Source organism: Bombina bombina, chromosome 8, assembly GCF_027579735.1.
Source record: "Bombina bombina isolate aBomBom1 chromosome 8, aBomBom1.pri, whole genome shotgun sequence".
Lineage (NCBI taxonomy): Eukaryota > Metazoa > Chordata > Amphibia > Anura > Bombinatoridae > Bombina > Bombina bombina.
Window position 1 is genome coordinate 111253364 of NC_069506.1, and position 144179 is coordinate 111397542.

The following is a 144179-nucleotide window of genomic DNA, read 5'->3' on the forward strand; positions in this document are numbered from 1 at the left end:
TGCTATATTTTTAGCTGATGTTGCTGCAGCTTCAACTTTTTGATTAGAAGCTTTAGCGCAACAAGTAACAGATCATAATTTTATAGCATTATTTTTATTCTATAACATGCTAATAATTTTATTGGTGATACCATCTTTTGATATCATTAGAGTTGATGTCAGGTATATGTCTCTAGCTATTTTAGCTAGAATAGCTTTATGGATTAAACTTGGAATGCTGACATGTCTTCTAAGTCAACTTTGCTTTCCCTTTCTTTCCAGGGTAAATAATCATTTTTGTTCCTTTCCTCACAAGGAACAAAAGCCTGATCCTTCATCCTCAGGAGCGGTATCAGTTTGGAAACTATTTCCAGTTTGGAATATATCCAAGCCTTATAGAAACCTATAGCCAGCTCCTAAGTACCTATGAAGGTGCGGCCCTTATTCCAGCTCAGCTGGTATGGGGCAGATTACGTTTTCTTCAAAGAAATTTGGATCAATTCCGTTCTTAATCTCTGGTTTCAGAAACATTGTTTCAGAAAGGTACAGAATTGGCTTCAAGTTAAGGCCTCCTGCTAAGAGATTCTTTTCTTTCCCGTGTCCCAGTTAACACAGCAAAGGCTCAGCATTTCTGAAATGTTTTTCAGATCTAGAGTTGGCTGGAGTATTTATGCCAGTTCCAGTTCTGGAACAGGGGCTGGGGTCTTATTTTATCTCTTCATTGTACCAAAGAAGGTCAATTCCTTCAGACCAGTTCCGGATCTATCATTATTGAATCATTATGTTAGGATACCAACATTCAAGATGGTTACTGTAGGACTATCCTGCCTTTTGTTTAGCAAGGGCATTATATGTCTACAATAGATTTACAGGATATGTATCTGCATATTCCGATTCATCCAGATCACTTTTAGTGTCTGAGATTCTCTTTTTAGACAAGCATTACCAGTTTTGTGGCTCTACCGTTTGGCTTAGCCTCAGTTCCAAGAATTTTTTTCAAAGGTTCTCGGTGCCCTTCTTTCTGTAATCAGAGAATAGGGTTTTGGTATTTCCTTATTTGGACGATATCTTGGTATTTGCTCAGTCTTCTCATTTTCGAAGAATCTCATACGAATCGACTTGTGTTGTTTCTTCAAGTTCATGGTTGGAGGATCAATTTACCAATCAGTTCATTGATTCCTCAGACAAGGGTAACCTTTTTAGGTTTCTAGATAAATTCAGTGTCTATGACTCTGTCCTTGTCAGACAAGAGAAGTTTAACATTGATATCAGCTTGTCAAAACCTTCAGTCACAATCATTCCCTTTGGTAGCCTTATGCATGGAAATGTTGGGTCTTAGGACTGCCGCATCAGATGCGATCTCCTTTGCTCGTTTTCACATGCGACCTCTTCAGCTCTGTATGCTGAACCAATGGTGCAGGGATTACTCAAAGATATCTCAATTAATATCTTTAAACCGATTTTACAACACTCTCTGACATGGTGGACAGATCACCATCGTTTAGTTCAGGGGGCTTCTTTGTTCTTCCGACCTGGACTATAATCTCAACAGATGCAAGTCTTACAGGTTGGGGAGCTGTGTGGGGGTATCTGACGGCACAAGGGGTTTGGGAATCTCAGGAGGTGAGATTTCCGATCAATATTTTGGAACTCCGTGCAATTTTCAGAGCTCTTCAGTCTTGGCCTCTTCTGAAGAGAGAGTTGTTCATTTGTTTTCAGATAGACAATGTCACAACTGTGGCATACATCAATCATCAAGGAGGGACTCACAGTCCTCTGGCTATGAAAGAAGTATCTCGAATTTTGGTTTGGGCGGAATCCAGCTCCTGTCTAATCTCTGCGGTTCATATCCCAGGTATGGACAATTGGAAAGCGGATTATCTCAGTCGTCAAACGTTGCATCCGGGCGAATGGTCTCTTCACCCAGAGGTATTTCTTCAGATTGTTCAAATGTAGGAACTTCCAGAAATAGATCTGATGGCTTCTCATCTAAACAAGAAACTTCCCAGGTATCTGTCCAGATCCCGGGATCCTCAGGCGGAGGCAGTGGATGCATTATCACTTCCTTGGAAGTATCATCCTCCCTATATCTTTCCGCCTCTAGTTCTTCTTCCAAGAGTAACCTCCAAGATTCTGAAGGAATGCTCGTTTGTTCTGCTGGTAGCTCCGGCATGGCCTTACAGGTTTTGGTATGCGGATCTTGTCCGGATGGCCTCTTGCCAACCGTGGACTCTTCCGTTAAGACCAGACCTTTTGTCTCAAGGTCCTTTTTTCCCATCAGGATCTGAAATCCTTAAATTTAAAGGTATGGCGATTGAACGCTTGATTCTTGGTCAAAGAGGTTTCTCTGACTCTGTGATTAATACTATGTTACAGGCTCGTACATCTGTATCCAGAGAGATATATTATAGAGTCTGGAAGACTTATATTTCTTGGTGTCTTTCTCATCATTTTTCTTGGCATTCTTTTAGAATACCGAGAATATTACAGTATTCTTCAGGATGGTTTAGATAAGGGTTTGTCCGCAAGTTCCTTGAAAGGTCAAATCTCTGCTCTTTCTGTTCTTTTTCACAGAAAGATTGCTATTCTTCCTGATATTCATTGTTTTGTACAAGCTTTGGTTCGTATAAAGCCTGTCATTAAGTCAATTTCTCCTCCTTGGAGTTTGAATTTGGTTCTGGGGGCTCTTCAAGCTCCTCCATTTGAACCTATGCATTCATTGGATATTAAATTACTTTCTTGGAAAGTTTTTTGTTCCTTTTGGCCATCTCTTCTGCCAGAAGAGTTTCTGAATTATCTGCTCTTTCTTGTGAGTCTCCTTTTCTGATTTTTCATCAGGATAAGGCGGTGTTGCGAACTTCTTTTGAATTTTTACCTAAAGTTGTGAATTCCAACAACATTAGTAGATAAATTGTGGTTCCTTCATTATGTCCTAATCCTAAGAATTCTAAGGAGAAATCGTTGCATTCTTTGGATGTTGTTAGAGCTTTGAAATATTATGTTGAAGCTACGAAATCTTTTCGTAAGACTTCTAGTCTATTTGTTATTTTTTCCGGTTCTAGAAAAGGCCAGAAAGCTTCTGCCATTTCTTTGGCATCTTGGTTGAAATCTTTAATTCATCTTGCCTATGTTGAGTCGGGTAAAACTCCGCCTCAGAGAATTACAGCTCATTCTACTAGGTCAGTTTCTACTTCCTGGGCGTTTAGGAATGAAGCTTCGGTTGACCAGATCTGCAAAGCAGCGACTTGGTCCTCTTTGCATACTTTTACTAAATTCTACCATTTTGATGTATTTTCTTCTTCTGAAGCAGTTTTTGGTAGAAAAGTACTTCAGGCAGCGGTTTCAGTTTGAATCTTCTGCTTATGTTTTTCATTAAACTTTATTTTGGGTGTGGATTATTTTCAGCAGGAATTGGCTGTCTTTATTTTATCCCTCCCTCTCTAGTGACTCTTGTGTGGAAAGATCCACTTCTTGGGTAGTCATTATCCCATACGTCACTAGCTCATGGACTCTTGCTAATTACATGAAAGAAAACATAATTTATGTAAGAACTTACCTGATAAATTCATTTCTTTCATATTAGCAAGAGTCCATGAGGCCCGCCCTTTTTTTGTGGTGGTTATGATTTTGTATAAAGCACAATTATTCCAATTCCTTATTTTATATGCTTTCGCACTTTTTTCTTATCACCCCACTTCTTGGCTATTCGTTAAACTGAATTGTGGGTGTGGTGAGGGGTGTATTTATAGGCATTTTAAGGTTTGGGAAACTTTGCCCCTCCTGGTAGGAATGTATATCCCATACGTCACTAGCTCATGGACTCTTGCTAATATGAAAGAAATGAATTTATCAGGTAAGTTCTTACATAAATTATGTTTTTTTGTTGGCTATTGCCTCTGCGCACAGAGTTTCTGAGATTTCTGCTTTGCAATGTGACCCCCCCTTATGTTGTTTTCCATGCTGATAAGGAGGTTTTACGTATTAAAATAGGGTTTCTCCCTAAGGTGGTGTCGGATCATAACATTAATCAAGAAAATGTTGTTCCTTTTTTGTGTCCTAATCCTTCTTCAGCGAAGGAACATTTGCTTCATAATCTAGATGTGGTTTGTGCCTTGAAGTTTGATCTTCAGGCTACTAAGGAGTTCAGACAATCTTCCTCTTTGTCATATATTCGGTGAAACGTAAGAGGCAGAAGGCTACGACAACTTCCCTATCTTTCTGGTTGAGGAGTATCATCTACTTAGCTTATGAGTTAGCGGGGCGAAAGCCTCCTGAGAGGATACCAGCTCATTCAACTAGAGCAGTGGCTTCCTCCTGGGCTTTTAAGAAAGAAGCCTCTATGGATCGGATTTGTAAGGTGGCTACCTGGTCCTCCTTACACACTTTTTCTAAATTTTACAGGTTTGATGTGTTTTCTTCGGCTGAAGCAGCTTTCAGGAGAAAAGATTTGCAGGCTGTGGTGCCCTCAGACTAGGGTCCGCCTCTCTTTTGCTCCCTCCTGTGATTCCTTCAGTGTCCTCTGGAGCTTGGGTATAGTGTTCCCAACAGTAAGGAATGAAGTTGTGGACTCTCCCTGCCTTATGGAAGGAAAACATAATTTATGCTCACCAGATAAATTCCTTTCCTTCCTGGCAGGGAGAGTCCGCGACCCTGCCCGTAATATATTTTTGTTGGGCGACTCCCTTTTTTATATTATTTCTTATGGCACCTTTATACCCTGATGTTTCTCTTACTTTTCCTTGTTCCCTCGGCAGATTGACTGAGGGGATAGGGGAAGAGGGAGGGATATTTAAGCCTTTGGCTGGGGTGTCTTTGCCTCCTCCTGGTGGCCAGGTGTTGTATTTCACAACAGTAAGGAATGAAGTTGTGGACTCTCCCTGCCAGGAAGGAAAGGAATTTATTTGGTAAGCATAAATTATGTTTTTTTCAGAGTACTGTCACCCTCTGGAAAGTCTTTCCATACAATAATTAACCTGTATGACACTTCATATATTGTTTTGTTGTATTATAACAATATCTATTATGTTTATGGTATTGCACCACCAGTTATAATTGTGTGATTTTTATATGCCAATGTTATATTCTACTATTCTTTAAGTGTTATATCTCGAGGAAGTCACAATTACTGTATTAGTATGGAAATGTGTAATTTACATTTCATGCAAGCATATTTCAGAATCCCGATAATATCCTCTTAATGGGTATTGTCTTTATGACACTATACATGTCCCATATTTTAAGATCCCTTGTTCTCTTGTATACAAGAAATTCCTATGGCTCATACCTACTTAGCAACAACAACGCGCCAAATATAGGTTTATATACACATACCTCTGCATTCTTTTAGCATGTTGTATGGTGTCCTCTCACACATAGTTATTTTAGTATGCCCATAAGTATTTGTGTCTCACTTGAATCTATAGTAAACCCCTCTACAATATTGCAAGGTTGAAACAGTGCTGTCTGCGGCCGGGGTGGCTGGGGAGGGGATGTTCCTATCTAAAACATCTGTACTGGGTTTCTTATCCACATTCATATTTCCCGTATTAATTATTGCCCAATAAGACGGTTTCATTTGACTCTTCATGACACCTTATATTTGAATGGTGGGTTACACATTAATGGTACTATATTATTTTCTCTTATAAAAGTAACATACATAATTTCCTGATACCTGTTTAGAGGGTCATATTATAGCATTAGAGCTTGCATACTGTTGGTACTGAAGCCTCTGTAACTATAGTGAATACAGTTTCACACAGTTTTCTTTTTTTCTGATACCTATATTTAGCTTTATAATTGTTCATCAAGTTTTGTATTCAGTGTTTCCTATCTATTATGGTTAAGATAGTGTCCTATCATACAAAAGTATAAAACTGAGGTTCTGCCACAAACTGGGACCAAAAAGTGGTGCCCTCTTTATGATTTGCCTTCTTTAGATTTTATGGGGCTGATTTATTAAGAGTTGGAAGGACATGATCCGCTGTAGCAATCATGCACGTCCGATATCGCTGAATGCCAACAGCATACGCTGTCTGCATTTAACATTGCATAAGCAGTTCTGATGAACTAATTGTGCAATGCCGCCCCCAGCAGGCCGCTAGCAGGGGATGTCAATCAACCTGATCGTATGTGATTGGGCTGATTGCTGTACGCCACCTCAGAGGTGGCGTACGAGTTAAGGAGCAGCAGTCTTAAGACCGCTGCTTCTTAACTCCCTGTTTCCAGCGAGCCTGAAGGCTCTCGAGGAAACAGATGTATCTGGCCCCATTTGGCCATGATAAATCGACCCCCTTGTCTTTTTGAGGTATGGTGGGTCCAAAAGTGGCCCCTTTAACCAATCAGGAAGGCTAGATATAAACTTTATAATATAAAAACTGAACCATTGAGGTTACTATTTACTTCTATAGATTGACATAATTTATAATTATTTCTCTTTTCATGACCATGCACCTATGTCACACTGTAACTTCTCTGTTATGTATTATGTGTTAAACCTCAATAAAAAAAATATATATTTAAAAAAAAAAGAAAGAAGTGGGACATAAGAAACTATGCTTCATTGAAGATAACACATGCTTGTAGGAAATGTGTTCATAAAAACTTGCCTATCCTATTGTTTTGTCAACTATGAGTTCATGATCAGTGGTTGGGAATTTATACCACCTAAAACAACACAAATGTATTATCTGCATCAATAATCTCCTGATTTTGTGATCCCAAAATCAATTGTGCACCATTTAAGGGGCAGTGTACCCTAACATTTTTGCCCCTTTAATCTGTTTAAAAATGGCTCATCTAAACTTAATTTGGTATTTAAAATAATTGACTTTACCGGTGGTATTCCCACCTTTACTGAAAGTTTATATACTTAAGTATTGGCTATAGAAAAGCTGTGTAAAAGTAGCCAGCAAAAGAAACTACACTCCCAATAGGTGTTAAGAGAGATAAGTAATAAAATGTTAACTTAAAAGTGTTCTCTCTAAGTATTAGGCTTTGGTAAGAGCCTGTATGCTGATCAATCCCTTTTTAATAGTGTTTAGTCAGGCTAATAGGTGATATGTGCCCATTTAACCTGTAGTTCTACATATGTATGTCCCTTTAAGGGATTTGAACAGGCCCTTATCAGTACAGTGGGCACCGGCATACAGCAAATTTCAGAACTAGATTTTTTAGTGTTAAAGTGCAGCAAACAAATGTCTGGGTTTGCACATATATTTCTGTGTTGCACTTTAACACTAATAAATCCAGCACCAAAAATAGCCGGAGGCCATACTTGACATTCATTTGTAAAACTAATGCTGAATAACAAAAACAGCACATGCCTTAGTATTGCTTTTTAAACCATAATTAAATAAGCAGGTAGAGTTTGTATCTGTCTGGTGATGTTGCTTCCTAATGTCATCCAATATGGCGCTAGGGTTGACATGGCCGGTATTTTGAAGGTTCAGGTTAAAGTTGAAAATACATCTACATGCGATTCTCAGACTAACCTTTTTTTTTATGCATCATTCTATCTAGCATTTATTTAATGTGTAATGTCCCTTTATTTCACCAATCCGATAATGTAATAATTTCTGCCAATAAACAATGAAAATGGCTGACTGTGATCACGTTGACATTAAAAAGAGCTCATCTGCAGCTGTTAACATGCAGACAGAAATCTACTACTCATTTTGAAATTCAAACTAAGTGCATTGTCTCTTTATTATGCCTTTGCCGATTATGCTATACTACTGTGCTAACTGGTCCTTTAATTGCTCTGTAACTATTTTTTAAAATGCTTTCTTTTTTTTTTTAAGGTTATTCTTGTTATTTCAATATTTCAATTATATTGCAATGTGCAAGTACTAATCACACACATATATTTTGTCAACTCTTTCTCTTTGACATCATAGTTTTAGAAACGTGTCCAAAAAAAAAACCAACAAAAAAATACTTTCTTAACACTGGAAAAGTTCTCTCATTGGCTAGTCCGATGACATATTACTTCCTCATACGTTGACTATGAATGAACTGGCAGCTGTGTTCCCTCTGCACAAGTAATTCTGTTCCTCTTCACAGTGGATGTTACCTGGCAACAAGCGATGGAAGTTATTTTAAGGCTATGCATTTTGTTTCCTCTACTTCTCAAAACACTTACAGCTTTAAATTGTCCAGATCACCAGAATTTATTTTCGCCATATGCAGGAGAATCCTTGTGCTGTGATTACTGTCCTGGGGGTGAGTTTTCCATTTTAACTGTACATTTTGAAACCTAATAGAGTAAGATTTTGCTAACAATATCTGAACCTAATAATGCTAGTTTTTTTAAATATGCTAACTGTTTTTACCTTATATAATATAAAATATAATAGAGTGAGTTCAAACTAGCTTGTAGCTAGAGTAAGATTATCTCCCCTTGATTAGAACAAACTTTATTTGATTAGTGACTGTAGCTTATATTTGTCAAATATTGTGTATGACTTTGTGTATGTGTATATATATATATATATATATATATACATACAGTATATATATGTAAACAAAATTGATTGAATACTCTGTATGATAACTCTAACTTTTATGAATATTTGTAAGCAGAATATCATGTATTTAAAGGGACATAAAACCCCAAAAGGTTTATTTTATTATTCATATTGATCATATAATTTTAAACAACCAATGCACAATGGGAACTAATAATTGGTGGCTGCACTTGTATCTTGTCATTGGCTGCGAACAAAAGTCCTAATGTAGAAGAGGAGACAAATTTAATTTAAAATGTAACTTTTAATGTTGCCATTAAAAAACAAAATTGCAGCAAAGAATCAACACTGAAAAGCCAGCAGATCTTCTCATTACATACATCCTACGGGTTTCATGCCTATTACGGCACATGTATCTTGTCATTGACTAACCTTATGTGTTCAGCTAGCTCCCAGTAGTAAATTGCTGCTCCTTCAACATAGGTTAAATTAATCCTATCAGGATAATGATGCAAATGTGATAATAGAAGTCAACTGGAAAGTTGTTTAAAAATGTATGTTCTCCAAGGCTGGATTGGCCTACCAGGATACCAATAGATGTCCCGGTGGGCTACAGTAGCCGGGGCTGGAAAGCTACAATTTAAAGGGGTGATTAACGGATGCCGTTGGGTTGTAGGGTGTCTATATAACAACAATCTGGCACTTTTTTTAATACAAACTACTATAATTTAATTCTAAAAAAAAATATTAGGTAAAGGAGTATCCCAGTAATCACCTTTGTGAAAAGTAGGGTGTGCGTCTTATACTGAGTCAACAGAAAATAGGGCTGGTCTCCAAATTTTCCAAGGCTGCTTTTTATTCCCAGTCCGGTCCTGATGTTCTCTCTGAATCATAAAAGAAAAGTTTGTGTTTTATTTCCCTTTAAGTAAACAAAAAAATTGCTAGATATTAAATATTCAAAGCACGATTAGCCTACAAATATTATGCAGATGTATTTTTAGATAAGTGGTTTAAATCTTTAAGATATAAACTAAAACTTCAGTTTCTATAACGTAATAAGCAAGACAGGTTTCCATTGGTTTAAAATTCTGTTGTCCTTACCTGAATCTCCTCTGCTGAGACCAGTTAGGGACAGTTATAAATTAACTGATAAAGGTACAGTTTAACAGGGTTTAGTTAGTGCCCCTTTAATGCAACAGTATATCTACCCATTGTGCACAATTTTTGGAGAATTTATCATACAGTAATTAGCAGAAGGTTAAGAAAACGGTACAAGTTCTAAACAAAATGCACAACTATCAATGTATTATTTGTACACAAGGAAATGAATAGTATGATAAAAGTTTACACCAACTGAAGTGTTTATTTTAGAATGCTAATGCAACACCTTAGACTTTAAATATGAATGTAATTTTCTCCATTGCAAGGCATTTAATGAAGTTCAAGTTGAGAATATTAAAATATAAGGTGCCTAACTGAAAGTTGTGAGGTATAAAACTATAATTTTGCATAGATTCTATTCTACTTGTGTAGAAGAGCGTATTGAGGGTATATAGTATGGTTTACAAATACAGTAAAGGATATCATGAATTCATAGAGTATCTATATACTTATGTACTTTTATTATTTATTTTACACTAAAGCTTTAGCGTTTGTTCCTTTATTGCTATTTTTATTAAAAAAAACTCTTCACTCAACCATATTGATTCCCATACAGGGACAAAAAAGTGGGGGGGAAAATGCTCTAATACATAAGAACATTTGATTATTGCAGTATTGATTGCATATATATAACTACTTATCTCAGCAAATAGATTAAACACATGGTTAAAAACAACTCCAGAGCAGCAATGCACTACGGGTATGTAGGTGAGCATATTCCGTGAGCCAATGGCAAGAGGGGCATGTGTGTAGCCACCAATCACCATTTCGCTCTCTGTGGTGCATTGCTTTGACTGAGGATATGTACATATGCTTTTCAACAAAGGATACCCTGAGGACAATGTAATTTTGATAACAGAAGTTAATTTAAAAGTGTATTAATATGATATGCCCTATCTGAATCATGAAAGTTACATTTTTACTTTTATGTCCCTTTTAAAGTTTTGATTTCATATAAAAATTAAAAATTTTAAAATTTATAAAAAAAAATCAACCTGTGGTCAAATGCATAAAAAATATTTTTTATGCTTGTGAGGTATTTCCCTTGTCAGTTGTGGGAATTTTCCCTCTCAGCCACTGAGGTTTTACACCACCAATAAAGCCCGACCCTGTTGGAGCGATATGCTCATATTTAGGCTATAGTTATAGTTAAATTCTTGTGGTACCACTAAATTCTGGAAGCTATTCCGTTATAATTCTACTAGTGCTTGCTTGACTAAGCGATAGTTAGCATAAAATACTTTATTGACTTAGACTATGTTTAGTCTCATGATAGTGGAGCAGATAAATGTAAGCTAACCGCTTCTTACAAGCTCTCAAAGGCTCAGACCCATTGTGGAATCAATATAACCAGAGTCATATATTCCCTTATATTAACCCATATATTTCTAATTTGGGGGAATACCCTATAATATAATTAATGGAAATTTGGGTTATTGGGGGAGACTCTAAGTGGAATAGCACAAGATAAATATATCCTCTTTTACTAACAGTAAAAACACCTTGAACATATATATCTATATACTAACTGTGTGGTAATCATATTGTATCCATATACAAGTGGTTCTGACAAGTATAACACTCCAATAATCATACAGAAAGTCGATGTGTGATAAGGAAGTTTTCGAATAGATAAGAATAAAGTAATATATTTATTAACATCACTGATGATATTGGTATTCACACTATAGGTTCGAGCGTATAGTTGAGGATACTCACATTTATTGTTTAAGCTATCCACCGGACTCTGTGATACAGACTGATCACTGTATCACACCAGAGAGGAGCTCTTGCGTACCGAGTATCACTCGGACACATTTTTATTTATTTGGTTGTTGTTTTATTCTCACTGGTGGAAAATTCCACTCCTTTTTTTAATATAATTGATATAAAAGTTAAGTTTTAATAAATACACGACACACCACACTACCCACAGCATTGGTTTTGACCCCCAACAAGTGTGCCCAATATGCTTTACCTTTTCTGTCCTTCGCTTTATTAAACATTTTGCACTATTTGGCATAAGGCACTACCTATTGTTAACACTTAGGTCTGTATCAATAGGTCATCTGGGGCCAATCCCAATCCCCCCCTCTCTCCCTAGAGGCCATAGGGAATTCACAAATAAACCACCAATAAAGGGTCAGATTCCGATTGGAACGCTAACATTTGCGTGCAAGCAATAAGGGGTTTATCACGGGAGTTTGCGCGCATCGGGTTTACCGCTGGTATTATGAGTTGAAAGTAAACGTAATCACTTGAGCGCAATCACGATTTACGCTTGAATGATTACCGCGTCCTCAGAGCTCTGGTTCACTGTTTCGTGAAACAAAAATACATTACAAAGTACAGTTACACTCATAATAACACTATCTAATAAAAATTTAAAAATTTCTTGCACCTGAGCCCTGTGATTTCTAGTTACGCCTCTGTCTAAATATGTATATATATATATATATATATATATATATGTGTGTGTTTACATATGTATTTATGTGTATATATGTATTTACAGACTTGTATACACATATAAACACATAAATACATATGTAAACATATATATATATATATATATATATATGTATATATATATATATATATATATATATATATATATATATATATGTGCATTACAACACTTTGCAGTTAAGTAGATGAAAACATGTAAAAGGATATTATGCAATATTCTTATTTTAAAAAAGTGTTAAGTGGCTTACCAATGTGTGCAGTTGGCTCCTATTGCTGCTCCTTCAAAAAGGATACCAAGAGAATTAGACAAAATAAAAAATAGAAATTAACTGGAAAATTGTTTAAAATTATATTCTGGTGATGGGGGTCTTAATGATCATACGATTAGCAAACCTAAGATGGTGGCTTTGGATTTTTATCCCATACAATCCAGGGGTATGCATCTCAATATGTTCCAGAAAAAGGTTGAGCAAGACATCATAAGTTTTAGTAAAAAATATGGCTTCTTTAAGCATTAGTAAAAAATCAAAGAATCATAGCTACAAAGAGAGGCTAGTAATTAAACAGCTTTGTGACAACCATGGCATTGTCATTCATTCATCTGACAAGGGTGGCAATGTCGTTGTTGTCAACAAATCAGATTAGGTAAAAGAGGTGATTCGACAACTGAGTGATGGTATCACCTATAGGTCTTTGCCATCTAATCCAACAAGAGCTTTCAAAACTTGAGAAGCTTATAGATGAAGGAATACGTTTGGGAGTCTTTAGAGAAGACTATAAGTCTTCTCTTATTCCCTCTTACCCAGTGATGCCCATTTTCCACCACCTACCCAAGATTCACAAAAATATGGTCAACCCACCTGGTCGTCCAATTATTTCAGGAATAGGTTCATTGTTGAACCATTATCAGAGTGGGTTGATGCAATATTACAACCACTTGTGAAGGGTTTAAGCAGCTACCTAAGGGACTCAGGCCATCTTATCTCTCTTTTGGATAATGTCAGATGGTGTGAGGGCTTTGGCTGGGTGGTGGTAGATGTGGTCCCTGTGTACTCTAATATCCCTCATGTACTAGGGATCAAGGCTATTGAATTTTTTCTTAAGCAGAGAACACATTTTTCAGATGAATTGTGCATAAACATTTGTGAGTGTGTCGAGTTCCTACTATTCCATATTTTTTTTATGTTTGATGATAAGTATTTTTTACAGAATTGTGGAACGGCAATGGGGGCGAAATTTGCCCCTTCATTTGCCAATCTATTTATGGGCTGGTGGGAGCTCGCCAAACTATACAATGCAGACAATCCCTTTAAGGACAGAATCCAACTATATATGAGATATATTGATGATCTCATATTTATAGTTAAAAGGGGACTTTGTGTTTGATGACTTTTTGCACTTTATCAATGATAATGAACTTGGGTTAAGGTTCACAGGAATCATGCATAATACTGAGGCCCAATATTGGATCTTACATTAAGTGGGTGTATTCAGAGTAACTCAGTTGTTGCGGATACCTTTAGAAAACCCACTGCAGGCAACATAATTTTGCATGCGAACTCGTGCCATCCCAAAAATTTGCTAAAAGCTATTCCCAAGTGCCAATTTTTAAGACTCAGAAGGAATGCATCTTCTGACCTTCTCTTTGAAAAACAGGCTTTGAGTCTTAAGAAGAGGCTGTTGATCAGGGGTTATGATAATGGCCTATTAGAGAGAGCACTGAAAGAGGTTAGGAAAAACCCCTGGCAAATGTCAAAAATAAGTCACGTAAGAGAGATGACAGTTTCTCTAAATCTATGGTGTTTTCCACAGAATATTCTTCACAATTCACTGAAATATGTAACATTTTAAAGCAAAACTTTGTTTTCCTGAAGGGAGATGAGATTCTCTCTCCATATGTAGAACAAATTAAATTTGTACCAAGAAAGGCACCTAACTTGGGTAACAAGTTGGCCCCCAGTTTAGTAGTCAGTAATTTGAATAAAAAGAAACCAACGTGGTTTAATAAGAAGGGTACTTTTCAATGCCTGACACTGAGCTGTGTAACTTGTGAGACTATTTCTAGAGTTGATTCATTCAAAAGTATTTCAACAGGGCTGAGTTACAGATTGAATCATTATGCCAATTGTACATCCACATTTGTGGTTTATTTGCTAGAGTACAATCTGTGTGGAGCCCAATATGTTGGTCAGACCTCTCGTACAATAAAGTCCAGAATTGGTGAGCATAAGAGAGACATGAAGCATTATGTGAAAACTTCCAGTGTAGCCAATCACTTTAATGGATTACATTTCACTAACATTCCAAGTTTTAATGTTAAGGTGATAGACCTTGTAATGTTTCCACCTAGAGGTGGCAATAAATACAAGATTCTTATGAAAAAGTAGTTATACTGGATCTTCCCTTTAAATACTAGAGAGCCCCACGGTTTAAATAAGGAATGGGACATAAGTTTTTTTACTGATTAAAAAAGTTTTTTTTACTGATTAAAACATTTTAGGTACTGTTTATCTCAGTTTGGTTCTATTATCTCTCCTTCTTTCGTTGCACATGGACCTCTCATTCAGTAAGTTTCATAGCATAAGTTTTGTATGTATTGTTACTGGTATAATTAAGACCCATGATATTAGTAAATCAGTTTATATAATATTCATACACACTGTAATTGATAATATTTATGCACACATCTGTGTATGTGTATATGTTTTTGCTATGTCTGTCAAAGTACGATTTAGTTGGCACTCTGTGGAGTCAGTGACATGTACTGTGCACGTAATTAATGAAGTTTTTTTTAGCAATCTTCCAAATGTCTAATTGCACATCATACACACACACATATATATATATATATATATATATATATATATATATATATATATATATATATATATATATATATATATATATATATATAGCTTTTGATTGTTGTCGCTTAGGAGGCTGTTGTTTCTATTCTTTCAAATAGTGGAAATTTTGTTATTAGAAATCCTTTCTTTTTTCTGATTTTAATTACACTGTTTTAGTCTGTATTCCTCACCACTCCCAGGAACGTGTTCTAAGCTGTGATTGGAGGTGTTGAGGTATATAGTTATACACTTCACACTCACCTATCATCCTATGACTAAGTGCCACATGGCACGAAATGCGTAAGGACATGCCACCCCCTTCTCCTCCATTGTTATGTGTTTGTGTATTGCCAAGATCATGCTGGATTAAAGGTCCGCTTTTTTGCAGATTCAAAGCGTGCTGCCTCCTTCTCTTGTTTAAAATTATATGCTCTATCTAAATCATAAAAGAAACAATTGAGGTAATGTCCCTTTAACTTATTACCATTGTTTTAATGTCAAGTACAAAGCCAAAATCCTATACAAAGATGCAAACACAAGTTATAATATAAAATTTACTGAACATTGCTGTGCAGATTCAATTTTTAGGACAAAAAAAAACAAACAAACAAAAAGAAATTGCAGTGACTTAAAGGGACAGTCTAGTCCAAAATAAACTTTTATGATTCAGATAGAGAATATAATTTTAAACAATTTTCCAATTTACTTTTATCACCAATTTTGCTTTGTTCTCTTGGTATATTCTTAGTTGAAAGCTAAACCTAGGAGGTTCATATGCTAATTTCTAAGCCCTTGAAGACCACCTCTTCTCTCAGGGCATTTTGACAGTTTTTCACCACTAGAGGGTGTTAGTTCATGTGTGTCATATAGATAACACTGTGCTCATGCATGTGGAGTTCCAGTGAGCCAGCTTGATTGGCTAAAATGGATGTCTGTCAAAAGAACTTAAATAAGGGGTAAGTTTGCAGAGGTTTAGATACAAGGTAATCACAGAGGTAAAAAGTGTATTTATATAACTGTGTTGGTTATGCAAAACTAGGGAATGGGTAATATCTATTTTTTTAAACAATAACAATTCTGGTGTAGACTGTCCCTTTAAAAGCATTATCTGTTGCCGTCTGGTCTAGCACATTTTAATACAATACATCATTCATAAACTTGATTCTAAAATATCTAAACCTCAACATATTTATTTTAACTACATTAACTAATGTTGTAATTATCAAAGTTAATAGTACGTAGTTCTATGTCAGGGAATATTTTAGTCAAATTCTGGTTACTACGCACTTAACCACAATGGGAAGTGTAAGTCTGACTAAAACTTCCATAGTTAGATCTATTGTAGTCTGGAATCGAAAAGGCAAAATAAATCATCACAACTACCTCAGATTTACAGAACATTTTTCTGTTGTTGAGACATACGAGTTTCAGTTTTCTTTGTGCACCGCCCATTTTCACTATGTAAAGAAACTTTTTTTGCACCTCTTCAGACTTTCAGTCTTTCTTGAGAAAGGTTACATCATTTTTTCATGCTGTTGCTCATCCTTAAACTGAATTGTTTTTAAATTTTAATTTTATAAAGAGTGAAGTTTATTTTGAGCATACATACTAGTCTTTGTTTCATATAGGTGGTGAGAGTCCATGATCCATTATATATTGGATTGCATTCCTACCACTAGGAGAAGGCAAATTTTCACAAATCCCAAGAGCCCTATAAAACCCCTCCCACTTCACACATACCTTAGTTTTTGCTTCCTCTGAAGCAGCCTTTGTTGGAAAGGTCCTTCAGGCAGTTGTCTCAGTTTACTGATTATGCCTGTTCTTTTGAGTTTATTATAAGAGATTTTCTTGTTTTGGGTTGCGGATTTAATTTCTCAGTGAAAAAAAAAGCTGTTTTTTAAACCCTCCCTTTATGGTTACTCGTGGACCTCCACAGCTTGAGTAATAGTTCCCATATGTAATGGATCATGGACTCTCGCCACCCATATGAAAGAAAACATAATTTATACTTGCCTGATGAATTCCTTTCTTTCATGGTGGCAAGAGTCCATGAGCCCCCACCCTTTTCTTTGGGCTGATTTAAGAACATCTTTTATCCCTGCTCCTTTTTTTTGGCACATACTCCCTTTGAAACCTCACTGCTTAGCTATACGTTAAACTAAGGTATGTGTGAGGTGGGAAGGGTTTTTTAGGGCTCTTGGGGTTTGGGAAACTTTGCCACCTCCTAGTGGTAGGAATGTAATTTCCATATGTAACGTATTGTGGACTCTGGCCACCATGAAATAAATTAATTTATCAGGCAAGTATAAATGATGTTTTTAGGGAAAGTTCGAAAACATTGATATATATATTTTTTGTTGTTTCAGGTGAACAAATGGTGGAACGCTGCTCACGGAACTCAAAAACAAAATGCAAACCTTGCGGTGATAGAGAGTTCAACCCAATGTATACAAATGATAAGTGCCGTGACTGCACAGTGTGTGAAACAGGTAAGCAAATGACAGTTTAGATGAGGTGGGCTATGGATAATAGAAGTATTTTGTTCAGTTTAAAAGTGGTACAAAATGAATGGTGTTCGGATTACATACTATTTTATCATTGCAAATATTGGGGTCTACTCATAATGGTAGATAACAAAATGTGATCCAGTGCTAAACCTCAGTATATAATAATAAACAGAATAAAATCAAACCATGCAAAGACTCACATAAAAAATATGTCAATCAAAAACCACATAAACGCTGCAGAACCTTAAAGGGCCATTATAGTCAAAAAATGATGTGCTCTAATTTATTAGAACATGTCATTTTAACACTATTGACCCTAGACTACTGCGTGTTTAACTCCTTTGTGGGACTCGCAGCCCACTGCTAGTCCTCCTGAGCAGAAAATGCAGCTGGTCCAATCAGCAGCGCTAGTCGCCATGTCTCATATGTAGAACTAGTGCTGCTGGTTGGATCAGCTGCATTTTCCGCTTGAGACCAGCAGCACTCTGCGATCCATGAGCAGTATTTCTACTGTGTGTTTAACCCATTTGTGGGGGTTAAACACACAGTAGTCTAGAATTGATAGTCTTAAAACAATTACATGTTCTAACGGATTATATCATGTACATTTTTTCTACTATAATTGCCCTTTAAGTAAAAAATCCCACCATGTATATTTTTTCCATCTGAGCAGTCATTTTACCCCTTGGCTGCAAGCAACATACGAATCAAAAATGTTACCTCTTTGGTTCTTAATAACACAAATAAACAGAAGTGATTAGACATCCTTGAGTTGCCCCACACTCACTGACGTATTTAGGTTTTGTGCTGCCCTAGGCACTCAAAATTCTCCTGCGCCCTTCCCCCAGAACCCCGCCCAAAAGTTTTTGGTGTTTTTTTGGCCACTCTCTTATTATGCCCCCTAGAATGTAAGCTCCCTGGGCAAAGTCTGCCATTATATACCTGTGTAATACTTCTAAAACAACTGTAAGCTTCTTACAAATATAGCCATAAAAAATGTTCTACCCCCCTTCTTCAATCTGCCGCCCTAGGCAAGTGCCTTGTTTGCCTAGGCCATAATATGCCTCTGTCCTCTCTTCTTTCTGCTCAATATTTTCAATGCATTGAGGCTTAGTAGGTCTTACATTTAGTTAACACTTATAGACATTTAAGTGTCCAGTATTTTTTGTGAAGATTCTATTGAACAGCCGGCTAAAATACTGGACTGTCTGGTTGAATACTGGACACCTGGCAACCCTATCAGCAGTTACCTCCTCCAAGAGAATGAAGGCCAACACTACTAATAACTTAGTTTCATTTTCAAACAAATCTTTTTTTCGGAGAATAAGTTAACAAAAAAACGTGTTCCACTGACTGAACTTGGCCAACTTCTGCTTAATTTTTTTTAGGCCCACTTGTTTAGAAATCTGTTGGACAGTTGGATTTTTATAAATATAGACCCCATTCAGGTTTTACCTGGGCATCATGACTTTCAGGGGACGAAATACCATTGGTGTAGCAGGTGCAGTTGCACCAGGGCCCAAGCTGGAGGGGCCGATAGCAGCAAGACTATACATGCACATGTGCAGAATGTGTACAATCCTAATTGCGGGGAGACTTTAATTAGTGCAGGTTGTCTATCCCCAAAACCATTATACAGAGCAGCATATACATATTGCTGTTGCTTACTACTGGGTTCCTTTAGGGGGCCCCCAAAAACATTTGCACTGGGGCCCTCTGTTGAGTAGATCCGCTACTGATGACATCACTGGAGTAAATTCATTAGCTCTCTCTCTCTTGCCCTTCAGCATCACATAATGGGATCCATGTACGAAGCAGCGAAAGCTGCTCCGGAGCCTTTGCGGGGCAGGTTCGCATATGCGAGCCTGCTTCCCGCAATGTAAGAAGCAGCGGTCATTAGACCACTGCTTCCTACACCCTACTCCACCTCTTAGGTGGCGAAGCAAAATCACAGAGAGCACGCTCGCTCTCAGTGATTGACAGCCCCTTCAGTTGCGTGATTGGTCGCGCAATTGAAGGGGCGGGCATTACACACTCCAATGAGCGTGTAATGGTACATACGGGCAAGCAGATCAATAGATCCGCTGCCCATGTTTAGCGGAGGCGGGCGGACAGCTTCACGAGTTAAGAAGCTGTCTGCCCGCCTCTTAGTACATGGCGCCCATTGTGTCATTCTATTAAGTTAATTCATTAAAGAATAGTGAGATAAATGAGCTGCATAGAATAATGGAAAAAATGGAAAACACCTGAATTTAGCCGACTGTCGCCTGTTCACTCTTTTCTTCGTGTATAAGTCTGAACTATCAGTTTATGTCTACAAATGCTACAGTACCTAAGTAAAGATTTGTATTTTAAATGGAAGCTAAAGTCAAAATGATACTTTCCTGATTCAGACAGAGCACACAGTTTTAAGAAACTTCCAAATTTACTTCCAATATTACATTTTTCATTTTTTTTTTATATACGTACTTTCTGAGGCACCAGGCAGCTACTACTGAGCATGTGCACAAGTTCACAGTGTTTGTATATACTAGTCTGTGATTGGCTGATAGTTGTTACATGATAAAGGGATTTGGAAAATGGGAAAAATATATTTGTCCGAAAAAAATCTACCGCTTATTTGAAATTCAGAGTAAGTTCTATTGCATTGTATTTGTATTATGTACTTGTTAATTATGTACTTCTACTGTATTAAATGGTCCTTTAAAGGAACAGTAAAGTCAAAATAAAAATGTCATGATTCAGATAGAGCTTAAAGTTCTTTGTTGAAGACTAAACCTAGGTAGGCTGATAGGAGCTCAGTCTATGGCAACAGTTCTTGCAACTATGTATACAGGGGCGGACTGAGACCAATCAGGGCCCTGGGCAAAAATTAATGAAGGGCCCCCACTGTTTCACACTGACCCAAATGTATGCAAATTAACATGGTAGCCTCCCTGCCCCCACCAACCCATCCAACCTCCATGGTCGGATGCCCAACCTCCTGGTCCAGACCCCACATTCCATAGCCCTCACAGCAACAGACCCCTGACAGGACCCCCCAAGCAACAAACCCCATATCCAGGCCCAAGGCCCCCATTCTGGCTAGGACTCCCACAAACCCCACACTTAACTGCTTAGTTACTGATAGGACAGCTGTCAGCCCCAGCTTAAGTAGCATACCAGGAGCCATGGAGATGCCATTTGTAAGCCCCCCTGACATGCTGGGCCCTCTGTCGAGCTCCTATTTGCCCAGCTGATCAGTCTGCCCCTGTATGTATAACATTGCTATAAACCATGTTGCAAACACTGCTGCCAGATGACTAAAGACATATTCACGCTCCTGAGCAAAGAGAACTACTCAAAATTGATTATAGAACTAAATTGGAAAGTTATATAAAACTTCATGATTTATCCAATCCATTTAAGTTTAATTTTGAATTACTGTCCCTTTAACTGTGTCTACAGAGGTATTTAGAATAATTTATTTCCTGTAAAATTTAATGTGTAGAAAATTGATTAATTAAAGTGCCTTTATGTATTCACTTTAGATTTTGTAACACATTTTGAAATGTAGTAGTTATTTCTAATGTATGAAATAAGCCAATTGAAAAGTAATACTTTTTTGATCAATGTTCATATAGGAAGTATCACAGAGAAGGTCTGTACCAAAACCTCGGATGCTATATGCAGTTGTCCAAAAGGAAGCATCTCACTGAATAGCAAAAACACAGCCTGTGTGTGCAAAATAGGACATCAAATCGTAGAAAAAGGCAAGTTATACTTTTTTTTTTCTTTTTAACAAAAAAGTTTTTTTTATATTTGAAATAGCTGTTTTTGCTCTTTGAACATACAAGCCATTAACATGGGCTGAGTTTGCAGGAAGAGCTGACCACCTTATCTTATATTTCTCTATACACACAAATACTCCATTATTTAATTCTACATAAAGTGCTTTATTGCTAGAAGTAAAAAACTTTACAGGGATTTTTTTTATTTATTTACTGCTTGTCCTAATTGCCCCTAATTGGACACAGGAATGGAGATACAAATACACAGTGTAATAGTCTTTTTAACCGCTTAACAGTAGCCATCTTACCTTGTACTTTAGCTTTGTTGTATATCTAGGGGTGTTGCCAGAGCCCCCAAAGGTTGACAGTACCGAGACTGCACTTCTTCTATAAGCCTCAGATATTTATTTGATGATAGACCATACAATTTTAAAAAATAAACAACTTTCAAGTTTACGTCTATTATCAAATTTTCTTCATAATTTCTTTTATTGAAGGAGCAGCAATGAACTATTGAGAGCAAACTGAACACATTGATAAGCCAATGACAAGAGGCATATATGTGCAGCAACCAATCACCAGCTAGCTCATAAGCTTAACTAGTTATGCTTTTCAACAAAGGATATCAAGGGAACAAAGCTAATTAGATATTAGAAGTAAATTCGAACATTGTTTAAAATTGTATGCTCTATTTGGATCATGAAAGAAAAAAATGTGGGTTTCATGTCCCTTAAAGCATATAGTTACATAGCAGATGAGGTTAAAAGAAAACAGATGTCCATCAAGTTCAGCCTAAACAGATCGTACCTGGGTTACAATAATAAAACAATAAAAATGGAAAACTGAATTTACAGTAAACAATTAGAAAGCTGACCATTTTGCACAAGAAATCATATCCCTGAATTCTGTTTTTCACCATAAATGCATCTAAGCCAAATTTATCCAAGATATTGGCAGTCACTACCTCCTTAGGCAATCTGTTCCACAATTTGATTGCTCTTACAGTGAAAAAAATCTTATTTCCCCTAACTTTAAATTGTGACCTCTTGTCACAAACAACTGCCTTTGAATAAACAACTCTTCCGCCAACTCTGTATATGGGCCTTGACTATATTTATATAAAGTAATCGCATTACCTCTCAAGCACCTTTTTCTAGAGTAAACAGACCTAATTTGGCCAACCTCTCTTCACTTCATAGTTAAAATTCTCCATTCCCCATGCATAATTAAGGGCCAGGTTCCAGAAATGTCGCCTTATACTTGAACCAGTTGTATTGGTAATAAAGCTAATTTTTATCTTCAAAAGTGCTGCTGTGTGTGGATATATAATTGAAGGCTGGACAGCATCCTCATGCCAGTGTGCACTACACAGGAGATGCTGTGCTTATTGGTGTATGATATAGGGCAGAGCTTTCCAAACTTTTCATGTTGGTGACACACTTTTTAGACCTACATCATTTCCCGACACAGTAATTCAGTTGTACTAGCAAACAGGAGGTTAAACTAATTTGTTTTAAGAGATACGGACACATACATAAATTATATAATAACTTAATGTATTTACAAGTAACAGTATGTAAGTATGTGCAAGAATTAAAAAAAGTTTAATAACATCAATAGCTACTTACTATTTTAATGGGATGTAAGAGGTTGATGGGATGAACACTGTTTCTGAATATTTGGTGGAATATTAGATAAAGACACTCAAAACTTTAAACTTCCTATTCATATATAAAGAGCAGGAGCAGCAATGCACTACTGGGAGCTAGCTCCAAAAAACAAAACACTTTGACTTCTGACTTCAGCTCAGCGTTTAAGCTGCTGCCCTCAGAGCTCAGCGAGTCTGACTGACTACGGCCTGCGCTGCAAACACACTGCTGTCCCACTCACTGACTACACATGCAGTCACAAGCCGATTGAGGAGATTACACATGCAGTCAGGAGCCAATTTGCCACCAAAGCCACCAATGGGAATAGTTTCAGTTCCCGCTGAGCTGCACCAATAGGTTAAGATGATCTGTGACCCACTAGGTATCAATCACGTGTCAACCACGTGATATGCATGGCAGGCAGGCAGGCGTAAAATCGGAAACCAAAATACAATTTAAAAAAATAAATAAATAAAAAAAAAAAAAATGTGCTCAAGCAGGGACACACCTACACACTGCTGCCGACACACTAATGTGTCACGACACACAGTTTGGAAAGCACTGATATAGGGATTTATGTGTAGTGATCAATGAGAATTTGTTTAATAATAATCACATGGTCTAACACATTTGAGAATTTTATTGTTACACTTTTACATTCATCTTGCTTTAACATTCAAATAATATATTGTATGGAAACAGTCAATTCTACCTCACATACTTGGCACCTTTGCTTTAGTGAACCTTATTAAAATGCAATAATAAGCAATAGAGCTGCACCAGTAAATCATATAAAAATATTCACATGTATAGACCCAGATGCTTACACACCAATTTATGTCTTCCTCTCCACCTATTGCAGAATGTGTTCCTTGCCCACCTGGGTACTTCTCAAATAAAGAAAATGGCGTATGCCGTCCCTGGACTAAGTAAGTGAGGAATTATTGATTCCATTAAATATTTTCAGTCTTTTAAAATAATGCAATATTTTTTTTATTAGGCTTTGTTAATAATGTTTTCATACTATTACATGTTTATTGGAGTATCCATGTTAGTAAAGTTATTCAGAAGCCAAAATAACAGGAGTATAATACTCTCTCTGCCACCTCTTAGAATTAAAACCACGGAGTATTCCAACTGGGCAGATTGACAGCCCCTGTTATAACGCGATTGGCTTGAGCAAGAGCAGGGTGGGGGCATTGCACAAGCTGACATTTATGCAATAATAAATATCATCAGAGCCATTATGCCAACACATTAATAAATGGAGTCCAAAGTGTCCTCTCGTCAGAACCACACAATAAGCTGTTTCAATTGGACACTCAGGTTTTCCAATATTGTCATAATCAACATTAGCCTTCCCCTGAAAATTTGATCTTACATGGACTTTATAAGTTAAATAAAAGAGTGGAGTTTTATAACAAAATATTAAGTGATAAAAGCACAGACATCTTTGTAATGATGTATACTTATGTGGCAGGTGGGTGAAGGGTAGGGAAAAGACAATGTCTTGTAAGAGCTCACATTAATTTATCCAAATTTAAATTGGAAGATAGGGCAAGTCCAGCCACAGAGCTAAAATATTAACCTTTATTGTCTTATTAGAGTCATGGTAAAAACAGACAACGTTTTAAGCCCAAAGGCCCTTAATCATGCTCTTGTATTGCTTATCTTTGCTCCAAACTATGTCAGATAGTTAAAATTTAAATCATGCATAATTGTATTCAGCTGTCTATGTTGAATATGTCACTGATATTCTACTTAAGGGGAAAGGAAACCCAAACGTTTACTTTAATGATTCAGAGAGGCATTCATTGTTAAACAACTTTCCAGTTTACTTCTTTGATCACATTTGCTTCATTTTTTGGTATCCTTTATTGAACAAGCAGGGATGCACTGCTACGTGCTAGCTGAATACATGGATTGAGCCAATGAAAAGAAGCATTTATGTGCAGCGACCAATCAACAGCTATGTCCCATTAGTGCATTGCTGCTCCTGAGCCTACCTAGGTATGCTTTGGTTGCCAACTAAAGTAAATTGGAACATTGTTAAAAATTGCATGCTGTATCTGAATCATGAAAGTTTAATTTTGACTTTACTGTCCCTTTAATGATGAACACATATGTATACAATGGGGAACACATATAAAATGAAGAAAATAAAATAAGGTTGACTTATTATTGCATTGTACATACAAAACACAAAATGGTATCTATACAAAGTGATATACATATTCAAGTATAATTAGCCCAGTATTTATGTTACTTCCATTTTGTTGAAATGTATTATTCACATTGTTCAAAATTTGTGATGTAATATTAAAGTCCATATACACATACAGAAAGAGAAGTTCTTTCTCAAGGATGCACAACACTTCCGCATCTTCTTCGATGGCGATTTACTACCTGGGAGCAGCCTCTTTTAGCCGAATTGTGCTTTCACAGAGAAGAACTTTCCTGAAGTATATCAATCTGATCCCACCTATCAAGGTCAGTCCAGCCACGAAATACCAGGCGATTATTTTCTGAACAAGAAACATGTCAACCCCAGACGATTGTTTTGGCCTTCTTTGGATCTCGTCAGGGAGGGTCAAGGTAGGCCGAAATAAATGTTGGGAGGTTCCAATATCCTTGTTCAGAGAAGGATTGTCTGGTATTTCAGGGCTTGACTGACATTGCTAGACGGGATCAGGTTGATATACTTCAGGAAAGTTCTTCCTGCAGGTTATGCAAACTTATACTTATTAGGGGGCTGTAATTTTGTTTTTTATTTATGTTCCTAACGATTTACTATTTGTTCTTTTCTCTGGATTTTATTTGTTAGAAGATCATATATAAAGGAAAAAAGTCTGACATTTACATTGTTATTTCTTTCTTTACATTTAAAAAACGTGTGTGTATACTTTTTGTATCCACTGTTTATAAAAAAATTGAAAAAATTAATATATGGATTTAAAGAGAATGAGGTAAACTAATTGTATCTATAGTTGCAGCAATATAGGAGAAGAACTAATGGAAAAGGGATCATCTACAACAGATACTAAGTGCATGAAACTGAATTCTTTGCCTTCCCAACTCCCACCTAACGCCATTAAAACAAAATCACCTGACAAGCGAGCGGTTACAGTTAGTCCCCCACTCTCATCAACAATGGACGTTATTACGACCCACAAAACCACTGTTCCTGGCAATTCTGTTAACTGGGGTAAGTTTATATGTGTTGAAGTTAAATTATAATGCTCCAATATTGTATCTTACTGAAAATATAGGTGTACAACCTCTTCTAAGCACACAAATATAGTCAGTAGAATACCTGGTAACACTGATGTTAGGGACATTAAACCCAAAATATGGTTAAAGGGAAAGAAGGGGAACATTTCAGTATCAAATGTATACTGTACCATTGTATTGCTGCCCAAACTGGTCATATAGTGCATAATGTACCCATTACTATTACTATTTGACTGTTTCTTAAGTGCAGGGATGGCAATGATACAGTGTGCCGCCATGCTGGAGCTTAAAAGAAGGACCACTACATAGAGTAGATTTGAACAACCGACAAATATACAATAAAAAGATAATGTAATACCAAATGTAATAGCAAACTTCAAAGTTAATCCAACTTTAGCTCCCCCTGTATTATGTAACAACCATCAGCCAATCACAAAAAGCATATATGAATTTACTGTTTATTTCTGCACATGCTCAGTAGGGGCTGGAGCCTCAGAAAGTGTGTATATAAAAAAAAATGTGCACATTTCTGATAAAGGAAGTATATTGGAAAGTTTTTTAATATTGCATGCTTTATCTGTATCGTGAAACTTAAATTTTGACTTAAGTGGCCCGTATTAGCGCACTCATGTCCAGAAGTTATAGGTGTTCTGTAAAGTCTACAGTGTGCACTTCCATTTCTCAGAATTGAAAAACTCATGATTTTCAGAGTTTTATAAGCCTAGTATTAAGGTTATTCACAACCTCCCTTTAGTTATGGGTACTACCATGTTGAAATCTATATTTCATTGCATTCCAGTGCTGATGTGTTTGCACATATGCAGCAACTCTCCTTCTGATACCTACAGTAAAACTCAAGTTGTAAAATGGTGGCACCCATAATTAGAGGGTGGTGCATGAAAAGTATTTAGGCCTAGATTTAGAGTTTGGCGGTAGCCGTCAAAACCAGCGTTAGAGGCTCCTAACGCTGGTTTTAGGCTACCGCCGGTATTTGGAGTCAGTCAGGAAAGGGTCTACGCTAACTTTCCAGCCGCGACTTTTCCATACTGCAGATCCCCTTACGTCAATTGCGTATCCTATCTTTTCAATGGGATCTTTCTAACTCCGGTATTTAGAGTCGTGTCTGAAGTGAGCGTTAGAATTCTAACGACAAAACTCCAGCCGCAGAAAAAAGTCAGTAGTTAAGAGCTTTCTGGGCTAACGCCGGTTTATAAAGCTCTAAACTACTGTGCTCTAAAGTACACTAACACCCATAAACTACCTATGTACCCCTAAACCGAGGTCCCCCCACATCGCCGCCACTCTATTAAATTTTTTTAACCCCTAATCTGCCGCCCGCCACCTACGTTATACTTATGTACCCCTAATCTGCTGCTCTAACACCGCCGACCCCTATATTATATTTATTAACCCCTAATCTGCCCCCCACAACGTCGCCGCCAGCTACCTACACTTATTAACCCCTAATCTGCCGTCCGCACGCCGCCGCCAGCTACATTATAGCTATGTACCCCTAATCTGCTGCCCCTAACACCGCCGACCCCTATATTATATTTATTAACCCCTAATCTGCCCCCCCTCAACGTCGCCTCCACCTGCCTACACTTATTAACCCCTAATCCGAGCGGACCGCACCGCTACTATAATAAAGTTATTAACCCCTAATCCGCCTCACTCCCGCCTCAATAACCCTATAATAAATAGTATTAACCCCAAATCTGCCCTCCCTAACATCGCCGACACCTAACTTCAAGTATTGACCCCTAATCTGCCGATCGGAGCTCACCGCTACTCTAATAAATTTTTTAACCCCTAAAGCTAAGTCTAACCCTAACACCCCCCTAAGTTAAATATAATTTAAATCTAACGAAATAAATTAACTCTTATTAAATAAATTATTCCTATTTAAATCTAAATACTTACCTGTAAAATAAACCCTAATATAGCTACAACATAAATTATAATTATATTATAGCTATTTTAGTATTTATATTTATTTTACAGGTAACTTTGTATTTATTTTAACCAGGTACAATAGGTATTAAATAGTTAAGAACTATTTAATAGCTAAAATAGTTAAAATAATTACAAAATAACCTGTAAAATAAATCCTAACCTAAATTACAATTAAACCTAACACTACACTATCAATAAATTAATTAAATAAACTACCTACAATTATCTACAATTAAACCTAACACTACACTAGCAATAAATAAATTAAATACAATTCCTACAAAGAAATACAATTAAATAAACTAACTAAAGTACAAAAAATAAAAAAGAACTAAGTTACAAAAAATAAAAAAATATTTACAAACATTAGAAAAAAATTACAACAATTTTAAACTAATTACACCTACTCTAAGCCCCCTAATAAAATAACAAAGCCCCCCAAAATAAAAAAATGCCCTACCCTATTCTAAATTACAAAAGTTCAAAGCTCTTTTACCTTACCAGCCCTGAACAGGGCCCTTTGCGGGGCATGCCCCAAAGAATTCAGCTCTTTTGCCTGTAAAAAAAACCATACAATACCCCCCCCCCAACATTACAACCCACCACCCACATACCCCTAATCTAACCCAAACCCCTCTTAAATAAACCTAACACTAAGCCCCTGAAGATTTTCCTACCTTGTCTTCACCTCGCCGGGTATCACACCGATCCGTCCTGGCTCCAAAATCTTCATCCAAGCCCAAGCGGCGGCTGAAGAGGTCCAGAAGAGGCTCCAAAGTCTTCATCCTATCCGGGAAGAAGAGGCGATCCGGACCGGCAACCGTCTTGATCCAAGCGGCATCTTCTATCTTCATCCGATGAGGACCGGCTCCATCTTGAAGACCTCCACCGCGGACCCATCTTCTTCTTCCGACGACTTCCCGACGAATGACGGTTCCTTTAAGGGACGTCATCCAAGATGGCGTCCCTCGAATTCCGATTGGCTGATAGGATTCTATCAGCCAATCAGAATTAAGGTAGGAAAATTCTGATTGGCTGATGGAATCAGCCAATCAGAATCAAGTTCAATCCGATTGGCTGATTCAATCAGCCAATCAGATTGAGCTTGCATTCTATTGGCTGTTCCGATCAGCCAATAGAATGCAAGCTCAATCTGATTGGCTGATCGGATCAGCCAATCGGATTGAACTTGAATCTGATTGGCTGATTCCATCAGCCAAACAGAATTTTCCTACCTTAATTCCGATTGGCTGATAGAATCCTATCAGCCAATCGGAATTCGAGGGACGCCATCTTGGATGACGTCCCTTAAAGGAACCGTCATTCGTCGGGAAGTCGTCGGAAGAAGAAGATGGGTCCACGGTGGAGGTCTTCAAGATGGAGCCGGTCCTCATCGGCTGAAGATAGAAGATGCCGCTTGGATCAAGATGGTTGCCGGTCCGGATCGCCTCTTCTTCCCGGATAGGATGAAGACTTTGGAGCCTCTTCTGGACCTCTTCAGCCGCCGGATGATGGATGTCTAGCCCCCGCTTGGGCTTGGATGAAGATTTTGGAGCCAGGACGGATCGGTGTGATACCCGGCAAGGTGAAGACAAGGTAGGAAGATCTTCAGGGGCTTAGTGTTAGGTTTATTTAAGGGGGTTTGGGTTAGATTAGGGGTATGTGGGTGGTGGGTTGTAATGTTGGGGGGGGTATTGTATGTTTTTTTTTACAGGCAAAAGAGCTGAATTCTTTGGGGCATGCCCCGCAAAGGGCCCTATTCAGGGCTGGTAAGGTAAAAGAGCTTTGAACTTTTGTAATTTAGAATAGGGTAGGGCATTTTTTTATTTTGGGGGGCTTTGTTATTTTATTAGGGGGCTTAGAGTAGGTGTAATTAGTTTAAAATTGTTGTAATTTTTTTCTAATGTTTGTAAATATTTTTTTATTTTTTGTAACTTAGTTCTTTTTTATTTTTTGTACTTTAGTTAGTTTATTTAATAGTATTTATTTGTAGGAATTGTATTTAATTTATTTATTGCTAGTGTAGTGTTAGGTTTAATTGTAGATAATTGTAGGTAGTTTATTTAATTAATTTATTGATAGTGTAGTGTTAGGTTTAATTGTAACTTAGGTTAGGATTTATTTTACAGGTAATTTTGTAATTATTTTAACTATTTTAGCTATTAAATAGTTCTTAACTATTTAATAGCTATTGTACCTGGTTAAAATAAATACAAAGTTACCTGTAAAATAAATATAAATCCTAAAATAGCTATAATATAATTATAATTTATATTGTAGCTATATTAGGATTTATTTTACAGGTAAGTATTTAGCTTTAAATAGGAATAATTTATTTAATAAGAGTTAATTTATTTTGTTAGATTTAAATTATATTTAACTTAGGGGGGTGTTAGTGTTAGGGTTAGACTTAGCTTTAGGGGTTAATACATTTATTAGAATAGCGGTGAGCTCCAGTCGGCAGATTAGGGGTTAATGTTTGAAGTTAGGTGTCGGCGATGTTAGGGAGGGCAGATTAGGGGTTAATACTATTTATTATAGGGTTATTGAGGCGGGAGTGAGGCGGATTAGGGGTTAATAACTTTATTATAATAGCGGTGCGGTCCGCTCGGCAGATTAGGGGTTAATAAGTGTAGGCAGGTGGAGGCGACATTGTGGGGGGCAGATTAGGGGTTAATAAACATAATATATGGGGTCGGCGGTGTTATGGGCAGCAGATTAGGGGTACATAGGGATAATGTAAGTAGCGGCGGTTTACGGAGCGCCGGATTAGGGGTTAATAATAATATGCAGGGGTCAGCGATAGCGGGGGCGGCAGATTAGGGGTTAATAAGTGTAAGGTTAGGGGTGTTTAGACTCGGGGTACATGTTAGAGTGTTAGGTGCAGACGTAGGAAGTGTTTCCCCATAGCAAACAATGGGGCTGCGTTAGGAGCTGAACACGGCTTTTTTGCAGGTGTTAGGTTTTTTTTCAGCTCAAACAGCCCCATTGTTTTCTATGGGGGAATCGTGCACAAGCTGGCCGCGTCCGTAAGCACCGCTGGTATCGAGAGTTGAAGTTACGTTAAATATGCTCTACACTCCTTTTTTGGAGCCTAACGCAGCCATTCTGTGAATGCTACGCATTTTTACATTTTAAATTCAACTAAGTGATTGTGTGATCATTGTAGGACATTTGTATAAACATTGATTTAGTATCCATTTAAAGCACCACTATACACTGTGTGCAGAATTATTAGGCAAATGAGTATTTTGACCACATCATCCTCTTTATGCATGTTGTCTTACTCCAAGCTGTATAGGCTCGAAAGCCTACTACCAATTAAGCATATTAGGTGATGTGCATCTCTGTAATGAGAAGGGGTGTGGTCTAATGACATCAACGCCCTATATCAGGTGTGCATAATTATTAGGCAACTTCCTTTCTTTGGCAAAATGGGTCAAAAGAAGGACTTGACAGGCTCAGAAAAGTCAAAAATAATGAGATATCTTGCAGAGGGATGCAGCACTCTTAAAATTGCAAAGCTTCTGAAGCGTGATCATCGAACAATCAAGCGTTTCATTCAAAATAGTCAACAGGGTCGCAAGAAGCGTGTGGAAAAACCAAGGCGCAAAATAACTGCCCATGAACTGAGAAAAGTCAAGCGTGCAGCTGCCAAGATGCCACTTGCCACCAGTTTGGCCATATTTCAGAGCTGCAACATCACTGGAGTGCCCAAAAGCACAAGGTGTGCAATACTCAGAGACATGGCCAAGGTAAGAAAGGCTGAAAGACGACCACCACTGAACAAGACACACAAGCTGAAACGTCAAGACTGGGCCAAGAAATATCTCAAGACTGATTTTTCTAAGGTTTTATGGACTGATGAAATGAGAGTGAGTCTTGATGGGCCAGATGGATGGGCCCGTGGCTGGATTGGTAAAGGGCAGAGAGCTCCAGTCCGACTCAGACGCCAGCAAGGTGGAGGTGGAGTACTGGTTTGGGCTGGTATCATCAAAGATGAGCTTGTGGGGCCTTTTCGGGTTGAGGATGGAGTCAAGCTCAACTCCCAGTCCTACTGCCAGTTTCTGGAAGACACCTTCTTCAAGCAGTGGTACAGGAAGAAGTCTGCATCCTTCAAGAAAAACATGATTTTCATGCAGGACAATGCTCCATCACACGCGTCCAAGTACTCCACAGCGTGGCTGGCAAGAAAGGGTATAAAAGAAGAAAATCTAATGACATGGCCTCCTTGTTCACCTGATCTGAACCCCATTGAGAACCTGTGGTCCATCATCAAATGTGAGATTTACAAGGAGGGAAAACAGTACACCTCTCTGAACAGTGTCTGGGAGGCTGTGGTTGCTGCTGCACGCAATGTTGATGGTGAACAGATCAAAACACTGACAGAATCCATGGATGGCAGGCTTTTGAGTGTCCTTGCAAAGAAAGGTGGCTATATTGGTCACTGATTTGTTTTTGTTTTGTTTTTGAATGTCAGAAATGTATATTTGTGAATGTTGAGATGTTATATTGGTTTCACTGGTAAAAATAAATAATTCAAATGGGTATATATTTGTTTTTTGTTACGTTGCCTAATAATTATGCACAGTAATAGTCACCTGCACACACAGATATCCCCCTAAAATAGCTATAACTAAAAACAAACTAAAAACTACTTCCAAAACTATTCATCTTTGATATTAATGGGTTTTTTGGGTTCATTGAGAACATGGTTGCTGTTCAATAATAAAATTAATCCTCAAAAATACAACTCCCTGTAGTGTGTGTGTGGGGGGGATCTTACTTTAGCTTACAGAAGGTAGGTGTTTGGTGTGAATTTATTCATACATTCTTCACAGGCAGAAATGAGAAGTTTCCAATGAGCCACTGATAGTGAATAAGACATGTTCTCTATGTCACATGTGTAAGTGCAGGAGAAAATATTAAACTTAAAAAAATCTTCAAACTGTTTTTATTGATTCTATAAAAATTCTTAATCCTTCACTAATCAACAACTTTTACTGAAATCCTAAAATAATAGAGTGAGTTTCTTTCAAGAAAATAAATTGAAATGAAAAGTAAATATGCTAAATATGAAAAAAATGTATTGAATTAATTTGCGTGCTAACCCGAATGTGCGCTAGGACAACTGTGCTAAAGTCAAAGGTGCGCTAAGAAATATTAGCAATACCTTTGTATATACAGGTATAAATCACCAAATCCGGGATTCTAAAATCCTGAATTATTCCAAAATCCAAACTTTTTCATTCATATTTTTTTGAAATTTAAAATGATTGAAAACTACAATTTTTTTCTCACTATTGTGTTTTATAATGCTAATGCTCCTCTGTTTGTATATAAAACAATCATTACCTGTTTGATTACAGTACTGTACTATCTTTCTGAGGGCATTACGTATGCAAAAATACTAAAAATTATATAAAACTACCTTTAGGTTGCATGTATAAGCTGTATTATGACATGCAAATATGCCTATGCGACATAAGATGTTGTTTACACTCATTTTACAGATGCAAATACACAGATATCCAAAATCTAAACCTTTTCCGGACCCAAGCAGTTTGGAGATATATATATATATATATATATATATATATATATATATATATATATATATATATATATATATATATATATATATATATATATATACATACATACATACAGTTATGGCCAAAAATATTGGCACCCCTGCATTTCTGTCAGATAATGCACCACTTCACCTAGAAAATTGTTGCAATTACAAATGTTTAGGCATTCTCATGTTAATTTATTTTGTTTCTATTGGTATGACACAACAAAGTGGAGAAAAAAAGCCAAATCTGACACATTCCATGCAAAACTTCAAAAATGGACTGAACAAAATCATTGGTACCCTCAATTTAATATTTGGTAGCACACCCCTTGAAAAAAAATAACTGAAATCAATTGCTTTCTGTAACCATCAATACATTTCTTACACCTCTCTACTGGAATTTTGGACCACTCTTTTTTCGCCAACTACTACAGGTCTCTAAGATTAGAAGGGTTCCTTTTCCCAACTGCTGTGTTGAGATCTCTCCACAGGTGCTCTATGGGATTGAGATCTGGACTCATTGCTGGCCAATTCAGTACTTTCCAGCACTTTGTCTTAAACCATTTCTGGTGCTTTTTGACATGTGCTTTGGGTCATTGTCCTGCTGTAAGACCCATGACTTCTGACGGAGACCCAACTTTCTGACACTGGGCCCTACATTGCACCACAGAATTCTTTGGTAGTTTTCAGATTTCATAATGCCATGCACACAGTCAAGACATCCAGTGCCTGAAGCAGCAAAGCAATCCCAAGACATCATGTTTGACTGTAGGGACTGTATTCTTTTCTTTAAAAGCCTCATTTCTTTTTCTGGAAACAGTAACATGATGGGCTTTATCAAATAAGCTGTAATTTTGTTTCGTCTGTCCACAGTACATTCTCCCAAAAGGATTTTGGCTTCCTCAGGTAAATTTCGGCAAACTCCAATCTGGCTTTTTTATGTTTCTATGTCAGCAGTGGTTTCCTCATGGGTCTCCTACCATAGCGTCCCTTTTCATTCAGATGACGACGTATAGTGCAAGCTGATACATTTGTACCCTGTGCCTGAAGGTCAGCTTGAATTTGTCTGAAGTTGATTGAGGTTCTTTATCCACCATTCGAACAATCCTTTGTTGCAATCTTTGAACAATTTTTCTCTTTTGCCCACATCCAGGGAAATTAGCTACAGTGCCATGGGCTGTAAACTTCTTGACAATTTTGCGCACAGTGGACACAGAAATATTAAGATCTCTGGAGATGGACTTCTAACCTTGAGATTGTCCATGCTTTTCCACAATTTTTGTTCTCAGATCCTCAGACAATTCTTTGCTGCTCTTTCTCTTCTCCATGCTCAGTGTGGCACACAGAGACACACAGCAGAAAGGTTGAGTCAATTTTTCACCATTTTAGCTTGTTGCCGGTGTGATTTCTATATTGTCAGCACCTGTTAATTGATACAGGTGAGTTTAATTACAAATTACAGGAGCATCACAAACTTGGAATGCAATAATTTCTTACAATTTTGAGAAGGTGCCAATAATTTTGTCCAGTCCATTTTTGGAGTGTTGTGTGGAATGTGTCAGATTTGGCTTTTTTTTCTCTCCACTTTTTTGTGTCATACCAATACAAACAAAAGAAATAAACATGAGAATGCCTAAACATTTGTAATTGCAACAATTTTCTGGGCGAAGTGGTGCATTATCTGACAGAAATGCAGGGGTGCCAATATTTTTGGCCATGACTGTATATAGATAAATAATATATATATTTATATATATATATATATATATAAATATATACAGATGAAGTTTATATATATATATATATATATATATATATAAAACAAGAGAGAGATTCTATATATAGGGCCCGATGTATAAAAAGGCGTGCGGACAGCTTCTTAACTTGAGAAGTTGTCCACCTGCCTTCGTTGCATACGGGCAGCGCATCTGTTCATCCAGTGGCCCGTATGTATCATTACACACTCCGCTGTGTGTGTAATGCTCGCCCCTTCACTCGCATGACCAACCGCGTGAGAGAAGGGACTGTCAACCACCGAGAGCTCGCTCGCTCTCTGTGATTTCTCTTCGCCACCTCAGAGGTGGCAAATAGTGTAAGAGCAGTGGTCTAATGACCGCTGCTTCTTACATTGCAGGAAGCAGGTTCGCATGTGCGAACCTGCACCGCAAGGGCCCAGGAGCAGCTTATGCTGCTTCGTACATGGAAATTATAATCTTCTACGTAAATAACAAAGGTATTTCAGGTATTTCTTTTGAAAAAACTAAAAATAGTCACTTTGTTTAAAATAGATATTTTACATGTCAAGGTTTTTAACTGTGAAGGGCTTAAAAGGGGGTATATATAGATGTGTATACATGTGTATATATGTATGTATGTGTTCACATACATATGTACACATATAAACTCATATATATACATGTATACACACACACACATATATATATATACATATATATATATATATATATATATATATATATATATATATATATATACATACATACAGTTGTGCTCATAAGTTTACCTACCCTGGCAGAATTTATGATTTCTTGGCCATTTTTCAGAGAATATTAATGATAACACAAAAACTTTTCTTTCACTCATGGTTAGTGTTTGTCTGAAGCCATTTATTATCAATCAACTGTGTTTACTCTTTTTAAATCATAATGACAACAGAAACTACCCAAATGACCCTGATATAAAGTTTACATACCCAGGTAATTTTGGCCTGATAACATGCACACAAGTTGACACAAATGGGTTTGAATGGCTATTATAGGTAACCATCCTCACCTGTGATCTGTTTGCTTGTAATTAGTGTGTGTGTGTATAAAAGGTCAATGAGTTTTTGGGGAAAGCAAAAGAATTGTCAAAGGATCTGTGGGAAAAGGTAGTTGAACTGTATAAAACAGGAAAGGGATATAAAAAGATATCCAAGGAATTGAGAATGCAAATCAGCAGTGTTCAAACTCTTATAAAGAAGTGGAGTTAATACTTTCTGTGCAAATTCCTCCTACTCAAATACAGGAATAGTTTGTTAAAAGTTTTGCCAATAGCACAAACAGAGGAATGTTTATTTCTTTCATGTAATTAACAAGAGTCCATGAGCTAGTGACGTATGGGATATACATTCCTACCAGGAGGGGCAAAGTTTCCCAAACCTTAAAATGCCTATAAATACACCCCTCACCACACCCACAAATCTGTTTTACAAACTTTGCCTCCAAGGGAGGTGGTGAAGTAAGTTTGTGCTAGATTCTACGTTGATATGCGCTCCGCAGCAAGTTGGAGCCCGGTTTTCCTCTCAGCGTGCAGTGAATGTCAGAGGGATGTGAGGAGAGTATTGCCTATTGAATGCAGTGATCTCCTTCTACGGGGTCTATTTCATAAGGTTCTCTGTTATCGGTCGTAGAGATTCATCTCTTACCTCCCTTTTCAGATCGACGATATACTCTTATATTTACCATTTCCTCTACTGATTCTCGTTTCAGTACTGGTTTGGCTTTCTACAAACATGTAGATGAGTGTCCTGGGGTAAGTAAGTCTTATTTTCTGTGACACTCTAAGCTATGGTTGGGCACTTTATTTATAAAGTTCTAAATATATGTATTCAAACATTTATTTGCCTTGACTCAGAATGTTCAACTTTCCTTATTTCCAGACAGTCAGTTTCATATTTGGGATTATGCTTTAAATTATCATATTTTGTCTTACCTCAAAAATTTGACTTTTTTCCCTGTGGGCTGTTAGGCTCGCGGGGGCTGAAAATGCTTCATTTTATTGCGTCATTTTTGGCGCGGATTTTTTTGGCGCAAAAATTCATTTCCGTTTCCGGCGTCATACGTGTCGCCGGAAGTTGCGTCATTTTTTGACGTTATTTTGCGCCAAAAATGTCGGCGTTCCGGATGTGGCGTCATTTTTGGCGCCAAAAGCATTTTGGCGCCAAAAAATATGGGCGTCGCTTTTTTCTCCACATTATTTCAGTCTCATTTTCATTTGCTTCTGGTTGCTAGAAGCTTGATGTTTGGCATTTTTTTCCCATTCCTGAAACTGTCTTATAAGGAATTTGATTTATTTTGCTTTATATGTTGTTTTTTCTCTTACATATTGCAAGATGTCTCACGTTGCATCTGAGCCAGAAGATACTACAGGAAAACCACTGCCTGCTGGATCTACCAAAGCTAAGTGTATCTGCTGTAAACTTTTGGTAGCTATTTCTCCAGCTGTTGTTTGTATTAATTGTCATGACAAACTTGTTAAAGCAGATAATATTTCCTTTAGTGATGTACCATTGCCTGTTGCAGTTCCCTCAACATCTAAGGTGCAGAATGTTCCTGATAACATAAGAGATTTTGTTTCTGAATCCATAAAGAAGGCTTTGTCTGTTATTTCTCCTTCTAGTAAACGTAAAAAGTCTTTTAAATCTTCTCTTTCTACAGATGAATTTTTAAATGAACACCATCATTCTGATTCTTTGGACTCTTCTAGTTCAGAGGATTCTGTCTCAGAGATTGATGCTGATAAATCTTCATATTTATTTAAGATGGAATTTATTCGCTCTTTACTTAAAGAAGTACTAATTGCTTTAGAAATAGAGGATTCTAGTCCTCTTGATACTAATTCTATACGTTTGGATAAGGTTTTTAAAGCTCCTGCGGTTATTCCAGAAGTCTTTCCTGTTCCTAATGCTATTTCTGCAGTAATTGCTAAGGAATGGGATAAATTGGGTAATTCATTTACTCCTTCTAAACGTTTTAAGCAATTATATCCTGTTCCGCCTGACAGGTTAGAATTTTGGGACAAAATCCCTAAAGTTGATGGGGCTATTTCTACCCTTGCTAAACGTACTACCATTCCTACGTCAGATGGTACCTCGTTTAAGGATCCTTTAGATAGAAAAATTGAATCTTTTCTAAGAAAAGCTTATCTATGTTCAGGTAATCTTCTTAGACCTGCTATATCATTGGCTGATGTTGCTGCAGCTTCAACTTTTTGGTTGGAAACTCTAGCGCAACAAGTAACAAATCGTGATTCTCATGATATTATTATTCTTCTCCAGCATGCTAATAATTTCATCTGTGATGCCATTTTTGATATTATTAGAGTTGATGTTAGATTTATGTCTCTGGCTATCTTAGCCAGAAGAGCTTTATGGCTTAAGACTTGGAATGCTGATATGGCTTCTAAATCAACTCTACTTTCCATTTCTTTCCAGGGAAACAAATTATTTGGTTCTCAGTTGGATTCTATTATTTCAACTGTTACTGGTGGGAAAGGAACTTTTTTACCACAGGATAAAAAATCTAAAGGTAAAAACAGGGCTAACAATCGTTTTCGTTCCTTTCGTTTCAACAAAGAACAAAAGCCTGATCCTTCGTCCTCAGGAGCAGTTTCAGTTTGGAAACCATCTCCAGTCTGGAATAAATCCAAGCCTGCTAGAAAGGCAAAGCCTGCTTCTAAGTTCACATGAAGGTACGGCCCTCATTCCAGTTCAGCTGGTAGGGGGCAGGTTACGTTTTTTCAAAGAAATTTGGATCAAATCTGTTCACAATCTTTGGATTCAGAACATTGTTTCAGAAGGGTACAGAATTGGTTTCAAGATGAGACCTCCTGCAAAGAGATTTTTTCTTTCCCATGTCCCAGTAAATCCAGTGAAAGCTCAAGCATTTCTGAATTGTGTTTCAGATCTAGAGTTGGCTGGAGTAATTATGCCAGTTCCAGTTCCGGAACAGGGGATGGGGTTTTATTCAAATCTCTTCATTGTACCAAAGAAGGAGAATTCCTTCAGACCAGTTCTGGATCTAAAATTATTGAATCGTTATGTAAGGATACCAACGTTCAAGATGGTAACTGTAAGGACTATATTGCCTTTTGTTCAGCAAGGGAATTATATGTCCACAATAGATTTACAGGATGCATATCTGCATATTCCGATTCATCCAGATCATTATCAGTTCCTGAGATTCTCTTTTCTAGACAAGCATTACCAATTTGTGGCTCTACCGTTTGGCCTTGCTACAGCTCCAAGAATTTTCACAAAGATTCTCGGTGCCCTTCTGTCTGTAATCAGAGAACAGGGTATTGTGGTATTTCCTTATTTGGACGATATCTTGGTACTTGCTCCGTCTTTTCATTTAGCAGAGTCTCATACGAATCGACTTGTGTTGTTTCTTCAAGATCATGGTTGGAGGATCAATTTACCAAAAAGTTCTTTGATTCCTCAAACAAGGGTAACCTTTCTGGGTTTCCAGATAGATTCAGTGTCCATGACTCTGTCTTTAACAGACAAGAGACGTCTAAAATTGATTACAGCTTGTCGAAACCTTCAGTCACAATCATTCCCTTCGGTAGCCTTATGCATGGAAATTCTAGGTCTTATGACTGCTGCATCGGACGCGATCCCCTTTGCTCGTTTTCACATGCGACCTCTTCAGCTCTGTATGCTGAACCAATGGTGCAGGGATTACACGAAGATATCTCAATTAATATCTTTAAAACCGATTGTTCGACACTCTCTAACGTGGTGGACAAATCACCATCGTTTAATTCAGGGGGCTTCTTTTGTTCTTCCGACCTGGACTGTAATTTCAACAGATGCAAGTCTCACAGGTTGGGGAGCTGTGTGGGGATCTCTGACGGCACAAGGAGTTTGGGAATCTCAGGAGGTGAGATTACCGATCAATATTTTGGAACTCCGTGCAATTTTCAGAGCTCTTCAGTTTTGGCCTCTTCTGAAGAGAGAATCGTTCATTTGTTTTCAGACAGACAATGTCACAACTGTGGCATACATCAATCATCAAGGAGGGACTCACAGTCCTCTGGCTATGAAAGAAGTATCTCGAATTTTGGTTTGGGCGGAATCCAGCTCCTGTCTAATCTCTGCGGTTCATATCCCAGGTGTAGACAATTGGGAAGCGGATTATCTCAGTCGCCAAACGTTGCATCCGGGCGAATGGTCTCTTCACCCAGAGGTATTTCTTCAGATTGTTCAATTGTGGGGGCTCCCAGAGATAGATCTGATGGCCTCTCATCTAAACAAGAAACTTCCCAGGTATCTGTCCAGATCCCGGGATCCTCAGGCGGAGGCAGTGGATGCATTATCACTTCCTTGGAAGTATCATCCTGCCTATATCTTTCCGCCTCTAGTTCTTCTTCCAAGAGTAATCTCCAAGATTCTGAGGGAATGCTCGTTTGTTCTGCTAATAGCTCCGGCATGGCCTCACAGGTTTTGGTATGCGGATCTTGTCCGGATGGCATCTTGCCAGCCATGGACTCTTCCGTTAAGACCAGACCTTCTGTCACAAGGTCCTTTTTTCCATCCGGATCTGAAATCCTTAAATTTAAAGGTATGGAGATTGAACGCTTGATTCTTGGTCATAGAGGTTTCTCTGACTCCGTGATTAATACTATGTTACAGGCTCGTAAATCTGTATCTCGAGAGATATATTATAGAGTCTGGAAGACTTATATTTCATGGTGTCTTTCTCATCATTTTTCTTGGCATTCTTTTAGAATACCGAGAATTTTTCAATTTCTTCAGGATGGTTTGGATAAGGGTTTGTCCGCAAGTTCTTTGAAAGGACAAATCTCTGCTCTTTCTGTTCTTTTTCACAGAAAGATTGCTATTCTTCCTGATATTCATTGTTTTGTACAAGCTTTGGTTCGTATAAAACCTGTCATTAAGTCAATTTCTCCTCCTTGGAGTTTGAATTTGGTTCTGGGAGCTCTTCAAGCTCCTCCGTTTGAACCTATGCATTCATTGGACATTAAATTACTTTCTTGGAAAGTTTTGTTCCTTTTGGCCATCTCTTCTGCTAGAAGAGTTTCTGAATTATCTGCTCTTTCGTGTGAGTCTCCTTTTCTGATTTTTTCATCAGGATAAGGCGGTGTTGCGAACTTCTTTTGAATTTTTACCTAAAGTTGTGAATTCCAACAACATTAGTAGAGAAATTGTGGTTCCTTCATTATGTCCTAATCCTAAGAATTCTAAGGAGAAATCATTGCATTCTTTGGATGTTGTTAGAGCTTTGAAATATTATGTTGAAGCTACGAAATCTTTCCGTAAGACTCCTAGTCTATTTGTTATCTTTTCCGGTTCTAGGAAAGGCCAGAAAGCTTCTGCCATTTCTTTGGCATCTTGGTTGAAATCTTTAATTCATCTTGCCTATGTTGAGTCGGGTAAAACTCCGCCTCAAAGAATTACAGCTCATTCTACTAGGTCAGTATCTACTTCCTGGGCGTTTAGGAATGAAGCTTCGGTTGACCAGATCTGCAAAGCAGCAACTTGGTCTTCTTTGCATACTTTTACTAAATTCTACCATTTTGATGTATTTTCTTCTTCTGAAGCAGTTTTTGGTAGAAAAGTTCTTCAGGCAGCGGTTTCAGTTTGAATCTTCTGCTTATGTTTTTTGTTAAAACTTTATTTTGGGTGTGGATTATTTTCAGCAGGAATTGGCTGTCTTTATTTTATCCCTCCCTCTCTAGTGACTCTTGTGTGGAAAGATCCACATCTTGGGTAGTCATTATCCCATACGTCACTAGCTCATGGACTCTTGTTAATTACATGAAAGAAAACATAATTTATGTAAGAACTTACCTGATAAATTCATTTCTTTCATATTAACAAGAGTCCATGAGGCCCACCCTTTTTTGTGGTGGTTATGATTTTTTTGTATAAAGCACAATTATTCCAATTCCTTATTTTATATGCTTCGCACTTTTTCTTATCACCCCACTTCTTGGCTATTCGTTAAACTGATTTGTGGGTGTGGTGAGGGGTGTATTTATAGGCATTTTAAGGTTTGGGAAACTTTGCCCCTCCTGGTAGGAATGTATATCCCATACGTCACTAGCTCATGGACTCTTGTTAATATGAAAGAAATGAATTTATCAGGTAAGTTCTTACATAAATTATGTTTTTGCATATTTTAGGTAATGTACTGTTAGCAGTTTTAGGGTTTATATGTATATGTTAACTCAGCTAGAGGTAAGCTTTTTGTGCACTTCGGGTAGCGAGTGTATTACAAGTTGAAAGTAAAACGTTTTCACTTGTCCGAATAGGGTTAGCCAAAGTTAGAATATCGGGCTCGTTAATGTATTCCCCCATAGAAGTCAATGGAGCAAAAAACAACCTTCTCGCGTGCAAACCCAATGGCATATTCTCAAGTGTGCCAACTCAACATGAAAATATGAATATTTCACATTTCAATGTTCTTCACATAGCAAAATATGTTATATTTATTCATAAATACATATTTCTACATATATCTGATGGTATATTAGTAAAACATAAATGTATACCTATATATGTATAGATATATACAGATACTAGCTGTTGCCCGCGGCTTTACTCACATGGATTTTGTGATTTGTAAAAAAATAGCAAAAACACGACCCCTCCCAACAACGTGTGCCCTCATGTGTGTGCCCGGTCGGGTTGCACACTCACTGACTGTGATATTCACAATCACTTTAAATGGTGAATACAAATCTATGACAAAAATAAAGGTTTTGTTGCTCTTTTCTTATAATAAGCAAGAAGAAATCACTTGTTCAACTTGTTATATAAGGTGAGGCTTTAGTTTAGTAATTGATTTAATATACATGAAATTATATCTTGCAATGACACATAAGGAAATGTGGATAGGCACTGATATAGATATAACAAGGAGAACCACAGAGAAAATGAGAGTAATGAATGGGTTAAATCACTCGAATGGCAGTTCAATAATATCCAAGGTAAAGTTGTTGCTTTTATGTATAAGCAAGGTTTTCACGCACTCACACAAGCACTCAATAAAATATGTACAGTCCAAACACACTCTCATATATCCCAAATACGTATCAAAAGTACTTTTCCAGATGACAGGTTAATATACAAAAAAGGCAATCGTATATAGGATTGATACAAAAATAACAAGGTAAGTATTTGTGCGTGGAGAGCGGTACTTAGCTTGTAACCAGGGAGGTTGAGGCAGCGTGGGTATGAGAGAGCTAAAAGGAGCTGACAGGCAGGCAGATTGAGCTCCGGTAACCGCTCAGTGTGAGCGCGACTTCGGCGTCTGTAGTATGAAGTTCCGGTAAGCGTAGTAATCTGGCAGGCTGGTTCCGGTAGGGAGTAAAGGTAGCAACAGAATATGCAGCGCATATAGTAAGGAATGAGCTTAAAGACCTGAAAGACTTAGTAAAGTCTAAGAGCAAAGTTATTTCACAGGAGACAAAGTGAACTGTGAAGGAACAACTTCAATTTTCAGGCCCAGAATGAGGCTAGAATGTTTCCTTAAATAGGAAGGAAGTACTTGTGGTGTGCAAATTTAAAGGTATATCACATGTCCCCCCCCCCTCAGGGAATCACCCCTGGGGATTCCAGATGCGGTTTGAGGGGGTACTTCCTATGGAAAGCCCTGACCAACTGGGGTGAATGAACAGATGAATGAATGAGCCGTAACCTTTCCATTTAATGAGATATTCCAATTTATGTCTATTTATCCTAGAGTCAAGTATGGATTCTACCTTAAATTCCTCCTGGTTATCCACCATTACAGGAGGTGGGGGTGAGTCAGAAGTGCGAACTTTGACAGGATATGGTTTCAACAAAGAGATATGAAAAGATGGATGAATTTTATAATCTGTAGGCAATTTAAGTTTTACCACATTGGAATTGATTACTTGTTCGATTGCGAAAGGACCCAAAAACTGATTAGCAAGTTTTTTGCTTGGAACATGAAGTTTGAGATTCCTAGTTGAAAGGAGTACTAAGTCCCCAATCTTGTAATCAGGGCCTTGTCCATGAGTTAGATCATAATATCTTTTTTGATAGTTTTTTGCTTCCTTCAGATGTAACTTCAGGACATTTAGTCTTTCTTGGAGATTGGATGTAAATTCTGTAGCTACAGGGGAATTTACTGCTTTACTAGAAAGAGATATAGTGTTAGGGTGAAAACCATATGTCGCATGAAAGGGGGAGGTTTTGATAGAGGCGCTTAAAGAATTGTTATATGTGAATTCAGCCATGGGGAGATAAACTGACCAGTCATCTTGAAGATGTGATATATAACAACGTAAGAATTGCTCTATGGTCTGATTCAGTCTCTCTGTTAGTCCATTTGTCTGTGGATGGAAAGCAGTCGTATATCGATGGTCAATCTTTAACAGTTTACATAGAGATATCCAGAAAGAGGATGTAAACTGGGTTCCCCTGTCTGTAACTATGTTGGTCGGTAGTCCATGTAATCTAACTACTTGGTCAAGAAAAACTCTAGCAGTTGTTATAGCTGTGGGTAATCCCTTGAGAGGGATGACATGTGCTAATCTGGTTAAATGATCCACTATTACCATGATTGTGTTATTTTGTTGTGAAAGAGGTAATTCAACAATGAAATCCATTGCTATGGTACTCCATGGTTTATCCGGAATAGGCAGAGGTGTAAGTAAACCAATTGGTCTTTTGTGAACTAATTTGTTTCGAGCACAATTCTCACACCCGGATACATATTCATAGATGTATTTATTCATGCCTGGCCACCAGAAATTACGTCTGGTGAGGTCAATGGTTTTTTGGATTCCCGGATGTCCATAAATGATATCATCATGGGTATGTGAGAGGACTGATGATCTGATACTCTCGGGTACATATAATTGATTGTTATGATAGTATAGGCCGGTTTGAGGGTCTTTGGAACAATACTGGTGAGGTATTGTATCTTCTTTTAAGGCATTATGTACTTCTTGTTCTATAGGTGTGAGGACACCAATGAACTTTTCAGGTGAGATAGTATAATTAGGGGGATCATGGGGTGAAGTTTCTGATATTCTAGATAGAGCATCAGCTTTCGTATTTTGTGGCCTGGTTTGTAGGTGATGATGAAGTTAAAGCGGTCTAAGAATAAAGACCATCTTGCTTGTCTGGCTGTCAAAGTTTTGTTCTTCTTCAAGTATTCAAGGTTCTTATGGTCAGTAAATATTATGAAGGGAAGTTTTGATCCTTCTAAGAGGTGTCTCCATTGTTCTAGAGCACTCTTTATAGCCAGAAGTTCCTTATCACCCACACTATAGTTAACTTCAGCACTAGTTAATGTTCTGGAGAAAAAAGCGATTGGGTGAATTTCACCATCATCACCTTGCTTTTGAGAAAGTACTGCTCCTATGCCAGTGTTTGAGGCATCCACTTCGAGTTGGAATTGAGCTTCGAAATTGGGGAGCAAAAGTATTGGAGCAGTAGTGAATAGTTCTTTAAGAGTATCAAAGGTTTCTTGTGCTTTGTCAGACCACTTGAATTTTTGATTAATACTGGTTAATTGGGTTAGTGGTCTGACTATTGAAGAAATTTTTTTAATAAACTTTCGGTAAAAATTGGCGAAACCAATGAAGCGTTGTAGTGATTTTACAGTGGTGGGAATAGGCCAATCAATAATAGCAGAAATCTTTTCAGGATCCATTTGTATTTTATTAGGAGTGAGTATATAACCTAAGAATTTTATCTTAGAAACATGGAATACGCATTTTTCTAACTTGGCGTATAATTTGTGTTCCTTAAGACGAGTAAGTACCCATCTTACGTGCTTTTCGTGTTCAGAGGGAGTTTTGGAATATATCAAGATGTCATCTAAGTATATGATAACACAAATGTCCATGAGATCATGGAATATTTCATTAATAAAATGCTGAAAGGTTGCGGGAGCATTGCTCAGACCAAACGGCATCACATTATATTGGAAAAGCCCGTAGCGGGTTCTAAAGGCGGTTTTCCATTCATGACCTTCTTTCATACGTATGAGGTTATAAGCCCCCTTAAGGTCAAGTTTGGAATAGATAGTTGCTTCATTCAATCGTTCTAATAATTCAGGTATAAGTGGTAGAGGGTATCTGTTTTTAATAGTTATTTCATTTAAAGCTCTATAATCAATGATAGGTCTTATAGTACCGTCTTTATTACGTACTAGAAACATTCCAGCTGATGCTGGTGATGTTGAATGTGATATAAAACCCTTTCGGAGGTTGTCGTCGAGATAAGAGCGTAAATAAGTTAACTCTTCTTGTGATAATGGGTATATTTTACCGTGAGGTATTTGAGACCCTGGTATTATATCAATAGGGCAGTCAAACTCCCTATGAGGAGGGAGATTTTCTGCTTCTTTTAAGTCAAACACCTCTGCCAGATCCTGATAAATTTCTGGTAGTTCTTTTTCTATGGTAGAGATTAGCTGAAAAGGATAACAGGTATTTAAACAGTATGGTGATTCTAAAGTTAGCTGTGTGCTTGACCAGTCAATGCTGGGATTATGTTTGTTTAGCCAAGAAAATCCTAGAATAAGAGTATGCATATGGATAGTGATTAAATCAAAGGACAGATATTCAGTATGGCCTTTATCAGTAGTCACTAAAAGTGGTATTGTTTGATGTGTAATGGGACCATTTTGTATGTGTGTGCCGTCAATGAGTTTAACAGATACTGGTTGTGCCTTGCAAACAATAGGGATTTTATTTAGTTTAACAAAAGATATATCAATATAATTTCCGGCTGCCCCAGAATCGATCAACGCTTTAGATCGTATGTTTTTCTGATCCCACTGTAAAGAAAGATCAACAGTCAGTTGAGGGTTTTGAGCAAGGAGTAAAATATTATGTTTTATAAGCATCTTACCCTTTTTTTGTCTTAGAAGATTTGGGCAGTTTGAGACGGAATGTTCCTTTTGCCCACAATATAAACAAAGGTTTTCAAATTTACGTCTGGCCTTTTCTTCGGGTGTAAGGGGTCCCCTTATAGCTCCAATTTCCATTGGAGTTTGATTAGATGTACCCTTTTCCGGGGTTGGAGTGTAATGATATGAACGTCGCTGTGTTACATCAAAAGAAGCCCTTTCAGCCTTCCTTTCGCGTAGTCTACGATCCAGAGTTGTGCTCAATTTTATGAGACCGTTTAAAGATTCAGGCATCTCCAAGCGGGACAACTCATCTTTTAAAGATTCAGAAAGTCCCAATCTGAATTGGTTCTTTAAACTTATTTCATTCCACTTAGAATCATCAATCCACATTTGGAACTCAGTGATGTATTCTTCTACGTTCCTTTTTCCTTGTTTCAAAGATCTTAGTTTTGTTTCTGCAGTGATCTGAGTGTGAGAGTCCTCATATAAGGATGTCATTGCTAGAAAAAAATCTTCCAAAGAATCAAGTATTGGATGGTTATTCTCAAAAAATCTATTAGCCCATGAGCGGGGCTCCCCCTGGAGGAAAGAGATAGTGGTGCATACTTTGATTCTTTCAGAATGATAAGTCTTAGGCCTAAGTGAGAAAAGTAAATTACAAGCATTTTTAAAATCTCTATATTCACTTCGTTTACCAGTGAAGGTTTGTGGGTAATTAATATGTGGTTCAGGTGTTTCTAAACTTTTCACAGGTAAACATTCTTTTACTAGTGTTTTAAGTGCCTTGTTTTCTGTTTGTAATTCAGTTAAAGCCCTTGCTAAATATTCCAATTTTTGATTGATATTAGTGATTTAATTCTTTATTTCACTGGGATCCATATTTATATTTAGTGGTATGTCCTATATTTTATAGGCCTGAAAATTCTGTGATATTCACAATCACTTTAAATGGTGAATACAAATCTATGACAAAAATAAAGGTTTTGTTGCTCTTTTCTTATAATAAGCAAGAAGAAATCACTTGTTCAACTTGTTATATAAGGTGAGGCTTTAGTTTAGTAATTGATTTAATATACATGAAATTATATCTTGCAATGACACATAAGGAAATGTGGATAGGCACTGATATAGATATAACAAGGAGAACCACAGAGAAAATGAGAGTAATGAATGGGTTAAATCACTCAAATGGCAGTTCAATAATATCCAAGGTAAAGTTGTTGCTTTTATGTATAAGCAAGGTTTTCACGCACTCACACAAGCACTCAATAAAATATGTACAGTCCAAACACACTCTCATATATCCCAAATACGTATTAAAAGTACTTTTCCAGATGACAGGTTAATATACAAAAAAGGCAATCGTATATAGGATTGATACAAAAATAACAAGGTAAGTATTTGTGCGTGGAGAGCGGTACTTATCTTGTAACCAGGGAGGTTGAGGCAGCGTGGGTATGAGAGAGCTAAAAGGAGCTGACAGGCAGGCATATTGAGCTCCGGTAACCGCTCAGTGTGAGCGCGACTTCGGCGTCTGTAGTATGAAGTTCCGGTAAGCGTAGTAATCTGGCAGGCTGGTTCCGGTAGGGAGTAAAGGTAGCAACAGAATATGCAGCGCATATAGTAAGGAATGAGCTTAAAGACCTGAAAGACTTAGTAAAGTCTAAGAGCAAAGTTATTTCACAGGAGACAAAGTGAACTGTGAAGGAACAACTTCAATTTTCAGGCCCAGAATGAGGCTAGAATGTTTCCTTAAATAGGAAGGAAGTACTTGTGGTGTCCAAATTTAAAGGTATATCACACTGACATGAACTTCGGGAGTTTTCGTTAATTTTCTGTGTTTCTCGTAAATGGGTGCCAATCAGCTAAGTTGTAGTCGGGGCGTTTGTCCGGCACATCAAAAATGTTATTATTATTCTGTTTACAATTACTTTAATATTAAATTGTAATGATATATTATGACTCAACTGTCAGATGTGAAAAAAGTTATATTAGTGATATCCATATTTTGAGGACTACTAACGTTAGGAGCAAGAAATGTGGCATGTAAATTTACTTTATAATGAATTTTTACTTTTTTAACATCTTCGGTTTTTGAGATATAGGGATCCTCATAAATCACACACACCCTTTTCACCCCCCTTAATTAGATTTTCGGGAAATGGTAAAACACGTGTTTATTTTTAAAGGAGAATGTAAATACAAATTTTAACATCTTCGGTTTTTGAGATAAAGGTATCCTCATATGCCCCCCCCCCTTTTCACCCCCTTTAAGTGGATTTTCAGGAAATGGTAAAACAAGTGTTTCTTTATTTTTAAAGGAGAATGTTAATACCAATTTTCCCGACTGTGTAACATCTTTGATTTTTGAGATATAGGTATCCTCCTAAATCACCCCCACATTTCACCCCCTTTGGTGGATTTTTGGGAACTGGTAAAACACATGTTTCTTTATTTTTAAAGGAGAATCTAAATACCAATTTTCATGTCTGTAACATCTTCGGTTTTTGAGATATAGGTAACCTCATTAAAAATTCACCCCCCTTTTTCACCCCCTTAGGGACGTAATTTCCAAAAATCCTTCTTTAGTGGATGCTTACGTCATAAAAACAACGTAACTTCCAAATTTCACATTTCTAGGCTAAACCGTTTGAGCTGGGCATTGATCAGTCAGTCAGTCAGTCAGGACTTCTTCTTTATACTTAGAACATATTCCCCTCTGTGCAGAACATTGGAATGTAAAATATTTACAGTAAATATATAGTTAAAACCTTTATTAAATATGAATATTGCTTTTACATGTTTTCATTTACTTGACTTCAAAGGGCTCCAATTCACTTATATATGTCTATTTATATATATGTACTTACTATATGTATTTATATGTCTTTATTTGTCTGTAAATACATATATGAACACACACACATACATATATTTACATATATATATATATATATATATATATATATTTATTTAGACACCTGAGACCTTATATATTTGAGCCCTTATAACTTTTTTGTGAAATATTTTTTTTAAATAATTTTTAATAGATAGTGTTATTTTGAGTGTAACTATTTTTTATGTGTTTTGTGACACTTTTTTGTTTTGCGAAACAGTTAACCAGAATTCTGATGTTGCGTTATCCCAATGCGCATTAACTTCAATTGTGCTCAAGCGATCGTGTTTACTTTCAACTTGTAATATGAGCGTTACATCTGACACTCGCAAACAACCAGGGATAGGCAAGGTGTCCGTACACGGACACTGGTGTCCGAGACTAGCCCTTGCAGTGTCCGCCACAACCTTAGTATATATTTTCTTTCTGATTAAATAATATGAATGAAAAAAAATATGTAGTGTGAATAAAGTTAGTGGCTTGTCAAGAGACTTCTAGCGATATTGGGTGATAAGTTATGGAATAAATAAAGCCTGAGTAAAATACTGGATGTGTATCTGCGTCAGTATAATAACACCCAGCTCTATACAAAAACACAGTAGTGACACTGGCACATGTGTATAGCCAGACAAGGGCTGGTTATAGGGTCAGTGGTATTTGCATCAGTATAATAACACCCAGCACAATATAATGACACAGGCACATGGGTATAGCCAGAGGAGGGCTGGTTATAGAATCAGTGGTATCTGCATCAGTATAATAACACCCAGCACTATATAATGACACAGTAGTGACACTGGCACACGGGTATAGCCAGAGCAGGGCTAGTTATAGAATCAGTGGTATCTGCATCAGTATAATAACACCCAGCACTATATAATGACACAGTAGTGACACTGGCACATGGGTATAGCCAGAGGAGGGCTGGTTATAGAATCAGGGGTATCTGCATCAGTATATTAACACCCAGCACTATATAATGACACAGTAGTGACACTGGCACATGGGTATAGCCAGAGGAGGGCTGGTTATAGGGTCAGTGGTATCTGCATCAGTATAATAACACCCAGCACTATATAATGACACAGTAGTGACACTGGCACATGGGTATAGCCAGAGGAGGGCTGGTTATAGGATCAGTGGTATCTGCATCAGTATAATAACACCCAGCACTATATAATGACACAGTAGTGACACCGGCTCATGGGTATAGCCAGAGGAGGGCTGGTTATAGAATCAGTGGTATCTGCATCAGTATAATAACACCCAGCACTATATAATGACACAGTAGTGACACTGGCACATGGGTATAGCCAGAGGAGGGCTGGTTATAGAATCAGTGGTATCTGCATCAGTATAATAACACCCAGCACTATATAATGACACAGTAGTGACACTGGCACATGTGTATAGCCAGAGGAGGGCTGGTTATAGGATCAGTGGTATCTGCATCAGTATAATAACACCCAGCACTATATAATGACACAGTAGTGACACTGGCACATGCCTATAGCCAGAGGAGGGCTGGTTATAGAATCAGTGGTATCTGCATCAGTATAATAACACCCAGCACTATATAATGACACAGTAGTGACACTGGCACATGTGTATAGCCAGAGGAGGGCTGGTTATAGAATCAGTGGTATCTGCATCTGTATAATAACACCCAGCTCTATACAAAGACACAGTAGTGACACTGGCACATGGGTATAGCCAGAGGAGGGCTAGTTATAGAATCAGTGGTATCTGCATCAGTATAATAACACCCAGCACTATATAATGACACAGTAGTGACACTGGCTCATGGGTATGGTCAGAGGAGAGCTGGTTATAGACCAGTGGTATCTGCATCAGTATAATAACACCCAGCACTATATAATGACTCAGTAGTGACACTGGCACATGTGTATAGCCAGAGGAAGGCTGGTTATAGGATCAGTGGTATCTGCATCAGTATAATAACACCCAGCACTATATAATGACACAGTAGTGACACTGGCACATGCCTATAGCCAGAGGAGGGCTAGTTATAGAATCAGTGGTATCTGCATCAGTATAATAACACCCAGCACTATATAATGACACAGTAGTGACACTGGCACATGCCTATAGCCAGAGGAGGGCTGGTTATAGGATCAGTGGTATCTGCATCAGTATAATAACACCCAGCACTGTATAATGACACAGTAGTGACACTGGCACATGCCTATAGCCAGAGGAGGGCTGCTTCTAGGATCAGTGGTATCTGCATCAGTGTAATAACACCCAGCACTATATAATGACACAGTAGTGACACTGGCACATGCCTATAGCCAGAGGAGGGCTGGTTATAGGATCAGTGGTATCTGCATCAGTATAATAACACCCAGCACTATATAATGACACAGTAGTGACACTGGCTCATGGGTATAGCCAGAGGAGGGCTGGTTATAGAATCAGTGGTATCTGCATCAGTATAATAACACCCAGCACTATATAATGACACAGTAGTGACACTGGCTCATGGGTATGGTCAGAGGAGGGCTGGTTATAGACCAGTGGTATCTGCATCAGTATAATAACACCAAGCACTATAAAATAATGGTTTTAATTTCAAATGTACCTTGGTGTCCTTCACTAAGGTCCGTACTTTGGAAAATGTCCGCCGTAGCCTTTGTCTGTGCCTATCCCTGCAAACAACCAAGATAAACCTGATATCGCTCACGCATAACTGTCAACGTGCCAGTCGTAATCTGAGCCTAAATAATAAATAAAACTAAATGTTTCTTCTATTAGGTTAGGAGTCTAGATAAAGACATTCATTTTATTACACCCAACAACAACAACAAAAATGTGTAAAAGTAAATTAAAGTTTAGCATATAGTGACTCTAAAATTCATATTTTAGTAGAGTTTTTGGGATACATTTCAACCCCTGATTTATATATATACACAGTACATCTCACTCCCCAGCAAGAAATACAGACAAACTGTTAAAATCCCAGCAACATAGCATCATTGACTTTCTCTTAAATCAGCAATGTTTGAAAATATTTTCCACATTTGTGGGCTAATTTTAAAAACGTATCTGTGCCTCTGACTCTGGCCCTGATATTTAGGGGTGTGCGAATGTTTTGCAACATTCAAAAACTGAAACGAATTTTAACACATTTGTTCATTCATTTTGAATTTTGTATGTTTGTATAACATTCTAACATATGTTTTAATGTAATAGTATTTTGAATGCTTTCTTTAAATGTAATATTCTATTTGAATTTTTCTAATAATTTGATTCGAATTATGCAAAATTTGAATTTGAAAAATTTGAATCAATCTATTTGTAATAGTATTTCTAATGCTCTCTTTAAATGTAATGTTCAAATTATACAATATTCGAAATAGAAACATTGAAATTGATTTATTTGTATCTATTGTGTATCAATTTACTAAATTCCCTACCACATGAACTATTAACTTCTGAATAGTATTTGTTAAATTGAATGTTACATTCGAAATTTCGAATGTGGATATTCGATCCAATTATGAACATTCAAAAACAAATGTAACATTCAAAACTGGAAATAACATTCGATTACTGAATTTTAATTTATTATCAACATTGATTGTCCAAAACGAATGTCCACAGGACTATTCATTCCACCAAACGAATTACACTTTCAGCACATTCGCCCATCCATACTGATATTCAAGATTCTCCAACTTGGAGAGAAATTGCTGTTCAGACTTCACAGAGGCTGAATTCACTGAATATTCAAATGAAAAAGGGCAGAACTCTCCAGCACTGCAAAATCTCTCTCATTTCTATATATAAAGGATAGACAAGCCCAGTGCAATACAGCACTGCGTGATAGGAGAGTTTGTTGCACCTCTGTTTTACTTTAACAAATTAGGATCTTACTTTGTATATTTCTGTTTATATATACAAATTACATTACACCATGTATTTGCTGCATTGCAAACTAAAACTGACATTTTCAGAAAGTGGGATGGAGAGGGCAATTCCCTGGGCTGAACAGATGAGTTCTCAGGGTATATCTGAAGCTCTCTCACCAGTCTTGTGAAATTTTCTAAGCATTTTAAACAAGCTGGTCTCGCTGATTTGTCTCGACAGCTGTATGCAGGTGAAGTTTGCTCAAAATTCCCAATATACTTATTTTAACAAACAGAAAAGTAATATATAATAAAATATAGACAAAAGCAGGTCAAATTGTAGTGAAAACATTTCAGTTTAATTTGTATCTGATGCAAACAGAGCCTTTACATCAGCCCCAGGGTTTCTCCAGTTACCTTCTCTTTCCCATATGAACTTTTCTATACCAGAGAGCTTCATTACTTTCTATGGAAGGCATCTCTCTGGGATTCCCATGTGTCTTAGAAAATTCAGTGTGTTCTGTCTCTGTAAAGTCTGCTATATAATCAGAATTTGTAAACTCACAATCCTAAATACACTGCACTACACAAAATCTACACAAAATAAAATACAAAATAGAAAGTGCAAAGTTTAAATGTAATAAAATGTAATCTGAAGTGTAAAGTGATATAAAATAGAAAGCACAAAGTGTAAATGCAACATGACTATCATGTCATGCAGTGCTATATTGCTCTGGGCTTCTCTCTCCTTCACATACAGGAATGCATGGAACGCCCCTTGGAGAAGTAAAGTAAAATCTGCCTTTTGAAAATTTCACTAGAGATCTCACAGTGCTGAAGGATCATTTTAGAATAACTCACCTGAGCAGGAGGTTTTGAATATTAGGGCCCCTATCTTATCAGTTAATTAATATGAGGTGCAATTATCACTTCACCTGACTTATGACAGAAAGCATCACATATACAGTATATATATATATATATATATATATATATATATATATATATATATATATATATATATATATATATATATATATATACATATATATACACATCACTAAAGGGAAAGAGATAAAAGTTGGGGGTACATAGGCGAAGAGCCATTTTCTAGGAGATCTAAAGCCACCCAGATGACCCTGTGACTTAGTGCTGTTTGAAAGAGGATGTAGTAAATATATAAAAGATACAGCCAACACACATTTTTATTTCATATACATTTTGATCATGAAATGTTGACTACTGTATATGAGATGACCAAGCCTATTTAAAAGTCCACTCAATAAGTGCATAATAAAAAGACAATGCAAAAACACCTACACTGAATTTCAAATAATACAAATTTTACAAATTAATTTTTTCTCTCAAATTCCGGCCTCCTGTATCATGTGACAGATATCAGCCAATCACAGACTAGTATACGTATACCCTGTGAGCTTGTGCGCATGCTCAGTAGGATTTTGTTCCCCAGAAAGTATGTATATAAAAAGACTGTGCAAAATTTGATAATTGAAGTAAATTGGAAAGTGTCTTAAAACTGCTGCTATTTCTGTGTCATAAAGTTTATTTTGACTTGAGTGTCCCTTTAATTGATACAATAGAACAGAAATGACATGTTGTTCCTCGCCTGGTTGCATAGAATCTTCACTGACTAGTTTCTTTTCTCTAGGAAGCTTGCCTTTGATTGTAATTGGTGTAATCCTGCTGACTGCCTCTGCTGGAATCATTCTGATGATGGTTATACAGATGAATAAGAAAAAGAAGAACACAAGGTTTGAACGTAAGTAACATTTTTATGCATGTGGCAAAACAACATGGAAGCCCTTAAAGGGACACTGAACCCAAATTTTTTCTTTTGTAATTCAGATAGAGCATGCAATTTTAAGCAACTTTCTAATTTACTCCTATTATCAATTTTTCTTCGTTCTCTTGCTATCATTATTTGAAAAAGAAGGCATCTAAGCTTTTTTTTGGTTTCAGAACTCTGGACAGCACTTTTTTATTGGTGGATGAATTTATCCACCAATCAGCAAGGACAACCAAGGTTGTTCACCAAAAATGGGCCGGCATCTAAACTTACATTCTTGCATTTCAAATAAAGATACCAAGAGAATGAAGAAAATATAATAATAGGAGTAAACTAGAAAGTTGCTTAAAATTTCATGCTCTATCTGAATCACAAAAGAAATATTTTGGGTACAGTGTGCCTTTAATAAGAGCTGGACTCTCTCTTCCATCTCCAACGGGATTTTTTTTTTATTTCTGATGCCTCTTGCTATGTTTTGAGGTTTATGTTTCAACAGAAGAAACAGCTATTGCAAATTATAAATTAAAAGTAAAGGAGCTGTTGGTAAACACATTAAAGGGACATGAAACCCAAAATTTTTCTTTCATGATTTAAGTAGAGCATACAACTTTCTAGTTTACTTCTATTATCAAATTTGCTTCATTCTCTTGGTATCATTTGTTGAAGGAACAGCAAAGCACTACTGGTTTCTAACTGAACACATGTGAAACAATGACAATAGGTGTATATATATATATATTTATATTTATATATATATATATATATATATATATGCAGCCACCAATCAGCATGTAGAACCTGAGTTTCACGTCCCTTTAATATACTCCAGCAGTTAAAATAGATCATTGGAAACATGTTTGAAGGGAGAACATTTTATTATACACTGTCCCTTTAACAAAGTTTATTTCTGTTTCCAGTGCTATTCTTTGCCGTTTATTTTTACTTTGTAATAGACAAGGAAACACGTGCCACAAAAACCCCAGTAGGAGTGCTTCAGGAACCTGTAGAGAAATTCATGGGACATTACGTATTGATGATTTATTTTCTGGTTCCTCTTTCTATATCTGGACTGGCATGAATACAAATCTTCATTTTTTTTAATGTATAATGATTTATCTATGTACTGTATTGTATAAAAAATTTATATATATATATATAGTAAGTGTAATATTAAAATGAAACAATTTTTTTAGATACTTTAATACTAAAAACAGTCGCCTAGAGTTTTGTCAGTAAAGACCTGCAGGGCTAACAAGCCTTTTTTTTCCAGCGCACACTTTAAACAACGCTGGTATTACAAGTTTTCTGAATGGCTGCGTTAGCCTCAGAAAAGCGATCGTTGAGCAAATTTAGCTCCACTTCTACCTGTAATACCAGCGTTGCTTACGGTAGCGGGAAGCTGGCTAAAACGTGCTTGTGCACGATTTCCCCATAGGAAACAATGGGGCTGAGACGGCTTGAAAAAACCTAACACCTTTAAAAAGCAGCGTCCAGCTTCTAACGCAGCCCCATTGTTTCCTATGGGAAAACACTTTCTAAGTCTACACTTAACACCCTAACATGAACCCCGAGTCTAAACACCCCTAACCTTACACTTATTAACCCCTAATCTGCCGCCCCCAACATCGTCACCACCTGCATTATACTATTAACCCCTAATCTGCGCTCCGGACACCGGCGCCACCTACATTATCCCTATGAACCCCTAATCTGCTGCCCCCAACATCGCCAAACCCTACATTATATTTATTAACCCCTAATCTGCTGCCCCCAACGTCGCCGCCACCTACCTACAATTATTAACCCCTAATCTGCCAACCGACATCGCCGCCACTTTAATAAATGTATTAACCCCTAAACCGCCACACTCCCACCTCGCAAACACAATAGTAAATTTTATTAACCTCTAATCTGCCCCCCCACATTGCCGCCACCTACCTACAATTATTAACCCCTAATCTTCCAACCCCAACGTCACCGCTACTATAATAAAGTTATTAACCCCTAAACCTAAGTCTAACCCTAACACCCCCTAACTGAAATCTATTTTTAATAAATCTAGATAAAATTACTATAATTAAATAAATTAATCCTATTTAAAACTAAATACTTAGCTATAAAATAAACCCTAAGATAGCTACAATATAACTAATAGTTACATTGTAGCTATTTTAGGATTTATATTTATTTTACAGGCAACTTTGTATTTATTTTAACTAGGTACAATAGCTATTAAATAGTTAATAACTATTTAATAGCCACCTAGTTAAAATAACTACAAAATTACCTGTAAAATAAATCCTAACCTAAGTTACAAATACACATAACACTATACTATCAATAAATTAATTAAATAAATTAACTACAATTATCTAAAATACAATAAAATTAAACTAAACTATATTACAAAAAAAACAAACACTAAATTACAAAAAATAAAAAAATATTACAAGAAGGTTAATCTAATTACACCTAATCTAAGCCCCCTAATAAAATAAAAAAGTCCCCCAAAATAATACAATTCCCTACCCTAAACTAAATTACAAAGTAATCAGCTCTTTTACCAGCCCTTAAAAGGGCTTTTTGCGACGCATTGCCCCAAAGTAATCAGCTCTTTTACCTGTAAAAAAAATAAATACAATACCCCCCCCAAAATTACATCCCACCACCCACACACTCCTACTCTAAAACCCACCCGATCCCCCCTTAAAAAAACCTAACACTACCCCATTGAAGATCACACTACCTTGAGCCGTGTTCACCCAGCCGAGCACCAATAGGCCAGAAGAGGACATCCGGACCGGCAGAAGTCTTCATCCTATCCGGTCAGAAGAGGACATCCAGCCAATCAGAATTTGAGGGACGCCATCTTGGATGACGTCATTTAAAGGAACCTTCATTCTTCGTTAGGACTTCAATTGAAGAGGATGGCTCCGCGTCAGCTGGATAGAAGATGGCTCCGCTCCGGAAGGATGAAGATAGAAGATGCCGCCTGGATGAAGTTGTCTGCCGGTCTGGATGTCCTCTTCTGTCCGGATAGGATGAAGACTTCTGCCGGTCCGGATGTCCTCTTCTGGCCCATCGGTGCCCGGCTGGGTGAACACGGCTCAAGGTAGTGTGATCTTCAATGGGGTAGTGTTAGGTTTTTTTAAGGGGGGATAGGGTGGGTTTTAGAGTAGGGGTGTGTGGGTGGTGGGTTGTAATGTTGGGGGGTATTGTATTTCTTTTTTTTACAGGTAAAAGAGCTGATTACTTTGGGGCAATGCCCCGCAAAAAGCCCTTTTAAGGGCTGGTAAAAGAGCTGATTACTTTGTAATTTAGTTTAGGGTAGGGAATTTTATTATTTTAGGGGGCTTTTTATTTTATTAGGGGGCTTAGATTAGGTGTAATTAGATTAAACTTCTTGTAATATTTTTTGATTTTTTGTAATTTAGTGTTTGTTTTTTGTAATATAGTTTAGTTTATTTAATTGTATTTTATTTTAGATAATTGTAGTTTATTTAATTAATTTATTGATAGTATAGTGTTAGGTGTATTTGTAACTTAGGTTAGGATTTATTTTACAGGTAATTTTGTAGTTATTTTAACTAGGTAGCTATTAAATAGTTATTAACTATTTAATAGTTATTGTACCTAGTTAAAATAAATACAAAGTTGCCTGTAAAATAAATATAAATCCTAAAATAGCTACATCGTAACTATTAGTTATATTGTAGCTATCTTAGGGTTTATCTTATAGGTAAGTATTTAGTTTTAAATAGGAATAATTTATTTAATTATAGTAATTTTATCTAGATTTATTTAAATTATATTTAAGTTAGGGGGGTGTTAGGATTAGGGTTAGACTTAGGTTTAGGGGTTAATAACTTTATTATAGTAGCGGCGACATTGGGGTCGGCAGATTAGGGGTTAATAATTGTAGGTAGGTGGCGGCGACGTTGGGGACGGCAGATTAGGGGTTAATAAAATTGACTATAGTGTTTGTGAGGCTGGAGTGCAGCGGTTTAGGGGTTAATACATTTATTATAGTGGCGGCGATGTCCGGTCGGCAGATTAGGGGTTAATAATTGTAGGTAGGTGGCGGCGACGTTGGGGGAGGCAGATTTGGAGTTAAGAAATATAATGTAGGTGTCGGCGATGTTAGGGGCAGCAGATTAGGGGTTCATAGGTATAATGTAGGTGGCGGCGATGTACGGTCGGCAGATTAGGGGTTACATTTTTTTATTTAAGTGTGTGCGATGTGGGGGGCCTCGGTTTAGGGGTTAATAGGTAGTTTATGGGTGTTAGTGTACTTTTTAGCACTTTATTTAAGAGTTTTATGTTCCGGCGTTAGCCCATAAAACTCTTAATTACTGACTTTTAAATGCGGTAGAAGTCTTGCCAGGAGAGGGTCTACCGCTCACTTCTTCCAAGACTTTTAATACCAGCATTAGGCAAATCCCATTAAAAAGATAGGATACGCAATTGACGTAAGGGGATTTGCGGTAGCCTCCAGTCGCGGAAGAAAAGTGAGCGGTGAGCCTCTACCTGTCAGACTTGTAATACCAGCGTTAGGTAAAAAGCAGCGTTGGGACCTCTCAATGCTGCTTTTTAAAGCTAACGCAGAACTCGTAATCTAGCAGAGTATGAGGTAGTAATAAAGCACCAATATCAATATTTAAAAGTTGTGCCATATATCACCGAAAATGTAGATTAAAACTAATTTAATATCTACTAAATATACAAACAACTTAAAGTGATTGTAAAGTTGAATGATTTAAAGCCCAGTATCTAAAAATAATCTTAAAAACAGGGGCACTTTAAGTAATTAAACTTTACAATGACGCTTCTTTTTTTAATTACTTACCATTTCCTTACGCTGAGGAATCCAGCTTCCACCAATTGTTGCGTGCCTCATTAGCTGGACGCCTAAAAGGGGCACGCAATAATTGGAGGAAGCCAGATTCGTCATCGATATGCTCAATACAGAAGGAGATGCGGGCCGAGAATCGGTGGTATATTTACCGTAAATAAATGGTAAATATTTTTTTTAAAAAGAAGCATCTTTGTAAAGTTTAATGACTTAAAGTGCCCCTGTTTTTAAGAGTATTTCTAGATACTGGGGTTAAAATGATTAAACTTTACAACCACTTTTTGTTCAAGGATAAACAATCAAAATATGGAGAACATAAATATAAAACACAGAAAAGTCCACAGTTCATATCCAAGTATGACGATCGTCTGGGGTTGCTGTGTTCCTTGTTCAGAGAGGAATTGCCTGGTATTTCGGCGCTGGACTGACCGTAATAGGCGGGATCAGACTGATATACTACAGGAAAGTTCTTCTCTGTGAAAAGCATTACTGGGCTAAAAGAAGCTGCACCTAGGTGGTAAATCGCCATAGAACAGGCTAACAATGGTATTGAGCCAGTTGTTCATTCCTGTGAGTGTGCTTCTCTCTGTGTGTATTTAGTCTCCCTATGGGAAAAAGGGGAAACCAGACGTGGACTCCTTGCTCAGTTTGCTTAGAGGAATATGGCTACACCTCACTGACGAGGCTCAATGATGGCCGAAACGATCGTCTGGGGTTGCTGTGTTCCTTGTTCAGAGAGGAATTGCCTGGTATTTCGGCGCTGGACTGACCGTAATAGGCGGGATCAGACTGATATACTACAGGAAAGTTCTTCTCTGTGAAAAGCATTACTGGGCTAAAAGAAGCTGCACCCAGGTGGTAAATCGCCATAGAACAGGCTAACAATAGTATTGAGCCAGTTATTCGTTCCTGTGAGTGTGCTTCTCTCAGTGTGTATCAAATCCAAGCATGATTTGGTCAAAGTAAAATGAAATAGGGTGCCTCCTATGTACACAATGGCCATGGAACAAGTCTGTGTGTCTTGAAAGTGCTTTCTGGAATGACACCTATAAAAACACAAAGAAAGAAAAAATTCTGCCTTCTGAGAATGAAAGAAAGGGGGCTCTTTCACTCTCAGACTGCACAATTTGTTTTGCAGGGCTCAAACGTAATGTAATGGAGTATCTCTGATATCCCTATACAAGGACACACAGCATAATCATGGTAAGCTATGACTGCTAGCCCACAACGTTTAGCTCTGGTCTTTTCAAAATAAGATAGACCCATAACCCTCCGCTCTAACCATGCTGGCACAATCAAACTCTCTAACCCTTAAGACACCAGTCCTTATTTTTCTAAGAATGTGCTGAGTGGATGTGGCTTTTAAGCATTTCAAAGGTATCTCTCTGCTTTATAAGAGGCAACCCACTTCCTCTATAGCCAATAATGATATAGACCAACAAGTTGCTTTCTAGCTATAAAGAAACAACAACAAAAAAGAGAATGACAATATGACTGTTACATTACAATATCCCTATGGGCTATGAGTTAAGTCTGAGAGTTCTACTTTTTCAACACGTTATGTAGTGTGATCATAGTGTTAGAAAAGTATCAAAGTATGTTTACACAGTACTGAACAACTTGGCTTCTAATATTGCGGCCACACTGTAACAAACATGTTATTAATATAGAGCATGTTTGGTACAGTGAGGTTACACTATTAGAAGTAAAACACGGTCAGTACAGTTTGACCTTATAGTGACTATAAAAATTACAATAATAAAAAAACTGTCAATTACATAAATCATCTTTTACATAGTGCAAAGCTTAAAAAACACACTTTGATAAAATGAAAAAGCCACGGCTATGGTCTTCTATGGGATATTAATATCCCGGACATTAAATCTTCTTCCTAAACAGAAATTAACACGTTTATTTAACGCACGAAAAGACTTAAAATACATATTTTAGTATTTAACAGTACAATATATGCATATAATAAACTACATGTACAATATGTCCACAAGACCCCTGCTCCTATAGGTTTCTTCATACTCTCAGAGTATGATTGGTCACATACAATAAGAATCAACTTGCAGTAGCAAATTCAGTTAACTAAACTAAACCAAACTAAAAAGCGGAGTGAGAGAGGTTGGGGAGTTAATAGGCTCTCACTCCACTTTTTAGTTTGGCAGGAATCTAGCTTGAAACACTTTCACCTACGTGTGTTTTTTTCCCCCCGCACCTTTTAAACAACGCTGGTATTTAGAGTTCTCTGAAGGGCTGCGTTAGGCTCCAAAAAGGGAGCGTAGAGCATAATTTACCGCCACTTCAACTCTAAATACCAGCGTTGCTTACGGACGCGACCAGCTTCAAAAACATGCTCGTGCACGATATCCCCATAGGAAACAATGGGGCAGTTTGAACTGAAAAAAAAAACTAACACCTGCAAAAAAGCAGCGTTCAGCTCCTAACGCAGCCCCATTGTTTCCTATGGGGAAAAACTTCCTAAGTCTGCACCTAACATGTACCCCGAGTCTAAACACCCCTAACCTTACACTTATTAACATCTAATCTGCCGCACCCGCTATCGCTGACCGCTGCATTTTATTATTAACCCCTAATCTGCTGCTCCGTACACTGCCACAACCTACATTATAGCTATGTACCCCTAATCTGCTGCCCCTAACATCGCCAACCCATATATTATATTTATTAACAGTCGGCAGATTAGGGGTTAATAAGTGTAGTTAGGTAGCGGCAATGTTGGGGGGGCAGATTAGGGGTTAGTAAATATTATGTAGGTGTCGCGATGTTAGGGGCAGCAGATTAGGGGTACATAGAGATAATGTATTTTGCGGCGGTGTGCGGTTGGCAGATTAGGGGTTAAAAAAATTTATTAGAGTGGCGGCGATGTGGGGGGACCTCGGTTTAGGGGTACATAGGTAGTTTATGGGTGTTAGTGTACTTTAGAGCACAGTAGTTAAGAGCTTTATAAACCGGAGTTAGCCCATAAAGCTTTTAACTCCTGACTTTTTTCTGCGGCTGGAGTCTTGTAGTTAGAGTTCTAATGCTCACTTCAGCCAAGACTCTAAATAGCGGCGTTAGAAAGATCCTATGGAAAAGATAGGATACGCAATTGACGTAAGGGGATCTGCGGCATGGAAAAGTCGCGGCTGGAAAGTGAGCGTTAGACCCTTTCCTGACTGACTCTAAATACCAGCGGGTGGCCAAAACCAGCGTTAGGACCCCTTAACGCTGGTTTGGACGGCTAACGCAGAACTCTAAATCTAGGCGTTTAATCACATATATACTCTAGTTTGTGGCATTTATCCTTGTAGCCTAAATTAATACAAAAAGATATTTGAATACTTGGTGGTTGCTGTATTGTTATAATGGTATAAGGTGGATATATATCCAAATTACTCTCGACACCACTCGCTTAACTCTTATATGTTCAAGCCACGTAGTGATAAAAACCAAGATACTTAGAGTTCCGCATATGTATTATGCTTATATTGTTAGATACATTTCACTTTAACGGATGCTTTTACTAGTAATACATTTGAATGCACAGAAAGAGGGACACCATATTTATTAGATAATATCGGCATGAATTGAAAACCAATAAGAGGACAAGATAACAAATGGGCTTCTTTCCCATGCAGGTGCATATATAGAATCCACATACCGCCTACTCATAGTTAATATGGGTTATATCTCAGTATAACAGCTGTGGCGCTAAACGAAATAGGGTCTATTTAAAGGACCAGTCAACACAGTAGATTTGCATAATCAACAAATGCAAGATAATGATACAATGCAATAGCACTTAGTCTGACAATTTTAAAAGTTATGTCTTTTTCCACTCCCCTTGTACCATGTGACAGCCACCAGCCAATCACAAATGCATACACGTACCATGTGACAGCCATCAGCCATTCACAAATGCATACACACTTATTCTTGCACATGGTCAGTAGGAGCTGGTGACTCAAAAAGTTTTGTTAATGGAAGTAAATTGGAAAGTTGTTTAAGTTGTTTAAAACAGCATGCTCTATCTGATCATGAATGTTTAATTTTGATTGAGTGTCCCTTTAAAGGGACATTAAACACTAAATACATGCTAGATAGAATGATGCATTGAAAGAAAATCTTAGTCCATGAGTAACATGTAGATGTATTTTTTAAAGTTTCATTACTTGTTTAAAAAGTGACAAAATAAGTGTAAAGTTTTAGTGTCTATAAAACACTTGTGTTACCTTCTCTGCTGTGGCCAATTAGGGTCAGTTATAAATAGGTCACTAGAGTGTGCAGCCAATGGTTGTGCTGGATTTAACAGTGTTCTGCACTTCCATTTCTAACAGGAACTGAAAAGCTCACAATTTCAGAATGGAATTACAGGCAAAGAGGACAAAATAAATAATGAAAGTATATTGCAGAGTTGTTTTATATATACAATTTATCATTTTATATTACCATCTCAAAGTGTTTAATGTCCCTTTAAGGATACAGACCTACCAGAGTACATCAGTATATTTTAGTCAACTGGATTTAATATATAGTTATATCTACAAGAGGAATAAGTCTAAAAACTAAAAACTAAAACTATCTATGGGGCCTAGTTATCAAGCCGTCAACCTCAAATACGCTGGAATTCCGCATCGTATTTGTGGCGAGGCTGATACGCCTTAGTTATCAAAGGCTCGAGACCGGCAAAAGTAGAATTTTGTGACGTAAGCATCGATCCGCCGGACTCAGTCCGACACAGATCGATTCTTACGTCACTCCAGATGTTCCGCACAAGTGCGGCACATTCTCACTACTTTTGCTAGTTATCAAAAAACTAGCAGGTACGCTCGGCACTTTTACGGCCCAGCGTACCTGGTTTTCAATCCGCCACCCCTGGAGGCGGCGGATCCCATAGGAATCAATGGGAGTCTGACCATAGCGAAAGTACAAGTTCGCTGCTGACAGACATCCCATTGATTTCTATGGGAGATGTCTGCACCTAACACCCTAACATGTACCCCGAGTCTAAACACCACTAATCTGTCCCCCCCTACACCGCCGCAACTAAATAAAGTTATTACCCCCTAAACCGCCACTCCCGGAGCCCACCGCAAGCTACTCTATACATATTAACCCCTAAACCGCCACTCCCGGAGCCCACCGCAACTATAATAAATGTATTAACCCCTAAACCGCCGCTCCCTGAACCCGCCGCAACCTATATTAAATGTATTAACCCCTAATCTGCCCCCCCTACACCGTTGCCACCTATAATAAATTTATTAACCCCTATCCTGCCCCCCTACACCATCGCCACCTATAATAAATTTATTAACCCCTATCCTGCCCCCACTACGCCGCCGCCACTGTAATAAAATTATTAACCCCTAAACCTAAGTCTAACCCTAACGCCCCCCTAACTTAAATATTAATTAAATAAATCTAAATAAATTAACTCTTATTAACTAAATGAATCCTATTTAAAACTAAATACTTACCTTTAAAATAAACCCTAATATAGCTACAATATAAATAATAATTATATTCTAGCTATCCTAGATTCAAGTTCAATCCGATTGGCTGATCCAATCAGCCAATCAGATTGAGCTCGCATTCTATTGGCTGATCGGAACAGCCAATAGAATGCGAGCTCAATCTGATTGGATGATTCCATCAGCCAATCAGATTTTTCCTACCTTAATTCCGATTGGCTGATAGAATCCTATCAGCCAATCGGAATTGAGGGGACGCCATCTTGGATGACGTCCCTTAAAGGAGCCTTCATTCATCGTAGTCCGTTGGTGAAGAAGGTGGTTCCGCGTCGGCGGAAGGAAGATTCAAGACCCAGCTTGGAAGATGACTTCGCCCGGATAGAAGACCTCTTCAGCGCCTCTTTGAAGATGACATCGGCCGGATCGAAGACTTTTCTTCAGCGCCGCCTGGATGATGACTTCATCGGATGGAAGATTTCTTCAGCGCCGCTTGGAGGATTAACTTCTTCCGCTCCGGATGTCCACTTCGGTTCCATCGGTGGCTCGGCTGAGTGAAGACAACTAAAGGTAGGATGATCTTCAGGGGATTAGTGTTAGGTTTTTGTAAGGGGGGTTTGGGTTAGATTAGGGGTATGTGGGTGGTGGGTTTTAATGTTGGGGGGGGTTGTATTTTTCTTTTACAGGCAAAAGAGCTGTTTTCTTTGGGGCATGCCCCCACAAATGGCCCTTTTAAGGGCTGGTAAGGTAAAAGAGCTTTGAAATTTATTTAATTTAGAATAGGGTAGGGCATTTTTTTATTTTGGGGGGGTTTGTTATTTTATTAGGGGGCTTAGATTAGGTGTAAGTAGCTTAAAATTGTTGTAATATTTTTAACATGTTTGTAACTTATTTTTTTATTTTTTGTAACTTAGCTTTTTTTATTTTTTGTACTTTAGTTAGTTTATGTAATTGTATTTAATTGTAGTTATTTGTAGGTAGTTTATTTAATTAATTTAATGATAGTGTAGTATTAGGTTTAATTGTAACTTAAGTTAGGATTTATTTTACAGGTAATTTTGTATTTCTTTTAGCTAGGTAGTTATTAAATAGTTAATAACTATTTAATAACTATTCTAACTAGCTAAAATAAATACAAAGTTACCTGTAAAATAAATATAAATCCTAAGATAGCTACAATGTAATTATTAATTATATTGTAGCTATCTTAGGGTTTATTTTACAGGTAAGTATTTATTTTTAAATAGGAATAATTTATTAAAGTATAGTGTAGTGTTAGGTGTAATTGTAACTTAGGTTAGGATTTATTTAACAGGTACATTTCTCTTTATTTTAGCTAGGTAAGCTATTAAATAGTTAATAACTATTTAATAGCTATTGTACCTAGTTAAAATAAATTGAAAGGTACCTGTAAAATAAAAATAAATCCTAAAATAGCTAGAATATAATTATTATTTATATTGTAGCTATATTAGGGTTTATTTTAAAGGTAAGTATTTAGTTTTAAATAGGATTCATTTAGTTAATAAGAGTTAATTTATTTAGATTTATTTAATTAATATTTAAGTTAGGGGGGCGTTAGGGTTAGACTTAGGTTTAGGGGTTAATAATTTTATTACAGTGGCGGCAGTGTAGTGGGGGGCAGATTAGGGGTTAATAAATTTATTATAGGTGGCGACTGTGTAGGGGGGGCAGGATAGGGGTTAATAGGTTTAATATAGGTTACGGCTGGTTCAGGGAGCGGCGGTTTAGGGGTTAAACTATTTATTTAGTTGCGGAGAGGTGCGGGATCAGCAGGATAGGGGTTAATAATTTTATAATAGAGGGCGACGGTGTAGGGGTGGCAGGATAGGGGTTACTAGGTATACTGTAGGTGGCAGCGGTGTCCGGGAGCGGCGGTTTAGGGGTTAATACATTTATAAGAGTTGCGGCAGGGTCTAGGAGCGGCGGTTTAGGGATTAATACATTTATAAGAGTTGCGGCAGGGTCTAGTAGCGGCGGTTTAGGGGTTAGTAACTTTATTTAGTTGCGGGGGGCTCCGGGGGCGCCGGTATAGGGGGTAGAACAGTGTAGTTTAGTGTGAGTGCTTAGTGACAGGCTAGCAATAAAGCTGGGAAAAAGCCGAAGGGCAGCGAGATCGGATGAGTGATAACTGTCACAGTCCGCTGCTCATCGCCCCGCGGCTTTTTGACAGCTTTATTTGATAACTTAGGCGTATTTTTTCAGGTCCGCGGCGGCGATGTGAGGCGAGCTTAGGCGGGCGTATTGGGCCGGCGAAGCCAGAAAAGTAGACGGCTTGATAACTACCCCCCTATAACATAAATACAGTATATATAACGACATTAGAACATATATTGATTCTTTTTATATGTGGCCAATTATATTTTGACACTGTAGCCAAATGTAATTTACTTACAACACACTGATAACTCTGGATACTGGTAGCAAGTAAAAACATAGACACAATTTATTTAACAGCATAACAGTATTGGGACTTGCTTATAGCCAATATAGGTTTATGTTAACACAACAGATGTGCAGTCTAACGATACTGTGTCTATTTATTGATACAGATCCATCAGAATACAACAGTGTGTTTTAGTCAATTGAGTTTAATATATAGCTATATAAGAAATCCACAAGAGGAATATGTTGAAGAAGTATAATTAGCTGAGAGTTAACTGAATTTGCTACTGCAGGTTGATTCTTATTATATGTGACTAATCATACTAATCACCCAATTTCCAGTTTATTAAAAATCATTATACAGATTTCCACTATTTAAATTAAGATATCCAACAAAACATACTAATTTCAGTGGAAATACTACATATGAGAATATGGGGGCAAGGGAGTTGCATTAACCCTTTGAGTGCTAAGCACTTTCCCACCTGGGTGCTAATATTTTCTATGCTTTTTTTTAAAACATTAATTTTTGAAAACATTTTTTTTAACTTTTTTTATTTTTATTTAAAGACCCCCAAGACTTACACTGTTGGAAAGGTTAGGCGATTACCTTTCCAACAGTGGGTCTTGGGGGTCTGTAGCTGCTTATTGTTAAGTATAAATAAAGTTGTGCGGTGACATCATCACATCATTGTGCGTGACGTCACCGCGCATCACGTGAAGCACCGGCGATGTCTGTCACTCTACAGGCACGATCGCCGGGGTAAGAGCGGTTAGGAGCCCCCAGATCTCCCTCAAGGTGGGAGAGTGCTCATGACGGCTCTGAGCCGTTATTAGCACCAGAGTGAGAAACTCTGTGACGGCTCAGAGCCGTCATTAGCACTCAAAGGGTTAATGCTATAGTTATATTTAATCTTCCATATAGTGGATTCATATACCTACAGTTATGATAATGACATCCATGCCAGCATCATTATTATTTAGATTCTCAAGTATTAATACATTTCTCTAGTTTACAGGCGTACTTATTACATATTGTATGTACTGTTATAAGCATTTACGTTTAAGTCTATCGGCGGACTCTTTATTTTAGAAACATCTGGTACCCAATATACTGTATGTGTGGTAGAACTATCTAGTAACCTATAAGGTTTATGACTATGGATTAATATCTACATCCTAGGTCATTTATATTATACATGCTAATTGACTACCTAACATTTCAATAAGATACAGCGTGTATCCTAATACTTTGGTCTTTTATTTCCCCCTTCTCATCTTACAAAACTTCTTTTAAGTCTAGAAGACATTCCTGTGATTTTAATATATCTGTGTCCATTATTTTAAATTTACTTTAATAAAAGTTAATTTTTATTATTTTCTCCTTGTATGAATCTGCCATTTGTCACTCTCTAGATCTAGTCAATTCTTGAGGGAATTTGAGTGCTTCCCGTGTGTACATTTCCTTGCAGTCTTGTACTGCTTTTCAGTATAATGTACAACATTGTTGCAAAACTACTGCTATAGTGCTACAGACACGTGCACACTCCTGAATTTACCTTCCTGTTTTTTTTTAACAAAGGATAACAAAGAAACAAAGAAAAGAACAAGAAAACAAAAAAAATGATAATAGAATTTTTTTTTTTTTTTTTTTCAAACAAGCTTTATTAGTAATATTTTGTCACCAATACAGTAGTAAGAAACGTTGTTGTACAATACAATTCTTTGAACAAAAGGAGGGATAATAGAATTTTAAACAACTTTCCAATTTACTTCTATGTTCTATCTGAATCATGAAAGAAAAATGTTGGGTTTTATGTCCCTTTAACAATGGTGATCATATACAAAGCGCATTTATAGGCATTAAATGGGAGTTTCATGGGTGTTCCATGGGCGTAGCCTGTATTTTAATGGGGAGTTTTTAATTGTAAACGGAATATCCTACATCTTAGTTGCAACTTGTCGCCATACCTGTCTCATTACCTTTTCAGTGGTGAGATTTTCAGTTGCACGAAATTTACAGTGGCACTTAGTTTACATATATTTTATTTAAACTGTTACTACACAGTAACCATTTTTACTTTTAATAAATGCCCCCCCGCTCCACTTCCGAGATTCGAGTTCACTGGCGATATAGGTGGATTTTTGATCATGCAACAATCCCTATTATTTGCAATGGAAGGCACATTGCCACTTGTCAGGACGGAGAAGGTCAGCCCACTTTTTTTTTTATAAATTATTGATGGACGCACAGATTTATAGACTGACAAGAAAAAAAGTCATTTTCACGTAGGGTTATCTACCATTTTATCATCAGGGCCTCAGAAAGTTTCAAAGAAGGAGACCAAGAGAAATAATTAATTTTAATAATAAAAATATATTAGACTTTTTGGAAATTGCATGCTCTGTCTGAATAATACAAGTTTAATATGTCTACCATAGAAAAATGTGTGGAGTCTATGTATAAATAGTCTTTAAAGGAAATGCAAGAAGAATCAGGCATTTGATGATACAATACACACACAGTTTAGCTGAACTTCTGCTGCTTCAAAGCTCATAATTGTGATGCTGATATGCAGATAGCAATACTAAATAATGATAAATAAGTAATGGACAATTCCGATTATCCTAGCTTTGTGAAGAAATAATCTAGATTTTATTAAAGAGACAGAGACGATTATTTTGCATAAGCCTTTTCCTTTACTGCTCAACAGCCATTCAAAGTAACAATAAATCATTTAAATATTTAACATAGAAAAAACAGAAATTAATATAGTGACCAATGAAATACAACCCTGGATGGTGTGATCTAAAGCAGACCAATCAGAAAAGTTAATTCTGTTATAAACTGTCCACATAGTATCCCAACTGCCTCTTTGAACTTTGGTGCTCGAGAAGAAGTTGTTGTAGTCTTCACATATAATTCCATAAACTGAGACAAAAAACATAAGTAAGAACCATAAAAAATGGAGAAATTGTAACATAGTCCATCAGACAAAACTTGAAAAGAAGGATGGAATCCTGTAGAACTGGAAGAGAATTCACAACATGAATCTTGATCTCGAAGATTATCACTTGGATGAATCAGAAGTTCAGAATCCTGAAGAAGAGGGACCTAGAGCTGAAAATATATATACATTAATTATCAAAATTTAAATATAGAAAGAGGGTAAGGGTATAGGGAGGGAAAATAATCGTCTGTCTCTTTAATACAATCTAGATTATTCCTTCACAAAGCTAGGATAATCGGAAATTTATTACAAGGACAGAGACTCATATTTTGCAAGTTTAAAGCTAAAACATATATAAAAAAACAATCTAATAAACATTGAGGTATAGAATTGATATGTTTAAAATAAAATTGCCTAAATACTGAATCTGAAGACCAGTCGGCAGCATTTAAAATTTCTTGAAGAGAAGCTGATTTCTAAAAAGCCTTAGAAGCAGCAGCTCCTCTAATGGAATGAGAAGAAAAAGATTAATCAATACCTGCTTCATTCATAACCCATTTAATCCAAGTAGAAGAAACAGGAAGGTGAGGAGGAGAACAAAAAATTTAAAGTTGATTAGAAGAAAAAGAATTTCTAAAATAAATTATTATTATTATTATCAGGTATTTGTAGAGCGCCAACAGATTCCGCAGCGCTGTAAACATAGTCGGTGTACAGGATAGCTTTTGTAGGGGTCAAGTGGGTAGAGGGCCCTGCCGAGAGTTTCACTGTTTTAGTCGGCTCTTATGAAGCGATCTGTAAACAGCTGGGCCCATAGGCTTACAATCTAAGGGGTCCAAGGGGAAAGCAATGGCGTTAGGAAAGGTTAGTGTTGGTTGTATGCATCCCTGAATAGTAGAGTTTTTAGGGAGTGCTTGAAGCTGTTAAAACTAGGGGAGAGTCTTATGGAGCGAGGCAGGGAATTCCACAAGATGGGGGCCAGTCGGGAGAAGTCCTGTAAACGTGAATGTGAGGAAGTAACAAGAGAGGAGGAGATCCTGAGCTGATCGAAGGGGACGGGAGGGAGAGTATCTAGAGACAAGTTCTGAGAGTGCAGTTGAGAGCTTTATATGTCAGGGTGAGGATTTTATGTTTAATCCTAGAGGCAAGAGGAAGCCAGTGAAGGGATTGGCAGAGAGGGGCAGCAGATGAAGAGCGACAAGTAAGGAAGATGAGCCTGGCAGAGGCATTCATAATGGATTGTAACGGAGCTATGCGGCAGCTAGGTAGACCAGAGAGGACGGAATTGCAGTAGTCGAGGCGGGAAAGGATGAGAGAGTGGATTAAAATCTTGGTTGTATCTTGTGCAAGGAAATGTCTAATTTTAGCAATGTTTTTAAGGTGGAAGCGGCAGGCTTTAGCCAAGGACTGAATGTGAGGAGAAATAAATAGAATAAATAGTAAAATAAATAGTACGTTTTTTCTATTCTTTGAGACAAAGTATTACACACAAAAAGGGACAATCAGAAAAATAAGGATAGAAGATAGAAGAAGACATACATTTAGTTCTTCTGGAGATATTAAAAATAACACCCTGAGGAGAAAACATTTTAGAGGAAAAAATCAATAGCCCTTACATCAGAAACTCTTCTACAAGATAAAAGACAAAGAAGAGTTGCAAGTTTGCAAGTAAGTTGTTTAAGAGAAATGATTCATTAGAAGGCCATGACTAAAAAAGAGAAAAAATTAAATTAACATCCCAGAAAGAAGAATATTTAGCTGCAGGAGGTCTTTTAAGATTAAAGGTTTTTATAAGTCTAGAAATTGAAATATCTTGACCTATAGGAAAATTATGAATTAATTAATGCCCAGCAGATATAGCCGATCTATAAACATTAATAGATCTATAATCTAAACCTGCTTCAAATAAGTAAGTTAAAAAAAATTTGAATTTCATTTAAAGGAGCTGAAAAGGGATCCAACAGTCTTTGATGGCACCAGCTAGACTATTTAGACCATGAGGATAAGTAACATCTCTTAGTACCTGGAGCCTAGGAGTCTTATAATAATGATTTAGCTGATGAAGAAAGACCTTTGGAAGCCCAGGATCCCCTGAAATTGTCCATGCAATAAGTTGGAGAGAACCTTGAATACTAGGTCGTGAAAATCTATGTTTGGATCTGATAGGAGGTAAGGAACAAGAGGTAAAAGAACTGGCAATTGAATTGACATGTCTAATAGGGACGAGTTCCAAGACTGGCTTGGCCAAAAGGGGGATATCAGAAGAAGGGAAATCTTACTCCTCCTGACGACATTCAAAACTCGAGGAATCATCGAAAAAAGGTGCCCATTGCTAGGGCCTCTGGATCTGGACACCAACTGTAAAAGGGAAGAATCTAATAATTCAGATGAGACGCAAATAAATCCATCAAGAAAGGACATCTGATAATTTGTCATTTTTGAAAAAGATCTGGATGTAATCACCAATCACTTGAGTCTGATATATAACAGGAGCCCCAATCTGCTGAAGTATTGGAGAGACCTGGAATATATTCTGTTTGAATAGAGATATTGTTCTGAAGACATTGATGGATAAAATTCTTTGTGATATCTGATAGTTCCACCCAAACGATTCAGGTATCTGACTGCCGAAATATTGTCCATCCTTAAAAGACCCCACAGACCTGAATAATTACTGCCCCATCTCTCTACTCCCCTTCCCGGCCAAAGTCATAGAGAAGTCCATCAACTCGCAACTTATTGACCACATTGAGGCCAACCACACCCTGGACCACTCCCAATCCGGTTTCAGAAGCAACCACAGCACCGAGACCGCCCTCCTCGCCACCACAGATGACATCCATGCCATGCTCGACCGAGGAGAAACTGCTGCCCTGATCCTCCTAAACCTCTCAGCAGCCTTTGACACTGTCGACCACAACACCCTCCGCACCTGCCTACACAATACCGGCATATGCAGCAAAGCCCTGGAATGGATCACCTCCTTCCTCACGGGCAGGACCCATAAAGTCAGACTCGCTCCCTTCTCCTCCAAACCCACACCAGTTAACTGTGGTGTACTGCAAGGCTCTTCGCTGAGCCCCACCCTCTTCAACATCTACATGGCCCCTCTCGCAGCCTTCGTCCGACGCCACAATCCTCAACATTGTCTCCTATGCTGACGACACCCAGTTAATCATCTCACTCACCTGAGATCCCACCACCACCAAAAAGGAAGTCCACAAAGGCCTGACAGCAGTCACCACCTGGATGAATGACAACCGGCTCAAACTTAACACAGACAAAACCGAAGTCCTCCTCCTCGGACCCAATAAATCCACATGGGATGACTCCTGGTGGCCCACAGCCCTCGGTCACCCTCCAACCCCAACCGACCACGCACAAAATCTTGGCTTCATCCTGGACTCATCACTCTCTATGAACTGACAAATCAATGCCATCACCTCAACATGCTTCCACATCCTCCACCTGCTATGAAAAATCTTCAAGTGGATCCCTACCGAAACCAGGAAAACAGTCACCCACGCCCTTGTCAGCAGCCGGTTGGACTATGGCAATGCACTCTACGCTGGCTGCACCATCAAACTCCAAAAGAGACTCCAACGTATCCAGAACGCCTCAGCCAGACTCATCCTCGACATCCCTCTCCAATGCCACATCACCGAACACCTAAGGAACCTTCACTGGCTCCCCATCAACAAAAGAATCACCTTCAAGCTCCTTACCCACGCGTTCATGGCCCTACACAACATCGGACCCGAATAGATAAACCACCACGTAAATTTCTACACCCCCGCCAGACAACTACGATTGGCCAACCAAGCACTCGCAGTCATCCCCCGCATCAGCAAATCCACAGTGGGCAGAAGATCCTTCTCCCACATAGCAGCAAAGACATGGAACACCCTCCCGCTGCACCTAAGACAATCCACCTCCCTTACAAAGTTCAGAAAGGACCTCAAAACCTGGCTCTTCAACTGAATGCCCATCCTTTCCCCCCCTCCCCCCCCCCCTCCTCCTATCTGCTTTCCCTTAGCGCCTTGAGACCCTCACGGGTGATTAGTTTGTGCTCTATAAGTACCCAATAGATAGATAGATAGATAGATAGATAGATAGATAGATAGATAGATAAAAGAATAGAAATAAGAGAATTCTGTTTGATAAAGCTCTTTATTGCAAAAGAACCTGCCATCTATTCCAGGCAATTTATGTGCATTTTGCATTCTAAAATTGACCATTTGCCCCCAGTTATTTGAGAATCACATCTGGTACCCCATCCTGAATTGCTTGCGTCTGATTCTATTATGATATCTGGTGCCTTTCCAAATATAGCTTTTCTATTCCAGGCTTCTATATTGGAAAGCCACCAGGTCAATTCTAGCCTGGGTTCTTCTGATAAAGAAAAAAAATAATAATTTTAATCTCTGTAAAGCTCTGTAATGTAATGGGGCTGGGAATATTGCTTGAATTGAGGAAGAGAGGAGTCCCACAATTCTCGCAAAAATCCTGTTAGCAAAATAAAAATTCTTTAAAAGATGAGAAATTTCTAACTTTATCTTTTTTATTTTCTCGAAGGGTAAACTCAGGGTAGATAAGGTAGTGTCTATTAGAAAACCTAGAAAAATCAGTTTCTGAGAGGGCAAAAGAATCGATTTCTTGTGATTGATAAGAAAACCTAGATTCTTCAAAATATTTATAGTCATTTTTAAATGTATTAAAAGAAGAGAAGGATCTTTGTTCATAAGAAGTATATTGTCTAAATAAATGATCAGACGAATACCTCTTAGTCTCAACAAAGCTGCCACTGGTTTTACATTTTTTGTAAAAGCCCAAGGAGCTGAGGACAGGCCAAAAGGGAGACAAGTAAACTGCCAAATAGAATTTTCCAAACAAATTGAAGAAATTTGCAATGAGAGGGATGGATAGGAACAGTTAAATAGGCATCTGTTTAATCTAGTCTTACCAACCAATCTTTGTCCATAAGACAATCTCTCAGAAGATGAATTCCTTCCATCTTGAAATGATTGTAAGAAAGAAGGCATTCAGATTTCTCAGATTCATCACTGGACGAAGAGATCCTTCCTTCTTTTTTATGAAGAACATGTTGCTGAGAAAATAATATATTTTGTCTGGAGCAAGTTCTATAGCTTATTTTAGATGAAGAGTTAAAATTTCCTGATCTAAAAGATTTGTATCTGTTTTTGAGAAAACAATTGGGTTTGGAGGTTAATTTTGAAAAGGAGGGGACACAAAATCTAAAAGAAGACCTGAGACAGTCTGAATAACCCAAGCATCCAATGTTATTAGAGTCCAGTTTTTTATAAAAAGGGACAATCTTCCACCAACTTTGTGTGGAAAAAAAATTGTGTTGTGTGAAAAGTGAGGACTTACCTGTGTATGGTCTAGAGCGGGGTCTTGATCTTGAAAATCTTGAATTCCAAGAACAGGCTCTCGAGGGATAGAAATTTGTGAGGGAAGAGTTTGGAGATGGGAATTGTTGAAATTATTGAAATTAAGGTATATTACTGAAATAGGGGCGACCGGGAAAGCGACCTCTTCCTTTCCCGGCCCAGTCAAAAACATGATTAGATTGGTTGTAAAAAAAATTATTTGTAGAGGTTTTGACCTTATTTAAGGAATTAAATGTATTAACATATGAGTTAAGCTCTTTTAAACCCAAATCTCCAAAAAGTAAACCTTCAGCCTGAGGACCCATTTCGAAATCAGATATCTTGGGGTCTATTTTCCTCAAAGCTATTCTTCTACATTGTGTAGAGAGTGCAGTGCTAGCATCTCCCAATAAATAAATAGACCTATGAATCCATTGTCTTACAATATAACACAACATGTTTTTTTTCACAATAGCCTCCTCAGTTAATTCAAAAACGTTTGTAATTGGACCCAAAGTATCTAAATATCTGTCTTGGCATGCCTTTAAGAACTTGTCGGGGCCTTTCTTGAGATTAAAACTCTTGTTACTCACAAATTTAATTATATTTGCATCAATGTCAAATGTAACAGATGTTTTATGAGGTAACTCTGGAAGTGGGCACTCTGCCTTAAGGGTAGCTCTTGCTTTATTAGAAAGAGATTTTCTCATATAATGATCAAGAAACCAGCACATACCATATCACTAACTATCAAAACTCCTCTTAGTGGAAGACACACACGTCCTTCCTACATACACCAGAGCATGGGAGAGAGAGTTACAAATTGAGATAGACAATTGTGAATGGCAGGCTGCGTTTCAGATTACCAAAAAAGCTTCAATCTCCATAAGAGTGCAGGAATCCAGTTACAAGTTTCTTTCAAGGTGGTACCTTACACCCAGTAGGTTACACCGAATATACAGGTCAGCATCGGGAGGGTGTGGAGGGATTGTGGGGGTGAGGGCACACCAGCACATATCTGGTGGCTCTGCCCTAAGCTAGACGCGTATTGGGTGGGCGTATTCCACCATATAGAACACACGATAGGGAAGTCACTGCAGAACAGCCTCAAAACGATATTATACTTGTCACTGCCCAAACTAGAGACTAAATAGAGCAGGGCCCTGCTATTGACTATGCTGAACAGCGCCAAAATGTTAATTCCAAAACACTGGAAGACGAGGACAGTACCAACAATAGCGGAGTGGAAGCAACATGTAGACACTCTATTACAGTTAGAAAGGTACCATCATCTCCAACAGGGAACAGCAGACGTACACAACCTTATGATGTAGCAGTGGACAGAGAGTAATAACCACCAGAAGTAGCATACTCCAGACTGTAGCACTGGAAAAGGGAGACACGACTATCACTGCAACACCTACTATCACACACCCAATGGTGGACTGAGGGGGTAGATACATTTGACTAACTGGTTTGGAGGGTAGTATTTATTTATCATATTAAATTAGGACATTGCAGTGCTATGAGAACTACTATTTCATTTCTTTGTTAACTTTATTTTATGGAAGTTTACATTGTATTTCAGAATTATTTAAATCAATGTAAATATTTGCATAGGAAATTAGTACATCTAAGCAAGTATCCCCGCTTGCCCCCAGAAATTCTTAATATGCAATGTTTCCAATGCACAAGAGAATTGTGGGTAAGATATGCAAATTAGGTATGCAAATTCTCAGTTTTTTTGCTTCAAAATACTGTTTTAACACAGCGATCCTTTTAAACAGGAATATGACAGCAAACCAGAAATCACTCACTATACAAGCCTGTTTCGTTCTTTTTAGAACTCATCAGTAGGAGATAGATTTCTGATTGCTGCATTGGAAAAGCTATTTTCATGGTTAATTTTAATTTCAGTTTTTTATCTCCCCCCCCATAATTTTAATGAATTTTAGAATTATTTAACTCACATGTTTTTTGTACTTGCTTTTTGTTAATTGTCATTGACTGTATTTGAAGGGCCAAAGAAGCAGAAAAACAGCAGCACCTTGTAAATGCAAAAAATTCTTCCTTTATTGGTTTAACATCATGGCAGACAAGAGATACAACGTTTCGGTCATACACTGACCTTAATCATGTTCTAAATAACATCATAACTGCTCACTCTTTATACCCTCTAAGTAAGGGTATAAAGTGTGAGCAGTTATGATGTTATTTAGAACATGATTAAGGTCAGTGTATGACCGAAACGTTGTATCTCTTGTCTGCCATGATGTTAAACCAATAAAGGAAGAATTTTTTGCATTTACAAGGTGCTGCTGTTTTTCTGCTTCTTTGGATTCTACAAGGGACTAGTGCAGGGTCCCTACAGCGTGCACCTACAGTGGGGCAAAAAAGTATTTAGTCAGCCACCAATTGTGCAAGTTCTCCCACTTAAGAAGATGAGAGAGGCCTGTAATTTTCATCATAGGTATACCTCAACTATGAGAGACAAAATGTAGAAACAAATCCAGACAATCACATTGTCTGATTTGGAAAGAATTTATTTGCATATTATGGTGGAAAATAAGTATTTGGTCACCTACAAACAAGCAAGATTTCTGGCTCTCACAGACCTGTAACTTCTTCTTTAAGAGGCTCCTCTGTCCTCCACTCATTACCTGTATTAATGGCACCTGTTTGAACTTGTTATCAGTATAAAAGACACCTGTCCACAACCTCAAACAGTCACACTCCAAACTCCACTATGGTGAAGACCAAAGAGCTGTCGAAGGACATCAGAAACAAAATTGTAGACCTGCACCAGGCTGGGAAGACTGAATCTGCAATAGGCAAGCAGCTTGGTGTGAAGAAATCAACTGTGGGAGCAATAATTAGAAAATGGAAGACATACAAGACCACTGATAATCTCCCTCGATCTGGGGCTCCATGTAAGATCTCACCCCGTGGGGTCAAAATGATCACAAAAACAGTGAGCAAACTTCCCAGAACCACACAGGGGGACCTAGTGAATGACCTGCAGAGAGCTGGGACCAACGTAACAAAGGCTACCATCAGTAACACACTACGCCGCCAGGGACTCAGATCCTGCAGTGCCAGACGTGTCACCCTGCTTAAGCCAGTACATGTCCGGGCCCATCTGAAGTATGCTAGAGAGCATTTGGATGATCCAGAAGCAGATTGGGAGAATGTCATATGGTCAGATGAAACCAAAGTAGAACTGTTTGGTAGAAACACAACTCGTCGTGTTTGGAGGAGAGAGAATGCTGAGTTGCAACCAAAGAACACCATACCTACTGTGAAGCATGGGAGTGGCAACATCATGCTTTGGGGCTGTTTCTCTGCAAAGGGAACAGGACAAATGATCCATGTACATGAAAGAATTAATGGGGCTATGTATAGTGAGATTTTGAGTGCAAACCTCCTTCCATAAGCAAGGGCATTGAAGATTAAATGTGGCTGGGTCTTTCAGCATGACAATGATTCCAAACACACTGCCCGGGCAACAAAGGAGTGTCTTCGTAAGAAGCATTTCAAGGTCCTGGAGTAGCCTAGCCAGTCTCCAGATCTCAACCCCATAGAAAACCTTTGGAGGGAGTTGAAAGTCCATGTTGCCCAGCAACAGCCCCAAAACATCACTGCTCTAGAGGAGATCTGCATGCAGGAATAGGCCAACATACCAGCAACAGTGTGTGACAACCTTGTGAAGACTTACAGAAAACTTTTGACCTCTGTCATTGCCAACAAAGGATATATAACAAAGTATTGAGATGAACTTTTGATATTGACCAAATACTTATTTTCCACCATAATTTGCAAATAAATTCTTTCCAAATCAGACAATGTGATTATCTGGATTTGTTTCCACATTTTGTCTCTCATAGTTGAGGTATATCTATGATAAAAATTACAGGCCTCTCTCATCTTCTTAAGTGGGAGAACTTGCACAATTGGTGGCTGACTAAATACTTATTTGCCCCACTGTATTTGCCTGGGTACTAGTGCTGAGCCTTTTACACTATATGTATTTGAAGGGCCAAAGAGTCCATATGGACATGGACTGATTGTGGACACTATAAGGCTATGCTGTAGCCCTAGACAAGGCATCAATTGCCAGAAAAACACTTGAAAAATGGAAAACGTGATATTGTGTATGTTTTGTATAATGTGTTAAGTTTCCAATAAAAATTTAATTTAAAAAAAAAAAAAAAAAAAAGTTAAAAGTATAATGATCAAGAAACTTAGCTACCCTCTTAGAGGGTCTCCAATTAGAGGAGCGAGGATGTTGTAGATCTTCTGGATCCAAATATTCTAGCCTCTCATTATCAACAAGTTTAACTTTTGAATTTTTATCAGATTTTTTTAACTTTTAAGTTTTTTAGCTTTAGGAGTATAATCCGAAGAATAACTATCAGAAATTTCTGGTGTATAAATAGACTGCCAAGAATTATTGTCAGTATCCATATTGGAGTGCGAAGACTCAGATGTAGAGGCTAAGGGGCCGATTTATTATTGTTTGTCCGATATGATACCCTGTAGCATACGCTGTAGGCATTTAACATTGCACAAGCAGTTCACCAGAACTGCTTATGCAATGCCGCCCCCTGAAGATTTGCGGCCAATCGGACACTAGCAGGGGGTGTCAATCAGCCTGATAGTATATGATCGGGCAGATTGAAGACCGCAGCCTTAGAGGCAGCGGACCAGTTATGGAGCAGTGGTCTTAAGACCGCTGCTTCATAACTGCTGTTTCTGGCAAGCCTGAAGGCTCACGCAGAAACAGGGGCATCAAGTTCCATTTGAAGCTTGATAATTTGGCCCCTTAGTCTACCTTTCTCTTGGCAGCACGTTTTTTAGGAGCAAAAATCTCAGACTCTGAATCGGAAGAAAGATTAATCAAATTATGAGACTTAATTATTCTTTTGTCTGAATTTAGCAGACTAGAAGCTCCATTTCCAAAATTTTTATTTTTAATTTTTTTTTAGATAAATGTTTTGTCTTTTGAGTAACTTTCCTGGGTGAACCAGGCTTTTTATTGACAGATTTAATAGCTGTCTGAAACTGTCTAAATTATTTTATAGAATGATCTATCATGTTTTTAACTGATTCCTCGGATAAAGAAAGTGTCTCTTCTTGAGACATTTGTAAATAAGTTATTAATAAAATAAATACAAGAAGAAAATATATAGGCGCTCTACGTAAGTCACACAGATGATCCCAAATAATATATAGTTTGATATACACAGTAAGTAAGAATAATTGTTACTTCTATAAAGCTCAAAGGTAAAATAAGCAACTTATTGACACTTAGATAAAATTAGGCTCATACATAAACCAATAAGTATGCACATATGAAAAATTCTATACTTTATGCAATATTCCTTAATTGATATGAAGATATACAACCTGAAATAAAAATGGTGAGTCTGTCCAAATTGGTATTGTTATGTTTTATCACAGCTCACTTGAGTTAATTTCCTCTCCTTATTAGTGGGTCTCAAGGAGATACTAGACGCTGCAGGCAACTTTCCTATTTTATGCAAACTTGTGCCGGGTGCTGCTTTTTTATCTGTTGCCTCTTGTGCTCCAGATGAAGAGTATTGTAATCTAAGAAAGAAAGAAAAAGCGCATCCTCCGATTCAAGTGAAAAAAATTTAATAACACATATAAGCGCTTAAGCAATATGCACTTACAAGATTATAGTTAAAATACGCCTGTAAAGTAGCCCCTCTGATTGTGGCAGATGGACTGTCATATGTTTCCTCCAATGCACCGCTGTCACCTTGAATCCTGCGATCTCCGTATGCAGTCTGTTTTTTTAGCTCCAAGAAATCTTTAGAGCGAGTAAAGGGCAGAGCGTTTTTTTTGGAAACAGAGGTAATGTTCAATGTCCAATGTAATTCTCGGTTCTCGGTCCTCAACGCGTTTCCCCCGACGCCGGTCGGGCTTTCTCAAGAGGTAAAATTTGTTTCCAAAAAAAACGCTCTGCCCTTTACTCGCTCTAAAGATTTCTTGGAGCTAAAAAAACAGACTGCATACGGAGATCGCAGGATTCAAGGTGACAGCGGTGCATTGGAGGAAACATATGACAGTCCATCTGCCACAATCAGAGGGGCTACTTTACAGGCGTATTTTAACTATAATCTTGTAAGTGCATATTGTTTAAGCGCTTATATGCGTTATTAAAAAATTTTCACTTGAATCGGAGGATGCGCTTTTTCTTTCTTTCTTAGATTAATAAAATAAATAATTAATGAGGAATATAATATAAAACTAAAATTAATATAAAACTAAGTAGACAAAATTTATAAAAAAATAAAACTGTGAGGAATTAAAATTAATCAATAACTAAAGTTAAATAAGTCAGCCAACTGTCTATTAAAACCCAGAGAATAAATAAGACAGAAAGAAAATGTAGCTATTTAGTCAAATTATATGAGATCTAATAAGAAAAAAATGTTGCGATCTGTAGATGCGTCCTGTGAGGTAAAGCAAATGGGCGAGAGTGACACAGCGTCAGTCAGAGTGAGGAAGACTACCGCATCACAAAATGGGGGCGTGGTCGCGAGACCGGAACAAAGAAGATGCCGGATAGGCCAGAGAGAGCAGCTAAGTGATGAAGGGGAAAATAAACAAGGCGGTAAGCAAAGAGGATAGAAGAAAAAAACGGAGGTTATATCAAACCAGACAGACAAAGGGAAAAACAAGATTGATAAATAAGGGTTGAAAAAACAAAAATAAATTTTTTATTGAAAATTAAAATAAAAAAATAAATAATATTTAATGAAAAACAAAACAAAAGGCAAAACACAAAAGGACAATTAACAAATAATAATGAAAGCATAAAATGCAATATAATAATTACAATTAAATAACAAACGATGAGCTCACAATAAAATACTTATCTTATGAGCAGCAAAGAGAAAAAAGGCAGTTGGGATATATAAAAGAGAGAAAAGTCCAATGGGAATGTGCCTGAGATATTACTTATAACTAAAATCACCCGCCTTTACACATGGGGGCCTATGTATAAAAGGTCTTGTGGACCTGATCTGACAGTGCGGATCAGGTCCGCAAGACCTCGCTGAATGCGAAGAGCAATACGCTCTCCGTATTCAGCATTGCAACAGCAGCTCACAAGAACTGCTGGTGCAACGCCGCCCCCTGCAGACTCGCAGTCGATCGGCCGCCAGCAGGGAGGTGTCAATCAACCAGATCGTACTCGATCGGGTTGAATTTTGGTGATTCCTGTCCACCTGCTCAGAGCAGGCGGACAGGGTTATGGAGCAGCGGTCTCTCATAACTGCTGTTTCTGGCGAGTCTGAAGACTCGCCAGAAACACGGGCCCACAAGCTCCATACGGAGCTTGATAAATGGGCCTCAAAGAGTCCAAGCACCTATCATCACAGAAGTTCAGGTTATTAGCAGCCAGACAGCATTAAGCATAAGTAGTCAAATAACTCTCTCTGGGGACTGGGGTCTTAACCCCTCCTACCTCTACAGCAGTCCTGTTGCTATGCTAGCTTTAAGATGTACTCTGGAAAACGGAATTTCAGAACCCTCCTGCCCCTTATTATACACAGGCAGCTAGTACACCTAAAAAGAAATGGCGAGAAATGGTGATGTTTGGACTCACCCACTGTGATGACTGTTAGTTTTTTCCGGGGACCTCAGCACTCCAAGGGTTGAGGAGGGAGACCACTTGGCACTATTGCAACTACCGATGCAGTTGTCTTCCCCTTTGTTTGCTCTTCACTCCGGGGGTATCAACTGTGTAAATTTTGGCGTGGTGACGTCTCAGGCCTGTGAATAATGTAGTTTCCAATAGGCTCAAGGCATGGATACCAGGTAGATACCGGAGCCCCAATGCTCCGTGATGAATGAGAAAAAAATATGTATCAAAAGTCCAAGCAATCCAGCCACTTTCAAAAGTTAAAAAAGAAGGCTTTATTTCAAATATTAAAAGAAGACAATAGCACTGTCAACAGCAGACTCCATAAAGGGTTGAAGCCATAAGAAAATAAGTCTGAACGGTTTTGGTCCTGTAGACCGTAATCATAGACCAGTTGGTATACTATGTGGACAGTTTATAACAGAATGAACGTTTCTGATTGGTCAGCTTTAGATCACACCATCCAGGGTTGTATTTCATTGGTCACTATATTCATTTCTGTTCTTTCTATGTTAAATATTTAAAATATTTATTGTTACTTTGAATGGCAGTAAAGGAAAAGGTTTATGCAAAATATGAGTCTATGTCCTTGTAATAAAATCTACTAAACTGCTTATATCTATGCATTCTGTATAATTCTTTGAAAAAAAATGTTTTCTTTCATATAAAAATTAAAACTCTTTTTTGTACACTTGTGACATCTATGTGCTAGATATGTTAAACTGCTCAAATCACAGAGTATATTGTTTGCGTTGCCTGAATACTAAAATTGTTTCACATCTATTTCTTTAGGTAATAGATGCAGAATACCAGTACAAGAAGTAAGTTCGAGCTCTGATCCAAGCCTTGACAAGCAATATTCAGCATTAGACATTGCCTAGAAATCCAAGATGTTTCACGGACATCATCTATATACCTGCTGGCATCCAGCAACAAACATTTGTATAAAACAAAAACCTCAAAGAACTGGTGTGATACATTTGCACTGACACAACATGAAACACATTTCCATATGTAAGTAATTATGTCTTACAAAAGGATTCCATTGCATGCCCTTTACTGAACCAACAAATAGAAGCAGCATAAGTTAAAGTAAGAAAATGCTAACTGTATTCCACATGTGCAAAGATTCATCATTCAACTATAGAGTTATCTATGAAATAAATATATGCAAAAAGGGAGCTCTACGCATTGATAACTGAAGTAGAAGAAGGTGGTTTATTCCTCATCCAGTATACATCATTGAAGTTTGATGGTAGTGGCCAACAGATCTGACGCGTTTTGCACATGCTCACATGTGCTACATCAGAGATCTGCGACATACACTGGAAAAGTCACGTGGCTCACTTGCTCAATATCAGGGAGCAGTGCAATGAAGAGCGCCACAGTCCACCTGTAAATATAAGATTAAATTAAATACAATGTTTTGTAAACAAGGAATTCCATTATAGTGGTGAGCAAATTTAAAATGATATTGAAAATAATTAAACAGGTTATATGATACTTGCACTTTTGTTTAGATACCTCTTGTAATAACATCCACGTTTTAATCAAAGGTTCAATACATTTTAAACATTCAAAAACTATCATTAAAACATTTTTACATCTTACAAGCTGTTGAATCTTCACTACTAAAGTTGCTCTATATGGGCAAAATTATCTAAAATTATTTTTTATGTCCCCCCCTTCCCCATTGTTGATATGATTTATATATAATTATGATTTACTTGAAACTCTATCCCACACCTAATATGTTTATAAATTTCGATTTTTGTCTTGTTATCTTTTCAATCACTAACATTCAACTTTACTTCTAAAATCTCTTACATGGTTCTAACTATGAAAATATTTCTAAAACATTTATAATTCTACACAATTACCATAAAAAATGTTTGCGGAATTTCAAACATTTTTCACATATGTTTGATTGCACTGAATTTTAGTTTTTCTATCAGTCTGATGTGATTAGTGGTACTTTGGAGAGTTAGATTTGCTGGAGCAGATAGATTCTCTTTTTATTGTATTAGCACACTATTTTAACAAGCATATTTAATTTTAATTAAAATATTAATGTTTTAGCTTAGCATGAGACCTTTATGATACCCATGCAGCACACACTAAGGGGCATATGTATCAAGTTCCGAATGGAGTTTGATGCCCTGTGTTTCTGACGAGCCTGCAGGCTTGCCAGAAACAGCAGTTATGAAGCAGCGGTCACAAAGACCGCTGCTCCATAACCTGTCCGCCTGCTCTGAGCAGGCGGATAGACATTGCCACAATACAACCCGATCGAGTACGGTCGGGTTGATTGACACCCCCCTGCTGGCGGCTGATTGGCCGGGAGTCTGCAGGGGGCGGCATTGCACCAGCAGCTCTTGTGAGCTGCTGGTGCAATGCTGAATACGGCAAGCATATTGCTTGCAGTATTCAGCGAGGTCTGGCGGACCTGATCCGCAGTGTCGGATCAGGTCCGCCAAACCTTGATAAATATGGGCCAATATGTCATTGGAGGTTTTATAAGGATAATATATTTTAAAAAAATTACCATGCAACCACTGAGACCAACCATAAACAAACACAGCTCAGAGGTTTTTCCACTGTGCCAGCCATTTGTGGCCATAACAAATGAGAACATTCCTGAAGTTAGCCTGGATCCATCCAAAATGACAGCTCAGACCTGAAATATCAGGTAGTTCTCCTTTAATCAAAGCATTTGTACAGCTGATCTCAGGCATTACTCTCAACAGTTGCACAGAAACACTGTAAACAGAATTTTATAGCGCAACCACTATGTACATTTATGAGCATTATGATCACATTTTGGGTCTGTACAGTAATACTGTATTTAAAGAAAATTCCACTGTACAGCCACTACATGCTGGTATGTCAAAATATTAAACATGAGGCATACATCTGTGTTTATGGGGCATTAAAAACTAAGGGCTAGATTACGAGTGATGTGGCTTTTTGTGCACATCGGGTACCTTGCGTATTACAAGATGAAAGTAAAAGGCATGCAAAAAGCAGAGTTAATAAAATATTGTGACCACAGTAACATATTCCACCATAGACTTCAATGGGGAAATTAACCTAGCACCCAACAAGTTGCACAAACCTGATTGCATTTTCTCAAGTGCGTTAACCCAACATGAAAATATGAATATTGTACATTCCAATGTTCTTCACCTAGCAGAATATGTTCTATATATATATATATATATATATATATATATATATATATATATATATATATATAAATAATTACAGATCTGCATCAACCCTATCTGCCAAAAGGAAAACGTATTTATGAGTCCTGTTCATAAAAATAAATAACAGGGCTTATAGTGCATGGAGGGAGTGTAAAATAATTACCACTAGAAAAGCAGTTCCCTAGAATGTCTAAGAAACATTTTATTGTTTAGGGGAGATCAGCTGAACCCCTAAATTAAGACCTTCTGGACATAACCCTCCAAGGTGGTGGAGATATGGTCTCTCTCTAAAAGATTACATAATTATGGAACGATGGAAACAGCACAGACCTGAGACGGCAGCAGCTAAGAGCAGCGCTTCGTTCTAAGATACTGGTTTGTATATATATCCAGTCTGCATGAGACAATTGGCAACCGGGGTAAGAGGAATATATTACCACTCAACAACCATACTCATGAATGGCTGGTAGGAGGATGCATCAGGCAAGGTAGGTAGTTATATCTGATTCCTTAAAACCTTGGAGGTAATATGTGAATACTAATCACGGAGGTACAGCTGTATAGTGAAGTAGTTACCGGAATGCTTATATACCACAGAACTATTGTAGAGAGTAGCCCTAGTTCAAATGTTTCCCACCTAGTTGTTGTAGTATGGGCCCCTCTTCTCAATGAGGAACTTTCTGTGAATAAGAACTCTTTTGCATTGGCAATTCAAGACTGTCCTTATAATACTTGGAACAGACTCTTTAAGAAGTTCAATGTGATATTCCTCTCAGGTTTACAAATACCTATTGTGGTGATTATTTCATAAGGCCTAGATTTAGAGTTTGGCGGTAGCCGTGAAAACCAGCGTTAGAGGCTCCTAACGCTGGTTTTAGGCTACCGCCGGTATTTGGAGTCGGTCAAAAAAGGGTCTAACGCTCACTTTTCAGCAGCGACTTTTCCATACCGCAGATCCCCTTACGTAAATTGCGTATCCTATCTTTTCAATGGGATCTTTCTAACTCCGGTATTTAGAGTCGTGTCTGAAGTGAGCGTTAGAATTCTAACGACAAAACTCCAGCCGCAGAAAAAAAACAGGAGTTAAGAGCTTTTTGGGCTAACGCCGGTTCATAAAGCTCTTAACTACTGTGCTCTAAAGTACACTAACACCCATAAACTACCTATGTACCTCTAAACCGAGGTCCCCCCACATCGCCGCCACTCTATTAAATTTTTTTAACCCCTAATCTGCCGACCGCCACCTACGTTATACTTATGTACCCCTAATCTGCTGCCCCTAACACCCCCGACCCCTGTATTATATTTATTAACCCCTAATCTGCCCCCCCACAACGTCGCCGCCAACTACCTACAATAATTAACCCCTAATCTGCCGACCGCAAAGCGCCGCTACTTAAGTTATCCTTATGTACCCCTAATCTGCTGCCCCTAACACCGCCGACCCCTATATTATATTTATTAACCCCTAATCTGCCCCCTCAACGTCGCCTCCACCTGCCTACACTTATTAACCCCTAATCTGCCGAGCGGACCGCACCGCTACTATAATAAAGTTATTAACCCCTAATCCGCCTCACTAACCCTATAATAAATAGTATTAACCCCTAATCTGCCCTCCCTAACATCGCCGACACCTAACTTCAATTATTAACCCCTAATCTGCCGACTGGAGCTCACCGCTATTCTAATAAATGTATTAACCCCTAAAGCTAAGTCTAACCCTAACACTAATACCCCCCTAAGTTAAATATAATTTTAATCTAACGAAATTAATTAACTCTTATTAAATAAATTATTCCTATTTAAAGCTAAATACTTACCTGTAAAATAAATCCTAATATAGCTACAATATAAATTATAATTACATTGTAGCTATTTTAGGATTAATATTTATTTTACAGGCAACTTTGTAATTATTTTAACCAGGTACAATAGCTATTAAATAGTTAAGAACTATTTAATAGTTACCTAGTTAAAATAATAACAAAATTACCTGTAAAATAAATCCTAACCTAAGTTACAATTAAACCTAACACTACACTATCATTAAATTAATTAAAAAAAATATCCACAATTACCTACAATTAAACCTAACACTACACTATCAATACATTAATTAAAGGGACAGTCTACACCAGAATTTTTATTGTTTTAAAAGATAGATAATCCCTTTATTACCCATTCCCCAGTTTTGCATAACTAACACAGTTATAATAATATACTTTTAACCTCTGTGATTATCTTGTATCTAAGCCTCTGCAAACTGCCCCTTTTTTCAGTTCTTTTGACAGACTTGCAGTCTAGCCAATCAGTGCCTGCTCCCAGATTACTTCACGTGCACGAGCACAGTGTTATCTATATTAAATATGTAAACTAACACCCTCTAGTGGTGAAAAACTGTTAAAATGCAATCTGAAAGAGGTGGGCTTCAAGGTCTAAGAAATTAGCATATGAACCTCCTAGGTTAAGCTTTCAACTAAGAATACCAAGAGAACAAAGCAAAATTGGTGATAAAAGTAAATTGGAAAATTGTTTAAAATGATATGCTCTATCTGTATCATCAAAGTTTATTTTGGCCTAGACTGTCCCTTTAAATACAATATCTACAAATAACTACAATGAAATAAACTAACTAAAGTACAAAAAATAAAAAAGAACTAAGTTACAAAAAATAAAAAAATATTTACAAACATTAGAAAAATCTTACAACAATTTTAAACTAATTACACCTACTCTAAGCCCCCTAATAAAATAACAAAGCCCCCCAAAATAAAAAAATGCCCTACCCTATTCTAAATTACTAAAGTTCAAAGCTCTTTTACCTTACCAGCCCTGAACAGGGCCCTTTGCGGGGCATGCCCCAAGAAGTTCAGCTCTTTTGCCTGTAAAAAAAAACATACAATACCCCCCCCCCAACATTACAACCCACCACCCACATACCCCTAATCTAACCCAAACCCCCCTTAAATAAACCTAACACTAAGCCCCTGAAGATCTTCCTACCTTATCTTCACCATACCAGGTTCACCGATCGGTCCAGAAGAGCTCCTTCGATGTCCTGATCCAAGCCCAAGCGGGGGGCTGAAGATGTCCATGATCCGGTAGAAGTCTTCATCCAAGCGGGGCAGAAGAGGTCTTCCATCCGATTGAATTCTTCATCCAAGCGGCATCTTCTATCGTCATCCATCCGGAGCGGAGCGGCAGCATCCTGAAGACCTCCGACGCGGAACATCCATCCTGGCCGACGACTGAACGACGAATGACGGTTCCTTTAAATGACGTCATCCAAGATGGCGTCCCTCGAATTCCGATTGGCTGATAGGATTCTATCAGCCAATCGGAATTAAGGTAGGAATATTCTGATTGGCTGATGGAATCAGCCAATCAGAATCAAGTTCAATCCGATTGGCTGATCCAATCAGCCAATCAGATTGAGCTCGCATTCTATTGGCTGTTCCGATCAGCCAATAGAATGCGAGCTCAATCTGATTGGCTGATTGGATCAGCCAATCGGATTGAACTTGATTCTGATCAGAATATTCCTACCTTAATTCCGATTGGCTGATAGAATCCTATCAGCCAATCGGAATTCGAGGGACGCCATCTTGGATGACGTCATTTAAAGGAACCGTCATTCGTCGTTCAGTCATCGGCCAGGATGGATGTTCCGCGTCGGAGGTCTTCAGGATGCTGCCGCTCCGCTCCGGATGGATGACGATAGAAGATGCCGCTTGGATGAACACTTCAATCGGATGGAAGACCTCTTCTGCCCCGCTTGGATGAAGACTTCTACCGGATCATGGACATCTTCAGCCCTCCGCTTGGGCTTGGATCAGGACATCGGAGGAGCTCTTCCGGACCGATCGGTGAACCTGGTATGGTGAAGATAAGGTAGGAAGATCTTCAGGGGCTTAGTGTTAGGTTTATTTAAGGGGGGTTTGGGTTAGATTAGGGGTATGTGGGTGGTGGGTTGTAATGTTGGGGGGGGGTATTGTATGTTTTTTTTTACAGGCAAAAGAGCTGAACTTCTTGGGGCATGCCCCGCAAAGGGCCCTGTTCAGGGCTTGTAAGGTAAAAGAGCTTTGAACTTTAGTAATTTAGAATAGGGTAGGGCATTTTTTTATTTTGGGGGTCTTTGTTATTTTATTAGGGGGCTTAGAGTAGGTGTAATTAGTTTAAAATAGTTGTAATATTTTTCTTATGTTTGTAAATATTTTTTTATTTTTTGTAACTTAGTTCTTTTTTATTTTTTGTACTTTAGTTAGTTTATTTTATTGTAGTTATTTGTAGATATTGTATTTAATTAATTTATTGATAGTGTAGTGTTAGGTTTAATTGTAGGTAATTGTAGGTATTTTATTTAATTAATTTAATGATAGTGTAGTGTTAGATTTAATTGTAACTTAGGTTAGGATTTATTTTACAGGTAATTTTGTAATTATTTTAACTATTTTAGCTATTAAATAGTTCTTAATTATTTAATAGCTATTGTACCTGGTTAAAATAAATACAAAGTTACCTGTAAAATAAATATTAATCCTAAAATAGCTACAATATAATTATAATTTATATTGTAGCTATATTAGGGTTTATTTTACAGGTAAGTATTTAGCTTTAAATAGGAATAATTTATTTAATAAGAGTTAATTAATTTCGCTAGATTTAAATTATATTTAAGTTAGGGGGGTGTTAGGGTTAGGGTTAGACTTAGCTTTAGGGGTTAATACATTTATTAGAATAGCGGTGAGCTCCAGTCGGCAGATTAGGGGTTAATGTTTGAAGTTAGGTGTCGGCGATGTTAGGGAGGGCAGATTAGGGGTTAATACTATTTATTATAGGGTTAGTGAGGAGGATTAGGGGTTAATAACTTTATTAGAATAGCGGTGCGGTCCGCTCGGCAGATTAGGGGTTAATAAGTGTAGGCAGGTGGAGGCGACGTTGTGGGGGGCAGATTAGGGGTTAATAAATATAATATAGGGGTCGGCGATGTTAGGGCAGCAGATTAGGGGTACATAGGGATAATGTAAGTAGCGGCGGTTTACGGAGCGGCAGATTAGGGGTTAAAAATAATATGCAGGGGTCAGCGATAGCGGGGCGGCAGATTAGGGGTTAATAAGTGTAAGGTTAGGGGTGTTTAGACTCGGGGTACATGTTAGGGTGTTAGGTGCAGACGTAGGAAGTGTTTCCCCATAGCAAACAATGGGGCTGCGTTAGGAGCTGAACGCGGCTTTTTTGCAGGTGTTAGGTTTTATTTTCAGCTCAAACAGCCCCATTGTTTCCTATGGGGCAATCGTGCACGAGCACGTTTTTGAGGCTGGCCGCGTCCGTAAGCAACTCTGGTATCGAGAGTTGCAGTGGCGTTAAATTATGCTCTACGCTCCTTTTTTGGAGCCTAACGCAGCCTTTCTGTGGACTCTCAATACCAGAGTTATTTTAAAGGTGCGGCCAGAAAAAAGCCAGCGTTAGCTACGCGGGTCGTTACTGACAAAACTCTAAATCTAGCCGTAAGTGAGCCCACTTATATAATAGATTATCACAGTGGTCAATAGATATGCATAGTGTTTAAATAATTAATATTTGTTTTTCTTTTTTGCAGTATTTGTACAATATGAGGTGATAATTTCCTTTAAATGTTTTGCACTTGTCCGTTCCTAGAACAGATATATTTAGTACATTTTTAGGTGATATACTTTGGTGCTGGATAAGGGAGGTCTTTTTGTTTCTTAGACATTCTATCGAACTGCTTTTGTAGTGATATATATATATATGTTTTTGTTTGGTAAAATATATATCTATATATGATTTTACATAGGTATAGCTATATACAGATATATAGGAATTTGCATATAAAGTATTTAAAGAAAAGTGGATGGGCCAAAATAAGGTACATCAAAAAGACCAGGGGTAAAGCACACTCACTGTCTGCTTTACCCCTGTTCTTTTGGAGTGAGTGTGCTTTTACCCCTGGTCTTTTCGAGTGAGAGTACTTTACCCCTGGTCTTTTGGATGTACCTTATTTTGGCCCATCCACTTTTCTTTAAATACTCTATATGCAAACTCTTTTTCCAGGCTGCACCTTACTTACTTGATATTACATTATATATTGAACTACAGTATAGTTGAGCTAACTTTCCTTCAAACCTTCCCTTTTTTTCAGATATATAGGAATATCTATATATAAATGCATAGAACATATATTTACATTAAATACATAGTTAAAACCTTTATTAAATAAATATAGATATTGCATACCCATACAATTTCACATGTTTTCTGCTACTTGACTGCAAAGGGCTCCAATCACTTATATATACATATGTATCTGTGTTTATATGTATATATATGTCTGTAAATACATAGAAATACATATGTACATACATTAATATATACACATACATTTACATATTTAGAGATGTATATGTATGTGCCTCTGTTAAAGCCCTTTGCATGCCTTTTTTCTAGCACCTGATACCTCTTATCTGAGCCCTTATAACTTTTTATTGCAATACTTTTTATTTGATAGTTTTATTATGATTGCAACTGTTCTTTTAAATGTATTTTTTTTTAATTCTTTTTATTGAGAGAGAAAAAAATATGCATATACAAGACAATAACGAATAAATACATCAAATAAGGCAAAGCCATATAAAGAATGAAACAATACATTCTATTCAATTGTCGACAATGAACTTAAAATTTAGCAGACAGGCTCCCCTTGACATATTTTCTTCCTCATTTTCTTTTTTTTTTTCTTTTTAAATTAACTCTAACAAAAAAACAAACAACCCCCCCCCCCCCCCACTAACTGCAATTAGACAGCATTCTAACTTGGCATTAGACAATTGTTTTCCATTTTAATTTCTCGACTTGCACTTGTGCTTATAAGAGCGCACCTTTCTCGATGAGACCCAGGAGACGAGAAGAGAAGAAAAGAGAAAAAGGGGAGGGGGAGTTAGGATGGTATAGAGGTTAAGAGTGGGGTATAAGATCTACAAAGGGCCTAAGGGTATTTGTTGCTGGGAAAATATGTGACCATTGTCCTCTTAGGGAGTTTTCCAGAAATATGGTGGTGTCTCTGAATGGTAGAAGTATCTATCTTTGTATTTCCAATTTAAATGTTAGTATAAGTCTGCACCATTTTTGCAGAAAAATATTTAATCTGTTTTGTACATCCACTCTCACGTCTATGTGTTCCGCCAACATTTGTAATTTTACCATGTTTGTGAAACAAGCGACCGTGGGTATTACATTTTTAATCCATAGTTTAAGTATACATTTCCTTGCTATTAATATCACCAAGGTCAACACAGAGTTATATTGTCTAAATTGTGGATCCCATTTCATAAATAGGATAGTGTCTGGGTGGGTGTCATATGATTGGTATATCCAGCTTTTTTTTATCCAATATTGAATCTTACCCCAAAATTGGCGTATCAATGGGCATAACCACATATAGTGCAGTAGATTTGGAGATTCTAGCAAACATTTTGCACACTTATTGATACAATAAGGGACCCACTTAGCCATATTTCTTGGCGTCAGATACACCCTATGAACTATACGCATCTGAGATTTCCTGAGCATTGCGGACAGAGTAGCCTTTCTAACTTTTTCCATGCTATCCCACATTTCATCCCAAGAGATTTCTCCTAGCCACTTCCTCTCCCATCCTGATAATAGGTTCGGTTGCACTAGTTGCAGTCGTCTGTGTAGAAGTACCTGATAGATCCCTGACAATGAGAATCTACCCATTTTATATAAGGGATAAAAGCGTGATTGGTCTAGATAGATACTAAAAGAGAACTCGAGCCAACTCTAAAGTGAACTGTGATCTCTCTAACACAGTCCAATATTAAGTATATAAAGATAGGGAGGAACTAGAGTGGCGCACAGGGCTGAGTTCACACACAGAATATAGTTTCAATAAAAACACTAATAGTCTTGAATAAGAGAAAAAAATAAAATGAATAAATAGACACTAAAAAGAATTAATAATATAAAAACTAAGGTTAATAAGGGGATAAATTTAATATACAGATCAAAAAAATAAATTCATACAATATGATAAAAATCCCTAAAACATAGCTTAATAAATAATTACTAAATGATGTGGCCACATCCAATATATTAAATCTGTAGCTAGTAATAGCACCTCAATAGGAAATACAGATAGATATAAATCTGGATCTCACAAATTCTAAAATGATGATAAAAAGATACACATAGAAATAAGCTACATAGATATAAAAATTGATAATACTAACTATCTATTTCATAAAGTAACAAAACTAATGATAAAGGTTAAAAAGTAGGTAGACAACGTTACTAGAATATGGACATGAAAAATGGCAATCCACTATGTTCAAATTCCAACAGAGTTCACGTATCTATTCATAGACAGAAGAACAGTTTGCTTTGTGATTAAAGCTGATAGCCCATTGTATGTAGTATAAAAATATTTGAATGAAAATATGGACTGTAGAGTCTCTCTGGGTGGTATAAGTAATGTTGAAATAAGTGATATAACAAGTTGCTGACCGGTCAGATCAAAGTGTTTAAAAAATGATGAAGTATGGTGTTAAATATGTGTTCTCAACGTACCTGACAGGCTTTAAGGCTGCGAGTGGCTCCGATGCTGTTTCCACGCTCACGACAGAGTGAGCGGCTGTGAGCACTACACGCAGAGCTTTCTCCTTACTCCCAAGCGTGACTCCAGCGTCTTCACTGTCTGCGTGTACGTACTTCGTCACCTGACAGATATCCTCCAATCGGGACTCAGGAAAAACGTTCCAAATTCAAATGCCACTTTGTAGTGTATATTACAAAGAAAATCAAATGTAATCTCCTGCTTGGCAATAGACAAGAAGTCCAGAAGTTTGTAAGTCTCTTCTACGCGTTTTGGCACGTTGTGCCTTTATCAAGATGACTTACAGGATGCCTCAAACATGTTTTTATAGGTTTTTAGAGGATGCCATTTTTATTTTTTATTTTAACTATTTGTTGCCTGCATCAATAAACTTTATTACATGAACAGTGCTCGTTTTTGTCTTAACATCTCACAACAATTCATTGTCATTCTTTTCTAATTCACTATATAGTTAGCCTAAAACCATCCGAGTTGATCTACTAACAATGGGGTTATATGGCTAAAATATGCATGATGATAAATTATAAACACTTGAATTAAAATAGAATTATTAAATGGTAAATGGGTGATATAAAAAATAAATAATTTACACGTCATAAAAATCTTATTGGCCGTTAGAACTTACTAAAAAATATCTTATAAATTAACTACAAAAAATCAAGTCCTATCTAACAGAAATCCATAGAAAAAAAAGTTGTTTTTTCAAAACGTTAGTAGACAATTCATTATAAATAGTTCATTATGATTTAGAATGATATAACACTGGATAAATGCAACTAAAAACACATACTACAGTAAAAAGGAATAAATAAGATAAATAGAATTAGTAAAAAGGGTTTAAATCAAGTTCAGCATTCAGTCCACCCGGGGTCAGGGTGGCAAAGCTAAAAATAAGTTCAGCTTCTGCCAATAAAAGCTGTTTGGTTATATTCCCACCTCTATGTGATTTCACCTTTTTAACACCCCAATAAAATAGACCATCAGTTTTCTGACCATGAAAATCTTTGAAGTGCTTAGAAAGCAAATGATCCTCATATCCCCATTCTATGTTAAGGAGGTGCTGTCTTATTCTATCCTTTACAGGTCTGCTCGTTTGTCCGAAATACTGTTTTTTGCACGGACACTGTATCATGTATACAACATTTTTGTCAAAGCATCTAATGGTATCTCTAATTTTTATTTTGCAATCTGAGTTGCTGGCTTCTATCTGTTTGCACTTATTACTAAAACTACAGGCTTTGCACTGATGGCATGGGTAAAAACCTTCCAGTTTATTGCCTTGTATATCTAAATTGTGGTTTTTCCTTTTTCTGAACTCACTGGGAGCTAGGATAGACTTCAGTGTTTTGGCTTTTCTATAAATAATCTTTGGTTTGTTATCTGTGATTTCATTTAAAATTGGGTCTTTCTGGACTAGATGCCAGTGCTTGTGTATAATTTTCTTGATTAGTTTAAAATCTGCACTGTTTTGCGTAATGAATGTAGTTTCAAAATCTTTGGGGTTAGTTTGTTTTTTCTCTTTTTTATTTATAAGTGAAGTTCTTTCTATTTTTTCCACACTTTGTATGGCTTCTGCTATAAGTTCTTCATTATAACCTTTTTCAATAAATCTTTCTCTCAATATATTAGATTGACCCTTAAAATCCTCTATAGTAGAGCAATTTTTCCTTAGTCTTAAGAACTGACCTTTCGGAATATTAAGCTTCCATTGATCAAGATGACAACTGTTAAAATGTATATAATTGTTAGTGTCCACTAATCCCTGACAATGAGAATCTACCCATTTTATATAAAGTTTGCATAAGTCAAAATGGTGAACCTTCCCAAAAGTCTGTTTTGTCTCTGACCAGTGCCCCTACATAATGACGAGCTTGGAGGTATGCATTGAAATGAGTGTTAGGTAAATTATATTCCTTTTGTAGAGAGCAAATGTTTTAATAGAATGGGTGAGCGGTTCTACTAAAGATTTAATGTTGTTTATTCCCTTTTTCTCCCATTGTGCAAATGGCCACATATCCTGCTGGAAAATCTGGATTTTTGCCTAATGGCAGATATGTAGATGTGTGGCAAGATTTTTTTTTTAAATGTATGTGCTTGTTGCCATGCCCTTAATGGATATTTATACAGTAAGTCTAAGATTTTTCAAATGAGGTAAGTAAGCTAATGAGATATTCCCTAAAACTGCCTGTTCTAGATTGGCTCTGTGAAAATGGCGTGTGCCTACTTGCCAGTCTACGACCAAGCAAATCAGTGCTGCCCAATTATAAAATGTAACGTCTGGGAGAGCTTGGCCCCCATTTAAATAACTCAAACTCAGCCTATCTGTAGCTATACAGGGTCCCCCCCCCTCCATACAAAATCACACACTGCTGAATTTAGCAATTTGATCTCAGCTTTAGTTACTAATAGAGGTAACAAAAGGAGTGGATATAATAGACGTGGCAGCACTACCATTTAAATAAGATTAATTCTTCCCGATAGTGATAGTGGAAGGGATTTCCAACTTCTCATCTGGCTCTGGAGAATGGAGCACAGGGATGCCAAATTGTTAGTGTATAATTTATTATGCTTGGCTGACATTTGAATCCCAAGATAATTGATGGTGTGTTCAGCCACCAAGAAGGGATATGTAAAGTTTTATCTATCATCTTTCTTTAACCACAGGATTTCAGATTTTTGCATATTTACTTTGTAGCCCGAGAAGGAACTAAAATCTTGAATGACTTCCATAATGGATGTTATATGCAGTTGTGAGTCTTGTACAAATCAGATCATATCATCTGCATATAGTGCTAAGTGTTGGGGGTCGCCTGCTATGTCAATACGCGGAAATGTCTGTCTTAGTTTTATTGCTAAAGGCTCCAGAGTCAGATTAAAAAGCAGGATGGACAGTGGGTAACCCTGCCTGGTGCCTCTCTGTAGTTGTACCGTGGAAGAGAACATGTTATTAATGCAAATATTAGCCATTGGGGGGCGTGATATAAATTTCTTATATCTAGTAGGTAATAGGGTTTGAGATGTTTGATAGTCAAGCACAGCATTGTATTCTTTTTTAACCAACGAGAATTTTTGATAAAGTTGTCTGGACGATGTGGTGCGATAAAGAAGATAAGCTTCTGCTAGACTATCCCTTAGTTTTCCTAGTCTTTCAGTGATCTTTTTTTTCCTACAGGCTAAGTAAGCGATAATATTTCCTTCCTGTAAGTACTACTTTAGCAGTGTTCCAGAATAATTCAGGCGTTTCTAGATGTTGTGCATTAGTGATGTGGAATTCATCCCAGCATTCAACCAGGTGACTTTGAAATTCTTGTGAAGTTACTAAATATTTCGGGAATCTAAAGTTACGTCTGTTACTGATTGGGGTGTCTTTCTCTATAAATAGTGCTATAGGTCCATGGTCAGAGACAATTACTTCCCCAATCTTAGCGTCAATGATTTGGGGTATCAGAGAGTTTGAGATCAAAAACAGGTCAATGCGTGACATAGTAAGAGAGGAACGTGAGATGCACGTGAAATCTTTTCAGTCTGGGTTCAATTGGCGCCATATGTCCACAACATCCAAGGATGTGGTTAGTCTCTGAAATGTTTCCAGTTTAAATTTGTCCAGTATTTTAGGTATTTTTTTTTGTGTCAGCTCGCGTATATCTCTAAGTCTATCACAGTGCGGGTTCGGAGTCAAGTTAAAATCTCCCCCTAGAGCGATGTATGTGTCTAAAAATGGCATCAGCACCGCTATTATGGCTTCTTAAAATACTCTATCTTTTTGGTTAGAGGCATAAATGTTACAAAAAGTATATACAGGAATACCCCACATTTACGTACACAATGGGACCAGAGTATGTATGCAAAAGGAAAATGTACTTAAAGTGAAGCAATACTTTTTTTTCCACTTCTCAATGCATGTACTGCATTATAATAGTCATTTATAGGCATAACTGATATAAATAATACATTTCTAACTAAAATAAACACAATATTGTAAGGTTAGGGCAAAAGAAAATATTTATCGCAAAATAAACCCAATATTTTCTAAACTTTGGATCAGCTTAGGGCAACAGAATATATTTATTGCAAAATAAACACAATATTTTCTAAGCTTAGGATCAGCTTAGAGCAACAGAACATATTTATTGCAAAATACAGTACAGAGTACAGGTAAACTCTATTTTCTAAGCTTAATAGAAAATATACATGTATTGGCATATTTTTTCTCAGGCCCTTAGGGCAACAGAACATATTTACTGTATTGCAAAATAAACACAACATTTTCTAAGCTTAGGATCAGCTTACGGTAACAGAACATATTTATTGTAAAATACAGAGTACAGGTAAACACAATATTTTCTAATCTTAATAGAAAATATATGGACATATTTTTTCCCAGGACCTTAGGGCAACAGAACATATTTATTGCAAAATAAACAAAAAAAATTCTAAGCTTAGGATCAGCTTAGGGCAACAGAACATATTTACTGTATTGCAAAATAAACACAACATTTTCTAAGCTTATGATCAGCTTAGGGCAACAGAACATATTTACTATATTGCAAAATAAACACAACATTTTATAAGCTTAGGTTCAGCTTAGGGCAACAGAACATATTTACTGTATTGCAAAATAAACACAACATTTTATAAGCTTAGGATCAGCTTAGGGCAACAGAATATATTTACTGTATTGCAAAATAAACACAATATTTTCTAAGCTTAGGATCAGCTATGAGTATTTATTCTAGTAAGGATGAAGTCATACTGGTATCTTCTGTTTCACAAGTCAACTCTTCAAAGGCGAGATGCTTTCTTGCTGGCGAATTGGGTGTACTACAAGTAGCAATAAGAGAAGGAGCAGGACTGGGTGGTGATGTCAGAGCTGGAAATGGACTGTCAGTCGATGGTCTCAACCCCATTTTGCACATTTTCTTCTTCTCTCTCCTCTTCAAGTTCTAGAAGATCTCCATTGCTGAGGAGCTCAGTATGGGACGCAAGCAGTTCAGCATCATCTTCTGTCTCTACGTCCAGCTCTAACTGCCTTGCCATGCCTGCAATATTTTCAGTAACATTAGCTACAGAATCATCAGCTAACTGTGGGCATAATTTTTTTCAGGCCCTTTTCATTGTGGTACCCTTTATGTCATTCCAAGCATCTCTTACAGTTTTAATGCAATCCAAGATGTTGTAGCTTTTCCAGAATTTCGATAGGACTTCTTGCCCTGCACCTTCTTCTTTGTCTATTGCTGGAATACATTTACTGAATGTTCTTTTTAAGTAGTTTAACTTGAAGGCAGCTATGACACATTGATCCATGGGCTGCAGTAATGAGGTGGTATTTGGTGGTAGGAATTCCACTCTAATGTTAGGGTTGAGCTCATCTAGCATTCGAGGGTGTCCAGGGGCATTATCAACAAACAGCAAAATGCTGAAAGGTATATTATTGTCCTTGCAATAAGCTTTCAGCTCTAGAACAAAGCAGGTGTCAAACCAATCTTAAAAAAGGGCTGCAGTTACCCATGCTTTTTTATTAGCCCTCCAATGCACTGGAAGTCTAGTTTTAACGTAGTTCTTCAAAGCTCTTGGATTTTGAAAATGGGAAATTAGCAAAGGCTTTAGCTTTAAGGTACCGGAAGCATTGCCACCTAACAGAAGGGTTATTCTATCTTTAGCTGGCTTGTAGCCTGGCATTGATTTTTCCTGTCTTGCAATGAAGGTTCTTGCAGGCATCTTCTTCCAGAATAGACCAGTCTCATCCACATTAAAAAATTGATCCATGGAGTAGCCTCCATCTTCAATATTGTTTGCAAAATCACTTGGATAGCTTTCTGCAGCCTCAGTATCTGCAGCAGCTGCCTCTCCTTGTACTTTGATGTTATGTAGATTAGACCTCTTCTTAAATCTATCAAACCATCCACGGCTTGCAACAAATTCAGCATCCTTTGCTGCTTCACCTTTCTTAGCCTTCAGGTCATTTAATAGGCTTAAGACTTTACTTTGTATAATTGCCTGGTTTACAGGAACATGGCGTGTTGTCTGATTTTCTATTAAGAGTCTCTCCATGTCTGCAACAATGCTATCCCTTTTTCGAATTGTTGTGGTGTTAACTTCTGCAACAATTTTTTCTCTGTTCTTCGTGACTGTGTTAACTGTGGTCCTAGTGAAGCCTAGCTTTTGGCCTATTTCAGCTTGAATTACACCTTCATCATACACTCTAATAATTTTAAGCTTCATATCCAAGGTAATAGATTTACGACGTTTCTTTTTATCTGCCATTATTGCAAAGCTTCCACAATCAGTCAGCTCTAGGTAAAGGTACATTTGTACAGTTCAGTATTCTACTGTGTGCCAAGCGTGATACAATCAGTACTGTACGTGTACTGTATATATTTTACCCAAAGTTCTATGTACAGTGCAGTATTATCGCAGGAATAAAAGACCAATTTGGGTGCAGGAATCTTCTATACAGTGTACTGTACTCACGATTCACTTTTTAACTGCAAATGTCGTTAGTGCGCGGCTTCTAGACAGTGAGCGGAAACCCCACCTCTTCCTGGCATGCAGCAACCTCTTCCTGGCGCGCGGCAACCTCTTCCTGGCCTTGTAGAACCATAGACACTAACTGTTCATGTGCGCTGGCCGTACTCGTGAGTGTCTGTAAAGAGAGTGTCCGTAATAGGTATGTACGTACTTGCGAGTGTCTGTAAAGTGAAGGTCCATAAAGCGGGGTATGCCTGTACTCTGTCTGCAAATTCTGTACAATTATATATCTTCCCTCTGTTTCTTTGATTACCGTCATGTTCTCTACATTTAGCTTTTTACCAAATAGTATAGCCACTCCTCTACTGGCGCTTTTATATGATGCAAATTCAACCCTTTCCACCCACTCCCTTTTTAACTTCTCATGTTCCAGATCTGACAAATGCCTTTTTTCCTCAACTGAGTAAGAATTGTTTTTCTTTTAATGGGGGAATGAATACCCCCTACATTCCAGGAATATAATTTAAAGGTGACATTTTTTTGTACACTATCTGACCCATGTGTATAAGTAAGGGGGGAGCACTGAGGAGGAATTGGACGGGGGAAGAGAAGAAGAAAGAGGGGAAGGGGAGATGAGAGGAAAAAAAAATTCTTACACATCTCCAGTTCCATCAAAAATGAAGAAAGAATTGTCCCTGGGTCCCATTGATCCTGTGTCCCATGATTCCACTGAGAAATAAAAAAGATACATATCAGAGCATTGCATTTACTCAATCCCAGTCCAAGAAGATATAAATGATAACTCACTTTCTCAATATTTATAGATTCACATAATTCGTTGGCTATTTTAGAAAAAGGCATATAACCATATCTTGCAATAAACATTTCCTTATAATGCCATATCTATTGAATACTACCTAAATAACATCTATTTAACTTCCCTTCATACCAACATTGGTAAGCTTTTAGGAGGCCGTAGCATTGCCACCCCACCCCAACAATTTGCGCTAAGCCGTATACATATTCCACTCCATATGTACTGTGGGATAGCCGGGGTGTCATGGCACAGCACATATCCTCACATGGGTTAATCTTTAGTTTCATTGCTTGTGGCTTAAACATTATCCTACATATAAACCTCAAACTCAAAAAGTATAAACTGTTGATATGCATTCTTACATATACAGGACTATTATCGCTATTAACCATGGAGGCTAATGTCTTAGATCACAAAATAGCCTAATGTAAGGTATTATTAAAGAAAATGAACTATCAACCTTCCTCGTCCCGAGGCTGTTCATGGACAGGGCTATGTGGAGGGGTTCCCCTTATTTCCAGGTAGTTTTGAGCCTCAGATGGAGAGTCAAAAAATGTATGTCCTCTTGATGTTATAAGTTTAAGCCTGACTGGGAAGTCTTGCTTTCCCTCTTTATTAAGTTTAGAGCACAGAGGCAAGAATTCTCTGCGGCATTTCAAAAGATCAACAGAGAAGTCCTGAAATAGAAGCAGTCATGGGTTATCATAATTCAGTGTTTCTAGTTTTCTATATGCCCTTAAGACTGCAATTTTGTTTTGAAAGTGTAGATATTTAATCATTATTGGGCGGGGTTGGGACATGTTTCCTGCACCAAACTTCTCAGGACTCACTCTATGTGCCCTTTCTACGCTACCCACAAAGCCTTCAGGTGGAATGTTCAGCAATGTGGGCAGGGTTGTTTCTACAAATTGCAAATTACCAGACTGTTAAACCGTTTCAGGCAGACCCAGAAGACGCACATTATTGCGCCTCAATCTATTTTTAAGATCATCTAATTTCTGTTGTAAGGCCATAGCTTGTCTTTGTAAATTTTAAATTTTAACTGTATTTGTGACATTAGTGTCCTCTAAGTCTGATATTCTATTTTCAAACATTATCAGTAAGAGTGTCTACCCCTCTCTGCAGGTTGTCTATTTTGGGCATGAATAAAATAGATATTTGCTTTACAATTGGGTGTGTATCAAGTGAGTTTCCTTCTAGTAAAACCTCTGCAGCATATCCCTGATTTAGCAGGTTCTACTCCAGCTTTAGTTCTGCGATCACTGTTTTTGCTACGACTTGCCATGGGGCTGCTAGTTAAATATTTCTCCATACACCCATATAACAATATTATACACACTACAGTAATGCAAGTACATATATTGAATTCAGACACTTCAGAATCACCATTCAATTATGAGTTCAAGCTGTATTGTAATAAAATAGTTTACCCCTGTTCTCTTCAACAATTCAATTCAGTGAAATGTGTAACAGTATGATGTCTTGACACAGATGAAACAAAAAGAGGACATGGGGTTTGTACATGTGTTTCAATATGTCTCAGGTTTAAGAACAGCGTTTATCTGTATGCACAATTATTGACAGTTCCATTGCCGTTTCTTGAAACCACATTCCCAGTGTCTTTGGCTATGTGATTGACATAACTCAAAAGTCAGCCACAACTTTATTATGTTATGCAAGGCAAGGTATGTTGAATGAGCCTCTTGAGTATTGTCCAGATTAGGGACGATGAGCCCTCTCAGAAGCCCCTGAGTTTGTTATGTATGCAGATTGTAACTGGTGTATGATTTTCCAATTGTGTTGGTGTGATCAGTAAAGTTGTGCAGTCAGTACATTACCCGCCTTGCGTCTCAGTTGTATCCGAAGAGTGTGCAGTGTCCAGTATTGTGTCAAGGCCTACCAACAGCCGGATGGATCTTGTGGTGATGAACCAGGCCGCCAAGATGGCGCTTGTAATTTAGGCACCAAATCACAATCTCCGGGTTTCTTACTGTTTGATGTCCACAGGTTAGACCGTTCAGACCCACGAATCACAGGTAAATCGCCCCTTGAGCGATCTATGTCCCAGGTCGATGCTTCAGTGGTCGACACATGTGTCTCAAGTAAATGGCGGTCCGCACGTATCGGTAATGGTGTCTCCGTTACGGTTTGAGCTGCCGAGTAGTTGTAGCCTCGTATCATGCACTACAGTATCCCTGAGATCACTGTTGCTGCTACTGTATAGGGCGCTGTTTCGTGCACCAGCCTAGCGCTCAAGAATAGAATGGACCCCGGTGTTGGAGCGGTGTCAGGCTCCTGTGAAAAAAAAATAGAATTCTCTTGATTGTCAAACATCTACTGCCAAGGAAATTCACCTGGCTAGGAGTAGCTGAAAATCTAGAGATAATGCTCAAAAAGTATGAGTTTTAAGCTCTGCTTCCCTGCTGCTATCTCCTAAGCCCGCGCACCGGAAGTCCGTTTTAAATGTATTTTTGATGTGTTTTGTACAACCTTTTATTCAAGCGTAACAGTTAACCGGAGCTCTGAGGTTGCGCTGTCTGTCATGCATTATTTTCAATTGCACTCCAGCAAAGGTGTTTGCTTTTGACTTGCAATAAGAACTCTACTTTCGACATGGGCAAAGAGCTGCGGTAAACCCCTTATCGCTCACCCGCAACTGTTAGCACCCCACTAGTAATCTACCCCAAATACATTTTATATGCATAATATTGAGATCATCCTCTTACTCCCTGTAGCCATCATTGGGCTGCCATATTGATATATAGCTATCACTGCTTTCCAGTGCCAACTGGTGTTTGCATATGTGCAGCAAATCTCCTTCAGATAGCTGCAGTGAACCCTAGAGTTTGAAATGCATGAAATATATTTAGCGTTTATAGTGTAATAAATAGAAGATCATATTTGCTAATGATTAAGATCTAATGGAAAAAATAAAGGACAAAAATCTATAAATATTGCTAAAATAGAATCAGCAGAGAGCAATGTGAGATTAAAGTGCATTATATGCTCTGTATTTAGGTATGACTTAGATGTAAACCTCTTTTTATGAGAATGTCTAATTAAACCACCATTTTCATTAGCAGTATATCACATGATTATGGTGCCCTACCGAAATGCGTCAGCCGCGATGGTGGATATTGTTTTTCTTTAGATTGTTCTTAACTCTCCAACGGCTAAATTACGAGTTTTGCGGTATGAGTGAAAAAGAGCCTTAACGCTGGCATTACGAGTCTTGCAGGTTTAGCTGCACCGCACACTTTTTTGGCCGTAACGCAACGTAACTACCGCAGCTTTCAAAAAGTCCTTTTTCAATGGGACTTCCACAGCGCCGGTATTACGAGTCTGCCTGGGAGGCCAAAAAGTGAGCGGTACAGCCTATACCATCAAGATCCATACCGTAAACTGAAAGTCAGTAGTTATAGGTTTTACGCTACAAAACCGTAACATAAAACTCATAATTAAAGTGCTAAAAAGTACACTAACACCCATAAACTACATATTAACCCCTAAACCGAGGCCCTCCCGCATCGCAAACACTAAAATAAAATGATTAACCCCTAATCTGCCGCTGCCGACATCGTTGCCACTATAATAAACATATTAACCCCTAAACTGCCGCCCCCGACACCGCCGACACCTACATTATACTTATTAACCTATAATCTGCCGCCCCCAATGTCGCCGCCACCACCTACATTACACTTATTAACCCCTAATCTGCCGCCCCTAACATCGCCGCCATCTACCTATACTTATTAACCCCTAATCTGCCGCCCCCAATGTTGCCGCCACCTACATTACACTTATTAACCCCTAATCTGCCGCCCCTAACATCGCCGCCACTATACTAAAGTTATTAACCCCTAACCCTAACACCCACTAACTTTAATGTAATTAAAATAAATCTAAATAAAACCTACTATTAATAACTTAATAATTTCTATTTAAAACTAAATACTTACCTATAAAATAAACCCTAAGCTAGCTACAATATAACTAATAGTTACATTGTATCTATCTTAGGCTTTATTTTTATTTCACAGCTAAGTTTGTATTTATTTTAACACTAGGTAGAATAGTTATTAAATAGTTATTAACTATTTACTAACTACCTAGCTAAAATAAATACAAACTTACCTGTAAAATAAAGCCTAACCTGAGTTACACTAACACCTAACCTTACAGTACAATTAAATAAATTACATTAATTAGATACAATTAACTAAATTACAAAACAAAACACTAAATTACACAAAATAAAAAAGAAATGATCAAATATTTATACTAATTACACCTAATCTAATAGCATTGCCCCAAAGAAATCAGCTCTTTTACCTGTAAAAAAAATACAAACAACCCCCCCAACAGTAAAGCCCACCACCCATTCAACCAAACCCCCAAATAAAATCCTAACTAAAAAAAACTAAGCTCCCCATTGCCCTGAAAAAGGCATTTGTATGGCCATTGCCCAAACCCTAAGCTTAAAATAAAACCCACCAAATAAACCCTTTAAAAAACCTAACACTAACCCCAGAAGATCCACTTACAATTTTTGAAGACCGGATATCCAGCCTCAACGAACACGGGAGAAGTCTTCATCCAAGCGGCAAGAAGTGGTCCTACAGACAGGCAGAAGTCTTCATCCAGACGGCATCTTCTATCTTCATCCATCCGGTGCAGAGCGGCTCCATCTTCAAGACATCCGTCACGGAGCATCCTCTTCTGATGACGGCTCTTCTCGAATGAAGGTTCCTTTAAGTGACGTCATCCAAGATGGCGTCCCTTGAATTCCGATTGGCTAATAGAATTCTTTCAGCCAATCGGAATTAAAGGTGAAAAAATCCTATTGGTTGATGCAATCAGAAATAAGGTTTGATCTTCAATCCTATTGACTGATCCAATCAGCCAATAGGATTAAAGGGACATTATACACTCATTTTTTCTATGCATAAATGTTTTGTAGATGATCTATTTATATAGCCCATAAAGTTTTTTTTTTTTTTAAAAATTAATAGTTTTCCTTATTTTTAAATAACATTGCTCTGATTTTCAGACTCCTAACCAAGCCCCAAAGTTTTATGTGAATACCGTCAGCTACCTTCTCCAGCTTGCTCTTGTTTGTGTAAAGGGTCTTTTCATATGCAAAAGAAGGGGGAGAGTTTTATTTTCCACTTGCAGTGGGCTTTCCAGCTACCTTTTCAACAGAGGTAAACTGAGAGTTTCTAAGTAAGTTTTTAAACAGTTTTATACTGGATTTTTATATCAGTATCTGTGCATCTTATTCTTTATAGTAGTGTCTATTACATGCAGTTATATGAAAATGAGTGTATACTGTCCCTTTAAGCTTGCATTCTATTGGCTGATTGGAACATCAGAAGAGGATGCTCCGCGCCGGATGTCTTGAAGATAGAGCCGATCCGCGCCGGATGGAGGAAGATAGAAGATGCTGTCTGGATGAAGACTTCTGCCTGTCTGGAGGACCACTTCTTGCCATTTGGATGAAGACTTCTCCCGGCTTCGTTGAGGACTTCTTGACGCTTGGATGAAGACTATTTCCGGCTTCGTTGAGGATGGATGTCCGGTCTTCAAAAACTGTAAGTGGATCTTCGGGGGTTAGTGTTAGGCTTTTTAAAGGGTTTATTGGGTGGGTTTTATTTTTAGCTTAGGGTTTGGGCGGAAAAAGAGCTAAATGCCCTTTTAAGGGCAATGCCCATACAAATGCCCTTTTCAGGGCAATGGGGAGCTTAGGTTTTTTTAGTTAGGATTTTATTTGGGGAGTTTGGTTGTGTGGGTGGTGGGTTTTACTGTTGGGGGTTGTTTGTATTGCTTTTTACAGTTAAAAGAGCTGATTTATTTGGGGCAATGCCCCACAAAAGGCACTTTTAAGGGCTATTGGTAGTTTATTGTAGGCTAGGGGGGTTTTATTTTGGGGGGGGGGGGGGCTTTTTTATTTTGATAGGGCTATTAGATTAGGTGTAATTAGTTTAAATATTTGATAATTTCTTTTTTATTTTGTGTAATTTAGTGTTTGTTTTTTGTAATTTAGTTAATTGTATTTAATTAATGTAATTTATTTAATTGTAGTGTAAGGTTAGGTGTTAGTGTAAGACAGGTTAGATTTTATTTTACAGGTAAATTTGTATTTATTTTAGCTAGATAGTAAATAGTTAACAACTATTTAGTAACTATTCTACGTAGTTAAAATAAATACAAACTTGCCTGTGAAATAAAAATAAAACCTAAGATAGATACAATGTAACTATTAGTTATATTGTAGCTAGCTTAGGTTTTATTTTACAGGTAAGTATTTAGTTTTAAATAGGAATTATTTAGTTATTAATAGTAGGTTTTATTTAGATTTATTTTAATTACATTAAAGTTAGTGGGTGTTAGGGTTAGATTTAGGGGTTAATACCTTTAGTATAGTGGCGGCAACGTTGGGGCGGCAGGTTAGGGGTTAATAAATTTAGGTAGGTGGCGGCGATGTCGGGGATGGCAGATTAGGGGTTAATAAGTGTAATGTAGGTGGCGGAGACATTGGGGCAACAGATTAGGGGTTAATAAGTGTAGGTAGGTGGTGGCCATGTCGGAGGCAGCAGATTAGGGGTTAATAAGTGTAATGTAGGTGTCGGCAATGATGGGGGCAGCAGATTAGGGGTGTTTAGACTCAGGGTTTATGTTAGGGTATTAGGTGTAAACATAAATTTGCTTTCCCCAAAGGAATCAATGGGGCTGCATTACGGAGCTTTACGCTCCTTTATTGCAGGTGTTAGACTTTCTTCTATACTTTTAAGAGCAGTCAGGATGGCCACATACACTGGAGAGGTCACTGTTATGGGAGCTGCTGTGCCTGTTCTCGCATCTACAAATTACCTAGTATGAAAGTTTAGGATGCAGAATGAGCTTTTGAGAAAGGACCACTGGGACACATTGGAAGCTTCCCCACCAGCAGCTGATGCAGAAAGACTCCAGTGGGATAAAAAGAACAGAAAAACAAGAGCTAAGATCCTCACTTATGTGAGTAACAGTTATTTATGCCACATTAGAGACTTTAAGACAGCCAAAAGAGTTATGGGAAGGCTTAGGACACCAGTGATTGGAAGGGAGCTGCACGGCGGACACACAAGACAAGAATCGATCAAGAGAAAGATACAAGTATCTGTTTCTTTTAAAGACAGTTTTTTATAGAGACTGTGTATTCTATTGAATCTTTTGTTTTTTACTTGGTCTTTTGAATGGACTTTTAGTACATTTTATATATCCTTTATACCTCCTTTTTATTGTGTTTGCAGGGTGGGTTATTTGTTTTATGCATGTTTTTATTTAATTTACATTTATATTTCTGTGGCGCTACCTGACTATTGTATAACTACAATAGTATTTATTTCTTATATATTATAATTTACTATAAAAAAATGATAAAATATGATGAAAAATATAAAAAAACACACTTTTTCTAACTTTGACCCCTAAAATCTCTTACACATCTACAACCACCAAAAAACTCCCAAGCTAAATAGTTTATACGTTTTGTCCTGAGTTTAGAAATACCCAATGTTTACATGTTCTTTGCTTTTTTTGCAAGTTATAGGGCAATAAGTACAAGTAGCACTTGCTATTTCCAAACCCATTAGTTTCAAAATTAGCGACAGTTACATTTTAACACTGATTTCTGTCAGGAATCCCTGAATAACCCTTTACATGTATATATATATTTTTTGTAGACAACCCAAATTATTGATCTAGGCCCATTTTGGTATATTTCATGCCACCATTTCACTGCCAAATGCGATCAAATAAAGAAAATCGTTAACTTTTTCACAATTTTAGGCTTCTCACTGAAATTATTTACAAACAGCTTGTGCAATTATGGCACAAATGGTTGTAAATGCTTCTCTGGGATCCCCTTTGTTCAGAAATAGCAGACATACATGGCTTTGGCATTGCTTTTTGGTAATTAGAAGGCCGCTAAATGACGCTGCGCACCACACTTCTTTTATGCCCAGCAGTGAAGGGGTTAATAAGGTAGGTTGTAGGGTTAATTTTAGCTTTAGTGTAGAGATCAGCCTCCCACCTGACACATCCCAACCCCTGATCCCTCCCTGACCCCGCTCTTAAGTAGTGGAAGAAAGTCTGCCAGTACTAAAATAAAAGGCTTTTTATATATATATATATATATATATATATATATATATATATATAAAAGGGAGGATCTTAAGTTTAGGATCCTCCCTTACCCCCCAACCTCCCTGATCCCCCCAAACAGCTCTCTAACCCTCCCCCCTCTACCCATTTGCCACCATCTTGGGTATTGGCAGCTGTCTGCCAGTACCCAGTTTGCTAAAAAAATGTGCATTTTTTTATAAAAAAATAAATAAACCCCACATTTTTCTGTAGTGTAACTTCCCCCCTCAATACCATACCCCCCTCCCCCTCCCAGATCCCTTGCCCCAACTCTTATTCTTCCCTCCCTCTTACTCCTTCCCTCACCCTCCTAAACATAGTACACTTATGTGTAGCTGGCGCGCTTGCACCCGCCTCCTTGCACGCTCCAGCCCTCATCCGTGCACTACCGGAACTTTGATCCAGTGATGAGCCGCCTCCCTCGTATCCCTCCCACGTCACCAACGATCAGCACCATCTCTAGATGATGCAGAGAAGGCCACTGTAGTTGCATAAAGGGTATTGCATGATACCTCAATATCGAGGCATAGCTGCAATACCCTGAGAGCGACTGGAAGCGATCACGATCGCTTCCAGCACTCAGTTTGACTGAGGACGTGCTATGTACGTCCTTGGTCCTTAACTGTCCTTTATTTAAGGACGTACATAGCACGTCCTTGGTCATTAACCCCTTAAGGACCGGGCATTTCAAACTAAAAGACCAGAGCATTTTTAGCATTTTTGCCATCACTACATTTAAACAGAAATAGAGCCTTTTTTATATTTACCTATCAAAACTATATCTTTTTTTTTTAGCAGACAACCCAAAGTATTGATCTAGGCCCATTTTGGTATATTTCATGCCACCATTTCACCACCAAATGCGATCAAATTAAAAAAAAGGCTAATCAAAAAAGTGATTTGAGATAGATAGTACACGTGTACAAAAATTATAATAAGTATCAGACTGATACTTATTATCATTTTTTTACATGTGTACTATCTATCTCAAATCACTTTTTGATTGGGTAATCTGCTCCAGTAGGGAGTCCACTGTTAATTTTTACTATACATTTTTATGCACACTTTATATATACATTTATATTGTTTTAGTATTGTTTAACTTTTATTGTTTTAATATTGTTTAACTTTAAAACTGCCTAATTGGTCATTGCTCTCTACACCTCTATAGTAGGTGTCCATTAGCATAATCCTGTATGCATTTGTTATTAATGTTTTACTTATTTGTTCAGTTATATTGATCTGCTATTAGCCTGTTTTAGATCATTTTCATTAAATACTTGTTTTTAGATTTAATCACAGTTTTATTTTTGTACGTATATTCTACTTTGCCAATTGATCCCACAATTTAGTCCACTAGTAGCCTTAAGCTGTTGGCGCTCCTATATTTTCACCATTATCCTTATTACTTAGTTGGGTCCTGTTGTTAGGAGGTCCCTTTATAGTGAGCTTGGTTCTATATCCGGGCGCAGTCTTTCACCACTGTCACATTTGACATTTTTGGTTTAGAACCTGTGTAGCCCTTGCTAATTGCTGCCTAAATGTAGCTACCAATAAGCAAGCGCTATCCAGGGTGCAGAACCTAAAATGGGTCGGCTCCTAAGATTTACATTTCTGCTTTTCAAATAAAGAAACCAAGAGAATGAAGAAAAATTGATAATAGGAGTAAATTAGAAAGTTGCTTTAAATTGCATGCTCTATCTGAATCACGAAAGAAAATATTTGGGTTTAGTATCCCTTTAAAGAAGAGACAGGCGAGCTGAAACTTCAGGAAAAGGTGAAACAAGCATTTTCTATTCATAACACTGCTACCTAGAAAAGTTTCTCACATAAGCCAAAGTAATAAGTTTGCCGCCATCAGGGGGTGAAAGGGGTGTTTGGCTCAGGGGGCACGGGGAACCCCTAGGCAGCGCTAATGCAGTTACTTTCCTGGTGTCTGACTGGGACACTTGGGGGCACATCTTTTCTTTATAGTGGCAGAGCATAAGTCTTGTGAGTTTAATAGTAGGGCAACAAGCAACTCCACATATGCAGTATAACAACAGACCTGTATATGTGTCAGGGAATCAGGAATCAGACTGAGACGTGAAATGCAAAAATAATCACACCTTTATTAATAATAACAAAAAATAATAAAGAGTCCAAAAGCCAAACGACAAGCCAGGAGTCAAAGCCAGAGCTGGTAGTCAGACGAGCCGGGTCAGGAGCCAAAGCGAGTAGTCAGACGAGCTGGGGTCAGGAACTAAGAGATCAGCAGAGTCAGGAATAAGCCAAGGATCAGAAACCAGAAGGGACGTCAAACAAGCCAGGTTATACACAGGAAGTGGAACACAGGAACTCACAAAGAATTCTGAGACAACAAGGGCAAAGACAGACTGAACTGAGGCACTTTAAATAGTAAGTGATGACATCATAATTCTGGGACTGCAACCTGTCTCTCACTGATGATGTTCTCCAGTATGGCCATAAGAGGGTGCCTAGGTGTAGTGAGCAGCATTACACACTTTGCAGGAAGCAAGGGGAGAGATAGGTGAGTAAAAATGGCAGCCTGCTGCAAATAACAAATGAAAGCCGGGTGAAACCCTGACAATATGTGGGAAAATTTACAGAGGCAGTACCAAAAAAAAAAGATAAAGCGTAGGGTCTATGAAAATTTGCAAAATATTAAAAATGAGTATGAAAAGCACAATGTCTAATCACTGTAAATGCGTACATGGAAAAAGTTTAAAGGGATTGAAAGTTAAAGTTTTAGATCAAATAGCAATTTAGTTAGGTTGCTGGCTTTGAGAAAATGTGAGACAGAATGGATATATAAATTAGTAAGTCTGAAACCTAATGGGCTGAATATTTAAATAGACCTTTAAGCCTTTATGAATTGAGGTTCTGTGTTTAGTAGGCTTATTTTGTGGCGAGGATTATACTACATACTAAATAGTTTTGATAGGTTAAGGGATTTTATACTATCTTTTAATAATATTACATTTTGTTAAAATTGTATTTATTATTTTTATATTATTTTGTAACCTTTTTACATATATTTGTAAATGTATTTTGCATTGCAATAAGTTGAAATATTATCACATTGAGGGTGACCGAAAGACCACATTGAAACAGTTACATCAACACTTTAATTAGTAATATCATTACTATGCACATTTAATCTACATTCCCCTGATATGGATTAGTATTTCTTACACATGTCAATAACAATATCTGGATGATTGATCCAATAAAGAGAATGGGATACAATGTATAGCAATTCTTCAAGAAAAGAATACATCCAATATCGAGACGATGTAACTAACAATGGTAATGGATTCCGCTTATCAATCCCGGCCAAGAGGGCGGTAATAGTGACGTAGCCATGTGCCAGCTGATGATGGGGTAAAGGTTGGGTGGGAGATACCGGTCAGGTAGTTTAAAAGTCTCACAGGATTGCGCCAAAATATCCATGTGCCAGTTGATGTGCCATGTTCCAACTGATGATGGGGTAAAGGGCTGGGTGGGAGATACCGGTCATGTAGTTTCAAGGTCTCACAGGATGGCGCCAAAATATCTTCTTGATAAAGACTGCTCAAGGTGCAGTTGAAACGTGTTGAGGCCAAGTGAGAGATATTCCAAAATGATGTAGTTATCCTACTGATCCCCTCATCTGCTTGAAAACTCTCATTCAGATATGTCTTCCATCGCAGAAATGCTTGGGGAACATTTGTGGCAAATGCAATAAATATGCAGTAACATTTATTGATGTGGAAACTTTGTAAAAAAAAAAAAAATTATACAACACTGACGCCTAGATTTAGAGTTTTGCGGCCAAAGGGGTGCATTAGCTACGCGTGCTTTTTTCTGTCCGCACCTTTTAAATACCGCTGGTATTTAGAGTTCACAGAATGGCTGGGTTTTCAGTACGTTAGGCTCCAAAAAGGGAGCGTAGAGCATAATTTAACGCTACTGCAACTCTCGATACCAGCGGTGCTTATGGACGCGGCCAGCTTCAAAAACGTGCTCGTGCACGATTCCCCCATAGAAAACAATGGGGCTGTTTGAGCTGAAAAAAAACCTAACACCTGCAAAAAAGCCGCGTTCAGCTCCTAACGCAGCCCCATTGTTTTCTATGGAGAAACACTTCCTACGTCTGCACCTAACACCCTAACATGTACCCCGAGTCTAAACACCCCTAACCTTACACTTATTAACCCCTATTCTGCCGCCCCCGCTATCGCAGACACCTGAATATTTTTTTTAACCCCTAATCTGCCGCTCCGTAAACCGCCGCTACTTACATTATCCCTATGTACCCCTAATCTGCTGCCCCTAACACCGCCGACCCCTATATTATATTAATTAACCCCTAATCTGCCCCCCACAACGTCGCCTCCACCTGCCTACACTTATTAACCCCTAATCTGCCGACCGGACCGCGCCGCTATTATAATAAAGTTATTAACCCCTAATCCGCCTCACTCCCGCCTCAATAACCCTATAATAAATAGTATTAACCCCTAATCTGCCCTCCCTAACATCGCCGACACCTAACTTCAAACATTAACCCCTAATCTGCCGGCTGGAGCTCACCGCTATTCTAATAAATGTTTTAACCCCTAAAGCTAATTCTAACCCTAACACCCCCCTAAGTTAAATATAATTTTTATCTAACAAAATAAATTAACTATTATTAAATAACTTATTCCTATTTAAAGCTAAATACTTACCTGTAAAATAAACCCTAATATAGCTACAATATAAATTATAATTATATTGTAGCTATTTTAGGATTAATATTTATTTTACAGGCAACTTTGTAATTATATTAACCAGGTACAATAGCTATTAAATAGTTAATAACTATTTAATAGTTACCTAGTTAAAATAATTACAAAATTACCTGTAAAATAAATCCTAACCTAAGTTACAATTAAACCTAACACTACACTATCAATAAATTATTTAAATACAATACCTACAAATAACTACAATTAAATAAACTAACTAAAGTACAAAAAATAAAAAAGAACTAAGTTACAAAAAATAAAAAAATATTTACAAACATTCGAAAAATATTACAACAATTTTAAACTAATTACACCTACTCTAAGCCCCCTAATAAAATAACAAAGCCCCCCAAAATAAAAAAATGCCCTACCCTATTCTAAATTAAAAAAGTTCAAAGCTCTTTTACCTTACCAGCCCTGAAAAGGGCCATTTGCGGGGCATGCCCCAAAGAATTCAGCTCTTTTGCCTGTAAAAAAAACACATACAATACCCCCCCCCAACATTACAACCCACCACCCACATACCCCTAATCTAACCCAAACCCCCCTTAAATAAACCTAACACTAAGCCCTTGAAGATCTTCCTACCTTATCTTCACCATAGCAGGTTCACCGATCCGTCCTCGGAAGTCTTGATCCAAGCCTCGGAAGTGTTGATCCAAGCCCAAGCGGGGGGCTGAAGAGTGACGTCCATCCTCGGGCTGAAGTCTGGATCCAAGCGGCGGCTGAAGAAATCCATCATCGGGCTGAAGTCGGAAGTCCATCATCGGGATGAAGTCTTCTATCAAGCCGCATCTTCAATCTTCTGGAGCGGAGCGGAGCCATCTTCTTTCCAACCGATGCGGATCCAACCTCTTCAACCGACGCCTATTCGCCGAATGACGGTTCCTTTAAATGACGTCATCCAAGATGGCGTCCCTCGAATTCCGATTGGCTGATAGGATTCTATCAGCCAATCGGAATTAAGGTAGGAATATTCTGATTGGCTGATGGAATCAGCCAATCAGAATCAAGTTCAATCCGATTGGCTGATCCAAACAGCCAATCAGATTGAGCTCGCATTCTATTGGCTGATCGGAACAGCCAATAGAATGCAAGCTCAATCTGATTGGCTGATTGGATCAGCCAATCGGATTGAACTTGATTCTGATTGGCTGATTCCATCAGCCAATCAGAATATTCCTACCTTAATTCCGATTGGCTGATAGAATCCTATCAGCCAATCGGAATTCGAGGGACGCCATCTTGGATGACGTCATTTAAAGGAACCGTCATTCGGCGAGTAGGCGTTGGTTGAAGAGGTTGGATCCGCGTCGGTTGGAAAGAAGATGGCTCCGCTCCAGAAGAAAGAAGATTGAAGATGCGGCTTGATAGAAGACTTCATCCCGATGATGGACTTCCGACTTCAGCCCGATGATGTATTTCTTCAGCCGCTGCTTGGATCCAGACTTCAGCCCGAGGATGGACGTCACTCTTCAGCCCCCCGCTTGGGCTTGGATCAACACTTCCGAGGCTTGGATCAAGACTTCCGAGGATGGATCGGTGAACCTGGTATGGTGAAGATAAGGTAGGAAGATCTTCAAGGGCTTAGTGTTAGGTTTATTTAAGGGGGGTTTGGGTTAGATTAGGGATATGTGGGTGGTGGGTTGTAATGTTGGGGGGGGATTGTATTTCTTTTTTTACAGGCAAAAGAGCTGAATTATTTGGGGCATGCCCCGCAAATGGCCCTTTTCAGGGCTGGTAAGGTAAAAGAGCTTTGAACTTTTTTAATTTAGAATAGGGTAGGGCATTTTTTTATTTTGGGGGTCTTTGTTATTTTATTAGGGGGCTTAGAGTAGGTGTAATTAGTTTAAAATTGTTGTAATATTTTTCTAATGTTTGTAAATATTTTTTTATTTTTTGTAACTTAGTTCTTTTTTATTTTTTGTACTTTAGTTAGTTTATTTCATTGTATTTATTTGTAGATATTGTATTTAATTAATTTATTGGTAGTGTAGTGTTAGGTTTAATTGTAGATAATTGTAGGTATTTTATTTAATTAATTTATTGATAGTGTAGTGTTAGGTTTAATTGTAACTTAGGTTAGGATTTATTTTACAGGTAATTTTGTAATTATTTTAAATATTTTAGCTATTAAATAGTTCTTAACTATTTAATAGCTATTGTACCTGGTTAAAATAAATACAAAGTTACCTGTAAAATAAATATAAATCCTAAAATAGCTATAATATAATTATAATTTATATTGTAGCTATATTAGTGTTTATTTTACAGGTAAGTATTTAGCTTTAAATAGGAATAATTTATTTAATAAGAGTTAATTTATTTCGTTAGATTTAAATTATATTTAACTTAGGGGGGTGTTAGTGTTAGGGTTAGACTTAGCTTTGGGGGTTAATCCATTTATTACAGTAGCGGCGAGATTCGGTCGGCAGATTAAGGGTTAATAATTGAAGTTAGGTGTCGGCGATGTTAGGGAGGGCAGATTAGGGGTTAATACTATTTATTATAGGGTTATTGAGGCGGGAGTGAGGCGGATTAGGGGTTAATAACTTTATTATAGTAGCGGTGCGGTCCGCTCGGCAGATTAGGGGTTAATAAGTGTAGGCAGGTGGAGGCGACGTTGAGGGGGGCAGATTAGGGGTTAATAAATATAATATCTGGGTCGGCGGTGTTAGGGCCAGCAGATTAGGGGTACATAAGTATAACGTAGGTGGCGGTCGGCAGATTGGGGTTAAAAAAATTTAATCGAGTGGCGGCGATGTGGGGGGACCTCGGTTTAGGGGTACATAGGTAGTTTATGGGTGTTAGTGTACTTTAGAGCACACAAAGAGAGAAGCGCTCTACCAGGAACGAACAACAGCTCAGTGGCTTGTTCTATGGCGATTTACCACCCGGAAGCAGCCTCTTTTAGACCAGTGTGCTTTTCACAGAAGAAAACTTTCCTGAAGTATATCAGTCTGATCCCGCCAAGTAAGGTCAGTCCAGCCCCGAAATACCAGGCAATTCTCCTCTGAACAAGGAATATGACAACCCCAGACGATCGCTTCGGCCTCCTATGGGCCTCGTCAGTGAGGTGCAGCCACATTCCTCTAAGCACACTGAGCAAGGAGTCCACGTCTGGTTTCCCCCATCACCCATAGGGAGACTTCCCCAGGGTCATAATAATTTGCATACAAAGAGAGAAGCGCTCTACCAGGAACGAACAACAGCTCAGTGGCTTGTTCTATGGCGATTTACCACCCGGAAGCAGCCTCTTTTAGACCAGTGTGCTTTTCACAGAAGAAAACTTTCCTGAAGTATATCAGTCTGATCCCGCCAAGTAAGGTCAGTCCAGCCCCGAAATACCAGGCAATTCTCCTCTGAACAAGGAATATGACAACCCCAGACGATCGCTTCGGCCTCCTATGGGCCTCGTCAGTGAGGTGCAGCCACATTCCTCTAAGCACACTGAGCAAGGAGTCCACGTCTGGTTTCCCCCATCACCCATAGGGAGACTTCCCCAGGGTCATAATAATTTGCATACAAAGAGAGAAGCGCTCTACCAGGAACGAACAACAGCTCAGTGGCTTGTTCTATGGCGATTTACCACCCGGAAGCAGCCTCTTTTAGACCAGTGTGCTTTTCACAGAAGAAAACTTTCCTGAAGTATATCAGTCTGATCCCGCCAAGTAAGGTCAGTCCAGCCCCGAAATACCAGGCAATTCTCCTCTGAACAAGGAATATGACAACCCCAGACGATCGCTTCGGCCTCCTATGGGCCTCGTCAGTGAGGTGCAGCCACATTCCTCTAAGCACACTGAGCAAGGAGTCCACGTCTGGTTTCCCCCATCACCCATAGGGAGACTTCCCCAGGGTCATAATAATTTGCATACAAAGAGAGAAGCGCTCTACCAGGAACGAACAACAGCTCAGTGGCTTGTTCTATGGCGATTTACCACCCGGAAGCAGCCTCTTTTAGACCAGTGTGCTTTTCACAGAAGAAAACTTTCCTGAAGTATATCAGTCTGATCCCGCCAAGTAAGGTCAGTCCAGCCCCGAAATACCAGGCAATTCTCCTCTGAACAAGGAATATGACAACCCCAGACGATCGCTTCGGCCTCCTATGGGCCTCGTCAGTGAGGTGCAGCCACATTCCTCTAAGCACACTGAGCAAGGAGTCCACGTCTGGTTTCCCCCATCACCCATAGGGAGACTTCCCCAGGGTCATAATAATTTGCATACAAAGAGAGAAGCGCTCTACCAGGAACGAACAACAGCTCAGTGGCTTGTTCTATGGCGATTTACCACCCGGAAGCAGCCTCTTTTAGACCAGTGTGCTTTTCACAGAAGAAAACTTTCCTGAAGTATATCAGTCTGATCCCGCCAAGTAAGGTCAGTCCAGCCCCGAAATACCAGGCAATTCTCCTCTGAACAAGGAATATGACAACCCCAGACGATCGCTTCGGCCTCCTATGGGCCTCGTCAGTGAGGTGCAGCCACATTCCTCTAAGCACACTGAGCAAGGAGTCCACGTCTGGTTTCCCCCATCACCCATAGGGAGACTTCCCCAGGGTCATAATAATTTGCATACAAAGAGAGAAGCGCTCTACCAGGAACGAACAACAGCTCAGTGGCTTGTTCTATGGCGATTTACCACCCGGAAGCAGCCTCTTTTAGACCAGTGTGCTTTTCACAGAAGAAAACTTTCCTGAAGTATATCAGTCTGATCCCGCCAAGTAAGGTCAGTCCAGCCCCGAAATACCAGGCAATTCTCCTCTGAACAAGGAATATGACAACCCCAGACGATCGCTTCGGCCTCCTATGGGCCTCGTCAGTGAGGTGCAGCCACATTCCTCTAAGCACACTGAGCAAGGAGTCCACGTCTGGTTTCCCCCATCACCCATAGGGAGACTTCCCCAGGGTCATAATAATTTGCATACAAAGAGAGAAGCGCTCTACCAGGAACGAACAACAGCTCAGTGGCTTGTTCTATGGCGATTTACCACCCGGAAGCAGCCTCTTTTAGACCAGTGTGCTTTTCACAGAAGAAAACTTTCCTGAAGTATATCAGTCTGATCCCGCCAAGTAAGGTCAGTCCAGCCCCGAAATACCAGGCAATTCTCCTCTGAACAAGGAATATGACAACCCCAGACGATCGCTTCGGCCTCCTATGGGCCTCGTCAGTGAGGTGCAGCCACATTCCTCTAAGCACACTGAGCAAGGAGTCCACGTCTGGTTTCCCCCATCACCCATAGGGAGACTTCCCCAGGGTCATAATAATTTGCATACAAAGAGAGAAGCGCTCTACCAGGAACGAACAACAGCTCAGTGGCTTGTTCTATGGCGATTTACCACCCGGAAGCAGCCTCTTTTAGACCAGTGTGCTTTTCACAGAAGAAAACTTTCCTGAAGTATATCAGTCTGATCCCGCCAAGTAAGGTCAGTCCAGCCCCGAAATACCAGGCAATTCTCCTCTGAACAAGGAATATGACAACCCCAGACGATCGCTTCGGCCTCCTATGGGCCTCGTCAGTGAGGTGCAGCCACATTCCTCTAAGCACACTGAGCAAGGAGTCCACGTCTGGTTTCCCCCATCACCCATAGGGAGACTTCCCCAGGGTCATAATAATTTGCATACAAAGAGAGAAGCGCTCTACCAGGAACGAACAACAGCTCAGTGGCTTGTTCTATGGCGATTTACCACCCGGAAGCAGCCTCTTTTAGACCAGTGTGCTTTTCACAGAAGAAAACTTTCCTGAAGTATATCAGTCTGATCCCGCCAAGTAAGGTCAGTCCAGCCCCGAAATACCAGGCAATTCTCCTCTGAACAAGGAATATGACAACCCCAGACGATCGCTTCGGCCTCCTATGGGCCTCGTCAGTGAGGTGCAGCCACATTCCTCTAAGCACACTGAGCAAGGAGTCCACGTCTGGTTTCCCCCATCACCCATAGGGAGACTTCCCCAGGGTCATAATAATTTGCATACAAAGAGAGAAGCGCTCTACCAGGAACGAACAACAGCTCAGTGGCTTGTTCTATGGCGATTTACCACCCGGAAGCAGCCTCTTTTAGACCAGTGTGCTTTTCACAGAAGAAAACTTTCCTGAAGTATATCAGTCTGATCCCGCCAAGTAAGGTCAGTCCAGCCCCGAAATACCAGGCAATTCTCCTCTGAACAAGGAATATGACAACCCCAGACGATCGCTTCGGCCTCCTATGGGCCTCGTCAGTGAGGTGCAGCCACATTCCTCTAAGCACACTGAGCAAGGAGTCCACGTCCGGTTTCCCCCATCACCCATAGGGAGACTTCCCCAGGGTCATAATAATTTGCATACAAAGAGAGAAGCGCTCTACCAGGAACGAACAACAGCTCAGTGGCTTGTTCTATGGCGATTTACCACCCGGAAGCAGCCTCTTTTAGACCAGTGTGCTTTTCACAGAAGAAAACTTTCCTGAAGTATATCAGTCTGATCCCGCCAAGTAAGGTCAGTCCAGCCCCGAAATACCAGGCAATTCTCCTCTGAACAAGGAATATGACAACCCCAGACGATCGCTTCGGCCTCCTATGGGCCTCGTCAGTGAGGTGCAGCCACATTCCTCTAAGCACACTGAGCAAGGAGTCCACGTCTGGTTTCCCCCATCACCCATAGGGAGACTTCCCCAGGGTCATAATAATTTGCATACAAAGAGAGAAGCGCTCTACCAGGAACGAACAACAGCTCAGTGGCTTGTTCTATGGCGATTTACCACCCGGAAGCAGCCTCTTTTAGACCAGTGTGCTTTTCACAGAAGAAAACTTTCCTGAAGTATATCAGTCTGATCCCGCCAAGTAAGGTCAGTCCAGCCCCGAAATACCAGGCAATTCTCCTCTGAACAAGGAATATGACAACCCCAGACGATCGCTTCGGCCTCCTATGGGCCTCGTCAGTGAGGTGCAGCCACATTCCTCTAAGCACACTGAGCAAGGAGTCCACGTCTGGTTTCCCCCATCACCCATAGGGAGACTTCCCCAGGGTCATAATAATTTGCATACAAAGAGAGAAGCGCTCTACCAGGAACGAACAACAGCTCAGTGGCTTGTTCTATGGCGATTTACCACCCGGAAGCAGCCTCTTTTAGACCAGTGTGCTTTTCACAGAAGAAAACTTTCCTGAAGTATATCAGTCTGATCCCGCCAAGTAAGGTCAGTCCAGCCCCGAAATACCAGGCAATTCTCCTCTGAACAAGGAATATGACAACCCCAGACGATCGCTTCGGCCTCCTATGGGCCTCGTCAGTGAGGTGCAGCCACATTCCTCTAAGCACACTGAGCAAGGAGTCCACGTCTGGTTTCCCCCATCACCCATAGGGAGACTTCCCCAGGGTCATAATAATTTGCATACAAAGAGAGAAGCGCTCTACCAGGAACGAACAACAGCTCAGTGGCTTGTTCTATGGCGATTTACCACCCGGAAGCAGCCTCTTTTAGACCAGTGTGCTTTTCACAGAAGAAAACTTTCCTGAAGTATATCAGTCTGATCCCGCCAAGTAAGGTCAGTCCAGCCCCGAAATACCAGGCAATTCTCCTCTGAACAAGGAATATGACAACCCCAGACGATCGCTTCGGCCTCCTATGGGCCTCGTCAGTGAGGTGCAGCCACATTCCTCTAAGCACACTGAGCAAGGAGTCCACGTCTGGTTTCCCCCATCACCCATAGGGAGACTTCCCCAGGGTCATAATAATTTGCATACAAAGAGAGAAGCGCTCTACCAGGAACGAACAACAGCTCAGTGGCTTGTTCTATGGCGATTTACCACCCGGAAGCAGCCTCTTTTAGACCAGTGTGCTTTTCACAGAAGAAAACTTTCCTGAAGTATATCAGTCTGATCCCGCCAAGTAAGGTCAGTCCAGCCCCGAAATACCAGGCAATTCTCCTCTGAACAAGGAATATGACAACCCCAGACGATCGCTTCGGCCTCCTATGGGCCTCGTCAGTGAGGTGCAGCCACATTCCTCTAAGCACACTGAGCAAGGAGTCCATGTCTGGTTTCCCCCATCACCCATAGGGAGACTTCCCCAGGGTCATAATAATTTGCATACAAAGAGAGAAGCGCTCTACCAGGAACGAACAACAGCTCAGTGGCTTGTTCTATGGCGATTTACCACCCGGAAGCAGCCTCTTTTAGACCAGTGTGCTTTTCACAGAAGAAAACTTTCCTGAAGTATATCAGTCTGATCCCGCCAAGTAAGGTCAGTCCAGCACCGAAATACCAGGCAATTCTCCTCTGAACAAGGAATATGACAACCCCAGACGATCGCTTCGGCCTCCTATGGGCCTCGTCAGTGAGGTGCAGCCACATTCCTCTAAGCACACTGAGCAAGGAGTCCACGTCTGGTTTCCCCCATCACCCATAGGGAGACTTCCCCAGGGTCATAATAATTTGCATACAAAGAGAGAAGCGCTCTACCAGGAACGAACAACAGCTCAGTGGCTTGTTCTATGGCGATTTACCACCCGGAAGCAGCCTCTTTTAGACCAGTGTGCTTTTCACAGAAGAAAACTTTCCTGAAGTATATCAGTCTGATCCCGCCAAGTAAGGTCAGTCCAGCCCCGAAATACCAGGCAATTCTCCTCTGAACAAGGAATATGACAACCCCAGACGATCGCTTCGGCCTCCTATGGGCCTCGTCAGTGAGGTGCAGCCACATTCCTCTAAGCACACTGAGCAAGGAGTCCACGTCTGGTTTCCCCCATCACCCATAGGGAGACTTCCCCAGGGTCATAATAATTTGCATACAAAGAGAGAAGCGCTCTACCAGGAACGAACAACAGCTCAGTGGCTTGTTCTATGGCGATTTACCACCCGGAAGCAGCCTCTTTTAGACCAGTGTGCTTTTCACAGAAGAAAACTTTCCTGAAGTATATCAGTCTGATCCCGCCAAGTAAGGTCAGTCCAGCCCCGAAATACCAGGCAATTCTCCTCTGAACAAGGAATATGACAACCCCAGACGATCGCTTCGGCCTCCTATGGGCCTCGTCAGTGAGGTGCAGCCACATTCCTCAAAGCACACTGAGCAAGGAGTCCACGTCTGGTTTCCCCCATCACCCATAGGGAGACTTCCCCAGGGTCATAATAATTTGCATACAAAGAGAGAAGCGCTCTACCAGGAACGAACAACAGCTCAGTGGCTTGTTCTATGGCGATTTACCACCCGGAAGCAGCCTCTTTTAGACCAGTGTGCTTTTCACAGAAGAAAACTTTCCTGAAGTATATCAGTCTGATCCCGCCAAGTAAGGTCAGTCCAGCCCCGAAATACCAGGCAATTCTCCTCTGAACAAGGAATATGACAACCCCAGACGATCGCTTCGGCCTCCTATGGGCCTCCTATGGGCCTCCTATGGGCCTCGTCAGTGAGGTGCAGCCGAAACGTACGTCTGGGGTTATGCTGTTTCTCTTGTTCAGAAGGGGATTGCCTGGTATTTCGGGGCTGGACTGTACTGTGAAGTCAGGATCAGACTGATATGCTACAGGAAAGTTCTTTTCTGTGAAAGGCACATATTGAGCAAAAAGAGGCTGCTTCTAGGGTGGTAACCAGCCATAGAACAAGCTATTATGCTATTGTTCGTTCCCAGGTTGAGCGCTTCTCTCTTTTTATTTATGCAAATTATGACACTTAGGGAAGTCTCCCTAAGTGTGATGCGGGAATCCAGACGTGGACCCGTTGCTCAGTGTGCCTAGAGGGATATGGCTGCACCTCACTGACGAGGCCCACAATAGGCCGAAACGTACGTCTGGGGTTATGCTGTTTCTCTTGTTCAGAAGGGGATTGCCTGGTATTTCGGGGCTGGACTGTACTGTGAAGTCAGGATCAGACTGATATGCTACAGGAAAGTTCTTTTCTGTGAAAGGCACATATTGAGCAAAAAGAGGCTGCTTCTAGGGTGGTAACCAGCCATAGAACAAGCTATTATGCTATTGTTCGTTCCCAGGTTGAGCGCTTCTCTCTTTTTATTTATGCAAATTATGACACTTAGGGAAGTCTCCCTAAGTGTGATGCGGGAATCCAGACGTGGACCCGTTGCTCAGTGTGCCTAGAGGGATATGGCTGCACCTCACTGACGAGGCCCACAATAGGCCGAAACGTACGTCTGGGGTTATGCTGTTTCTCTTGTTCAGAAGGGGATTGCCTGGTATTTCGGGGCTGGACTGTACTGTGAAGTCAGGATCAGACTGATATGCTACAGGAAAGTTCTTTTCTGTGAAAGGCACATATTGAGCAAAAAGAGGCTGCTTCTAGGGTGGTAACCAGCCATAGAACAAGCTATTATGCTATTGTTCGTTCCCAGGTTGAGCGCTTCTCTCTTTTTATTTATGCAAATTATGACACTTAGGGAAGTCTCCCTAAGTGTGATGCGGGAATCCAGACGTGGACCCGTTGCTCAGTGTGCCTAGAGGGATATGGCTGCACCTCACTGACGAGGCCCACAATAGGCCGAAACGTACGTCTGGGGTTATGCTGTTTCTCTTGTTCAGAAGGGGATTGCCTGGTATTTCGGGGCTGGACTGTACTGTGAAGTCAGGATCAGACTGATATGCTACAGGAAAGTTCTTTTCTGTGAAAGGCACATATTGAGCAAAAAGAGGCTGCTTCTAGGGTGGTAACCAGCCATAGAACAAGCTATTATGCTATTGTTCGTTCCCAGGTTGAGCGCTTCTCTCTTTTTATTTATGCAAATTATGACACTTAGGGAAGTCTCCCTAAGTGTGATGCGGGAATCCAGACGTGGACCCGTTGCTCAGTGTGCCTAGAGGGATATGGCTGCACCTCACTGACGAGGCCCACAATAGGCCGAAACGTACGTCTGGGGTTATGCTGTTTCTCTTGTTCAGAAGGGGATTGCCTGGTATTTCGGGGCTGGACTGTACTGTGAAGTCAGGATCAGACTGATATGCTACAGGAAAGTTCTTTTCTGTGAAAGGCACATATTGAGCAAAAAGAGGCTGCTTCTAGGGTGGTAACCAGCCATAGAACAAGCTATTATGCTATTGTTCGTTCCCAGGTTGAGCGCTTCTCTCTTTTTATTTATGCAAATTATGACACTTAGGGAAGTCTCCCTAAGTGTGATGCGGGAATCCAGACGTGGACCCGTTGCTCAGTGTGCCTAGAGGGATATGGCTGCACCTCACTGACGAGGCCCACAATAGGCCGAAACGTACGTCTGGGGTTATGCTGTTTCTCTTGTTCAGAAGGGGATTGCCTGGTATTTCGGGGCTGGACTGTACTGTGAAGTCAGGATCAGACTGATATGCTACAGGAAAGTTCTTTTCTGTGAAAGGCACATATTGAGCAAAAAGAGGCTGCTTCTAGGGTGGTAACCAGCCATAGAACAAGCTATTATGCTATTGTTTGTTCCCAGGTTGAGCGCTTCTCTCTTTTTATTTATGCAAATTATGACACTTAGGGAAGTCTCCCTAAGTGTGATGCGGGAATCCAGACGTGGACCCGTTGCTCAGTGTGCCTAGAGGGATATGGCTGCACCTCACTGACGAGGCCCACAATAGGCCGAAACGTACGTCTGGGGTTATGCTGTTTCTCTTGTTCAGAAGGGGATTGCCTGGTATTTCGGGGCTGGACTGTACTGTGAAGTCAGGATCAGACTGATATGCTACAGGAAAGTTCTTTTCTGTGAAAGGCACATATTGAGCAAAAAGAGGCTGCTTCTAGGGTGGTAACCAGCCATAGAACAAGCTATTATGCTATTGTTCGTTCCCAGGTATAGCGCTTCTCTCTTTTTATTTATGCAAATTATGACACTTAGGGAAGTCTCCCTAAGTGTGATGCGGGAATCCAGACGTGGACCCGTTGCTCAGTGTGCCTAGAGGGATATGGCTGCACCTCACTGACGAGGCCCACAATAGGCCGAAACGTACGTCTGGGGTTATGCTGTTTCTCTTGTTCAGAAGGGGATTGCCTGGTATTTCGGGGCTGGACTGTACTGTGAAGTCAGGATCAGACTGATATGCTACAGGAAAGTTCTTTTCTGTGAAAGGCACATATTGAGCAAAAAGAGGCTGCTTCTAGGGTGGTAACCAGCCATAGAACAAGCTATTATGCTATTGTTCGTTCCCAGGTATAGCGCTTCTCTCTTTTTATTTATGCAAATTATGACACTTAGGGAAGTCTCCCTAAGTGTGATGCGGGAATCCAGACGTGGACCCGTTGCTCAGTGTGCCTAGAGGGATATGGCTGCACCTCACTGACGAGGCCCACAATAGGCCGAAACGTACGTCTGGGGTTATGCTGTTTCTCTTGTTCAGAAGGGGATTGCCTGGTATTTCGGGGCTGGACTGTACTGTGAAGTCAGGATCAGACTGATATGCTACAGGAAAGTTCTTTTCTGTGAAAGGCACATATTGAGCAAAAAGAGGCTGCTTCTAGGGTGGTAACCAGCCATAGAACAAGCTATTATGCTATTGTTCGTTCCCAGGTTGAGCGCTTCTCTCTTTTTATTTATGCAAATTATGACACTTAGGGAAGTCTCCCTAAGTGTGATGCGGGAATCCAGACGTGGACCCGTTGCTCAGTGTGCCTAGAGGGATATGGCTGCCCTCACTGACGAGGCCCACAATAGGCCGAAACGTACGTCTGGGGTTATGCTGTTTCTCTTGTTCAGAAGGGGATTGCCTGGTATTTCGGGGCTGGACTGTACTGTGAAGTCAGGATCAGACTGATATGCTACAGGAAAGTTCTTTTCTGTGAAAGGCACATATTGAGCAAAAAGAGGCTGCTTCTAGGGTGGTAACCAGCCATAGAACAAGCTATTATGCTATTGTTCGTTCCCAGGTTGAGCGCTTCTCTCTTTTTATTTATGCAAATTATGACACTTAGGGAAGTCTCCCTAAGTGTGATGCGGGAATCCAGACGTGGACCCGTTGCTCAGTGTGCCTAGAGGGATATGGCTGCACCTCTCTGACGAGGCCCACAATAGGCCGAAACGTACGTCTGGGGTTATGCTGTTTCTCTTGTTCAGAAGGGGATTGCCTGGTATTTCGGGGCTGGACTGTACTGTGAAGTCAGGATCAGACTGATATGCTACAGGAAAGTTCTTTTCTGTGAAAGGCACATATTGAGCAAAAAGAGGCTGCTTCTAGGGTGGTAACCAGCCATAGAACAAGCTATTATGCTATTGTTCGTTCCCAGGTTGAGCGCTTCTCTCTTTTTATTTATGCAAATTATGACACTTAGGGAAGTCTCCCTAAGTGTGATGCGGGAATCCAGACGTGGACCCGTTGCTCAGTGTGCCTAGAGGGATATGGCTGCACCTCACTGACGAGGCCCACAATAGGCCGAAACGTACGTCTGGGGTTATGCTGTTTCTCTTGTTCAGAAGGGGATTGCCTGGTATTTCGGGGCTGGACTGTACTGTGAAGTCAGGATCAGACTGATATGCTACAGGAAAGTTCTTTTCTGTGAAAGGCACATATTGAGCAAAAAGAGGCTGCTTCTAGGGTGGTAACCAGCCATAGAACAAGCTATTATGCTATTGTTCGTTCCCAGGTTGAGCGCTTCTCTCTTTTTATTTATACTTTAGAGCACAGTAGTTAAGAGCTTTATAAACCGGCGTTAGCCCAGAAAGCTCTTAACTACTGACTTTTTTCTGCGGCTGGAGTTTTGTCGTCAGATTTCTAACACTCACTTCAGCCACGACTCTAAATACCGGCGTTAGAAAGATCCCATTGAAAAGATAGGATACGCAAATTACGTAAGGGGATCTGCGGTATGGAAAAGTCGCGGCTGGAAAGTGAGCGTTAGACCCTTTCCTGACTGACTCCAAATACCAGAGGGCGTTAAAACCCAGCGTTAGGAGCCTCTAACGCTGGTTTTGACGGCTACCGCCCAACTCTAAATCTAGGCGTATATTATTTGTCAAACAAATATGATGCCCAATTCCTGTGCCCAGTTGTCTGCCCTTATTTCAGTGATGTCACTAATAGTGATGTCGCGAACCTAAAAATTTGCGTTCGCGAACGGCAGACACGAACTTCCGCAACTGTTCACGAACGGGCGAACCGGGCGAACCGCCATTGACTTCAATAGGCAGGCGAATTTTAAAACCCACAGGGACTCTTTCTGGCCACAATAGTGATGGAAAAGTTGTTTCAAGGGGACTAACACCTGGACTGTGGCATGCCGGAGGGGGATCCATGGCAAAACTCCCATGGAAAATTACATAGTTGATGCAGAGTCTGTTTTTAAGCCATAAAGGGCATAAATCACCTAACATTGCTAAATTGTTTGGAATAACGTGCTTTAAAACATCAGGCATGATGTTGTATCGATCAGGTAGTGTAAGGGTTACGCCCGCTTCACAGTGACAGACCAAACTCCCCGTTTAAAGGGACAGTCTACACCAGAATTGTTATTGTTTTAAAAGATAGATAATCCCTTTATTACCCATTTCCCAGTTTTGCATAACTAACACATTTATAATAATATACTTTTAACCTCTGTGATTATCTTGTATCTAAGCCTCTGCAAACTGCCCCTTTTTTCAGTTCTTTTGACAGACTTGCAGTCTAGCCAATCAGTGCCTGCTCCCAGATAACTTCTCGTGCACGAGCACAGTGTTATCTATATGAAATACGTGAACTAACACCCTCTAGTGGTGAAAAACTGTTAAAATGCAATCTGAAAGAGGTGGGCCTCAAGGTCTAAGAAATTAGCTTATGATTCTCCTAGGTTAAGCTTTCAACTAAGAATACCAAGAGAACAAAGCAAAATTGGTGATAAAAGTAAATTGGAAAATTGTTTAAAATTACATGCTCTATCTGAATCATGAAAGTTTATTTTGGCCTAGACTGTCCCTTTAACGCACCGCAAACAACCGCAAACAGTCCATTTGCACAACCGCAAACTCCCCATTTGCACAAGGTTGGATACCAAGCTAGTCATGTCCCATTCCTTGTCCTCACTGATGTCATTGAAGGTCTCTTCCTCCACTCAGCCACGTACAACACCAAGGGTCCCCGAAAGGTGACAACAAGCCCCCTGGGACGCCTGCTGTGTTTGATCTTCCACCTCCTCAAAGCCACCTTCCTCCTCTGACTCCTCTTCTTCAGACTCCTCTCTCTGCGTTGCCTCTCTCTGTGTTATTATAAGGTGTGTTAAGTAGTACTATTCCTATCAGTGTAATCCCTGTTACGTCCCCTATCAGGGGATGTGTATATGGCATGGATTTTAGGAACCGGGAGATGGAAAAAGATGCTTGGTCGGTCCTCCTACTTCAAATTTGGGGCACTGCGCGTGCAATCTACTGTGCCACCAGATATGAGTGGTGTGTGTTAAGTAGTACTATTCTGATCAGTTTAATCCCTGTTACGTCCCCTTTCAGGGGACGTGTATATGGCATGGATATGTATATGGCATGGCCGAAACACAAGTGGCTGTCAGATAACAGTCCGGCCACGAGATAGATTGATTTGATAGATAGATAGATAGATAGATACATAGATTAGATAGATAGATCAATAGATGCAATAGATACATTTGATAGATACGATAGATAGATAGATAGATAGATAGATAGATAGATAGATAGATAGATTTGATAGATAAATAGATAGATTTGATAGATAGATAGATAATTTCCAAGACAGAGAATTACAAGACATGCTGATTAGAACAGAGCACTCTGGAACGTATCTGCCCTCGGCCGAAATCGGAACATTCTTTAGCTTTGTCTGTCGGCCAAATGTCCGTCTGCCAAATGTCCGTCTGCCAAATGTCCTTCTGCATTTTGTCAGAGCACCGCGTGCAATCTACTGTGCCACCAGATATCAGTGGTGTGTTAAGTAGTACTATTCCGATCAGTTTAATCCCTGTTACGTCCCCTATCAGGGGACGTGTATATGGCATGGATATGTATATGGCATGGCCGAAACACAAGTGGCTGTCAGATAACAGTCCGGCCACGAGATAGATAGATTTGATAGATAGATCAATAGATGCAATAGATACATTTGATAGATATAATAGATAGATAGATTTAATAGATAAATAGATAGATTTGATAGATAGATAATTTCCCAGACAGAGAATTACAAGACATGCGGTCTGGGACCCATGGTAAGGTTCCCAGAGGCAGTTGCAGCGCCAGGGGACTAGTATATGGCATGGATTTTAGGAACCGGGAGAAAAAGATGCTTGGTCGGTCCTCCTGCTTCAAATTTGGGGCACTGCACGTGCAATCTATTGTGCCACCAGATATGAGTGGTGTGTTAAGTAGTACTATTCTGATCAGTTTAATCCCTGTTACGTCCTCTATCAGGGGACGTGTATATGGCATGGATATGTATATGGCATGGCCGAAACACAAGTGGCTGTCAGATAACAGTCAGGCCACGAGATAGATAGATTTGATAGATAGATAGATACATAGATTAGATAGATAAATCAATAGATGCAATAGATACATTTGATAGATACGATAGATAGATAGATTTGATAGATAAATAGATAGATTTGATAGATAGATAATTTCCCAGACAGAGAATTACAAGACGTGCGGTCTGGGACCCATGGTAAGGTTCCCAGAGGCAGTTGCGGCGCCAGGGCACGTGTATATGGCATGGATTTTAGGAACTGGGAGATGGAAAAAGATGCTTGGTCGGTCCTCCTGCTTCAAATTTGGGGCACTGCGCGTGCAATCTACTGTGCCACTAGATATGAGTGGTGTGTTAAGTAGTACTATTCTGATCAGTTTAATCCCTGTTACGTCCCCTATCAGGGGACGTGTATATGGCATGGATTTTAGGAACCGGGAGATGGAAAAAAATGCTTGGTCGGTCCTCCTACTTCAAATTTGGGGCACTGAGCGTGCAATCTACTGTGCCACCAGATATGAGTGGTGTGGTTTTTGAAGCCACTGTGCAGCACCAGAGGCCAGAAAAATTTGGCATGTACACATGCCTGAAAAATTAGGTATTGTTGCAGCCGCTGCTGTAGCAGCGGCCAGAAAAATTGATGTTTGTTTCCCAGGCAGAAAGTGCCCTAAAACATTGCGGCTTGAACCCTAGTTGGTGGAGGATAAGTCACGCAAGTCATCCGGCATTCGAAGATAAAATACAGCAACGTGTGGACCATTTTTAGCCCAAGGCAGCTCATGTCATCAGGCCTTTTTTACTCGAATGTATCGCCCAATGTCAGTCCCTTCGGGATCCATCCCTCATTCATCTTAATAAAGGTGAGGTAATCTAGACTTTTTTGACCTAGGTGACTTCTCTTCTCAGTGACAATACCTCCTGCTGCACTGAAGGTCCTTTCTGACAGGACACTTGAAGCGGGGCAGGCCAGAAGTTCTATCGCAAATTGGGATAGCTCAGGCCACAGGTCAAGCCTGCACACCCAGTAGTCAAGGGGTTCATCGCTCCTCAGAGTGTCGAGATCTGCAGTTAAGGCGAGGTAGTCTGCTACCTGTCGGTCGAGTCGTTCTCTGAGGGTGGACCCCGAAGGGCTGTGGCAATGCATAGGACTTAAAAAGCTCTGCATGTCCTCCATCAACAACACGTCTGTAAAGCATCCTGTCCTTGCCGGCGTGGTCGTGGGAGTCGGAGGATTACTTTCACCTCTTCCCCTGTTAGATTCCCGTTGTGCTGTGACATCACCCTTATACGCTGTGTAAAGCATACTTTTTAATTTATTTTGGAACTGCTGCATCCTTTCCGACTTGCGGTAATTCTGTAAAATTTCAGGCACTTTATGCTTATACCGGGGGTCTAGTAGCGTGGACACCCAGTACAGGTCGTTCTCCTTCAGCTTTTTTATACGAGGGTCCCTCAACAGGCACGACAGCATGAAAGACCCCATTTGCACAAGGTTGGATGCAGAGCTACTCATGTCCCGTTCCTCGTCCTCAGTGATCTCACTGAAGGTATCTTCTTCCCCCCAGCCACGTACAACACCACGGGTACCAGATAGGTGACAATGAACACCCTGGGATGCCTGTTGTGGTTGGTCTTCCTCCTCCTCCTCAAAGCCACATTCCTCCTCTGACTCCTCTTCCTCACAATCCTCTTCCAGCGTTGCCGCTGGTCCAGCAAGCGATGCTGATAAGGCTGTTTCTGGTGGTGATGGTGACCACAACTCTTCCTCTTCCTCTTCACGCTCATCTACGGCCTGATCCAGCACTCTTCGCAGGGCACGCTCCAGGAAGAAAACAAATGGTATGATGTCGCTGATGGTGCCTTTGGTGCGACTGACTAGGTTTGTCACCTCCTCAAAAGGATGCATGAGCCTACAGGCATTGCGCATGAGCGTCCAGTAACGTGGCAAAAAAATTCCCAGCTCCGCAGAGGCTGTCCTAGCACCCCGGTCATACAAATACTCATTAACGGCTTTTTCTTGTTGGAGCAGGCGGTCGAACATTAGGAGTGTTGAATTCCAACGTGTCGGGCTGTTGCAAATCAAGCGCCTCACTGGCATGTTGTTTCGCCGCTGGATATCTGAAAAGTGCGCCATGGCCGTGTAGGAACGCCTCAAATGGCAACACACCTTCCTGGCCTGCTTCAGGATGTCCTGTAAGCCTGGGTACTTATGCACAAAGCATTGTACGATCAGATTACACACATGTGCCATGCACGGCACATGGGTCAATTTGCCCAATTTCAATGCCGCCACCAAATTACTTCCATTGTCAGAAACCACTTTGCTGATCTCCAGTTGGTGTGGAGTCAGCCACTGATCCACCTGTGCGTTCAGGGCAGACAGGAGTGCTGGTCCGGTGTGACTCTCTGCTTTCAGGCAAGTCAACCCCAAGACGGCGTGACACTGCCATATCCGGGATGTGGAATAGTACCTGGGGAGCTGGGGGGGTGCCGTTGATGTGGAGCAAGACGCAGCAGCAGAAGAGGACTCAGCCGAGGAGGTTATGGAAGAGGATGGAGTAGGAGGAGTAGAGGAGGTGGCAGCAGGCCTGCCTGCAAGTCGTGGCGGTGTCACCAACTCCTCTGCAGAGCCACGCATTCCATGCTTGGCAGCCGTCAGCAGGTTTACCCAATGTGCAGTGTAGGTGATATACCTGCCCTGACCATGCTTTGCAGACCAGCTATCAGTGGTCAGATGGACCCTTGCCCCAACACTGTCTGCCAGACATGCCATTACTTCCTTTCGCACAATCGAGTACAGGTTGGGGATTGCCTTTTGTGAAAATAAATTTTGGCCGGGTACCTTCCACTGCGGTGTCCCAATAGCTACAAATTTTTGGAACACCTCAGACTCCACCAGCTTGTATGGTAAAAGCTGGCGGGCTAAGAGTTCAGACAAGCCAGCTGTCAGACGCCGGGCAAGGGGGTGACTTTGTGACATAGGCTTCTTACGCTCAAACATGTCCTTGACAGACACCTGACTGTGGGCAGATGAGCAGGAAATGCTCCGGAAGAGAGACGGAGTGGCGGATGGTTGAGAGGGGGCAAGGAGGACAGCAGTGGTTGACGTGGCTGAAGATTCTGAACCAGGAGGAGGATGGCGGCTTTGAGTTTGTTTGCTGCTTGTACTCATGTGTTGATCCCATAGGCGTTTGTGATGTGCGATCATGTGCCTTCGCAAAGCAGTTGTACCTAGGTGGGTGTTGGACTTCCCACGACTCAGTTTCTTTTGGCACAGGTTGCAAATGGCATCGCTGTTGTCAGAGGCAGACACACACAAAAAATGCCACACTGCTGAGCTCTGCGATGACGGCATTCTGGTGGTGGCAACAGCATGCGTTGATTGGTGTGCTGTCTGGCTGACCCCGGGTGCCGATGCATGCTGTCTGACTGTGCCACTAGCTCCTTGCGACCACCTCCCCCTGCTTCCAACTCGTCTCCTCCTCCTCCTCTCTGTCTCCCCATCTGAACTTTCCCCCTGTTCTTCTTCTCTTCTAGCGGGCACCCACGTGACATCCACAGACGCATCGTCATCATCAACCGCTTCACTTGTATCTGACAAATCAACAAAGGAAGCAGCAGCGGGTACAACATCATCATCATCACACCGTACGTCCATGTCTGTAATGCTGCCTGACTGAGACATATCACTGTTATCTACATCCTCTGTCAATGATGCTTGCGCATCACTCATTTCTTCCAACTGATGTGTAAATAACTCCTCTGACAGATCAAGTGAAGCGGCTGTGGTGCTAGTGTTGGTGGTGGCGGCAGGCGGGCGAGTGGTAACTTGAGAGGTGCCTGAAGCTAAGCTGGAGGAGGATGGTGCGTCAAGGTTCGGAGCAGAAGCTATAGAAGATTGGGTCTCTTGTGTTAAAAAGTCAACTATGTCCTCAGAACTTTTCGAGTTCATGGTACGTGGCCTCTGAACACTGGGCATTATTCTAGGGCCAAAGGGAATCACAGCACCACGACCACAGCGGCACCTGCGGGGTGGCCTGCCTCTGCCTGTCATTTTTTTTAAATGTACACTTACACTACTATTAAACAAGATATGAGTGGTGCCACTGGGCAAGTGGGCACAGTATACGCTGTGAGCTGAACACAAAAAAGCAGACTGATGTTTCACAGTCCAAAAATTTTATATTGTTTTAAATGTACACTTACACTACTATTAAACAAGATATGAGTGGTGGCACTGGGCAAGTGGGCACAGTATACGCTGTGGGCCTGACACAAAAAAACAGACTGATGTTTCACAGTCAAAAAGTTTTTGTTTTTTTAAATGTACACTTACACAACTATTAAACAACATATGAGTGGTGGCACTGGGCAAGTGGGCACAGTATATACTGTGAGCCTGACACAAAAAAGCAGGCTGATGTTTCACAGTCCAAAAAGTTTTTTTTTTTAAATGTACACTTACACTACTATTAAACAAGATATGAGTGGTGGCACTGGGCAAGTGGGCACAGTATACGCTGTGAGCCTGACACAAAAAAGCAGACTGATGTTTCACAGTCAAAAAAGTTTTTTTTTTTTTTAAATGTACACTTACACTACTATTAAACAAGATATGAGTTGTGGCACTGGGCAAGTGGGCACAGTATACGCTGTGAGCCGAACACAAAAAAGCAGACTGATGTTTCACAGTCCAAAAAAATTATTTTGTTTTAAATGTACACTTACACTACTATTAAACAAGATATGAGTGGTAGCACTGGGTAAGTGGGCACAGTATACGCTGTGAGCCTGACACAAAAAAGCAGACTGATGTTTCACAGTCAAAAAAGTTTTTTTTTTTAAATGTACACTTACACTACTATTAAACAAGATATGAGTGGTGGCACTAGGCAAGTGGGCACAGTATACGCTGTGAGCCTGGCACACACGCTGGCAGGCAGGCAACTGCAATTAGATTACACAAGCAGACTGATGTTTCACAGTCAAAAAAGTTTTTTTTTTTAAATTTACACTACTGTTACACCAGATATGAGTGGTGGCACTGGGCAAGTGGGCACAGTATACTCTGTGAGCCTGGCACACACGCTGGCAGGCAACTGCAATTAGATTACACTAGCAGACTGATGTTTCACAGTCAAAAAAGTTTTTTTTTAAAATTCACACTACTGTTACACCAGATATGAGTGGTGGCACTGGGCAAGTGGGCACAGTATACGCTGTGAGCCTGGCACACACGCTGGCAGGCAGGCAACTGCAATTAGATTACACTAAACAATACAAAAAGCGTGGTTGTGCCTATTTGTTTAACCTAGATAACTAGGTCAAACAGATTTGTCTAAAAGTGGAAAGTACAAATCTAAACTAAACTAAACTATAAATAAGAAATATTTGTTAAGAGAGATAAAATCAGTATATATATATATATATGGTTTATTAATAAAATATTTAGATGAGATAACAAATGATCCTTTAATAAATAATTTATTCTTAAATCAATCCAACAAGTAGAATCTGATGTATAAATGCAAAAAAACAAGATAGAATAAAAAGTAGATTGGCCAATCAGAAAAAGAACGTTATAATGTGCCTACATATTTTTTAAAAGAAAGGTCTGGTAGAGAAAAAACAGGAAAATAACTTCAAATAGTCAATATTTAGAATATCGTCTAGTTATAACTGCCTTAGGTATAACCTAGAGGAGAGATCGTTATCCTCCCAACCAAAAGACCACAAGTTCAAAACCCACCTGGGGGAAATATGTTTTATGATATTAATTAACAAATTTTTTTACATAAAGGGATTTATTCTTTTAATATTTCAATATTTTAACAAGAATGTTTGAATTGATCTTATATTAATTTCTTATATTACATAATGTGTTATACAATATAATCACTTAATACAATAGGTGATTTTTTTATACAAAAATATCTTTTCTTTGAAGTCATAATAGATGTTTCTTCTCCTTTCCATGTTTTTAAAATATTATAATGTACACAGATCCGTTTCCAATATAATAACTATTAACTTTTACAACATTTTGTCCTTGCTATCTTTATAATTTATAAAATGACATAACACTAAGGCCTAGATTTGGAGTTTGGCGGTAGATGGGTTGTTAACGCTACGCGGGCTTTTTTCTGGCCGCACCATAAAATTAACTCTGGTATCGAGAGTCCAAAAAAATGCTGCGTTAGGCTCCAAAAAAGGAGCGTAGAGCATTTTTACCGCAAATGCAACTCTCGATACCAGAGTTGCTTACGGACGCGGCCAGCCTCAAAAACGTGCTCGTGCACGATTCCCCCATAGGAAACAATGGGGCAGTTTGAGCTGAAAAAAAACCTAACACTTGCAAAAAAGCAGCGTTCAGTTCCTAACGCAGCCCCATTGTTTCCTATGGGGAAACACTTCCTACGTCTGCACCTAACACTCTAACATGTACCCCGAGTCTAAACACCCCTAACCTTACACTTATTAACCCCTATTCTGCCGCCCCCGCTATCGCTGACCCCTGCATTATATTATTAACCCCTAATCTTCCGCTCCGTAAACCGCCGCAACTTACATTATCCCTATGTACCCCTAATCTGCTGCCCCTAACACCGCCGACCCCTATATTATATTTATTAACCCCTAATCTGCCCCCCTCAACGTCGCCGACACCTGCCTACACTTATTAACCCCTAATCTGCCGAGCGGACCGCACCGCTACTATAATAAATGTATTAACCCCTAATCCGCCTCACTAACCCTATAATAAATAGTATTAACCCCTAATCTGCCCTCCCTAACATCGCCGACACCTAACTTCAATTATTAACCCCTAATCTGACGACCGGAGCTCACCGCTACTATAATAAATGGATTAACCCCTAAAGCTAAGTCTAACCCTAACACTAACACCCCCCTAACTTAAATATAATTTACATCTAACGAAATTAATTAACTCTTATTAAATAAATTATTCCTATTTAAAGCTAAATACTTACCTGTAAAATACATCCTAATATAGCTACAATATAAATTATAATTACATTGTAGCTATTTTAGGATTAATATTTATTTTACAGGCAACTTTGTAATTATTTTAACCAGGTACAATAGCTATTAAATAGTTAAGAACTATTTAATAGTTACCTAGTTAAAATAATAACAAAATTACCTGTAAAATAAATCCTAACCTAAGTTATAATTAAACCTAACACTACCCTATCAATAAATTAATTAAATAAAATACCTACAATTACCTACAATAAAACCTAACACTACACTATCAATAAATAAATTAAATACAATTCCTACAAATAACTACAATTACATAAACTAACTAAAGTACAAAAAATAAAAAAGAACTAAGTTACAAAAAATATTTACAAACATAAGAAAAATATTACAACAATTTTAAACTAATTACACCTACTCTAAGCCCCCTAATAAAATAACAAAGACTCCCAAAATAAAAAAATGCCCTACCCTATTCTAAATTAATAGAGGTAAAAGCTCTTTTACCTTACCAGCCCTGAACAGGGCCCTTTGCGGGGCATGCCCCAAGAAAATCAGCTCTTTTGCCTGTAAAAAAAAACATACAATACCCCCCCCAACATTACAACCCACCACCCACATACCCCTAATCTAACCCAAACCCCCCTTAAATAAACCTAACACTAAGGGGTCGATCCGATAAAAATCGTCGCCCGCAAAAGCCGGCGACGCCAATAATTGTGCGGATTTGGTATCCTATATACGGCGTAAGCTAGAAGTTACGCGCGTATATTTCTGCCGTCGCCCGCAGTTTTTTGGGCCATAGGCAGGTATACCAAACCCGCGCAGTTTGGTATCCAATATGCAGCGTAAGGACTTACGTGGCGAAAATGGAGAAAACTTACTCCATTTTCACCTCGCCACAAAAAGCAGCCGTAAGAAGCCTTACGCTGACTATTGGAGCCCCGTAACTCCCTAAACTGGCTGCTAAAATAAACCTAACACCTAACGCATGCGCAATGTCTATCTCCCTGTCAACCGCGATCTTCTAAAATAAACCTAACACCTAACGCATGCGCAATATCTATCTCCCTGTCAACCGCGATCCCCCCCCCCCAAATCCCTAATAAAGTTATTACCCCCTAAAACGCCGCTCCCGGACCCCGCCGCCATCTACATAAACTAACCCCCTACTGTGAGCCCCTAAAACCGCCGCCATCTACCTTATCTATCCCGTAATCTGACCCCTTACACCGCCGCCACCTATATAAAAATTATTAACCCCTAATTTAATCTACCTACCCCGCCGCCAGCTATGTTATCTATATTAACCCTAAGTATATTATAGTTAATATAGTTATTACATTATATATATTAACTATATTAACCCTAATTATATTAGGGTTAATATAGTTAATATAGTTACTATAGTATTTATATTAACTATATTAACTCTATCTAACCCTAACACCCCTAACTAAATTTATATTAAATTAATCTAATTAATTTATAAACTAAAATATTCCTATTTAAATCTAAATACTTACCTATAAAATAAACCCTAAGATAGCTACAATATAATTAATAATTACATTATAGCTATGTTAGGGTTAATATTTATTTTACAGGTAAATAGTTAATTATTTTAACTAGGTATAATAGATATTAAATAGTTATTAACTATTTAATATCTACCTAGTTAAAATAATTACCCAATTACCTGTAAAATAAATCCTAACCTAAGTTACAAATACACCTACACTATCAATAAATTTAATAAACTACAAACATCTATCTAAAAATACAATTAAATTAACTAAACTAAATTACAAAAAAAAACAAACACTAAATTACAAAAAATAAAAAAAAGATTACAAGATTTTTAAGCTAATTACACCTATTCTAAGCCCCCTAATAAAATAATAAACCCCCAAAATAACAAAAATTCCCTGCCCTATTCTAAATTAAACAAATTTCAAAGCTCTTTACCTTACCAGCCCTTAAAAGGGCCTTTTGTGGGGCATGCCCCAAAGAATTCAGCTCTTTTGCATTCAACAAATACAATCCCCCCCCCCCATTACAACCCACCACCCACATACCCCTATTCTAAACCCACCCAAACCCCCCTTAAAAAATCCTAACACTACCCCCCTGAAGATCTCCCTACCTTGTCTTCACCACACCGGGCCGAACTCCTGATCCGATCCGGGCGATGTCGTCCTCCAAGCGGCAAAGAAGAAATCTTCCTCCGGCGACGTCTTCCTCCAAGCGGCAGCAAAGTCTTCATTCTTCCGGCGGCATCTTCAATCTTCTTTCTTCGCTCCGCCGCCGCGGAGCATCCATCCCGGCCGACTGCTAAACTTGGAATGAGGTACCTTTAAATGACGTCATCCAAGATGGCGTCCGCCGAATTCCGATTGGCTGATAGGATTCTATCAGCCAATCGGAATTAAGTTAAAAAAATCTGATTGGCTGATTGAATCAGCCAATCAGATTCAAGTTCAATCCGATTGGCTGATCCAATCAGCCAATCAGATTGAGCTCGCATTCTATTGGCTGTTCCGATCAGCCAATAGAATGCGAGCTCAATCTGATTGGCTGATTGGATCAGCCAATCGGATTGAACTTGAATCTGATTGGCTGATTCAATCAGCCAATCAGATTTTTTTAACTTAATTCCGATTGGCTGATAGAATCCTATCAGCCAATCGGAATTCGGCGGACGCCATCTTGGATGACGTCATTTAAAGGTACCTCATTCCAAGTTTAGCAGTCGGCCGGGATGGATGCTCCGCGGCGGCGGAGCGAAGAAAGAAGATTGAAGATGCCGCCGGAAGAATGAAGACTTTGCTGCCGCTTGGAGGAAGACGTCGCCGGAGGAAGATTTCTTCTTTGCCGCTTGGAGGACGACATCGCCCGGATCGGATCAGGAGTTCCGCCCGGTGTGGTGAAGACAAGGTAGGGAGATCTTCAGGGGGGTAGTGTTAGGATTTTTTAAGGGGGGTTTGGGTGGGTTTAGAATAGGGGTATGTGGGTGGTGGGTTGTAATGGGGGGGGGGGGATTGTATTTGTTGAATGCAAAAGAGCTGAATTCTTTGGGGCATGCCCCACAAAAGGCCCTTTTAAGGGCCGGTAAGGTAAAGAGCTTTGAAATTTGTTTAATTTAGAATAGGGCAGGGAATTTTTGTTATTTTGGGGGTTTATTATTTTATTAGGGGGCTTAGAATAGGTGTAATTAGCTTAAAAATCTTGTAATCTTTTTTTTATTTTTTGTAATTTAGTGTTTGTTTTTTTTTGTAATTTAGTTTAGTTAATTTAATTGTATTTTTAGATAGATGTTTGTAGTTTATTAAATTTATTGATAGTGTAGGTGTATTTGTAACTTAGGTTAGGATTTATTTTACAGGTAATTGGGTAATTATTTTAACTAGGTAGATATTAAATAGTTAATAACTATTTAATATCTATTATACCTAGTTAAAATAATTAACTATTTACCTGTAAAATAAATATTAACCCTAACATAGCTATAATGTAATTATTAATTATATTGTAGCTATCTTAGGGTTTATTTTATAGGTAAGTATTTAGATTTAAATAGGAATATTTTAGTTTATAAATTAATTAGATTAATTTAATATAAATTTAGTTAGGGGTGTTAGGGTTAGATAGAGTTAATATAGTTAATATAAATACTATAGTAACTATATTAACTATATTAACCCTAATATAATTAGGGTTAATATAGTAAATATATATAATGTAATACCTATATTAACTATAATATACTTAGGGTTAATATAGATAATATAGCTGGCGGCAGGGTAGGTAGATTAAATTAGGGGTTAATCATTTTAATATAGATGGCGGCGGTGTTAGGGGCTCACTTTAGGGGGTTATAGATATAATATAGCTGGCGGCGGGGTACGGGAGCGGCGGTTTAGGGGTTAATAATTTTATTAGGTTGCGGCGGGGTAAAGGAGCGGCGGTTTAGGGGTTAATAGCATTTTTATTGTTAGGCTAGTGAGGGGGGATAGCGGATAGAGGGTTAGACAGTGCGGGCTATGTTAGGGAGGCGTGTTAGACAGTGCGGGCTATGTTAGGGAGGCGTGTTAGACAGTGCGGGCTATGTTAGGGAGGCGTGTTAGACAGTGCGGGCTATGTTAG

At 39.0% G+C, this 144179-nt stretch overlaps 2 protein-coding genes across 2 annotated transcripts; one reads left to right on the top strand and one right to left on the bottom strand.

Annotated features, from left to right (window-relative positions):
- Positions 1–17294: 17294 nt before the first annotated feature.
- TNFRSF4 (TNF receptor superfamily member 4) lies at positions 17295–86193 on the top strand. Its single transcript, XM_053689891.1, has 6 exons — positions 17295–17412; positions 21054–21182; positions 23712–23778; positions 25837–26054; positions 55692–55802; positions 85373–86193. Exons 1-6 carry the CDS (start codon positions 17298–17300, stop codon positions 85459–85461), a joined length of 729 nt encoding a protein of 242 aa, XP_053545866.1. The 5' UTR covers positions 17295–17297; the 3' UTR covers positions 85462–86193.
- Positions 86194–101323: 15130 nt separating this feature from the next.
- Positions 101324–102703, bottom strand: LOC128638840 (tigger transposable element-derived protein 1-like). The gene is made up of 3 exons (XM_053690973.1): positions 102058–102703; positions 101563–101895; positions 101324–101478 (listed from the first exon to the last, which is right to left on the bottom strand). The coding sequence occupies exons 1-3, from the start codon at positions 102701–102703 to the stop codon at positions 101324–101326; spliced, it is 1134 nt and encodes a 377-aa protein (XP_053546948.1).
- Positions 102704–144179: the final 41476 nt, after the last annotated feature.

Bases quoted from the DNA above. Each gene is read 5' to 3' on its own strand.
- TNFRSF4 (XM_053689891.1), top strand. From the start codon at position 17,298: ATGGTGGAACGCTGCTCACGGAACTCAAAAACAAAATGCAAACCTTGC. The intron at 17,413-21,053 runs GTAAGCAAATGA...ATGTTCATATAG, and splicing joins CTGCACAGTGTGTGAAACAG to GAAGTATCACAGAGAAGGTC. The intron at 23,779-25,836 runs GTAAGTGAGGAA...TTGTATCTATAG, and splicing joins GTATGCCGTCCCTGGACTAA to TTGCAGCAATATAGGAGAAG.
- LOC128638840 (XM_053690973.1), bottom strand. From the start codon at position 102,703: ATGGCAGATAAAAAGAAACGTCGTAAATCTATTACCTTGGATATGAAG. The intron at 101,896-102,057 runs GTACCTTAAAGC...GCTTTGTTCTAG, and splicing joins GTTAGGTGGCAATGCTTCCG to AGCTGAAAGCTTATTGCAAG. The intron at 101,479-101,562 runs GTACCACAATGA...AAAATATTGCAG, and splicing joins TGCTTGGAATGACATAAAGG to GCATGGCAAGGCAGTTAGAG.